At 36.1% G+C, this 112,268-nt stretch overlaps 8 protein-coding genes and 1 long non-coding RNA gene across 15 annotated transcripts in view; 7 read left to right on the top strand and 2 right to left on the bottom strand.

Annotated features, from left to right (window-relative positions):
- Window positions 1-11,074, top strand: part of clip3 (CAP-GLY domain containing linker protein 3) — a 19,206-nt gene extending 8,132 nt beyond the window's left edge. Inside the window, exons 5-14 of one of the 2 annotated variants that reach the window (XM_053506685.1) lie at window positions 399-560; window positions 1,065-1,183; window positions 1,318-1,554; window positions 3,662-3,797; window positions 3,996-4,142; window positions 4,991-5,125; window positions 7,382-7,505; window positions 7,736-7,800; window positions 8,421-8,493; window positions 8,586-11,074. In XM_053506685.1, the coding sequence (XP_053362660.1) occupies window positions 399-560; window positions 1,065-1,183; window positions 1,318-1,554; window positions 3,662-3,797; window positions 3,996-4,142; window positions 4,991-5,125; window positions 7,382-7,505; window positions 7,736-7,800; window positions 8,421-8,493; window positions 8,586-8,643 (1,256 nt within the window). In that variant the 3' untranslated portion in view covers window positions 8,644-11,074. The remainder of the gene's footprint in view (window positions 1-398; window positions 561-1,064; window positions 1,184-1,317; window positions 1,555-3,661; window positions 3,798-3,995; window positions 4,143-4,990; window positions 5,126-7,381; window positions 7,506-7,735; window positions 7,801-8,420; window positions 8,494-8,585) is intronic. The other variant, XM_053506686.1, reaches the window with a different exon arrangement.
- A 7,638-nt stretch (window positions 11,075-18,712) lies between these two features.
- Window positions 18,713-37,583, top strand: si:ch211-137a8.2 (uncharacterized protein LOC777613 homolog). Of its 4 annotated transcripts, none has more exons than XM_053507637.1 (13): window positions 18,713-18,906; window positions 27,175-27,414; window positions 27,587-27,743; window positions 28,003-28,185; window positions 28,530-28,667; window positions 30,321-30,515; window positions 32,651-32,873; window positions 33,074-33,174; window positions 33,702-33,771; window positions 34,038-34,195; window positions 35,791-35,976; window positions 36,387-36,448; window positions 36,972-37,583. In XM_053507637.1, the coding sequence occupies exons 2-13, from the start codon at window positions 27,188-27,190 to the stop codon at window positions 37,186-37,188; spliced, it is 1,917 nt and encodes a 638-aa protein (XP_053363612.1). In that variant the 5' UTR covers window positions 18,713-18,906; window positions 27,175-27,187; the 3' UTR covers window positions 37,189-37,583. The 4 variants fall into 4 exon arrangements, with proteins under 4 accessions (XP_053363612.1, XP_053363613.1, XP_053363615.1 ...); XM_053507638.1 differs by having other exon boundaries at window positions 27,593-27,743; XM_053507640.1 differs by lacking the exon at window positions 35,791-35,976.
- Window positions 37,584-47,632: 10,049 nt separating this feature from the next.
- Window positions 47,633-54,021, top strand: si:ch211-137a8.4 (uncharacterized). Its single transcript, XM_053506756.1, has 3 exons — window positions 47,633-47,762; window positions 50,687-52,676; window positions 53,547-54,021. Exons 2-3 carry the CDS (start codon window positions 50,837-50,839, stop codon window positions 53,567-53,569), a joined length of 1,863 nt encoding a protein of 620 aa, XP_053362731.1. The 5' UTR covers window positions 47,633-47,762; window positions 50,687-50,836; the 3' UTR covers window positions 53,570-54,021.
- A 701-nt stretch (window positions 54,022-54,722) lies between these two features.
- On the bottom strand, window positions 54,723-71,272 carry zgc:162698 (Transmembrane protein 87A-like). Its single transcript, XM_053507577.1, has 21 exons — window positions 71,077-71,272; window positions 70,438-70,510; window positions 68,583-68,674; window positions 68,373-68,489; window positions 68,154-68,189; window positions 67,860-67,901; window positions 67,417-67,464; window positions 67,228-67,336; window positions 67,083-67,144; window positions 66,730-66,913; window positions 63,409-63,508; window positions 63,170-63,263; window positions 62,815-62,890; window positions 60,880-60,984; window positions 60,705-60,763; window positions 59,637-59,740; window positions 57,384-57,457; window positions 57,060-57,121; window positions 56,893-56,945; window positions 56,679-56,709; window positions 54,723-55,974 (listed from the first exon to the last, which is right to left on the bottom strand). Exons 1-21 carry the CDS (start codon window positions 71,212-71,214, stop codon window positions 55,933-55,935), a joined length of 1,701 nt encoding a protein of 566 aa, XP_053363552.1. The 5' UTR covers window positions 71,215-71,272; the 3' UTR covers window positions 54,723-55,932.
- Window positions 71,273-73,313: 2,041 nt separating this feature from the next.
- On the top strand, window positions 73,314-78,992 carry capns1b (calpain, small subunit 1 b). Its single transcript, XM_053506964.1, has 11 exons — window positions 73,314-73,463; window positions 73,898-73,983; window positions 74,114-74,150; window positions 74,759-74,857; window positions 76,195-76,252; window positions 76,731-76,795; window positions 76,888-76,956; window positions 78,360-78,438; window positions 78,545-78,661; window positions 78,744-78,802; window positions 78,893-78,992. Exons 2-11 carry the CDS (start codon window positions 73,937-73,939, stop codon window positions 78,917-78,919), a joined length of 657 nt encoding a protein of 218 aa, XP_053362939.1. The 5' UTR covers window positions 73,314-73,463; window positions 73,898-73,936; the 3' UTR covers window positions 78,920-78,992.
- Window positions 78,993-80,855: 1,863 nt separating this feature from the next.
- On the top strand, window positions 80,856-92,594 carry zgc:101731 (SNARE_SNAP25N and SNARE_SNAP23C domain-containing protein). 2 transcript variants are annotated; one of them, XM_053506966.1, is made up of 8 exons: window positions 80,856-80,921; window positions 87,487-87,571; window positions 87,891-87,932; window positions 88,468-88,516; window positions 89,251-89,362; window positions 90,987-91,124; window positions 91,231-91,375; window positions 92,412-92,594. In XM_053506966.1, exons 2-8 carry the CDS (start codon window positions 87,500-87,502, stop codon window positions 92,475-92,477), a joined length of 624 nt encoding a protein of 207 aa, XP_053362941.1. In that variant the 5' UTR covers window positions 80,856-80,921; window positions 87,487-87,499; the 3' UTR covers window positions 92,478-92,594. The 2 variants fall into 2 exon arrangements, with proteins under 2 accessions (XP_053362941.1, XP_053362940.1); XM_053506965.1 differs by having other exon boundaries at window positions 80,875-80,948.
- Window positions 82,054-82,938, bottom strand: LOC128532861 (uncharacterized). The gene is made up of 3 exons (XR_008361326.1): window positions 82,814-82,938; window positions 82,341-82,433; window positions 82,054-82,233 (listed from the first exon to the last, which is right to left on the bottom strand). It is a non-coding gene; the product is annotated as an uncharacterized LOC128532861 (long non-coding RNA).
- A 2,494-nt stretch (window positions 92,595-95,088) lies between the features above and the next one.
- zgc:113149 (uncharacterized protein LOC541363 homolog) lies at window positions 95,089-102,761 on the top strand. 2 transcript variants are annotated; one of them, XM_053506962.1, is made up of 5 exons: window positions 95,089-95,216; window positions 97,783-97,981; window positions 99,253-99,690; window positions 100,334-100,378; window positions 100,514-102,761. In XM_053506962.1, exons 2-5 carry the CDS (start codon window positions 97,846-97,848, stop codon window positions 100,945-100,947), a joined length of 1,053 nt encoding a protein of 350 aa, XP_053362937.1. In that variant the 5' UTR covers window positions 95,089-95,216; window positions 97,783-97,845; the 3' UTR covers window positions 100,948-102,761. The 2 variants fall into 2 exon arrangements, with proteins under 2 accessions (XP_053362937.1, XP_053362938.1); XM_053506963.1 differs by having other exon boundaries at window positions 95,095-95,212.
- Window positions 102,762-103,018: 257 nt separating this feature from the next.
- On the top strand, window positions 103,019-107,488 carry zgc:171927 (uncharacterized protein LOC100124616 homolog). The gene is made up of 6 exons (XM_053506967.1): window positions 103,019-103,032; window positions 103,362-103,434; window positions 103,599-103,694; window positions 103,972-104,067; window positions 104,221-104,352; window positions 106,851-107,488. The coding sequence occupies exons 1-6, from the start codon at window positions 103,019-103,021 to the stop codon at window positions 107,067-107,069; spliced, it is 630 nt and encodes a 209-aa protein (XP_053362942.1). The 3' UTR covers window positions 107,070-107,488.
- Window positions 107,489-112,268: the final 4,780 nt, after the last annotated feature.

Consider the following 112,268-nt stretch of genomic DNA (forward strand, 5'->3'; position numbering starts at 1 on the left):
ACAATTGTACATTTCATTAAAAAAAAAAAAATAATAATGCTTTAACATCTAAAAATAAACAAGTGACTAGTACTAAATAACAATACATTTTAACAATACACTAAAAGCAGTAGCTGGGTGTGGTAAATTGGCCACGGAACGAACTTGGGCCTTTAAAAGCAGTGTCAGACGAGACATCCACAACTGACCTATTAGTCCCCATAAAAGCTTAAAAGCCAGATTTTTAAATCCGCTTTTTCTGTTTTGACTTTAGAAAAAAAAATATATTCAGGTGCGAATATTCAGAAGATGCTAAGCACTAATTTTTGACACCCATGCATATCACAGACAAATTTTTAGAAAGAACTGTATTTTTGTATATAATTTGTTTTTGGTTTTATTTTTTTGTGGATTTTCAGGAGACCCCGAGGCAGCTCTCAGACTGACCAATCAGCTAATTGCTCTGGGTGCAGATGTCAGCCTTCGCAGTCGTTGGACTAACATGAATGCACTCCACTATGCTGCTTACTTCGATGTTCCTGAGCTGATCCGGGTTCTCCTGAAAGCTTCTAAACCTAAAGGTCAGGTTACATACAATCACAATATATCAAAGGTATTAAAACCTTTGATATATTGGAACTGTGTCAAATTACCAGGTCTGCATATTTGAACACTATCCCAGGTAAGTACACTAAAGAGGGAAATACTCCTGGGAAATATGGTTCATACATCTTTTTTCTATAGATCCTTGTTTATTCATTGATATATTATTTATATATTTACAGAAAATGCAGTAATCACACTTTTTAAGATTTAACATATTACATTATAATTTAATTTCAAATAGCAACTTTCGGCTGATGCAGAACGTAAATAATTCTTAAAATGTAATTTGATTTTTTTTATATTCATTTTATTTTCATGATGATTGTAAATGCCATATTTGACCTGAGTTTATATTTGTTGTTCAAAAAATTGAAGAACTGATGACACTGCAAAACCCATAAAACACTGATAATAAAGGATGTAATGTTCATTCAAAGCTGTGTGGCATCTCATTATTTTCCTGTGTTTTTTTTTCTTAGTACTCAACTCTACTTGCAGTGACTTTTACTATGGCACTGCCCTGCACATTGCTGCCTCCAACCTCTGCTTGGGAGCTGTCAAGTGTCTTCTGGAGCATGGAGCCAACCCTTCTGTCAGAGTACGAGTCGTTAGTTTTATTGTTATTATCAAAGTCTCTTTAATGCTCTTAATTCAATGTGTTTTTAGACCCATTCATTATTAATCATTTTCAATCATTGTTTTTCCATATGAAAATATTTACCACATTGCCAGAATGATAAAGGGCAAGTTCCTGCTGATGTGGTTCCTGATCCCATGGACATGAGTCTGGATAAAGCAGAAGCAGCTATGGTGGCTAAAGAGCTCAAGCAACTACTGTTAGATGCTTTGCCTCTCAGCTGTAATCTACCCCGTGTCACACTGCCCAACTATGACAACATTCCTGGCAACCTCATGCTGTCTTCTCTTGGCCTAAAATTGGGTGACAGAGTGGTTCTGGATGACATGAAGGTGAGTGGGAGACAGAAGAATAAAACATAAAGGCATGAAAAATGTATTGTGATGAAGACAGTAACAAAGTTATTGGCAAAGCTACATGTTGCCCACTGTAATGTGTGATGAGTACAGTAAGTGACGCAACCAAATTGTTATTCAACAGTCTGTCAGCAAATACTTGCATAAGCCATTTAAGTATTTATTGACAAAACAATAGTTGAGGTTGGAAGTGACATGATACAGTACGTTGGGTGCTAAAGATTCACAGCATCTATTCTTCTGGATTTTTAATTATTTAAATTTGTGTCCGTTTCTGCAGATAACACTTTTCATAGTTGGTTGCTTATTATATTATATTCTTCAAGACAAAAAAAAAATTTCTGTAGCAATTAGCACAGTCATTTTTGCCCAGTTTTATTCTAGGCACTCCGTGTCCAGATGCTTAGTTAAATCCATTTCTCTTTTAAAAGTAAAATAATGCATGGCACAAGTAATCAATACCACATTTTATGCCACAGTGCCTCTTTTGAAATAGGGTAGGTTTACCCATGAGTAATCTTTTTCTCACACACACTCTTTCTGACTTTAAATAAAGAGTTTGTGAGAACCTATGTGAACACAAACACGATGTAGTTTCATATTTCAGCAAGTGTTTTTTCAGTTCTACCCATGTCTGCAAGTGTTTTCCTCCCACCTCACAAAACATGCTGCAAAATATATTAATTAAATAAGCTCAGTGGTTTTATATTATTTGCCTTATTTCTTTTTTGTGTTGTTTAAGGACATGACTGAAGAGTAAAACTTAACCTTATTTCATCTAGCAAGATGTCCAAAGTCAAATTCAGTCACTCAACCTGAGTAAATATATATAATAGACCGTAGGTCCACATTGTTTATTTTAATGTTTTACCAGTATTATTGGCATGATGTTAGGCACCATGTTATGTGTAACTAGTACAGCCAGGACAATGTGGTTTCGAAAAACATGGACTTTAACCTACGACATGTACCCTCAGGTCATGTGACCTGATTATTGGTTGCGCACACCTGACCTTAAACACAGCTACCCTAACCCACTGTTTAAAAAGGCTTGAACTTTACAGTCCCATTGCAAATAATATGCATTTTAGTGTGATTTCAATAATTAATTAACAGCTTTTTACTAATACATGTGGGTGTGATAGAATAGAAAAAAGACTAAAATGTACAGGACAGTGGGTCCTCCAGGGCAAGAGTTAAAAAACACTTAAAAAAATTGTATCAACATTACTGTACCCTGACCCTTTGCTGTTTTATTTATTTTATTTTTAAAGTTTCTAAGTCAAAGTTTACCTCTCCTTGCTTCCTGGAACTCTTGGCAACAATTATGCAATAACTACAATTCAAGAATATTAACCCTGTCATTTTAAACAAAAGACAGATATGACACAAAACATTTTTGTATGAAATTCAGATTATGAAAGAAAAGCAGCAAAGTACCAGGATAAAAAAAAACAAAGCAGCACGCCTTAAAAATAAAACAAATGAAAAACAGAAGGGCAAAAATATTAAGTGTAGATGACTGAATGAAAGTTATTTTCAGTGATTTCATGACTCTTGACAAAGAAATGGTGCTTCAACATTTGTCTGGTTTCATTTTAATAAAACATTTGAAGAATGACTCTGTGATGAAAACAATAAAATTTCCAGACAAATTTATGATATGGGGTTACGTGTCTGGTAAAGGACCTGGGGACAACTTAACAGTCATTGTGCAAGTGTACTTCCACATTTTGGACACTTGTCTCACTCCATCAAGTGAAAATAGATTTGGTGAAGAAGTCATTATTTAGAATGATAATGCATCTTGTCATAGTCAGGCAGGGCATCTCAACTGAATGCATTACCAGCAAGAAGATAAAAAATGTTTTGTGGAAATTTTGCTAAGAAAGTGGAATAGAAGCAGAGCGTGCATGCTCCCTTTTCTGCCTGTCTGTGTCTGTAAATGTATCACTTCATATTTTATATAGCAACCCAGCTTTCCTGAAGATGGGATCATTAAATCTTATACCTTTGTTAGAATTTTAAAACTAGACTATTTTTTTTCTTTTATGTTAATTTATCAGACTGTCTTCTTCCTCAGATGGGCACGCTTCGTTTCTGTGGAACCACAGAGTTCGCAAGTGGTCAGTGGGTTGGCATTGAGCTGGACGAGCCAGAGGGCAAGAATGATGGAAGTGTGGGTGGAGTCCGCTACTTCATCTGTCCTCCCAAACTGGGTACTTATATCTTTGCCTTGACCAATATTAAAGAATATTCAATAAATCATAAAGACATTTGACATTTTATGAAATCCAAGTTCTTTAATGAATTTTGTTAAAATTTGAAAAACACACTGTTTAATAAAAAATATATAGTGTTATATTTGTATTATTATTAATATTATTATTATTATTATTAATATTATTTTGTTATAGGAATCTTTGCGCCTGTATCCAAAATAAAAAAAGCAGTGGATCAAGCTCCTTCCTCCGTTACCTCCACTCCCAAAACCCCCCGCATGGACTTTTCCCGTGTCACTGGCAAAATCAAGAAAGAGAAAAAAGAAAAAGATCGTGAAAAGTGTGAGTGAAATAATAAAATATCTCCAAACATTTTAACCATATTTTTACACAACTTCAAGAATGCTGATGTTTACAGCAACACCCCTGGTGTATTATATTGTCACTTATCTGTGTTCAAATAAAATTAAATTCTAATAATAATTCATATGATTAAGATTATAGTTCATATAATTAAAATCAGGCAACACAGCTTTATATCCATCTCTGGCTTCTTTAGAAACTACTTTTGTTTGACAAAGCTAAAATAAATTATTTGTGTATAAAAAAATTATTGTTGTGTTAGAAATGTCAGTGGATATTAATTTCCTCTTTGTATAAAGAAAACGTTTGTATAAAAACAATATAAAACAAAGATAATGTCAAGAAAGATAGCCTTCTTCTCTCTCAAGCCGTTGGTGGGAAGGAAAAGCTACATGAGATGACAATAGGAAGAACTTTGAGAGAAACCAGACTCAAAGGGAAACTTATTCACATTTGGGTGATACCACATAGTACAATCATAAATTAATCAGGTTCATTTATATAGCAAGAGGAAAGGTGTTTGATATGAAGCCCATTTGCTCATGGAGACTCGGGTACAAAACTGTTAGTGGCAGTTTCAGTTGTAAAACTATTGTGTCACTGCATTCACAAGTCATCACAGAAAAACTGCCGGCAAAAATCCAGTCCAAGGCAATCTTCATAGCCAGCTTTCACATCTGTTTTGAACCTTGCCAAATGGTCTTTAACGCAGTACTCAGATATTTACCCAGGCCCCTACTGTGAAAGCAACCTTAGGCTCATCAGATTAAATTTATGAAAGAAAGGCTTTGAATAAATTAAAAACCATGCCCCTATTTCTTCTCTAGCTTTAAGGAAGAAATCTCTGTCAGTGGCCAGTCTGGATCCTGATGGGGTCAAGATTGAAGTGGGAGACCAAGTTCTGGTTGCTGGACAGAAACAAGGAATTGTGCGTTTTTATGGCAAAACAGACTTTGCACCAGGTATGTCAGCTGTCCTATCATTTCTAAGCTATTGAATGATGCAAACATACATTGTCTTGCATTAAGTACAAAAAGAATTTATGGAGATTTGCAATTACTGGAATTGGGTTAAGAATTGTCCAACATTTGTACATGTGCTGAACCTTTAACCATTTGGTCAGAAATAAAACTCATAAATGGAGATTACTTAAATTGTTAGTAAAGAATGGGTCAAAAACAATTACAGTAGAAATCACATACAGTATATGTTTAATAGTGAAATATTCCCATCACTTTGAAATCTTTTCCAGCTTTGTGTAAATCAACAATGTTTATTCATAGGTTCTCCTGAAAGCTCTTTTTGGCAAGGCATGGCTCACGTCAGCGTATTCGTATTGTGTGGAGCAAACTCAAAGACTAAAGGCGTGGTTATTAATCAATTACAGTAGCTCTAGTCCACACCTTCAAAGTCAATTTCTTAACATGACTACAGGTACTGTATACTAACAGCTGACTCCAATTAACTTTTTTGAGGTCATTAACTCAAGGATTGATATACTTCCACTAGCACTATAAGTTTTTTATGATTGTTCTCAATAAAGACATGAGAGATTAGAGTTTTTGTGTTATTATTTTTGGCACATTATATTTGTCAATACTCTTAACTCAAGAAAAATATCAGATCACATTTTATGACTAATTGATCCAGAAATTCATGAAATTCCAAAAGATTTACATACTTTTTTTTGCCACTGTAATTGATAATCAATGTTATTCGATTTACATGGCAGTGATGTTAATGTAATGTGTGACAATCGTCCTAGTTTTAGGCTAGTTAAGGAGACATATTATTTTTTTTATCACTTTTTAATCATTTTTAGACAGATATGTTTCCAGATACCATTTACAGACAGAAAAAGCGCATAAAAAAACATTTCCCGCCATTTATCGTTTTTCTATTTTTTGATTGCTTAGGGCTTAAACAAATAAATCAGATTTGCCCTCTATTGTGACCTCATATACCAAGAACCCTTCCCTTGGCTTAATCTTTAGGGTTACCCAGTTCTTTCCAGCTGTGGTGTTCTCTGGAAGGCATTAGTGACTAGTGGCTAAAGGCTAATGCTTAATAAGGTCCCGAATATAAAAATATGTCGTCCCTGTATTCTAATCGACTAAAAACATGCACTTCCTCAACAGGGCTTTTGGTGGACAGTCCATTTAAAGCTACATATACTGAAACAGCATTTGGAAAAGAAATGAACTCAAAAATCAAGCATGCCAGAATGCATGATCTGAGTTATAGTTTAGCTAAAGAATTAACAGACACATTTAAAAGACCTCTAACGTAAAAAGTAACATAAAGTGCATCTCAAAAAAAAAATCATGTAGCAATGTTTTTGTGACACAAAGTCAAAAAATTAATGTGTTATATTCTGGTTACAAGGAAAGTAAAACATTTTAAGCGTTTTATTTAAATTTGCTGATAACAGTTTGCTGCTCCTGAAAATTTAAAATCTAGTATCTTCAGTTGATAGAGGAGTTAATTTTATGTATATTTTGAGTAAATTACTGTTCATTCAGGATAAATCCCATGTATTCTGTCTAGTTCATTATATACAACCACAATCATGGGGAAGAGTGCTGATTTGACAGTTGTTCTATTGAAGCATTCCAATTCCAGTGGGAAGTTTCTATAGTCAGTAATAAGTTTGCGTGCCATCTGCTGGCGGTGGGCCACTGTATTTTATCAAGTCCAAAGTAAACACAGCCATCTACCACGACAAAACCACTGCTAACTGGTTTGCTGTATATGACATTTATATATATATATATATATATATATATATATATATATATATATTTTTTTTTTTTTTTTTTTCATTCTGTGACCTGTAATCATCAAAAGTTAAAAAAAAGGCTTGAAATATTTCACTTGACATGTAATTAATCTAGAATATATGAAAGTTTTACTTTTTAAATTAAATAACCCTTCCACAATATTACCTTCTTTTAACACGTTGAAGTGATAACATGAGGATATGAGGATTTTTTTAGTTATGGATATAGACTGTAACCATATTCATTGGGAATAGATAAAATATTTGGCACATTCAGCATAGTCGAACTGGCTCCAGGTTTTTTTTTTTTTCCATTGTTGCATTAATAAGGTCAAATTAAAATCCTTTGAGCTTTATGTTAAGTGCAAGTATAAATGCAGTGTATGTCATAAGAATCATGCTGACAACTGTATCTAAGTTGGTCTGGGTTCTCCGCTAGGCTTTTGGTTTGGTGTAGAATTGGAGCAGCCCACTGGAAAACATGATGGCTCTGTGTTCGGAGTTCGCTACTTCAGCTGCCTGCCCAAATATGGAGTGTTTGCACCACCTTCACGTGTTCAGAGGTAGAATATTATCAAATGACACTATGGGTGTGTTGTTTGGAAACAGATTCATTCTTCCTAGCTAAACTAATTATATTCTCTCATTTCTGTAAAACTAACACAACATATCATATGCCATTGTATTTTAAGTATATTTGAATTTTAAGTTTAAATATTCTCTAGCATTGGTATATTGTTTTATTCTGTTTTAAAATATCTGATTGTAAAGCAGGACTTTTTATAATCGCCAGAATTGGAGGGCCAAAAGAATCCCAGGGTGATGGGAAGCTGGTGAAGAAAGTTCACCAGGTGACTAGTAAGTATAAGGGAGAAGGTTATCTTTTGCCGACCATCCTCTAAAAATTGTATTTAATTTATAGTTTTCCTCTTTATATGATGTATTTTTAGATTAGCTTGCAAATTTTCTATATGCTATACATATGCAACACTTTATATTTGGCATTAGAGATTTTTGTGTACAGTTGATCCTTGGATTGCGAGTAACTTGGTCTGTGAGCATTTTGTAACACAAGCAAAAACTTTTAAATAAATTTTAACGTAGTGTGTGTGCGTGCAGTGCACTTTCGGCAGCACTTTACCCTTGAAAAGAACGACAAAGACACACCAAGTGTCTCACACTCACACACACACTAACGTAAACACTGCTCTGTGAGGTTTCTTTTCAATTATATTTGATATACAAGCACGCTTCCGGAACAAATTATGGCCGCAATCTAGGGTTAACTGTATATTCTATTTAACCTATTAAGCTCCACCTTTTGGATTTAGAATGTAACAGGTATTCCAATGATTGTGCTGATTCCACTTACAGAACATAGTGTATAGAAAGGTGAAATCCATCTCATAGAAAACTGCATGTAAAGTTGTTATATTTGAAATTATTGATATTATGTGATTAATATGTGAATTCCCTAGTGTCGCAGCCAAAACGTAACTTCAGTGCGATGAGGTCTCCCAAAGACATCACATCTGAGAACTCCATATCTAGGTATGCTGAAAATTTCAGAAATGTCTATTTCTAGAAAATCTTAAGGCCCAGAAATAATGTAACACCAAAATTTCATCTCTAACCTTTTTCAGCAGGTTGCTGTTCTGTTGCTGGTTCCCCTGGATGTTACGTGCTGAGATGCAATCCTAAATTCCCTACTTATTACTCCCACCATCTTTCTGTTCCTTTTTAATCAATACAGTTCCCCTCTCACTGTTCAACCATTTACATTTATTAATTTGTAAAAAAAGCAACATACAAATGAGACACAGTGTTATCCTAACATGGAGCTAAGGTTTAAAGATTTCGCTCAAGGGTCCATCAAATCATTGGCAGTTAAACTCCTGATCTTCCTATAACTAGCTCAAAATCTTAAAGCACTGAGCTAGCACTGCCTGAGCACACATGCATCATTAACTTGAGCTTTTCTCTAGGAATCATGCAGACTATAAGAGGCACAAATGTGCAAGGTCTCTTTCCCAGCCTTTCCCTATGACTGCAGTTCAATAGCAAAAACTAGTGCCTTGTAAAGAAACAGTGTCCTGCATTCCATTTGTTAAATGATCAGTCAAAAATTACATATCTTAAATTGTGAATTAGGGAAAAGTAACTCTAACAAAAGCCATTTATCAGTACACAAAGAATGTAGGTAATTTTATGTTGGCGAAAATCACCCTAAAATGAAGACCACAAAAACTTACACACAGATATATTTGTGGGCTTTGGTTGTGTCTTTTTGTTTTAAAAAGCTAATTTAAGGTTAAAGCAAGTTTAGGTTAAACACATGCCCTGGCCTAAAATTCATAATGGTTGCTGTTGCTTCATTGTGCACGGTTAGAATTTTAATGTTCAGTAGAAAACTAAGCTTTTAAATGCCTTCTCATTAGTTTGATTTGTATTCATAGTTTGTAAATGTATAATTAATGTAAAACCAAGAGGTGTTTAATTTACACATACAACAGCATAAAGCAACAGCAAATTGTCCAAAGCTACAGGAGACAGAATTTATTGTTATTGGAATTGCTGTCCCCAACGCAATTATGCATTATATTCGTATTGATGTGCTCTGCATGAAAATAAGCAGATATTCATAAAGGGCAACTAATAACTCTGTTATTAACAATTGTACACACTACCACACTACACTACATACTCTAGTTGGTTGATTAATAAACTTGTATAATTCTGTAATTTTCTACGTAAATCAAAAGAATAGGACACATACTCCTCTAGTATAATAACCTGTGCTAAAGAATAAATGTTCAATTAATTAACTAATCCATTAGATTATATAATGCAGTACAATAAAAACAGATTTACCTATGAGTTTTAAAAAGACTTAATTTTGTGAGTCAATGATCAAGTAATACCCAAATATTCTACAATAAATAGTTGTAAATAATTTTGTGAAACATCTCTCTATAGATATCTCATTTCAGTTTTAATGGATCTTATAAATGCTCCATTTCAGCACTTCTAATAGTGAGGAAAGTGTGTAAATATATTTGTCAACAAGTGCTTAGTAAAAAAAACAGCAATAGTTAATCTCTGTCCTCTTTCTCTTTGAATATGGCTGACATATTAGTGTATGTAAGCACAGCATGACTGAGAGCTCCAGTCTCTCAACACTCAGCCCTTAACTAATTGAACTGCTTTGGATCATCTCCGTTATGTTCATCACAAACAGATTTATGAGGAATTGACTCATCACTGGTCTACAGGGTTTGGGAAACAGTGGGGGAGGGGGGCAATTTGATAAACAAAACTGCAAAAAAAGTCAAATACAACACTGCTTAACAGATCTAGGTCTTTCTTTTTTCCTGTAGTGTTGACTTACTCATGTACTATTGAATTTGTGTAGTGCAAACATTGTCTCTGTAGTGATATGAGACCTAGTGAAAGGCATTTAAGATTGAGTGCAAAGCATCCTACAGTATAACCAGTAGTAAACACAATCACTGCAATGTGGCGATTTGTGACAAGTGTATTGTTTTAGGGTGACTTTTTAAGCTATACATACTTCAGTAAAAACTACTATACATGTTCCAACAAAATACTATTACTTTACTTTTTTAAATAAACATTTTAAATAATTCATTTGCAAAAGAAATAATGGGTAGATATTTTAACTGAAGTTTAGAGTGTATGAAATATCTGTTTCATTCCTTGTTCGGTCAAGAGATGGAAAAAAATATATATGTCTAATGCATTTTGTTAATCTACCCAGTCATATAGGCTACTTAATATGATTAATTTGTAAACATTTATTTGTCCAAGAAGATATATTTTGATAATTTCACTATGTATTTTTAATGTGCATCAGTTGGGCAACCTGGTGACAGTATCCATGTTTATGTGTTCATGTGAACTATTTAAAACAAGAAATATTTGTGATGATTGTTATGCTTAGAGTGAGCTCTGGGTTTGCTTACTAGGCTACTGCATGCAGTTATTATGAATTTGTGGTTTCTTTTTTCTTTCGTAGCAATGTATTAGCATGTTAATAACATCAAGTGGGAATTTTCCCACTCTGGATGTACCATTAATAGATATGCCATAAATAAACATTTGGTGTTTCCTACATGGATTCCTGTTATTATTTGCAGAAGCCGTAAGCATTTAAATAGGCTAAATATACAGTAACTGTTGGTTTGACAACATACAAAACTGCATTAGGGTTTATGTAAACCATCAAGCTTTATTTAGTTAAAAACAGATGTTCTGCTGTAAATATAATATAAAATAAATAAAAGTTGTTTAAGGCTCCGGTGAATCACTTGGGGTTTTCTGCCTCTTGCGTCGAGCCCGGCGATTTTTGAACCATACCTACAAGAGAGAGGGGCAAAACGGCTTTTTAGTATTACATTCAAACATTAAATAATACATCACATCAAACACAATGCCACATAAATTTGATGCCGACAAGAAAAAAACACAAGTTTGTTGTCGAACATTAGCATGCTGTTTAACAACAGATTTGTTGCATTCACAAAAGCATTGTCGATTGAATTAGTATTTGGCGCCCTCTGCTGTCTACATGGTAAGTTGCACCTACAACCCAATCTAAACACCAGCAAGCCTTGTGAGTGTTCACGCTTTGCCTTATTATGTTTACATATAAGTTGCGAAATATGTTTATAATGTAATAAAATGTTACAGAGTTGAGGTTTGAATGGTCTTCATTAGCGGTTATCTTACCCGGACTGTCTCTTCACTGAGGCCCGCGCTTCTCGCCAGCTGTGCACGAGCTTCCGCAGTCGGATAGTCGGTGATGTTGAAGAGATGATCGAGCTGCTTCACTTGGCTCTCAGTAAACACTGTCCTTATACGGTTTCGTTGCCTGTGCAGAGGACTTTCCTGATGATCTTCATCTGTATTAACAGAAATGTGTAAAATTTGTAAATTAATCACAATGCATAAAATATTAAGCGTATACTGCATAGTCATTGATAAAACTGAATATTATCTTCAACGCAAGAAAGATCTATTTTTTGTAAATTTTGGTAATCTTCAGTTTTGTATTAGTAGAGGAAAATATAAAGCTACATATAGGCATAACCTATTTATGAGGAAATTTCTTAAACGTATTACGTTACACACACATTTGCTATTTGGCAAATAAATAAATAAATAAATAAATAAATAAATATTACCTGGCTGGGCATGATGCCAGTGCTCCCCGTGGCGGTAACCCATGTTAAAATTGGTCTGATAGTAAGTGACAGGTCCACAGCAGTGGAAAGTGTTATAACAAGCTGCTCTGTCGTAGATGCAAGCGCAGGGCGCAGGGTAAGCCATCACTGCCACCCCGCTTGTCTGAAGGTTAAATCCACTCGCTGAAGGAAGGTTCACTTCCCTGAAATCTTCCTGAAGTGTCTCCGATGCTGCATGAAAGTCTGCATGTGTATGAGTTCCCGTCCTTTCTCCCAGAATGTAGTCAATAGTGAAGTTGGAGAACTTCGATGTATCCATGTTCATTTCTCAGTTATCTTCTAATCTTGAAATCCTAGTTCTTGTGAGTCTCAAGTTGTTCTGGTTCAGACTAAAGTAAGACTGATATTTATTCTCTCCACCATCTTAACTCCAGAGTTAGGATTAATACCTCTATTATTGGTCAATTATCACCTCTGTGTTCATAGTGGAAGTACAAAGGTTCTTCAAAGGGCCACTACAAGGCAATTATCTTTTGATAAGACCCTTGAAGCAGCTTGAAATCCTTTGTACTTTTAAGTTTTGATTACTTTGACACTTTTTTGTTCAAGAGTTAAAACTAAAATTCCTCTTAACTGTTGTAAGCCTATAAGCAGGTCCAATTTAAGATTCTGTAAAATGTTAAATACGGATTACAATAAGAGTATGTACTTTAGGTTTTAAAAGTAGTTTACGTGATCCATAACATGGTTTTACAACCAAATAATAATAATGATGATGGTTTGTTGCCTATTAAAGATTACATGTAGCCAAACGTGTATAAAACCAGTGCAGTTATGTTACACTTTCCCTTGGATTAGGGGGCTGTTTATATATGATTTAAAAGTAGGGTCTTATTCCAGGCGTCTTTATATCAGGAATCAGTACAATATTCAGTAACCTGTTATTTCTCACTATAAAACAATATAATAATACAAAGTAATAATCGGGAAATATATCATTCCGATTAATTCTAGGAACCAAATAATTAAATATACAAAATAAAAAAAAATAAAACGAGCGTAAAAGTAGTTTATTAATAATTTGGGGCAATTTAAAGTTTCATCCAACTTTCACTTTATTATCCGTGTGAAACATCAAATAGGTCTACATTAAATCATACATGTGGCCTTGTTTCGTGACCTCAGACTCTGATGGGCTTTGAAATCATGACGTCACGCATTGATGTTCAGAGTTCAAAGCCCAAACGCGAATGAAGAGCAGTGAGTTTCTCTGAAGTTTGTTAGATGAAAGACGACTTGCTGTATAGACGAAAGTCTTGTGATCACTTTGAATAGATGGGGTTTTGACTTGTTCTTTTTTTTTTTAATCAGTTTTATTCTATAAAGCCTTTTCGGGCAGGTTAAAACATATGGGCCACCTTTTCCTTTATGTTTTCACAATAATTTAAGGCAACTTTTGCTTTTTTTGTAGCTATTTCTCTACAATTAGTTTAACATGAAAGCTGCCCAATTAAACAATATAAGGCTATACAGTGACTTAGATATATGCTTATACACTGACTGACCGCGCTGTTTTAGAAGTCTGCATTTTGGGCGTTTTGTTGATCTGGACCATTTTCCTCGAAAACATACTAATAAATTAGGATTTACATAAACGTAATAGATGAAATAAAAGTTGAAAACACGTGTCTTTCGTTACAAGGACTTCATTATAGAGTTTTAAATATCACATTAACAATATGGCACTATCAATTGAGTTTCAGTTGTTTCAGAGTTATGTATGAATGTATTTTTTTTAAGACTTAATGATAAATATGGAATTATTTTGATCATGACATAGCTCTTTCACTGAGGTTTTATTTTGGAGTGTTTTGATAAATTATAGATCTGCAGAACAGAGTAGGAATGCAATATTTTTGCAATAGGTAGAGGAGAAAGATGAAAGTAGTCGCAGCTCAAGCATTAAAAACATTAACCTTCAAAGCAACACTGGCTAACAAAGATTATAGCTAGCACAACACGGAACCACATTGTACAGACTAAAAGAAAATCTCTTAGAACGTAGCATTTAAATTATGAATTGATGTGACCCATTTTCAGTCCTCTGATACACATTTCTGTAAGTAGCAATTGGCACACATTAGCATCCACAACAATTCAATTCGGGCCAATATGCAATTAGCATAGGCATAGCTCGTTTCAAGCAGAAATACGTGCTTATAGTGACTCTCTGTTATAGCATGTAACACAGGGCGCAGTAAACTTAATAAGAATCTAAAACGAATAGACGAATAAACACATTTTTGTCTTAAGGGCCAACCTTTTACAGTTAACTGAACTTTTTTTTTTTAGCATTTCATCGTTGTGAATAATATACACATTCTCTTTAGATATAAGACACAATCAATTCTAAAATTATGCTTTTATGTATTAGTCTTCTTTATGTTTGGAAAAGACAACTGCCTCATGTTAAAAGCAACATTTGCAACTGCCTCGTGTCAAGAGCAACATTTGCAGGGTATTTATGACACATTACCTAGCCTAACAAACCTTAAATTGCACCTCTAAAAAATCCCTCATTAAGCTATTGTATCCGTTTAGCATTTGAGTACAGTAGGCTATTGTTTGTGAATATATACGGTATGTGTCGTGCAGTACAAAGTACTGCCAGAAGAGAGAGCTCTAATATTAAAATCTTGCAGGAGAACCACTAGGAAATTAGAATGAAAACCTTGAATGTCGTTTTAAGTATGGGGTTTTGTGAATAGACACAGACAGAGCTCTGCACAGTAATTGCCCTACACCAATACTTTGTTTTTAGTCTGGGTCAAGTTTTGGTTTATTTGTGTATTTTCTTAAAGACGCCGTGCCCGTGATAAGCGGCTGGCTTTTTTATATTACAGTATACCTTTTATACCCAACATGCTTCATGAAGACCAGTTGAGAGCACGTGCTTCCCATATTATTAGGGTGAGCGAATGGATGCTGGACAAGGGCATTAAGCGCACGTGAGCTTTAGGGTTGTTCACGTACAGACTAAGTATTTAAATAGTTTTTTTTAGTTGAAAGGTAAATGAAGATTGCACAGCCATAAATGGATGTAAATAGCAGTCAAATAAAGTTTAATTCTTTAAACTACCAGTAACCTGCCTAATTATTGCCATTATGTATTGCACATGCAGGGTCCAGGGTCGATTCTTTTATAAGTTTCCTCAAGGTACTCCAGTTTACTCCCACAGTCCAAAGACATGCAGATTAGGTTAACTTGCGTTTCCAATTTGCCCATAGTGTGTGAATCAATGTGTAAGCATGTGTGTATGTGTGTGTGCCCTGCGATGGATTGGCACCCCGTCCAGGACTACAGGTTACATCTTCTGACACGATTGTTTACAAATGAGAACATACCTATTGCAACAGGTAGCATTAAAGGAATTGCTGCATCTGAAACATATTGATCACTGCAGTACTACAGTAAAACGAATATTATTAAGTATTTTCTCATTTTCTGTATATCCAAATGGCAACTTTTTGCCAGACAATGTACAGCATACTGCACCATGCACACACCATAATTTCATTTCATGACCTTGAATTAAATTGTGTGCACAGTTTAACAGGCTGTATCATTCACATGAATAAAGTTAAAAAAAAATTGTCATGAACACTCCAAAGATCCATATGTTTGGAGACATATATGTGTCAAGTCAAGTCAAATTTTATTTATAGAGCACAGGTTTAACACAATCGTAGTTGATCCAAAGTGCTTTACAATAGAAATAAACAGCAAAAAATAAAACAAATAAAAGGAATTTAAAAAGAAAATTCACAAAACACAAATTTATTATGCAAAATACATGCACAACATCACTCAAATGCTAATGAGTAAAAATGTGTCTTTAAACGGTCTAATGATGTAGAAGCTCTGATATGCAGTGGTAAACTTTTCCAGAGTTTTGGGGCAACTACTGAAAAAGCCTGATCACCCTTTGTTTTACAACGTGAACGGGGGACGGATAATAGTAACTGATCATTAGATCTTAAAGACCTAGAAGCTACATAGGGTGTGATAAAAATACACATATAGTCTGGAGCAGAATTATGCAATGCCTTATATGCAAAAAGAAGAATCTTAAAATCAACTCTGAATTTTATAGGAAGCCAGTGCAATGAAGAAAGAATTGGTACCAGTTAATTAATTGGTACCTTTTCTTAGTACCAGTTAAGAATCTGGCTGCCGCATTTTGAACCATCTGTAACCGAGAGAGTGTAGATTGAGGTAGGCCAACATACAGAGAGTTACAGTAATCCAGACGAGATAAAAAGTTTAACCTTAGCCAATGATCTGAGATGAAAAAAACTACTCTTTACAACTGCATTTATATGCTTGTCAAAATGAAGAAAAGGATCAAGATGGACTCCAAGATTCTTTACGTAGTCATGTAGGTTGTTACTTAGAGAACCTAACTGTGTTTTGATAGAGTTATTAATAGCAGTAGGGCCCAATAGCAGCACCTCGGTTTTATTTTTATTAAATTGCAAAAAGTTTTTTGCCATCCAGGTCTTGGCTTCACTAAGACATGACAAAAGATGATCAAATGAAAAGTCATTTCCTGATTTGAGTGGAAAATATAACTGGAGGTCATCAGCGTAAAAATGGTAATTAATATTATGTTTCCGAAGAATTGAACCCAGAGGAAGCATATAAATGGAGAACAAAAGAGGCCCAAGAATGGATCCCTGTGGAACACCACACTGGATAGGTGCAACGGGAGAAGTAAAACATCCAATATTTACAGAAATAGTTCTCCCCTTTAAGTATAAGGCAAACCACTCTAAGGCTAAACCCTGCACCCCGATAACACACTCAAGTCGATTCAGAAGAATATTATGATCAACCGTATCAAATGCAGCACTTAAGTCCAGAAGTATTAAGATAGCAGAAGATCCTGAATCAATGGACAACAGAATGTCATTTGTGACCTTCAGCAGTGCAGAATCGGTACTATGCAGTGCTCTAAAACCAGATTGAAACTGATCTAGAATATTATGTGTATCCAGGTATGAAGTAAACTGTGATAGTACAACTTTTTCCAAAACCTTTGAGATAAACGATAGTTTAGAAATAGGACGATAGTTGTTATGTACTGCGGGGTCAAGATGAGGGCCTTTTAATAAGGGTTGAATAATAGCATGTTTAAAACTTTCAGGAAATGCCCCATTTATTAAAGAGCTGTTTACAATAGCTAAAAGAATGGGACTAATTGTGCCTAAAACCTCTCTAAACAAACTACCTATATGTGTATGTGTGTGTGTGTGTGTGTGTGTGTGTCATCCAGGGCATTTGCAAACCAGATCAGTAACGTCTATTAGCCAGTGGAACCAGGAGGCATCCAGTGTGGCTGTGATTGCTATAAACACTCCATTGCACCATTGCATAATTACAGTGTGTTTTGTTCATAATGAGCAGAGTGCGTAATTTTTCCAATGGGTGCAGTGAATTGTCAGAGAAGAAACCTTACCAATGAAAGGAATGAGTGAAAGCTACACTTTTTTATACTTACTGGAGGGGTAAGAAGGAAGATTAATAGAGGCTATCTGTGTAAGTGGTGCATGAGGGGAGGTTGTCTGGCAGATCTCAGAGTTTCTGTGGTATTGGCACACACTCCTCTTCAGTTCTGATCAAAGCAGCTAAATGTTGTGACTCTGTCTTGCCATGTTTGGGGCCAGTGCTTGTCATAGGGTAGGGTATACCCCTGAGGGTTTCTCCTTTGTTTCTCTCTAATCAGCAAAACAAAGCTTTTTGGAGGATTGCCTATTAACTATTCAGTTAGGCAGTTCCTTAGAATGTAATTAAAATTAATTCTCATTTGAAATTCGTACTCCACTATTTATAGGTGTAGGTTCTGTGTCAACAATTGTGTAATAGGTATTGTGTCACTAATTTAAGATTCAACTAGTGAATTCAGCTGATCAAGTCTAACAAAATATTTTACCAATTTAATTAGTTGTACAGAACTGAAAAAATAAGTGAAATGTGTGTAATGATGTGCAAGGTTGTTGAATTATTGAACGTTTTCATTACAAGTCATATAGATAGTATGGTGGGTTAGTGGATAGCACTCTTTCCTTGTGTGTGTGTGTGTGTGTGTGTGAGAGAGAGAGAGAGAGAGAGAAAGAAAGATGTGCATGTTCTTCCTGTCCTTGGTGGGTTTCCTCTGGGACTGGGTACTCTGGTTTCCTCCCACAGTCCAGACATGGCGTGTGTGAATGTTGACCGGAGGTCTTATCAGAGGTTTAAACATGGAAATAAATACAATGGTCACCAGTGGCCTCCACATTTCCTTACTGGACTACAAAGGTTTCTAGATGGATGGATGGATAAATATTTACAGGTATTTTAATGAGATAGAAGGAAAATCGTGTACTTTTATTTACTTTTTTATGTTTACTGATTTACTAGGTTTTTCATAAAAAACAACGAGAGATTAAAAAACACAAACCACGTGATCCACGAGGCGTGGTTTCATAGTACCTGTGTCAGGTGATAATTCGACTTACCCGTAACTCCCAGGAGCTTGCTCCCCTACCTGTGCTTGTAAAGTATGGTTTGAGTGATCTTTCTTAATAAAAGTTTATATATTATGTTGTCCGAGTGTACGATTAAGATTTGCAACATTTAACCTAACTTTCGGATGCAATTTAAGTTCGTTATCAAGTCTTACGGAAAGTAGCTTCTCCAGGAAGTCGAGAGCATCTACAAGTAAGTGCAGAATTTACTCCTGACTGTTATTCTTAGCGAGAGTATCGGCCATGGTTAGACTGGTCACATTCGGGCCATGTTTAGATAGGATTCAGGGTTTATATGTGAATATTTAGAAATGATACGAACGCGTTCTGTTGTCCTAAAAGCATTCGAAACGCGTTTTTGTTCTACGCCTATAAGCAATATTTCCCATGGCGTTTTTATGAGATATATTCTCAGGCCTTAGATAATTGCTGATGTTGTAGCTTGTTGTTCGACCTTTTTGCATTTAATCGATTCTCGGTTGTGTAAGAGTATATTTGATCCAGTCTGTAAAGCCAAGCCAAAGTAATTTCTTTGTGTGCGTGCGTGTGTGTGCGCGTGTGTGCATGTACCAAAGTAATTTCTGCGTGCGTGCGTGCGTTTCACTATATCATATGTCTAATGGTTTTATGTCGAAAACAGTAAATCACAAAAATGACTTTAGCTGGGTTTTCAAATAATAATTCACACATGTTCTCGAATAACTGTCTGTCGTGTATATCAGGGCATCCTGTTAGTTAGTTGCCTTTTGGATTGTACGTTAACTATTCGTTCTTTTTAGCTTGTGAAATATGATGCGGAAACCCGCTTTTGTGCGATCAACGAAGGCCATAGTACACCGCATTCTATTTAAATTTGAGTTTACCGATGTTTTTATGTTTGTTTTCATATGTAACTTACTAATAGATTAAAATGTGATTAAAACACACAATTTCATTTAAATTGCATTGCGTTAAACGTCATTAATTGCACGTACTCTTATCCAGTATTCATGCATCCATTTTTAGTGTTTCTGTTTCTACTTTGATTATTCCTCCATAAACAACACTCATAGAAGTAAGTCTGCTTACATTATTTGAGGTTTTAATGATTTTTAATACAGATTATATATTTTATTTGCCTAAGTAGTCTTTGTGCAGTTAAAAGAGAGACATCAGAAATCCATGGCTTTTTTTATATGCATGTACAGTGCTGATATATGCTTCAGTTGTCACATACTGCTTTTTTTCCCATCAGGATAAAAAGCTTCCTGCACTGATCTATCAGTCGTGTCAGCATTTAAGAGAGTGGTCGATCCTGAACTGAGATGACTTTAAGGAACATATTGCGTGGGAAGTTTAAATAGAAATTTTTAAATAGGCTCTCTGAAATTATGTGCAAATGTTTGCCTGATGGTCAGGACAAGATACTACATGCAGTCCATCCCTGCAGTCGGTCAATTTGATTAAACCAGCATTTTAATTTAAAGGCTGAATTCTCTTGCAGATCCAAAGTTTAGTTTCTGCTCATGCAGGGTCAAGAGGATCAAGCCATTTATTTGCTTTTGCCTAAATCCATCAAATGTGCCTTATCTAATCTCCAGGAAGGAGTGGGATGTCAGGGTCTATTCCAATCAATTTCCACTTCTGTAATTGGTTCGATTAAATATTTACAATTGCTTTCAATCATGCTTTTAATTAAAATCTAGTGAGCCTTGGTAACTAAAGCTATTTTAATCACCTTAAGCTTACGAGTTTGTACGTATATGGAGTTGTTGTTTAAAATATAAAAACATGGTAATAATGACCATGTGAATAATATAATTCAATGCAGAATGATTTTGCATTCAACTCTGGACCATAGACTGCCCTCCTCTATCAACAAGACCCCTCCTCCAGCCCTCTTCATGAATGTTGTCCTTTACCAGAACAAATTGTCCTTTCAGTTCCAATAGAGCTCTAATGAGTACCCATTTCATTGTGATTATTGGCCAGTTTTAGGCCTGCTTTACAAAAATCCCAGGCTTCCTGGTCAAAAGAAAACCTGTTCTCATATTTCATCAACATAACACCATGGTGGCTCTACTCTTTTCTCCCCTTGTAAGGATGAAGTGATAAATAGTGTGTCAATTTGGGGCTGCCTGCAGGCTTAAATGGTAGTGTACGTTGAGCATTTTAGGACACTAATATTAATGCAAATCATTTACTAAATTGATTGAAAAGCACACACTCACACACTTGGTCTTTAACTCATTGTCTGTCTGCCTCCTCTTTCTCTTACTATTTATTTATCTATCCATCTATCTATCCATCCATCCATATATCTATCTTCCCCTCTCCCTCCTTTTCCAGAGAGAATGTCCTTGCTTAAGGGTGTGATAGTTCTACGTCACAGACCGACACTCTGCACTGAGAAACGTGCTGTCTGTCCTTGAGCGAATGCTAAGCCATCAGGTGAATGAGACTCAGTTACTCTCCCTCAGTTTTACACTTGCTATGAGCCTGTTGGCAACAGAAGTACAGCTTAATTTACCCAAACTCCAGTCCTTCCACATGTGAAAGAAAAAGAAAAAGGTGATTTATCTAGATTTTTTTAAGGAAAATGACCTAGTGGGAGCCATGTGACTTGACTTTGCATATAGCTTAAAAATAAACTTGAAATTTGAGTGAAATCTGTGAATATACAGTAAATCTCATTTTTAATGAATTCATTTGTGAATATGTGAGTTTAATAATGAAATAAACCTTTGTTTTGTCTTCATATCACATCATTACATCTGGATTGACTGGTTTGGATGGACTTGAAGTTTAGATCTAGTGATTGTATAATTCTAGTTTGGTGAATGTCTCCTTTTCTTTTAGTCTCCACCCAACTGCTAATCTCTACCCATCCAGCACATACCAGGCAACCAAGTAATTCCTTCAACAAAATCCAAAGCATTGTATTAAGACTTTAGGCAGATAATAAATACTGCAAGTAGATATTCAATCCCTGATTGCTTAACAATCAGGCTATGCATTCAGACTTAAGACAAGTGTAAAGAGAGTTAGTGTTAAATGTGTAGGACCTACATTTTCTGTAAAGGGACAAAGATGTATTTTAAGTAGGTCCCATGAGACAGGAGCAGTTGAAATGAGCTTGCTCTACTTGTTGCTCTCCCCAATGTATCTTCTTCTGCATAGCTTGGTCTCCATGGGAATTTGGGGGGGTGGGGGGGGATCAGGTTCCTGGCACCAACCTCATCTCCCTGTCCGGACACTGAGAAAGGCCTGTTTGTTCCGCATTTGGGCATGTGGCAGTGAAGAGACAATGAGTGTAGTCTCTGAGAGGATGAGAGGCAGGACAGAGGTGTGGGCAAAGAGGGAGGTGGAGGGATGTGGATAAACAATGAGGCATGGGTTCACAACTCCAACACCTCTAATAGCTTGTCCCTAGAAGTGCAGATGGGTCTCCTGTAAGCTATATCTGCCCTTATTCCTTATGAACAGACAGCAGTGTGTGTGTGTTTTTTTTATCACCTCAAAAGTGCATATACATACAGCTGACAATAAAATACTACTTCAAAGTTTAGATTGCTTTAAATTGTCCAGTGACTATAAATATAGTACATCCATCTTATCTATATGATACTTAGCAACTAATAAGGTACACCATATGGCCACACTGGTGTGGACACCCTTCTAAAGGGTGTTTCAGCCAGTCTGATTGTTAACAAGTGTTTAAAATTCAATCCCCATAAACAAGCACTTGCTGTGGCACCAGGACATTGGTAGCGGATCCTTTGAATGATGGCTTGCAGGGTGGGGCTTTCATGGATCGGACTTGTTTGTCTTATGCATCTTGGGTCTGTTGATTAGATTTGGGTCTGTGGACTGTTTAGGCCGGAGAGGCAGTCTTGGAATCTTTGCCCATTGGGCCCTGTGTACAGCGGGCTATGGTACACTGGGTATTCTGGTGCTTTTCTATCATGGTTAGCAATAACTTTCTTGGCAATTTGTGCTGCATCGTTGTTTTTTTTTTTTTTTTTTTTTTTGTGGGATCCTACCAGATGAACTGCTTTTAATTCCTGTGGGCATTGAATGAGGCATGTTTGCCCATGATCCAGCTACCAGTTTACTGGTATAAAATTGATTCATCAAGGTTAATGTGTTAATCTTGTTGTTTTAATGATATGGGTTATTGGTGTGTATCCTCTTGGTTGGACAGTTGAAATGAACGCCAGCATTATTTAAACAGTTTTATCAATGAGCTCTAGACTTTTGATTTTTTTGTGCTTCTAAATATAATATAGCAACTAATGCATTTTTTCCCTCTGAACAGTCACATTAAGCTCATGTGTTAAGAGGTTGTTTCAAAGTCAGAGTAATTAGGTCATTTTTATATGCCATTGGGAAGCAACAGTTATATTCCCTGAATCTCTCTGACTATGTTTATGTTCTACTGCACCAGTGAAGAGACATCTGCAAAATTTGCTTGGTGAAAACTATAAAAACCAAAATAAGAGTCATTTAGTTTTTATTTGTCTCGCAGACCGGATTTGAGTCATTGCTGCCTCACCTTTTGTTCAAGGCTAGATCCCCAGCAGTGTGAGTGTTTATTCATCTCAGGCTCATTCAAATGCAGGCTGTGTTATGGAAAAGTACCCAGATGCACCTGCTTTGCCTAAGCAAAGCCAACCCCTGGATATTGTCTTAATGAGAGATAAGGTTCCATAATAATAATAATAATAATAATAATAATAATAATAATCCTTATATTTGGCTTTGTTGTTAACTTTTGTATCTATGCTTGTACTGACCAAAGAGACCAATTTTTAAATCAAGTGACAGGAAAGACAAGTTTTAACAAACCATGTCAATGAATGGGTTGCCTGATTTATAGGTGTGTCGTCATGTGTGCTCTGCTGACTGATTATACCTCATTTGTTGTGGTACATACAACCAGTCAAAGGTTTGGATGCACCTTCTTATTCCTGTTTTTTTTTTTTTTTTTATACACTGTAAAAGAATAATGAAGGAATTGAAATATGCCATGATCTCCTGAACAGTTGATATTAAGTTGTGTCTGTAACTTACGCTTCATTATGGCTCTAATCTGACATGCTGTTTGTCATTTTTGAGGCTGGTAAATCTAAATGAACTTTTCCTTTTTAGCAGAGGTACGATTTGTTCTTGTTTTCCTGGGATGGTCTTAATAAGATCCAATTTCATCATGGTGCCTGATGGGTTTTGCAAATTCACTTGACAATACTATTCTTGCAAGAACCTTTCCACAACAGCTGACCTTCATGTTTTAGGGCAAGAGTAGCTCAGCAGTTAAGATCTTGTGCTATTTATTGGAAAGTCCCAGATTCAAACCCCAGCACCACCAAGTTGCCACTGTCTGGGCCCTTAAACAAGGCCCTTAACCCTCAACTGTTCAAATGTATAATGAGATGAAAGAGTAAGTCACTCTGGATAAGGGCAACTGACAAAGGGCGTAATGTAAATGTGTCTTAAAATAACAGTTCTATATGCTATTTTATAGAATTTCCAGTATTGTTTTAAAATATACAAAAAATAAATCACTAAACAATGTTTGGGTAAAACTACTGCAGTCCAACATCTGTCTTTTAACTGTTGATAAGTTTAGGAGGGACAGGGACAGGTATGGAAATTGCCAGGGGCCACCGGAAACGATATTATTGGGATACCTTGATGCCAGTTCAATTTGAATTGTAAATTTATAAGCATCACAATTTTATGAGTATGCCGATTCAATATTATTCTTGTTTTTGTAACAATTCTAAATAAACTTAGCAAAAATTTTTGCTCCTTTCACACAAGATGCTTCTTGCCAGCATGTGAATAGTTAAGATTGCACAAATAAGCGGCAATATCTTATTATCTCAAATGCCAACATATCAAAATTGAAAATCATTATTTAAAAAAATTATTTTGGAGTCATTCTGGTGATACACAAGTTGCCACACAAAAGAATCACAAATTGATTAACAATTTTTTTTTTACCATCTCTGGTAGAATTTGTTTATATTATCACTCAATTTCTTCGTCTTAGAATTGACAAGAAAAACAATGCCATAGATTTTGATTTCAACTCCAGCACCCCAAGACTCGCTTCAATGGTTTAATGGGTTCCACTGTGGAACACTTGCTGCATAGACATAGATTACAGATAAATGATGGCTTTATGTTATCGACCGATGAGAGCTTGAAGAGACCAAGTTATAACATAAGACAAATCTGTTTTTAAACCTGGGCATAGTTTGTACTATTTTTCCTGCACGGGGTGTGACTGGAAAAGGGGATTAGCATAGTGCACAGTCTGAAACACTCTAAACTCTGTGTGCTGAAAAATAGGCTGTGACTTGGCTGTGTATAGCTATAGACACTTGAGTGCAGCAGTTTTGATTGACAAAGGCCATGGCCCTATGTGGCCTGTGTGGCACATTTGGAGGTATTAAAGCAGGGAAAATCTATTTGGTGCTTTCCTCCTTTTCAGGGTTGAAGTGGCAGCCTCGTAACTCTCTTGGGTAATGGGCACAATTCTGATTTATGGGCATTGACGGTTGAAGTTGTATCAAAGTCCAGAAGCATTTTTTTTGTAAGTCATGCTAACAAATCTGCTCATATTGTGGGTAAAATATATAAATTTAAACCAGCTTTAACTAAAGAATACAATAGTAAATAAAATAATCTAATAATATTAAGCCATCTATGTAATGTCACTAAATAACCCTTAATCTTAAAAGATAACACTGGTGTACAGTGAAACCTTGCATTGCGAGTAACTTAGTCTGAGTGTTTTGCAAGACGAGCAAAAAAAAACATTAATTTAACTTGATAAATGAGCGATGTCTTGCAATACAAAGAGTGTGTATATGCTTTGTCTGTCAAGCGTTACATAATCACAACCAGCCAATGGTTCTCCTCTCTCTCTCTCTCTCTCTCTCTTTCTCTCTCTCTCTCACCCCCTCTTGCTGCAGGGTTCTGGGTAATCCTCTCCCATGGTCCAGCTCAGTGCGCGTGCCTCATTTGCATACTTATCATCCATGCTACGTTAACTGTTTACTATAACATTGTAAACGTGTGTGCGTAAAGCATTTTTCTCAATTTTGTGTCCAAGTGTAGTGACTGTTCTTTAGTAACTGTACTGCTACAATGGCCCATGAAAACAAAGGACAAAAATACTGTAGCAGTGCTAGAGATGAATCTGTTTAACGACAATGCAATATCACATTTCTGCAAAAACCCTTAAAAGAATGCAAAAGAAAGGGTCTTTAGATAAGTTCAGTAATAGATAAGTAACACAAAAAGAAAAAAAATTCTATTAAGCCAAAAAATAGCAGTGAAAGTCATGCTTATTGTATCTGGAAGCCTTTTTGGTGTGTGCTAATAGGGATGCTTCAGACATCAAACTGTGCATTTGGGTTTTTGGATATGTCAGGTAAACATGTAAATTTTACAGAATTTAACAGACTATGGAAATGATACAAATATATAGAACTCTCCAAATTAGCATATTTATCATTTTTTGGTCATAGAAACAACAGAAAACATCCAGAGAAATGCGAGATCATGTTTATCTGTGCTATATATATATTTGGCTATATGCCAGTCCTTTTTTGTTTGTTTATTTAATTTAGTCATTTTTGTATAGTTTGTAAAAATGAAATGAATTCAGTTCATAATATTGCATAGGTTGTGCTGGAAAAATTATATCAATGTATATTGCACAATCTTGATATAAAAACAGAAAAAAAAAAAAGAAATGTACTCAGTTTTAAGGGCTGATGCCAGTAAAGGGAGCTTGATTTAAGGATTTCTTCCCAGCTCTCTTTTTAATGCCTCTAGGCCAGTGTAGTCTCTCCAACCTTTGGGTAACCAAATCCAATGGTTAAATATAGTTTAGAAGGATTTTTTTAGGTAGTGTTAGAGTCTAAATGTAGCTCCAATTTATTCTAGGGAGCTCAGACCTTGGACAACCTGGAAAGCCAAACCTGCTTACATCATTGTTTATTTGTTATTCTCGTACTACATATGTGGACGTTGTCTTAAGAGGACAGAATAAATATTTATTTCTACAGAGTACGTACTCAGCAAATTTGTGTAAAACTAATTGCAGAATTAACTAGAGAGTTTGATCATACAGACACAAAAAAATAAGGGTAACATTAAAAGCCACAAATCTCTTGGTGGGAATGCACACAGATTGCCAAAAGCTTAAGAAAGCTTCCTTAATAATAAGAGTCATTAAGAACTTGTACTTCACAATTAATATAGCCTTATTTAAACTGATTGCAAGCTGGTATAAGTATGTAGTTGAAATGGTTCTTTACTCCTAATTATCCATTTTCATTACACGTGACCCACATAGAAAGAGGAAGTACAGACCACATTTGTTATTTTTAAGCACACAGCAGATATTTATCTATCGTGTAAAGTTTACTTTCATTGACTTCACCTGCTATTTTCTTGCATACAGGTGAGACTAGGCGATGCCAAGGAAAACGGTGCTCAAAGGCACTCAGGTTTTACTTGCAGAAGATGGAAACAATGACAAGCAGAAGCACCTTGGCAGCATGAGTAATCCAAATGCTTTAGGTCTACACACTGAAGCATCTGACTTGGTTAAAGATCACCCAGAACATGACGATCTACAGGATTGGTTATCACTAGCAGACTTGAGCCAAAATGACAAATTCTCCCTTGAAGGCTGTGTTCAGTAAGTAACTTAAGAAAGAAATAAGCATGCTATTCTTTGTATATATGGTCTATTAACAGTGTGTAGATTGCACCAAATATAGTAAAAAAAAAAAAAAAAGCAGTTGTGTATAATAATTAATAATTATCTATCTATATACAGTAGTTGTGTCTCATTTTTCTATGTACCTGAGCATCAGATTGGAGAGGAGGTGGATTCTCTGGCACAAGTTTATGAAAGAATACACTTGTATGAATGATTGGTTGCGATTGGCAGAAAAATCAGCTGCCTCCCCCAACTCCAGCCATGTGCTGTACTCCACAGCAAAAGAGGAACTCCAGAAGTTTGAGGTGAAGTGGCCACCCTGTAAAAATTATTTTACCATAAGTTGAAGTAAACTTAAATGATCCCAAACTGCAATCATGACAATGGCATACTTAACAACCACTATTGGGCAGTGGTGAGTGCAAGAGGTCATTGATGTATTTATCCCCACCTGTACAGTTGTCCCTAAATGTCCCTAAATTTGCAAAATAGCCTTATGTGCATTGGTATTCCATTCATGTTGTGATTTTATTTCTAAACCAACTGTTGTAATTCTCTCCCCAGTGTCTGCGCACTGAGGCTAGATTGCACTTGGCCCAGCTGGACAGCCTGAGCCAGACAAGCCACATCCTGTTGGGGCTGTTCAGGGGTGTTATGAATACCAGGCTGATAGAAATGACCAAAGACTGCAGTCAGCGTTGGGACCAGCTCAGCACCACTGTGGACACAGTGTGCCGTCGGCTGAAGGTACATGAGACTCCAATACCCCTGCTTAGAGATGGATGTTAAATGATTTATGTACCGCTATTTGCCCGATGAGATCCATTACTTAAAGCACATTGACTCCAGTTTAACTTTTAATCTCATTAACTTTATGTCATGCCTGTCCTTTACAACCTATTTCTGTTGAACATTTTAGCAACAGTCTAAATGTTCTTAGCCTAATCTGTATTAGAGTCTAATCTGTATTAGATACACACGTCTATAAAGGTTAATGCTGTTTTTTTTCCTTAAGTATAATACATTGATTCTACTACATAAAATGGTACGTGAACAGTCCTGTACTGTCTCTGTGCCTATGTTTCCTATAGCACTTTGTTGTTCAGCGGGAAGACTTTGAGAGTCAGCGAGAGGAAATGGCCATCTGGCTGGCGGACATGGATTTAAAACTGACTGAGGTGGAGCATTTTTCCGAAATGAACATCTGTGCCAAAATGCGACAACTTCAGGTACACACCAGTTTTTCACCAGGTGGCACTTGTAAGTACAGTTACATAGAAACGGGCACATATTTAAGGACACTGAATGACATTTTAGTGAATTTTTGCCTAAAGCAATGATGCAAATGGTGATTTAAACACATCTGACGAATGAATTTCAGCTGGGTGGGTGCAAGCTCCTACACAAGTTCCTTATTTGTACACAATATATATATCACACACGCCCCAATTTATATTACATCTATATAATAGTATGTTGTATTATGCAACAAAAGAAAAACCTTCAGAAAACTATTGCTACAATTTTGAGGAAAAAAGGGGGAAATGCAGCATTTTAGTGCAGCTGAGGTAAAGCCTCTTGTATCAGAGGTTGCTGAAAGGGCATATGTTATTTTAACTTCCAAAAAATTGCATAAACAGTTGCTGCAAAATTAACATTTTCCATAAAACCCAGTCATCAGTTTAAGTGTGGAAAAGATTGGTACAGGAAGAATTTTTTTAGTATTAGTATCACTATTAGTAGTAATATACACAGTGGGCCTCATTTTAGCAAGCCAAGTACAAACAGATTTATTTATAAATTGTTTGTGCGAGTATTTACTCAAAGATTTGAGGTTCATGAAAACATTGAAATACTGTATTGCAAATTCTGAACATGCTTATATCCTGTGTATGCTTCCAAGGGTGTGTGTAAATGAACGCATAAGAAGACTAATTTAAACTTTATATTAATCAACTTCAAATCATATAATTTGCACATATTACTGCACTTTATACTGTGCATGTGTATATGTGTAATATAGTATGTATACTGTATAGGAGAGAGACTGATCAGCCATAACACTTTGACCATCTGTCTAACATTGAGTAGGTCCTCCGCCTTGCCACCAAACAGAAATTTCTATTATTAGAACCAGCATTTGCATTGCAACCATTTCCAGTTTGAGCTATAGCAGTTTTTATATTGGATAGGATTTCATGAGCCAGCCTTCACTCCCCATATGCATCAATGAGAACTGGCTACCCATGACCAGGTCACACGATCACTGATTTCTCTTTATTTTTATTGCATTTGGTATGTCCTTATCACTGCAGAACATTCCACAAAAACTGAAGATTTAGCGTAGTTCCGACCAAGTTGTCTAGTCATCATAGTATAGATGGCGGATATACCTGTTCTGTTTTTCTATGCATAACTGTTTTCAGGCTCTAACCACATTGTTCATTTTGTGTTCCCTGATGTGTGTAATATAAATCAATTAGGCATAAATTATATAAGATTATAAGGTATTATGTCTGTCCATTTTGATTAAAATTTCATAAATTACATGCTGTATTGACACTAAAGTAAATTACTAGGATGGCTCTTGTTATGCTTATTAATAATTTGGTCTTATTGTTTTTGGCTAGTTATAGGCTGATTACTTAATGTAAATATAAATGCTGAGGATACTGATTTTACTTATTTAACAAACAATAAACAAATATTTTTTTATAATATAAGTTAAGCTGTTATGCTCAAATTGACTAACACCAGACGACGGTTTAATCTTCCAAGTAAAAAAGAATAAGGAAACAGAAATACAAATAATAGCAAATATGTTGGAGGCCTTCACACCACTGTATGAAAATTTCATGTTTGTGCCTCTGTTTGTGTATCAGGGATTTCAGGAGGCAGTGGCTGAAAGTGCAGGTCGCTTAAATGCACTACTTCAGCAAGGGGAAGAGCTGATCCAGAGAAGTGAGCCAGCTGATGCCCAGGTCATTGAGAACCAACTACAGGATCTGCTCTTATACTGTGCCCGTGTCTTCCAGGGTCTAGGTCGTCTTCACACACGTCTTCTTAGCATGAGACTGGTGAGCATTACCACACTGCTGTCATAAATGTGTGTATATGCATACGCGTGCGTATATATTACCCACAATTCCGCAGCGCGAGAAAGAGAAGAACCATTGGCTCAGTTGTGATCACGTGACGGTCGACAGACAAAGCGTACTACTCGTACATCAAGACCTTGCTTGACTTGTTTATTAAATTAATTTATAAAACATTTGGCTTGTCTTGCAAACACCTGCAGACCAAGTTACTCACAATCTGCATATGTATGTATACAGTATATACCTGTATGTGTGTAATTAATATTTATTATTATTATTATTATTATTATTATTATATATTATAACAAGCATAAGGTTATGAGAGTGTTCAAAATTTTGATGACTAGTCGACTGGGTCAGACTGGGCCATCTCCAAAACTGTCATGTGGGATGTTCCTTGTATGCAGTGGTTAATAGCGTCTAATAGTGGTCAAAGGAAGGACAATCAGTGAACTGGAAACATGGGTGCTCAATGCTTTTGATACACATGGGGAGCAAAGGTTAGCCCATCTGGTATGATTTCACAGAACAGCTACTGTTGGGAAAAGTCAATGATTGCTGTAAAAAAAGATATCAAAAGCAGTGTATGGGGCTGCATATACACAGGCTGGTTAGGGCACCCATGCTGACTCCTGTACCCTGCTGAAAGAGTGGGAGAGTCAGAACTGCGTCATGCAGAAATGGAAAAAAGGTGGAATTTCACTTTTTCTTTTTTATAAAGAAAGATGACCATTGTGATGTTCTAGACAATCTTCTGCTGGGAAACGTTGAGTCCTGGCATTCATGTGAACTTGGACACGTACCACCTACCTAAATGTTGTGGCAATCAAGTAAAATTATTCATGGCAATAGTAATTCCTAATAGCAATGGTATTCCCTTTCAGCAGTATAAGGTGCCCTGCTAAAAGGCTAAATAAAATGTTCCGGAATGGTTTAAGTAACATAATAGATGTCCCACACAGATTTTGCAGCCCTCAATCTGATGGAGTATCTGTTGGTTATGCTGGTCAAACCAACCTGACCCATGGTGTCCTCGCCTCACATCTTGGAGGAATTAAAGGATATGTTGCTTCCAAATACCACAGCACACCTCCAGAGGTCTTGGAGTCCATGCCTTGATGTGCCAGAGATGTTTTACTGATAAAAAGGGGGACCTACACAATATTGGGCAGATAAATTCAAACTTCTGGCTTATCATTGTATAATTAAACTGTATGCTGTATTTAAATTTAAAGGTTCTGGGAAACTTTGATTAAATGGGTTTCCAATTTTGTAATTGTGCTCCGTTGCGTTTCTCTGTAATCTTCCAAAGTAATACACCACAATTATATAAATAATAATCATACTGTCACATTTCTAAGAAACTTGGGGTAAAAATTCATGAATGCACCGCTGAATATTTCAAATAGCAGCCTTGTAGCCAAGCATGATTTGTACAATGCATGTACTGTCTATGTGAATAGGTTTCCTGTGTAGGCCATTGTCTCTGTCGACTGAGGCAGATCATGCTAAAAATGTAGTCCACTGATGATCACTTTATAACAGGCATGTAAAGGTTATGGTGTCACACATCGGACATTCAGTAATGAATTGGCAGTGTGTGTTTTCCACAATGATCCAGCTTTTGCGTGAGAAATTTTGTCTACCAAATCCTGGAGCAGTGTTAGGCAGGTTGGATAGTAAAATTATGAATCATCGCTGTTCACTATATAATGTAACTTTAGAGAAAAAACATTGTCGGTATGATTGAAGAGGGTTTTACTGTAACTTCGAATTAAGTCATCTTAATTCATCTTATGTGGTTAAATTATTCACACTCACAGTGTTCTTTTAAAAATTTTAATGTGAGCTGTCAGATCCATTTAACTTTTTTTTTTTTTTTTTTTGCAAATAGCTTTTTGTGAATAATTTTATAAAAGTAAGTTCTTAAATATTGTTACAACAAACAATAACATTTTCTGCTTCGTATTAAAAGAAAGGCCTGTTAAGAAGGTAATGGAGTTCAATACTTGTGTATGTTCGGGGGAACAAAGTGTGAATTTAAGTATTATTTATATATTGTACATGTAATATGGTTTTTGTGAGAAGGATATTAAGTTTCTCTCCTTTTGTAGGTGTTTGAGGAGGACTGGGTTCTGTCTCCAGACTCTGGTTGTCCCTCAGAAACATTGCTAGAGGAGGAAAGTGAAAAAGACCACAGTCTTTCTCCACCTATCAAGGTTAACCCCTCTCAGGTTTGCACAGAGCAGCTGGTCCTTGAGTGGGACCCCTCTGTGGACATTGGAGGCTCAATTTCCCATGATGATGCAGATTCTTCCTACCTAAATTCTGGTGCAGGTAGATACTAGGCTTTAAAATACAATATTCCCAAAAATGAATTGCTTTGTCAGTCTGATTATATTGTGTTGCACTTTAAGCTTTTTAATAATCTACAGGCCCATTGCGTAATGGCATCTCCCATACAGGATTTATAGTTTATATAATAATGTACATCAAGAGGCATCTTTGTTAGATTGAAGATTACCTTTTATTTCTAGAGATTTACAGCACAGACAAGATCATAAGTAAGGATCCTCGGAGGAAAAGAAAAGTCCAGGTGCCAAGTCCAGGTGGAACTGTGAAATGTGTACAACAAACGGTGAGCCTCCTGCACTTGTTAAATAAAGTTCTACTTTAACAGCTTTTATTAACAATATGTACAAAACAGTTACTCAATGATATTAAATAATAGAAAGGTAATGCATGGCAAAAAATACAGCTGAACTGCTAAATTTATAACATGCATGCTTTGAATTGTTATGCTAAAAAAAAAAAGTGTGTGCGCATGCGTATCTGTGGCTATATGTGTTTTTGTTTTTTGCTTTTTTTTGTGCATTTATGCATTTCTTGGGTATTCAGCATGCATCTTATGTTTATGGATTGTATATGTCATGTATGTCATGAGTATGTTCCTGACCACAACTTCCCCTTGCATGTTTTCCATCTCATTTTCAGTCATTTGCATGTAATTTAATCTGACAGAGTGTCCTGGAGGTTGTTGAACCAAATGTGTCCAATTTTGTAACCTTGAGTGTGATTTCTTTACCTTGGTGATTAGTACACTAGTAGCAGTTTGAATACTTATTTTTACAAGGTAGTTTTTGACTGAACACTTTCATTCTTTAGTTCACTGAATGTACCTCAGACGTTATGGCTCCACCCCAGACCCCTGTGCCTGGTAAAACAATGCTAGCAGGTTGGTCCCACTATCAACTGTGTATGTGACAAATAAAATTAGTATTTGAAATTTAATTATAGCTTAAGACATGATTTGCTTTCATGGTGGCCTTTTCCTTAAACAATGGTGGTTCTTTAATGCTTTTAAAGCCTATATATTATAGCACAGTTCAATATTTTGGGGATAAGATCATGACCAAGATGTATGTCTAGCTATTTACAAATCTAATCCCAAGACACTATACAAAAGCTTCCCTTTTATGTATCGTTTGTTTGTCTTGGCAGACACTGTGAGGCCAGAGAATTCTTCGTTTTGGAAGACTTCCACCCCAGCCTCTCACTCCCCTGAGCTTGTAGCCTTTAAATCTGACCGTGTCAGTGCCTGGCTGGTCCAGACACCCCGGCTGTGCTCTAGAGCTGTCCAGACAGACCATGCACCACAGGTATTGTTCACAGACTTAAACCAATATCTTGAGCTGCCAGGTTATTTCTTCTTTGTTTGAATTTATTCCTTTTTGACAAGACTACTATTGATTGCAACTACTAATACTAAGGCTACTAGTTTTTTTGACAAGACTACTATAAAATAAGCTTGATTATCATTGCAATGTTTTACACATTATTTGGGGTTAGTCATGGCCTATATACTCCGCATAATGTCTTACCTAGTTCTGTTATCTTCTTGTATGTTTTTGTCTGCATCTAATTCATATGTACTCATTGGAATGAGAAAAGTCTCTGTAGAGCTGACCCAAGGCATAGGATACATTTTACAAAAAAAAGGAGCAAAAAACTATGCAAGACCATACAAATATACAGGATCATAGTTGCCATAGTCAACACCAAAATGTACTGTAGCGAACAGAAAAATAGCATCTAGGTAATTTAGAACTGTGACTGGCATACTGTAATTAGTAGAATATTACATATGGCTGACAATAATACAAATAGTAATGGTAAGTTAATTTCTATCCATTATTATAAGTGCATTGTTTTCAATTCAGTTTAATAGAGTTATTAGAAGTAGAATGATTTATGTATACATCACTTTAAACAGTAGTCATTGTCATTTTTAGTTGAAATTTACTTTGTTTTTAATGTTAAAGTAATCCTTCATACTTGAACTTGAACCACCACCAGAGTGTCCATCAGTTGGTCCCACCCATAATGACTATTTTAAAAGGTCCTTTGAAGTAATTGTTTTAGGCCCTTGGGGGAAATGCCCAGGGTGAGGTAATTTGGAACTCTTCAAAGGCCCCTGTGTGGGTTTTATCACTTCGTAATCGTCTGCTTAGATAGTGTCAATGGTGTGCAAAGACTGGAGTCTAGCTGTAAATGCATATGGAGATTTCTCCCTTTATTACATTATAGTAAGGCATACAGTCATATCATCTGAGCAGTACTTCATCCTCTGTGTTTGTTTATGACTCATTACTCACGTTGCCTGTAAACACCAAATTTAAAATCATTTATATGCAGTGGAAGCCATGTTTTAGTTGCAGCATGGAAATAATTACAGAGGAATCGGAGTAGTTTTTCAGTGCCCTCATTAAGCAGTCTGAAAGAAACTACATTTTTATTACATTTGCTGGAAGGAGTGGTGGGGAAAATTCCTGGGAACAAAAAAAATGTGCTGATGCAAAGGCCATTTGCTTGCTGAAGCCTTGGGAGAAACGCACCAAGTGAGAAGCCAATTCAATTTCAAAGCCGCTCTCCTAATTTCTCAGTGCTGGCAGTTAATTGGCAGCTTTACTTGGCTCTTTAAAAGCCTGCTGTAATTGTGGGAAAAAATATAAAACACCAAACAGTAATGGGCCAAAACACTAGTAAGACGTGTGCACGCGATGGAGAGAGAAGGAAGGAAGGAAGGAAGCAATGACAAAAAAAAGATAAGCCCTCATTAGTTAATTAAACCACATTTTGTTTGTTTTTGGTTACTTTTTGGTGCAAAGAGAGGCTGTCACATGCACTGAGCTCTCTTATGTCTGTGTCTGGGAGCTCTGTGACTGAGCTTTTTTTTTCTTTGTGCCCTTCACAGCAGTGTACACGCTTTTATTCATCACTATCCACACAGGACCACAAAAGGGAGAAGGTGAAGGAGGCTGACTATCTGGAAAATGTACCTCTCAAGAGGCACTCCTGTTCTCCACACACTAATAACATGTGTTCCACTGTGTCATGTGACCTTCAGTCTCCCTCTGCCAAACCTTACCCAAAATCACAGGTGTATTCTCTCTCACTCTCTCTCTCTCTTTCTCACACACACGCACACACATGCATTAGACCACACCCCTTGCACAGGTTGTTTGTCATCTCTTGCTGAACCTGGTGACCTCATTCTTCCAGCGTGCAATAACGCCGTAGGCTGTCGCTGATGTCTTAATGCCTTTTTGCATTTTGAAATTAAACATAGAGTTAGTAGGGTGTAGCAGATTTGTCACCTTTCGTGTCGAGGCAGTCGATTTTATGTATTTTGCACTTCTAAACCTTCTGTATATAATTGCACTCATAATGTTGTCTGATTGCAAATTGCTCATAAACAGCCGAGCCCCTGCAGGGTTACTTTGCAATCTTGTCTCTCATTTTCACTAGTTGCCATCTTGTCATTACAATCTTGTCTCCCAATTCCTCTAGTGTATGAAGGAGAGACTGAGCTTCAGTCAATCAGTGAAGGACAGCAACACTAAAACCCACTGGTGAGGAGTTTTACCACTGGCACTTAGTGAACTGAAGCTTCATGTATTGTTTAATTTTAGTGTGTGTGTCTATTTCAGAGAAGTGTGCACATATCCTGTACATATACTTATGCAGAAGATGTTCTCAATTCTGTTTTACTTGTTATTGAATAACAAATTATTATTCAGTATATTATGTTCATAGCTGATACTATTCTCATATTTCTGGAAATAATTTTTTAAAAAGTCACTTTTTGGCTTTTTTTTTTTTGCTGATCAGAGAAAGTGCATTGAGAATAATTAGATAAAATGAAGTGATGTTTTTCCTCAAGAGGATACTGTTTTTTTTCCAAAAAAAATCAACTTAACTTAAAAATGAGGTTAGATCTAAACCAGATTTAGCATGGCCAAGATCGTTAGTATCAGGTATCAGTATCATTAGAGTATTAAGAAAAGATTTTTTAAATCAATTTGTTGTGGAGTTACTAGGAATTACAGCTTTTTTTCATGTTTTTTTTTATTGATTTATTTGTTTTTTGTTTAGTACCAACAGTGAACAGTACTTCTGGTCAAAAGGTCTCCTAAAGCTGGTGGAGGTTCTGAAGTCCCCAGCTCTGCTCTACATTCTACTAGCCCTATTCGTAATGCTGGTCATCTGGCCTCAATCAGTCTTCCATGCCAACCAATGCTTCCATTCCAACTCTATGGCGCATTCCTTCCACCTGGACTTGTGCTATGTCAATGGACCACCTCCGACCTGAGGACTGCAGCGTTACATGGGGTACCCCAAACCCTGCTGCATAACGGAGAAACTGACGTTTTATTACAATCTTGGTTTGTGAAATAATAACTGAAAAAGAAAAAAAGTAAAGTGCTTGGGTGGAATAATTCACAGTTTTTTTAGGCATTTTGAAATTTGTAGACACAAAGATTTGGCTTTGAGCACTTCATTTAAATTATGATATTTTCTGGCAATAACCTAGGCTTTATCTTTAATGACGAGTTTGGACTGGCCAGGACTGAATCATTGAAATATTAACGTTCAGTGTCTTAATACAGTGATTAAGGAGTTGTTTACAGCACTAGCATTTTGTCCACTGAAGTTAAGATATTTATTAATATTTTAGAAACAAAATAAATAAAGTACATGAAACTATCATTTTTGCTGTAAACGTTTTGTTTTCAGAATGGGACATAATTTGCAGACTTTTTTCCCTGAAATAGAAAGCAAAACCACTTGTATCCAAGTCATCAGAAGTCCAAAAAACTGTAGTCAGCTGGTCAGACATATAAAGACTTCATACTTTGTGTATATGTGTATATAGTATAAACTACTTGGATATATAATCACAGCATAAAGGTTATGGAGGAGATCAGTGGGGTGACCTTCTATGATTTAGATATGGAGAAATTGGTTTTCATAGCACTTGGCATGTGAAATGGTTATAAAGTGTTCTCCAGGTACAAAATACAAGGTGTTTTTTTTTTTTTTGTTATTTTCTTACAGTAATCATATGAGGCAGGCATCAAAACATTTCTCTTTGGATCTAGTCTCAGCATTTTTTTTACTTTACACTCATGAACAACTTCTGGTAAATCCACTACTTAGGAAATAGAAGCACTTGGTGCCTGTGCTATATACTGTGTACTCTAAAAAGCATTACTTTTTATTGTAAGCCTTTACTGTAAAACATTTAAAAGGCCTAAAATAATGTTTAAACTGCAGGCTCAAATCAAGTTTGGTTTTCTGTGTCTATTTTTCTATACCTGATTCAAGAAAATTTGTGTTTAGATAAGCTTTCAGCCTGGGAGCTTTTGCTAAAAATCATGATCCAAATTGGAACTGAAAAGATCAGATTTTTTGTGTTGGTGTTTCAAGGAAAAATGAGAGAATTATCAGATTGGACCGCCTATTTGAGCAAAGCCTTAGGTGTTTTGCACAGTATATATTATGCTAAAAGCCTGGAACCACATCACAAGGAATTTAATATTTTTTACTGCAGTATAAAAAATATGACTAGAGGAAACATTCAGTGAAACAAAGTTGTAACAAAGCCTTAATCATTTGCATCACAGGACCATGTGACTACATTAAATTTTTTTTAAAAATAACTGAAAAAGATAGTAATTACTGTGTTTTTTTTTTTAATGTGATATCGTGTGATACAAAATGTAATACACTGTCAATCTCTTTGCGTTTGTGGACACATTAAATAAGGGGTTTTGTTCTATGGCTGGAGAAAACAGCCATGTAAATTTTTTATGTCAAACATTCTTAGTTAGAGGAATTTGTAGTTCGCTATCAAATACTTTGAGTTGAACTAGGAAAAGATTGTTATAAATATGAAGAGTAAAATCCAGAATGTGTATGTAGAAGTTTAAATGCCATTATGTCAGAGATGGAAGACAAAGCTAATAATAAGAGCTGAACTGAATTGTACTGCAAAGTGTGGTTTCTTCCAGTGACTGCAAGTGACAAGTGAATTTCTTGTGAACGCAACTGCAGTAACTTTATAAGGAAAATTACTTTCTGCCCCAACAGAAAAAAAAGTTAAATGTATTGAAAGTGAAATGTGCACTTAATGGCTTTCTAATTGTCAACAATAAATGATGCACTACTACCATTTATGTAACCAAATTAGTTCAAAAGCCCATGCTGCTCCTTATTGCTCCAGTGAACACTGAACTGGTTTGGAAAATATATAACAATTAGGAAGAATAAGATTTAAGAAAACCTGACTCTGATTTGGAAGCACTCCTCCCTAAATTTTTTTCTGGATTAAAATCTTAATGCTGTCTATGACCAGCTTTCTTAATATTTCTGTGGAATTATACTTAGCAGCCGTGCAATAAAGTGACCATGAAGCACCATCTTATCTTAAAAATTCACATTTCCATTTAATATACAGCAATGTAATTATCTTTGACCTCATGCCTATTTGGAAGAGAATAATTTCAGTATCCAGTGAATTCTTCAAACTTGCAAGTCAATGGACAAATCTGTCTCCTCTTCTTGAATGAAAATCTTTGAACTTAAATAAAAAAATTCATCAGTACATTTTGGTAGCATGTCCTTTTTGGATGCTTCATTGTTGTCATTTTCTGCCAGCACCAGTGGGCCGAGGCACTACATAAACATAATGAGATAATATTGTGCTAATTGACAAAATGGATCATCATTGGTCAGGACCATGGCTCCTGACTACACTCCCGCCCTCTTCTTGCAGCAGAGCCCTACCACAATAACAACAGTGATCAGGATTGACAGCCTGTGCACACATAAAGAGATTATGTAGAAATCCCTTGGATGGAATCCCTTTAGACCAGCAAACATTTGGATGGCCATAACAGCTGCAACACAGTGTTCATGTCACAGTTAACCCTTCAGGGCTGGGGCTTGTTATCTATTAGGCAAACATATAAAGGGTCAACAAGTCTTGCACACTGCCCAGGACATCAACTAAAGCTCATTAATAATAAAAAAAAAAAAAAAGGGAAAATAGCCATCCCCACCGAACGATGCTTAACCAGATGACAATTGGCATACCATTTCATGAACACAACTCACTGGAGTGAGAAAGGACAAAGGTGAAGGTCAATATCTCAATAACCACCCGCCTTTGGTCAGATTTCAGACCTGGTATAATCTCCTCCTGTTCCAGTTGATTGATGGGTTGAAAAGATAGACTAAAAAAATAAAAAGGGAAGTGATGATACAAAACCCATTATTATAGCCAGTGTCTGTCAGGCATGGGTTGCATGAATGTGAAGTATACTAGTGCCATCTATTTTACATAGTGAAGCAGAAACCTAATTACACCGTTTAATGTCCCATGCAAGTGCCATTACCTAAATGACTCCGTCAAAATAGGAGATTGCATTTTATCAGTGAATATATTTTGTCTAAATGCTCAAGGATGTCTCAAATCTGAGCAATATTGTATATGTGTTGACTTTCTGCTAAGGGAGTAAGCAGGATTTAATTCCCTTACACCAAGCTCTTGAGTTGACAATGATGGTGAGCTTGGCTCCCCCCAAAGCCCCCTCCCTTCTGCTCTGCTTCCTGTCCTGATTCATGTGAATGGATCTTGTGAGAATGTTTCAAGCTGGCAGCACTACAGCAGAGAGCCTTAGCCCTTTTTCTCCTTAAGCCTGCCTGTGCTGCTATATGATGCACACTCTTCTCTATTTACATTGTCACATGTTTAGAGGTACATAGCAAGCCAGTGCTTAGCTACTGCAGCCCATTCTCCTCGTGGACCTACTTGAGCATAGTGTTTACAGCAGTGCACTCTGACACATGTTGGTCCTCACATCCTCACACCAGCGGCTTATTAAAATAAGACGTCTACGCAGCAGATGAGAGTGCAGGAAATGGGCTTGACAGGCATTGCCATGAGCTTGACACAGCCTTCAGCTGAGCCTGTCATAGCGGCAGCACCCAACCCCCACATCACCCCTCCACTTGTACACAAACACTGCCACCACACATTAATAAGAGACACACTTCTTTCCCGCCATTGCTAGAGCCATTCATAATACCAGCAAAGACTCTCCGTGTTGGACACACAGTCAATCCCTGAGCTTACAAGATATTAGACGTGTGTTTACAGACTCTGTGTTTGGCTTGTACAGACTATCAAGCTTTCATGTTGGTATCTGTTAGAGCTTGTTAAGGATTTTGTCCTTAAACATGAACAAGGCAAAAAAATATGTTGGCTGCTCAAAATAAATAGCTGAAATAATTGCCTAAAATGACATCAATTTCCCATTTGTTAAAAAAAGAAAGTACAGTACATTATAATTGAAATAGTTGTTATAAGAAATAAATACAAATTTACTGCCATGGTAATCTTAACCCTCTTTAAATGGTAATACATAATAATATGACTAGTAAACCACAAGTCTGTTTGTTTGTTTGTTTGTTTGTTTGTTTGTTTGTTTGTTTGTTTGTTTGTTTTTGTTTTGTCTTTTGGTCATGATGGGTTTAGGTACCTGCTGAAACCTAGCAATTAAACAGAATCTTCAAATAAAAGCTCAACACATTAAACCCATTTTCTTTTCATGTTAATCATGAAACAATTAATCACACCTTTTATTCTGTCCAGAGAGCAAATCATGCCTCATATTAAAATAGAGACAAATCTGATGTTAATATTCCAACTAACTGTTTAACTTCTATTTCTTGCTTTACAGACTTTTGTATTTTCTTTTCACTTACATAGCATGTACACACAGAATGACCCCTGTATTTGATTTAATGCACAAAAGCCTGACAATTATCATTTATTTAATACTTGTTAGGTCATATTTGATCTTTTCATGCCATGTAAAAACACTGCATTATATAGGGCCAAAAGTTTGTGAAGACATGACCTCCATGCCAACATGTTGGCCTTCTGCAAATTGAATGTGTTTTTAAACCAGGGATCTTCAGTTCCAGTCCTGAAGGACCAATGCCAAGCACAGTTTGTAACTCACTAACACTTAAACATAGCCACTGAACCTGGTAATTAACAGATTATTTGAATCACCTGGGTTTGAGCAGAAGCATCTCCAATGTGTGTTGGACACTGGTCCTGTGGGACTTTAGCTGAAGTTAGCATTATGGTATTGCTTCACTGTAACTAATGGTCTGAAACATGACCTGTTCCAGCATGACACAAAGTTCTCCTTTGCACAAAGCTAATGCAATGAATATATGGTTTACAAAGGTTGGACTAAATGACCTTAAATCTCCTGCACAAAGCCCTGACCTTAACCTATAATCTCCAGCTCCACCTCGTACTTCCTTGTCCAACATCAGTGCATGATTTCTCTAATGCTCTTGTGGCTGACTGAGAAAATCCCCACATCCACTCTGCTAAAATCTAGTGGAAAGCCTTCACAGGAGGTGTTGTAATATAGGTTGATATAATATAATATAATATAATATAATATAATATAATATAATATAATATAATATAATATAATATAATATAATATAATATAATATAATATAATATAATATAATATAATATAATATAATATAATATAATATAATATAATATAATATAATATATATTGTATATACACTCACCTAAAGGATTAGGACTAATACAGTGTTTGACCCCCTTTCGCCTTCAGAACTGCCTTAATTCTACATGGCATTGATTTAACAAGGGCCCATATTGATGCATAGCATCTTGAAGTTGATGGAGATTTGTGGGATGCACATCCAGGGCATGAAGCTCCCGTTCCACCACATCCTAAAGATGCTCTATTGGGTTAAGATCTGGTGACTGTGGGGGCCATTTTAGTACAGTGAACTCACTGTCATGTTCAAGAAACCAATTTGAAATTATTCGAGCTTTGTGACATGGTGCATTATCCTGCTGGAAGTAGCCATCAGAGGATGGGTACAGGGTGGTCATAAAGGGATGGACATGGTCAGAAACAATGTTCAGGTAGCCCGTGGCATTTAAACGATGCCCAATTGCCACTAAGGGGCCTAAAGTGTGCCACGAAAACATCCCCCACACCATTACACCACCACCACCAGCCTGCACAGTGGTAACAAGGCATGATGGATCCATGTTCTCATTCTGTTTACACCAAATTCTGACAGAAATCGAGACTCATCAGACCAGGCAAAATTTTTCCAGTCTTCAACTGTCCAATTATGGTGAGCTCGTGCAAATTGTAACCTCTTTTTCCTATATGTAGTGGAGATGAGTGGTACCCGGTGGGGTCTTCTGCTGTTGTAGCCCATCCGCCTCAAGGTTTTTCGCCCCTGTGTGTTGTGGCTTCACAAATGATTTGCTGCATACCTCGGTTGTAACAAGTGGTTATTTCAGTCAAAGTTGCTCTTCTGTGCATTAATATGTATATACACTATATGTATATATACACTATATATACATATGTGTGTGTGTTTGGTTGGTTTAGGCGTTTCTCACAGAATGTAACTGTAGGGACCATCATCATTCTCTTTTATAAAAACTGTGTCACGGGTAAAACACCAGATCAAACTCGAGTGGAGCTGCAGGTAAACCTCTAGTGATAATATACACTGTATGATAGACACTTTGTCATTTAGCTAGACCATAAACAAAGCTAAATTTGTCCATATTGTAAAACTTTTTGAATTTCTACCTTTCCTAAGGCCTGAAAACAACTAAGGAGATCTGAATTACTGGAATTGGGTTAAGGACTGTCCAACACAATATCAAATCCTTGAAGGATCTTTGGTGAATTATTCAATTCAATTTAATTAATCATTTGAGCAAGAAATATGTTCAACCAAAAAAATCAACAGTAGAAATCACAACTGTGTTCGTTAGTGAAAGTAAGAGTCACAATTTGAAAACAACTCACAGAGTGTCCAATTTACCCTATTCCAGAGGAAAGTCCACCCCAGGATAAGCCATTGGGAGTGTTGCACAAATCATGCATAGTGCCCACTGTATAAGTCTCTGAAGGCAGTGTTTATGATCTGGTGTTGCTTCAGTTAGTCTAGGCTCAGCAGTGTTATGTGGCAATAAAATAACCACAGCTGAATGTATAAAATGACAAGTTTATCACATCAAGGTATTTTTATAATTATTATTATTATTGGCCCTCAAATTTGAACAAATCATTCTGGGAGATGATGTATTATTTTCAAATGAATTTGACACTGTACTGTACACTCTTACCAAAGCTAAAGTTAAAGTTCTTTTTTGCCACTCACAAGTGCACTTTAAAACAAACCACTCAGAAATTAGAACGCGAATGGCGTCAAACTAAATTGTTAGTATTCCAAATAGCATGGAAGTAGAGAATCCTGAACTATAGAAAAACTCTCAGTGCTGCTAGATGAATGTAACTCTATACTCTTATAGAAAATAACAAAAATAATCCTAGATTTGTATTTAATACCCTAGCTGAATTAACTAAAAAACAAGACCACTGCAGAAATCTCCACAACAACAAAATACAGTATCGCGGATTTCATGAACTTTTTTAATAACAAAATCATAAATATTAGGCAAAAAATTCAGGCTTTGAAACCAGACAATTTAAGTGATACAGATGATAAATTAATCACATCACATCAGAACCTAGAATACTTTACTCCTCTTGAAGCGAGAGAACTAATTTCACTCATCTCCTCTTCAAAATCGTCAACCTGTGAATTAGATCCTATACCGACACATTTTCTCAAGCAGATAGTTCCAGCAATAACAGAACCCCTGTTAAAAGTAATTATCTGTTCACTCAGCAGTGGGTATGTTCCTAAATTCCTTAAATTAGCAGTTATTAAACCACTAATCAAGAAACCTGACCTTGACCCCTGTCAGCTTTCCAATTACAGGCTGATATCAAACCTCCCCTTTATCTCTAAAATTCTGGAAAAAGGTAGTATCACAGCAGCTATGTTCATATCTACATAGAAATAGCATAAATAAACTGTATCAGTCAGGATTTAGGCCTTATCACAGCACAGAGACAGCACTTGTTAAAGTAGTAAATTACCTCCTATACTTGTGTTACTCGACCTCAGTGCAGCTTTTGACACTATTGATCATAGTATTCTCCTTCACAGAATAGAAAATGTAGTAGGAATTAAGGGAACGGCCCTCTTATGGCTTAGATCCTATTTGACTGATCGTTATCAGTTTGTAGATTTAGATGGTGACCATTCATCATGTTCTCAAGTTGTGTTTGGTGTTCCACAGAGTTCTGTTTTAGGCCTACTGCTTTTTTCCCTTTACATGCTTCCTCTGGGCAACATAATTTATAAACATGGTATTAGTTTTCATTGTTATGCCGATGACACACAAGTATACGTTTAGCAAAACCAGATGAGAAAAACCAGTTTACTACAGTTGAACAATGTGTGCAGGAAATAAGAGATTGGATGTTAATTAATTTCCTTCTGCTTAATCCTGATAAGACAGAAATTCTAGTCATAGGACCACAAGCAGCTAGAAGTAAGCTTTCTAAACACACCGTGATTTTAAAAGCCTTTCTGTTCCATCAAGCGCAACAAGACCTTGGTGTGATTATAGATTCCAGCCTTTCATTTAAAGCACATGTAGTTAATATTACCAGGATAGCATTCTTTCATCTCAGAAATATTGCCAAGATAAGAAATATATTGTCACCAAATGATGCAGATAAACTAGTTCATGCTTTTATCACGTCTAGGTTGGATTATTGTAACGCCTTACTGTCTGGTTGTTCAACAAGGTGCTTAAACAAGCTTCAATTAGTCCAGAATGCAGCAGCGAGAGTCCTCACTCGAACCAGAAGATACGAGCACATCACTCCTATCTTATCCACATTGCATTGGCTTCCTGTGAAATTTCGCATCGATTTTAAAATACTACTCTTGACGTATAAAGCATTAAATGGTCTCGCGCCGCAGTATCTGAGTGAACTGCTAGTGTCTTACAATCTCCACACCTACTTTGATCAAAGGATGCAGGCTGCTTGTCAGTACCACGTATTACTAAAACTACAGCAGGGGGCAGAGCTTTTTCTTACAAAGCCCCAAAGTTATGCAATAGTCTTCCAATTAATGTTCGGGACTCAGACACAGTCTCAGTGTTTAAGTCTAGGCTAAAAACCTATTTATTTAGCCAAGCATTTTTGTAAATAGATTAGCCTTAGGTAAAGGAGCAGATCTGGGGGACTCATGGACGTAGAGTATTAGGTGAACTGGTGTGTTTAGATGCTGTCTTCCCCACTTTCGTTGATCACTCAGGTTTGTTGACGGTGAGGTGATTGGTTGCTTTACATCTCAGAAAGCCCTCATGTTTGTGTTTCCTACTGGCTCTCCCTTTTTAGTTATGCTGTCATAGTTAGACTTGCCGGAGTCCCTGCTTGCACTCTGCACTAAATATGCATTCACCTTATACATTGTTCGACTGGGACCATACCTAACTGCCATCTCTCCATCTCTTTAGCTCTCTTCTCTTCTGCTCTCTCCTCTCTCTCTCCCTCTCTCCTTTTTCCTCTACCTATCTCTCTGTCGAGCTATACATGTCGCTCCTAAGCTGCCAGTAATCCAGACCTCCTCTGCCCTCTGGACCTGTCTAACTCGTTCCTCTCAAGGTTTCTTCCTATTACCATCTCATGGAGTTTTTCCTTGCCACTGTCGCCGTCGTCCTCGGCTTGCTCATTAGGGACAATCATATCATTTTGATTCATACACATTCACATTTCATTCAACTTAATTCTTTTGATTGTGTAAAGGTGCTTTGTGACAATGTAAATTATTAAAGGCGCTATACAAATAAAATTGAATTGAATTGAATTGAATTTTTTCACCAGCCAGAGTGTGTCTCTCCTGGAATTGGCTCCAGTCCCCCATCAACGCTGTATACAGGATAAAGTGGCATAGATGATAATGATGAATACCTCCAACAAGAGATAACTGAATTTGTAAAAACTTTATACTTATTACAGTAGTGTATCTTAAGTATATAGCATGTGCATGATATGCCTAAGTATGATGCATATACTATATGCAACAAATGTTTTATGCAACAATTTTATATGCAAGAAAAAGTAGCCAAAGCATTAATTAGTTTTCCTAGCCGAAGATATTTGGGGTCACCTTGCAGTTTGAATGTGGCCACACCCACTAACATGTTATCGTATGAATGAAGTCATGTTACTTGTAGAATTTGAGTAGGTTAATTCTCTTTGTTAAAACATCTGTTTTAACCTACAATCTAATTCATTCACATTACCCAGTAATCTCAAAAAACGCTTCATTTTCGTCCAAATGTCTGTTAGAGTATTCTTCCTGATAAAGAATGTGCGATGTTGCATTTTATATCCCATAGCAGATCTAAGGAGCACACCGTAGATTATGTGATACTCTTCGTTCCCTATCCGCGACACAGTCGGTTCCAGTGATGAATAAGCAGTAAGAGTCTGCTGTTTAGAAATGCACGAGTGAAGTACTATAATGGCATTGCCATCCTTTACGCAGATTAGGACGTTTTTTTTCTGGAATAGTAACTTCTACTCTCAGCTATAAACGGGTGCGTTTGCGGTGGGGTGTGTGTTGGGGGACTAGTTGCTATGGGTAACGGGGATGAGTTGGCTGCTCTGTGTGTTTGTGTGCGTGCGTGCATGTGTGTGTGTGTGTGTGTAAGAGAGAGAGAGAGCAAGAGAGAGAGAGAAAGTGACGCCAACGCGACCCTCGAGTCCCCGTGCGCTTCTCTACACGGGGTTGGTTGGCTGAAGTGAGGCGCGGGGAGGATGCGAACAGGGATTTAGTTTCTCTGGCTTTTCCAGTCTGCAGCAGATTATTCCTTTTCACCAACACCCAGCAACGGATTTAGCTTCCCTAAACAAGGTAAGGTGAAACATTACTTCAACAACCGGCTTCTGTGTTGCAATGTTTCTTTTTTTTTATGAAATATGGTCAACTCAGCGCAGGTGGATTTTATTTATTTATCTAATTTATTAATTTATTTAATATTTTTGTCAAGGGTCTCTTTCTGCAGCTTCAGTCTGATGTTGAAAACATGCGCGTTTTATTAGATCGGTTTTATACTGTTGCGATGCTGGTTATTTATTTATTTATTTATTTATTTATTCATATTTTGGGGCGACGTAGAGTGAAGGGCAGACGTCTGGTTTGAGGGAAAGCATTATAACAACCCCAGCCATGCATGCGTCGTTGTTTTTGAATGCACCACAGTTTGGGTATTGTGAAATTCATTGAAGGTATGCGTTTTATTTATTTTTTTCTGTTGGATTTGGATATTTTCGGTTGGAAACCCAGCATCTGTTTATGGCTTTGTTGTTTGCTGAAACAGACGGCATCATTCATTCGGTCAACTTCGCCAAGCGCGCCAGACTGTCTTCTTGCACATTATAATTAGAGTCACTCGAGTGTGAATTTGGAAATGAGCACATCTCGAGACGCTTAAAATGCATTCCTCTTTTATTTTTTACAACAAAACATTTTCTGAACACTGTTTATTTAGGCAACAGAAATATTTATTTTGTGAAACTCCTCCACCGGTGCCTTATAAACATGACGTTACAACAGTCTAAGGTACGGTGACGACGGGTTTTGTTTGTGTGCGTGCGCAAGTTGCTGTTGTTTTCCCGCCGCATATTGATTTTTTTTCTTTACCGCGCAACAGAGGTTACAAGTGAACATCAGATCGTTCGCATGTAGACTACTTTTGAGCATATTCGAGGGTCTTATCTTAATCTGCCCATTGTTTAATATGTTTTCCCGAGAAGCATGACTCATTGTCTGCTCGTGACGTTTCGACTAAGTTGCTCGTTTACGTCATCAATTTAAACGTTTTAAAGTATTTGTTTTGGTATTTTCTTCTTTTTTTTTTTTTCAAAATAAAGGGGGTTGGGAATTACATTAGCATTGCAAATAAGCCTGTGAAAAGCACGGACACCTGCTGTCTCGAACATTTGCATTGCCCGAACACCCCCCTCCATACACACACACACTGCAACAAGGTTTGAGTCCACAGTTGAGCTCAAATCGAATGAGCTTCTGCAGAACACCCCCCCCAACCCCCCCCCCCCCCCCCCCCCGCCGCCGCTCGCGTTATCATAACAAAGGCAAGGGGCCAAAATGGCTTGTCGTTGAAAAGAGAAGACAATACCGTCCACGTTTAATTGTCCCTGTGTCAGTCAGATGGAAAAGCGCGGACTCAGACGTCGGAACGGGTATAGAGGGGGTGCAACAAAAATATAGTCCAATACACTTAAATAGCAACCTGATCTTAGCTACTGTAACGGTTTAGGGGTGTATGCCTGCCTTACCATAAATGTTAATGATATTCAACGTGAAAAAGCTTGAAATTGATTTCAGAAGATCGCCCGGAAGAAAAGATTTTGAAACATGAAGGAAGCCTCAGTAGACAGAGAAGAAGGAGCCCACTGTTAGAAAGGCAATACAGCTTAACCCTGAAGCGTTCATTAATAAAATGAGCCCTTTCATGGTCATGTAGACATCAATGTAAGAGCTATTTTTACACTGGATTATGGCTTATAGAAATCACAATGTTCCTGAGAATGACTTGAAAAAATGCAGAAATTCTCACCAGCTGAACCTTTAAAAACGCTAACTAAAAGTGGAATATTTACTCTCATCACTTTACTTTTCTCTCTTTTTTTGCCAGGCTATCAGAGGTAAAGAGACCATCAACAAACAAGTTATTAATATCAAACAAAATCATTAAATAATGTTATTTTAAATATAGAAGACAGTACTAAAACTCCTTCAGTTATACACAGAATATATGTAAATATCATTCTTTAAAAAATATCAAATTATTGAGATGCATTAAGCAAAAACTAAGGAGATTACTGAAGTTACTGTGGTGAAATTACTGGAACTGGGTTAAGAACCCTATAACACATTATCAAAACCTGGAAGGATAGTGCTGAATGGTCAACTTTGTGGAAGTCACAAAAAACATGAATTGAGATCACTTAAACACTTTGTGAAGTTCCATGGTAAAAAATCAACAGTAAAAATACTGTCTGTGTTTATAATAGTTATGTTTAATGGTGAATGTAAGAACATTTCCATACTTACACTATGTGTTAAGAACTCACAGGATTTGGGATAAACAGCAATGAAAAAAAAGTAATGTGGGCTGATTAGTTCAGATTGAGCCTGTTCCAGAGTGATGGGCGCACTAGGGTAAGAAGCAATGTATTCACTGTGGTGCCTACTGTACAAGCCTCTGGAGCCAGTATTATGATGTGAAGTTGTTTCAGATAATGAGGTCTAAGCTCAGCAACATTATGTGTCAATAAAATGAAGTTGGCTGACGACTTGAATGTACTGAATGACCAGGTTATCGCATCAATGGAGTTTTTCTTCTTTGGTGGCATGGCTATTTCCCAGAACTTAAATTGTGAATGAGTGTTTCTGAGAAACACTCATTTCTGAGAAACACTCATTCACAAGCATGAGGAATCATTTTCACACATGAACTGACCACCACATTGTGTGCTGTAATCAAAGCTAAAAGTGATTGAATGAAATAGTGTGTGCCTTTTTTTCTTGGCCAGCTAGTGTCTGAAGCATAATATATGCTCCATGTTCCATCCACACAATATATACACTCTTTCTGCCATTCATTACTTGAGATCCTTAATTTTGTCATCACATTAAGGATGGTTCTTTGACTGTAAATAATAAACCATTTGACATGTTTAGCATGTCTGGTAGAAAAATTGGCAAATTCCTATGCCAATTAATTTGACATGCTCTCACTCTTCTTCCTTCAGATTTGAGACCCAACATCTTCATATGGAATAGGATGCGGAAATCCTCATTTCTTGTGGGAATGCCATCTAGTACAACTAGTTATCGATGAACTCTGTTTCATAAATAATATACGGAAAAACAGTGTTTAAGTGAAGGAGTTTAAAGTTAATATGGCAGCAACAGAGGCCAACACAGAACCAGTCCAAGTGGAGGCCGGGGAGACCAAAGCTGAGGGGGAGACTTTAAATGCAGAGTCATCACCAGTTCCAACTGAGGAAACACAGCCTACGACAGAGGCACCCCAGACCACAGAGCCTTCAGCAGATAACAAAGTAAAGCCACCCTCCGAAAAAATTTGGGACTCTTTTCTAAACAAAAGTGGGCTTGGAAAAGTAATGGGAGGTAAGAAGAAAAAAGAGCACAGTACAGTAGCTGAAGACGTTCTCACAGAAGACACAGATAAGGCCTCAGCCACAAATAAAAATGATCAAGAGGAAAAGGCAGATACTAATGACCAGTCAGCCAGTCAGCCAGCAAGTGAAGCAGCAACGGATGGCCAAGTTATTGAAAAAGTACCGGACAATGAGGAGGCTGTCCAAGAACAGAAGGCACTCATTGTCAAGCCAAAGCAGGGAGAAAAGTCCAGTGTACGTGATTTCATTCGCAACCCAGTTGTCAAGATTTTCTCCCACAAAAGCACAGAGAAAAAAGATGGCTCAGGAGAACTATCAAAACATGGAAAGGTTCGGTCAAAATCGCTTGACAGATTGGAAGATGCTGATGCCAGCACAGCTGTTGTGGATCAAACTGAGGACCAACAGTTACCGGAAGAGGCAGATAAATCAGTTTCTCAACCAACAAAACCAATGAAACGCTGGCATTCCTTTAAGAAGCTTATGGCACAGAAGAGTCACAAGAAAAGCACTGATGAAGCCAAGGATGCAGAAGGAGCAGAAGGTACAGATGCAGCAGGGGACAGCGGGACACTGGATTTAACTACAAAGTCAGAGCACACTGGCCAAAAAAGATGGAAATTAAAGAGGTCATGGACTTTTCAAGGTCTAAAGAGAGATCCATCAGTTGTTGGAATCCACAAGCCAAAGGACAAAGATTCTTCAGATAATCTCAAAGATGAAAATACCCCAGAGGCAGATCAAGGGGCCACACAAGTTTCAGATGAGTCAAAGGTACCAGGTGATGAAGAAACTAAAGAGACCAATGAAGATGGAGAAGAACAGAATGAGGCAACTGCAGCAGCTACTGCAACAACACATACAAAAATTGTAGACCAGCATGCAAATGATATCTGGACCTCATTCAAAAAGCGAGTGATCCCCAAGTCAAAAAAAGCAGCAGATGCTGGCGGAGAAGAGGAAGAACCAACAGGTGAACAAGAACAGACTGAAGAACCACAGGCGGGTAAAGACCCAGGCAAGACTGCCAAGTCAAAAAGGACACACTTCAACCGTGCTGTCTCACTTAAAAATTTCATACTGCGTAAGGGGAAGAGTACTAGCATGGATATAGGGGATGGCTCAGCAGTACAAAAAGAGAATAAAAAGGAAACTAAAGACATGGATGGTTCTGCAGACACAGCTGGGGCAACTGACCTCCCACAGGGTGAATCAGAGGACCAGGCTGCCACATTGAGTCAGAGCAACAATGACGCTCAGGTGGTAGATGAGCACAAAAGTTCTGATGGAGAGGATAAGTCCCTTCCAAGCATACCATCTGCTGAGCAGTCAGATATGCCTGACTTATCATCAGATGGGAAACATCAGACAGAGCCAAAAGTGGAATCCAAGACCAATGGTGAGAATGGATATTCAAGTGCTGCAGCAGAAGGTCCCACAGCACATAATAATGAACCTCCTGTCCAGGTCGATGGTGTAAAGGAAGAAGAGACAAACCAGGAGACCTCCAACTCTAGTGACAAAAATTGTGCAAAGGACGGAAAGATTCTGAACCAAGATGGAAACTGTAGCACTGAAAACGCAGTTGCTGAAAGCGGTGAGTTTGAAGCAGCAATTGACTCCACTGACAAGACAAAACCTGGAAAGACAGATTCTATAGTAGGATTAGGTGCTAGTATTGAGTTAGAGACTGGGGTGAGTTGTAGTCCTGACAATGGTGGGCCCTTTTCTGAGTCAACAAAAAACAATCATGGGCTTGATGACCAAGAAGAAACTTTGAAGAGGATGTTTTATCAGGCTGCAAGTTCCATCGTTCAAACTGTTTTACTGGCAGCCACTGACCAGTTAGTAAAGGAAAAGGAATTCCTGGACAGTAGTCCCAAATTCTCTCAAACAACAAATCATGGCAGTTATGCAGATGCTGATGTTGGTTACTGTCACTGAACAGTCTAACAAAATTTAGATGTCCTTTGATATATTATAGTTTTTTGTAATATTAGTTCTAATCTCTAAGTGTAAGGTGTTCTTGAATTATAAACAAACACAAAAGGTCATTAACCTGTAATACCCAAACACTGCTATTCTCATATTTTGTTCACTTTTTTGTATTGTTTTTGTGGTGGGAGGGAACATGGTTTCCTAGATTTTTGACTTTATAAAACTAAAGATGCTTTTTAGTGTATCTAATGGAGCACATCGCTAAATATATTTAACGATATTAAAGGTTGTTGCTGTGTGTATTTTCATGTTAAGTCAGCAACAATTAAAAGGAGTAATTTGCTTAAAGTTTTGAGTTAGATCTACAATTTGAAGCATTATTATTAGTATTTTTTATTAGTGCAAAACTATTTTGTAAATATTTTAAATGTTATAAAATATGTGCAAATTTAAAATGTTTTTTTTTCTATTTGAAAAAATATACATATATATTGTGATATATTTAATCTCTTCTGTTATCATTCACCAGAAAAAATGGCGGGAAACGTGTGAGGCCAAACAAAGAGGATTAGATCTCCATGGGAGTCGTTCAGCGTGGAGCTTTGCCCCTTCCCCCCTCCCCCCAAAAAAGAAGTAATCACACGTTTGTCACGATTCACCATGGTGAGAAATGCAATCCATATAGCTAAAAAAAACTTGAAAAGCAATAATTCAGTCATCAATCAGCACATTCCATTACTGTCAATGTTTTGCTTGTCTTATAGTGAGGTTTTATATAATCAAAAATGACATTCCTTGAATCTCAATGATCACATATGTGATTATAAAGACTGTTAGTTTTATATTAATTGCCATTCTGTCTGTTTGTAGCCTTCCTTTCACTAGGAATATCAATGTGATACACATTTCAGATAACTTCAGACTGCCCCCAATGTGGATTCAATACGGAATGTGCTCTAATCTCTGTGCTTGTTTTTAGAATGTTATGTTGTGTACATGAATAAACCACCATAAAAAATATTTTGTCTCTTGGCCTCTTAATTTTTTTGTCTTTGTGTATAAATAAATCCATAACCACCTAGTTTTATAAAGAATAAATAGATTAGGTTCTGCTGTGTATTAGATTTCAAAAAGTAAACTAATTAGAATTTGAACTGCTTGAGTTGAGCTTATATCCATTTGATTTTCTAACAATACAATTTGTTTCTCATTTAAGATATCAGTATTAATAAAACACTGTATGGCCTAAAGTTTATGGGCACTTGATCATCACAACTTTATGTACTTTTTGAACATCCCTTTCCATATTCAGTCCCCTTTTGATGTTAATAACCTCCACTCTTTTGTGAAGTCTTTTCACTGGATTTTGCATGGGGAATTGTGTCAGGTTGAGGAGGGCTCAGGTGCAGATAGTGTTTCAAATGATCCCAAACGTGTTCAGTAGGGTTGAGGTGAAACCTCTGTGCATGTCACTCCTGTTATTTTACTACAACCTTGGCAAGCCACATCTTCCTAAACTTTGCTTTGTGGAAAGGAAGGTGGTCATGTTGGGAAAGGTTAAGACTAGGCTGCCTAGTTTCTGGAAAAGGAATTAATGCTACAGCTTCCCTCTGTATACCCCTCTGTATATAATAACTTTGTAGCTGTTTAAAAAGGGCCCCATTTGGTTGTAAAAAGCCAGGACTCCACAAACTTTTGGCCAAATAGTGTATCTAAGATTTTATTATTTATTTTAAAATTGCAGTTTGTGTGGGCAGTACCAAAATCAAAACAGCAAAGCAATCCCAGAAAGCTGTTACAACTAAGATATGTATAAGAGTGAGAACTTCATAAAAAGAATCATAAATAAGAATCATGTCTAAATAAAATAAAATAATGACTACCAACATAATGTACAGGACAACCATAAAAAAAGTACAAGCACATACCACATATTGGCAAACAGACCAATGAGCGAAGAGCTTTAGTAATCAATATACAGTATACTGACAGCTGCATTCAACACTGAACTTGAATTTAGCTACGAGTTCTTATGTTACATAAATGGTCAGGGATCACAATAGAGTTCTCTTTTTTTAACTTAGGTGTAACAGATTCAAAATACAAATGTATATGCACAGTTTAAGGGAAATGCATGAGTGTGTTAAACAAAACAAAAAACATAGTATAAAAAAAATACATCTCCCTTGAAATTAAATGGTTCTTTCTGCATTCTTAGCTGTTTTGAGATATAAAACTTTAAAGTTAGACTTAAAAAAAAGTATTTTTTTAGATAGTAAAACTGAGACATGCCTTTTTATTTTTGGGGAACAAAAGTACCTCAGATTTCACAGAAAAGAAAATGTAAATAAATATGCCAACAACAAAAAACTTAAACACTTGTCTTCTGATTTTTGACACTTCTCATGACAAACTCAGCCCTTTACAGTCTGCATCATTGAACTAAAACCTAAATTGTCCACTGCTTTTATTCTCAGATACCCTGGAGTAAAATGTGTGTTAGCTATAACTCATGAAACATTTAAAATCACTTTAGCCAAAAACCTCTTGAAAAGCAGTCTGTTCGATTGGTGACAGTCCAGAGAGATGACCCTAATGGTCATGTGAACACCATGTGTGGAAAGATACTCATCTTAAAAGTATAAAGTAGCAGGTTTTAATCACATTTTGTAGTTCAGATATGTAAACAAATGTCAAATCTGATTAAGGTTTGGGCTGAAGAACCAAACACCTTTTCAATGAAAATATAAATACAACCAGGCAATACAGGCAAAACAGTAATTGTCTATCAGAATGATACCTCTCATTATTCACATCCCACATATTTACATATATATATATCACTTATAATTCAAGATAAAATAGGTGTTTACAGTCACAGACACTCAATATTTACAACACATACACACAGAATTCTATTCCATTTTTGACATCTCAAATTTTGTCGTCATGATTTCCTGCAAAAAAGAACAGGATAAGGTTATTGTTTAAAAAATCCTGGAAAATGAAAATGTTTAAGCAATACAACTAAGGAATGATACAAAGTGTATTACATGGTGGTGAATACTCTATTGCATAAATGCACTGGCTCCCCAGAATAGTGTTTATTAGCATATTTAAATGTATTATTCTCTTCTGGCAGACAAGACCTCCTAGACTCTAATAGCAAATGAGCATCTCTAAGGCAGGCCTAAGAAATCCGTCAGACAAAAGCACCAAAGCTTCTCTGCTCTCACTGATCTTGGCGAAAGGGAGAGAGAGCAAGGTTAAATAATGTGACGTGGTTGGCTGATCTCTTTATGCTCTACATTAGAAATGCAGAGTCGCCCACCTCTGGCCCCACATGGAATTACACAGTAAAGGTCTGTACCCTTCAAAAGACGCAGTTTATGCATTAATCAGTCTAATCTATACATTTTCTTAAAAATACACAATATTATTATTGTATTACTTATTATTACGACTTTATTAGCTGAATGTTACTCCTCTATGCCAAAATAAAAGTCAAAATGTGCTGTTGTTTTCAGTGACCTGCTTAAATTGCATGATAAATCACCTTTGTGTTTGAAATTTAAAGAGAAGTTTAATTGGGTTTAGGACCTTTTAAAAATATTTTTTAAATTAATATATATAAATCCCCACAGATGGTTAAGTAACATACCTCATCTGAGTCCAACAAAGGAGGAAGTGCACTATATGACAGAAAATTTATACAAAATTAATTTTTGGCATCAATAACTGGCATTTGCCAGCTGAAATGCAATATGACATATTTTAATGTACAAATCAAGGCACACTGTATACATCCAACATATATAAATATGCATGTCCCAGATCACATTAATCACATCATCTGTGGTGATCATAAGACTTACACATCAGCCATCGAAGTGGGGATGTTTTCTTCGACCCATTTTAGATCTTCATCCTGTGGAAACATTTATTTTTATTAATTTATATTTATAATGTCATCTTAGTAACATAATTTATGTTTAATCAGGGTGTCAATATAAAAAAAAATTGAGACAGGAAAGTCCATTACCACTTTAGCAGGTTTCACACTTCCATTGGTCTCAGATTTAAAACCTCTCATTTTTACACCCTCTGTAAATGAAAAAAAAAATGCTTTAAATTAAATAACAAATAAAAATTAAGAAAAAAAAGACTGCTTTCAGTGGCAGGTCTAATAAAGAATCCCGTTCACTTTTGATATTCACAAATAAGCCAATAAAGTACAAGTTATGGTTAAAGTTAAAGGTCAGTTATGAATATGATACAATAGGTTTGTATTATGTATTAATAATAAAAAAGAAATCAATAATAATAATAATATTTAAAAACAACAGGAACATGTTCTGACTCATACCAAAGGCTTCATTCACTAGTTGCTCTGCCTCCTCCTCGTCACTAATCTCATCCACGAGTGGGCTAAAAGCATACCTGAGGAATTCAAATAACATAACTCATTACTCAATATTTAATTTTTTGTCATCACAAGGCCTATATACACACTCAAATCCATAGCTTTTCTCAAGTCTTGACCTCCTAATATGAGTAAATTTATGAGTAAAGTTCAAGACTGGATCATTCACATTTTTTCAGATTTATTCTATTCCTGTAAGATAAGTGTCAAATACTGTACAAAACAGTCCAACTATGATTCCTCTGATATAAGTGTTTATGGAAAATTCAGCAAGATATGAAGCAGCCTAGATGGTTTTAGGGCTAACGCCCAGGGACACCTAACTATAGAGTAAGCAGTTACTTTGACGTAAGAAGCTGCGTTTCTTGAGGTATTCCAAGGTGGATTTTAAGGTATGTTTGGGATCATTGTCCTGTTGTAGAAAGCACCCTGTTTTCAGCTTCAGGTTTTTTACAGATGATGTGATGTTTGCTTCCAGAATTTGCTGGTATTTAGTGAAATTCATTGTTCTCTCCACCCCCTGAAATGTTTCCTGTGCAACTGGCTGCAACACGACCCCAAAGCATGATAGAACCACCCCCATGCTTATTAGTTGGCAAAGTTTTCATGAAATTTTCTTCAAACATGTCTTTGCTGATTGTGGCCAAGGAGTTCTATTTTAACTTCACCAGTCCACAGGACTTGTTTCCAAAATGCATCAAGCTTCTGTAGATGTTGGATTTTATGATGAGGTGTTCTTTTGCTGACTCATTCATGAAGGTCTTGTCTGTGCAAGCATCGCTGGACAGTGGAACGGTGCACCCCCACTTCCGAGTCTGCTAAATCTTACTGCAAGTTTTTTGCAGTCAAATGGGGGTTTTGATTTGTCTTTCTGACCAGCATACGAGCAGTTCTCTTTAAGAGTTTTCTTGGTCTTCCAGATCTCATCTTGATCTCATCTGATCCATAGTTCCCCTGAACTGCCATCTCTTAATTTCATTTCAAACTTTTATTTTCAGAGTCGTACATAGCTGCTTAGAGGAACCCATGGTTGTTGAGTGTCCGCAAGTGTGTGCACAACGTTTGAAGAGTCAAAGTATTTGTAAAGCTTTGAAATTGGCATTTACTAATGACAGCTGTTGCCATGCATCAGATCTAACACGCTGATTAAGGTCTGAAACCTTGTAAAAAAAATCTGAGACTCTGGAACTCTTAGAGTGCCCAAATGTTTGCACAGTGCCATAATGTTGTTTTTATTTTTCATTTTATTTATGGCATAAGAAGTAACTATGCACCAATGTTTGCTGAAAATATTGTGCATTTTTTTCCATTTCCAGGAGAGACTGTGTCTCATCTTTTCAATAAAAAAAATCACCAAAATCTTTTATTTAATCAAGGGGTGCCTAATCTTTTGAATGAGACTGTATAACTCTTAATGTCTTAGCTATATAGGCTTGTTGTGTGACAAATCTCATTTATTATTTACATAATGTCATGCAAGTCAGTTAGAGTGCACAACCTTAGATTTAGCTGTATCTTAAAATTAGTGCCCTTTTTACCCTTAAGTGACCATAAAAGTGGGTGCAAAAAAAAGTAATGCAACATCTGACCATACACGCTACAGGTAATATAATGGCTAGGTAAAGAATTCATTTAACAGTGTGGCAACTACACTTCATGACTTATTCTCCTGGGAATCATATATATATATATATATATATATATATATAAATATATAAAACCTAAATTAGATAGTGATCAACTTAACAAGATCTGACAATAACACACCATGTAGACGCTTGACTGAGAGTTTTTACATATTCCTGTCATATTTAAAGTAAAAAAAAAACTTAAAAAGGCAAATTTAAAGGTTGCTTTGTGTGATATCAGAAGAATTATGATATATCCAATTTTCATTCGACTGCTCCCGTCAAGGGGTTGCCACAGCAGACCATCTGATCCGCACACAACTTTGGCACAGGTTTTACGTCGGATGGCCTTCCTGACGCAGCCCTCCCTTTTTTTCCGGGCCTGGGACCGGCACTGCACACAGTGGCTGGGTAGCATGGGGTGTGGTAACCCATTGACGTCGGGGATGAAATCCGGATCCTTAGATCAAATCAACAACCTAGAGCCTTCTGAGCCACCACTCTCCTTTCAGATAATTCATGATATTTGCTAAAATGTAACCGATTACTGGAGCCTTCAGTGCATCACCTCTGGTTGTTTGCAGATGGCCTCCACAAGAACATGATGACAAGTAGAATAGTAGAAAACAGAAAACGCCAGAATGCATCATCTATCCACATCTCCCTCCAGTCCTGCAGAAGACATGGAGAACAGTGTAGCATTTAGGATTACAGAATAATGCACAGATTATTTTTTAAACTCATTATTCTTTAAAACTCATTCTTTTTTGAAAGATTTATTTTTTAAATTTCGGAGTCAAATTATTGGCCTGAACAACGCACCGAAAACAATTAATGAGATTTATTGGAAAATTACTAGATTTGGGTAAAAAAAAATAAAAAAAATAAAAAACATTATTAAAACCGTCAACTTTTTTGGTTTGTGGTCAGAAAAAAAAAATCTTGAATAGAAATCACTTAAACACTTGTTAAAGTTGCATGTTAAAAAAAAATCAACAGTAAAAATCATAGCTATGTTTAATATTAAAAAGGAAAAGCATTACCATACACTAGAGTCACAAGATTGGGACCAAACAGATGTGTGACCAATAGAAAACCACTTATTAGTCAGACTAAACAGAAAAAAAAGACTTCAATTTGCTAGTAAATATTGGACATGAGAAATGGAAAAAGGTCATGTGGTCAAATAAATCCAGAGTGACGGTATTCCAAAACTATAGGTGCATCAGAATAATAAGGATGCATGAAGTGATGCAACATTTTTTTTAGCCGGGCAACATATCAAGATTCAGAGAGACATATTACAATATTATTACAAAGAAAATAGGTTTTGCCAAGAGAATTTAGACAGTGATATAGCATGTGAAAGTGTTTACCTCAATAAAATTGATAATGAAAACAAAGGACTAAAAATAAGCCAAAATGATGATGGCACAATGGGTTTGCATGTTGCTGTGCAGTTTTAATACAACAGTGTGACACCACTTCTATGAACAGCTTACACCTTGCTATGAAACATGTTACTGGTTAGACATACTAAATATCTCTAAAATAAGTGTATTGCAAAATATTCTTTTAATAACAGCATGTCTAGAAATTACCATTCCCTATTACAAAGTAATTAAACTATACTTACAGACTGGCATTTTGATAACTTGAAGGTCTTCGTTGTCCAAATGATGAAAATCACTGAAGCTGGAATATATATATATATATATATATATAAACAAAAAGTTTATAGAAGAAATGTTTTAAATTAGGAATTTCATCAGAGAAACAAAGCCCAATCATAATGTTTCAAAAGATCTCACCTATAACTGCAAAGATGAGAGTGTTGGTGAAGTGGCGGTAAAGAGAGAGCTTAACCACGTTTCTCCTGAGTCGCAAAAGCTTCATGGTCTGTGCCAAGCTTATAAATATGTAACCCAAGAGTCAAGGATAAATTTTCTTTAGCTTATACAGGTAAAATCACATTATTCATACAGAATCCTGACTTAGTGCAAAAACATTCAGAAATTACTACTCTTTTCATAGTAGAGCATTGAAGTAGCCAATGGGTACTGGAGCTATGAAAACCTCTCATTTAAAATTAGTGCACATTAAATATACGATGAACATTATAACTTAATATATTTAATTTATGAACCTGGAACAACCTTACCCCAAAAGCAGTTGCAAAGGAGTCTCTAGATGTAGTTTCTATGGGCTTGTAAAAAAAAAATTAAGAAAGCAAAATGAAGCAAAAAAAAAAAAAAAGAACAGAAGCAGCATTGCATAGCCATCAGGAAAGGGAGCGAGTTCGAGGAAGAGGTGGGGAATTGGGAGAAGAGAAACAACAAGCATAGAGCAATGCAGGATATCCACCAGCAGAGGGTAGAGTCGAGCACAGCCAGTGGAATGGCAGCCAGCAATACTAGGTCATCTTCAGCCTGGCGGGAAAATAAAGAGGAAGTACAGATAGAATGAGAAAGAAAAAGAAAAACCAGGAGGGGCAGCTGCATGACACCACCACCAAAAGGTTGTGTACACACACACTCAGATCAAGCCAAGTAAGCAGTGTGCAGATTGCAAAGTAAGCTTAAAGGAAACATTAAACTAGCATAAACATTTTGGTGCCAACAAAAATCTGATGCAGCTCACAATAGGGTTAGAGGCATGTATGGAATCTGTGCTATGTTCCTCAAACACACTAGGGCAATATTTTAGATTCTTGAATTAATTTCTATCTTGTGTATTCTGAAGTTAAATAATTTAATTGAAAAAGTCTAAATAATATTTCGACTGACATATTGCCATACATTATTTGTGCATCACTACCTACTGTTCAAAAATAATTACTATGCGCGCGCACACACACACACACACACACACACACACACACACACACACACACACACACACACACACACGTGTTTCTAAAATTGTAATCTGTAAAATCCTTTGATGCTGCTGCTTTGATGAGCCAAGTTAATTTTACTGCTTGGATTTGAGCCTGTTAATTTCACTGCTTGGATGTGTTCTCTTTTGTGTGTTCACAGGGCTTACACATGAACTGACTATGTGATTTAAAAGAGCTAGTCCTGCTCAGTCCTCTTTTACGGTTTTAATATGTTAGTTCTGTAACATAATTAGGTCAGAGGCTTTTCAACACACAAAAACAAAGATAAAACCACTGTATATGTCACAGGTGGATCCAATGCAAATAAGCTCTGTGCTGATTTAAAATTCTTGATGGATAATTTATAATAATTATTGTGGCAGGTACTGAGCTAGCAAAAGTACCCACTACTAGAGGTGAACAATATGTCAAAAAATATTATTTCATGTTTTCTGAAAGCATTTCTAAGATCCAGGATATGTATCATAAAATACAAGTAGTTAAATTCTGATAAATCTGTTCATTATTAAACAAATCTATAATAAATATATTTTGTATTAAAACAAATTAAGGAATTTAGCCAAACAATATCACATATACCATTTCTAGGCAATTTGTACATATTAATAAAATATTTAAAAGACATCAGCAATATCATGCTTTTGGTATAAGACTGACATATCTCACAGCCCAACCTGATGCTAATCGCTTTCACAGTGCTATTAGATCATTGTTAAATAAAAAACAGCAGCTAAGTCTTCCCCAACATGAAATGAATACTGTATATATGACTATATTGCAAGTGTGCAGTGGCTGTACATGAAAAAGTATAAAAACAAATGGATTTGATTGACAACTAACACAAAGGATATCCACCACACAATGCAAGAGTCAGTGACAGCCAGAACAATGTCACACAGTAGTCTGCTGGAGCTCCCCTGTCCCTGTGAGAAAGACAGGTTTGCTTTCAACAAATTGAAGATCAGCACCACATCAGTATCCTTAAATAGTTGAAATTCAGCAGAGACCAGAATACAAACTTCTTTTAAAACATACCATAAAACTTACACTTCCTTGCTGTGCTGAAAATTAAATGTGGATTGCTAATCATATCGACAGTCATAAATTATATTTTAACAGGGTAGTTGGTGACTTATCCAAGAGGGGAATTCAGAATAAAAAATTTAACTATAAAAAAGTTATTTAACTATCACAATCCTTACCGAATTGACTCTGAGAATACCCTCAACAACAGAGAAGCTGAGATACAGAAGTCCTACTCCTACAACCCTGTGCAGCAATGCACCAAGCCTCGGTCTGCAGAAACAAAACATCAGTAAATAAGGAATATTCTGTAATAAACTTACACTAAAGCTTTTAAATAAACCTGATGTGATCTAGTTTAAAAAAATAACAAAGATGCTCTATCTGCTGTGTCTTTTTAAAGTGATAAAATACTTACTTGACAATACCATAACCCAGGCTGGCAATTATCACAAGCACACGAGCCAGAGTTCTCTTCACAGCAGACAATACCTCAGCAAATACCACCGCACCCTGGACTACAAAAAAAAAAAATAATAATAATAATAACTTTTACTGACTTATCCACCTTCAGTTCATTTATTGCTTAATTAACCAGGATTGAGAGTTTTAGTCAAATTGCAAAATAAAATTCATATAAAGTTACCTATTGAAGAAATTATAATGTGTGAGGTGTTCAAATGTTGGTTAAATTTAGGTTAAATGTTGTCAGGAACATTTTAGGAATTAATCACTGCGCATTATCTTACATGCTACAAATTACTACATCCTTATAAAAGACATGATTATCCTAGAAAATGTTTGATCCTTTTAAATGAAAGTGATTTTTTTTTACTTCAAAACGCGCACACCTTAAAGCATGGCACAAAGATTAATTTATCCAAAGTGAATAAAAATGGTGGAATAGTCACCTTTCAAATTATGGTACAATACTTTGATTACATAGTATTTTTTTTTTTTTTGCAACCCAAATACAATAGTAATAATACCTAGGTAAATGACTAAGGACACCCTTTGGAAACATTCACAAATTTACTTTACACATTTACTTAGGGGGATTTGTCATTATAAACTGTTAAATCATAATTTAAACAATATCATACTGACACATAGTCTGGCAAAACTTTTTTTGTTGGACTGAATAGTTTTGATAAAAATGCACATTTGCCATGCCATTGTTTCACCAATCTTTCGCAACACATTTATTTCCATCTAGAGATGCATTTTTTTTTGGCTGAGATCTCAGATTAATGACAGCAGATTCAAACCATTCTTCTTCATCAAATCAAAAATTCATTAATTGGGATTAAGGTCAGGACTTCACAACTAAGATAGTGGTCATTCTTGTGTGAAAAGGATTTCTCATGCTCCCAATTTAAGCCTGATGAATTGGCACTGTTGTGCTGGAATAGGCTCATGCCATTAGGGTAAGAAATACATTGATGGTATAACCTGGTCATTTAAAATATTCAGGTACATATATTATATATATATATATATATATATATATATATATATATATATATATATATTGCCACAATGTTGCTGAATGTTGATGAGAAACTGAAGTGGGCTCTATATCCTGATCTTGACATTTTGATTAGTCTTACTATCAAATGGCTCTCTTATGTCCACATAGCTACGGACTACATCATTTAAGGTTTAAAGCTGAAATACATTAATTATTGCAGCAACAATACAGTGAAACCTCCGATTACAAGCAGAAATCGTTCCTGGAAGCAGGCTCGTATTTCACAACACTTGTAAACCAAAGTAAATTTTCCTATAAGAAATAATGAAAACTCAAAATATTCATTCCCCAACCCAAAAAAATAAATTCATAAAAATATTTAATACAAAATAGAAAGTAAAAATAAAACAAAGTAACCTGCACTTTACTTTTAAAAAAAGTTAAAATAAATCCTGACAGATAAGTGTTTCTGTTTATGCGCGCAGGTGCTGTGTGTGTGTGTGTGTGTGTGTGTGTGTGTGAAGCTAAAGTAAGAGAAGAGGAGAAATTAGACCTCGCTGTCCTTCTTGTCGTCTTACATAGTAACCCTTCTTCCTCTCTTATTTGAGTTTTACACACACACACTAACGGAAAGACTTTTTAATCTGAAAAAATTAACAAGGAACATTGTTAATGACACTTGCGTGAGCGCATCCTAAAGAAATCACTGCTGTAAAGTAAATATAAAACAAATTAACCTGCTCTTTACCTTTAAGAAGAATCGCAACTGTGCGTGTGTGTGTGTGTGTGTGTGTGTGTGTGTGTGAGAAGGGGCACAGTGTCCAATGACTCGCACAGACAAACTGCAGGCTGATACAAAGAGGGAAAATTGAACCTCTCTAATGAGACTTCTTTTGCTTTATACGAGCACACACACATGTTATAATAAACAGCACACGCGCGCACGGATGTTGATTATACCAGTAAGAGACGTGCACTAAGATCGAGCAGGGGAGACAATTACCCACAATTCTGCAGTGGAAGAGAGAAAAACCATTGGCTCAGTTGTGATCACGTGATGCTCGGCATTAAAAAAAGAAGCGCATGTGTGATCCATGATACTTGGTACTCGTAAACCAAGACTTGTTGGTTTTCCAAGTCAAAATTTATTAAAAATCTTTGCTCGTCTTGCAGAACACTCGCAAACCGGGTTACAGGTTTTACTGTACTAAAGGCTCTGAAATATTTCCTTCTTTAAATCCAAAAGGTGACATTTTATTGCCAGCTAGTGTGTTTACTAAATTAAAATGTAAATGATGACCATCAGATAGGGCCATTAAAATGGCTTAAAATGTACTTATTTGAACAGGGCCAATAAGTCATAGGAAATAAAGTTAAAAGTAAAAGTAAACTTTAAAGCACTTTTTGTAAGTCGCTCTGGATAAGAGCGTCTGCCAAATGCCTAAATGTAAATGTAAGCAGGTTGAAGTGTTAACTCACAAACAGATTTTGTGCTACGACTATCGTGCATTCTTCTTTAAACATATTCAAAGAAATAACCATTTCGAGAAAGCTGACTAACTGCTGAAGTGCAATGAGTATTGACAGGTTTAAATTACAGATTGCTCAGCTTGTAAGTCTGCCGACCACACCTAAAGTCCACACCCATTTCTTAAGTTCTGTAACAACCAAAAAGAAATATTCGTTCCTGTCAATAAATCAAATGAATAATGTATCAACATCAAATATTAATATCAGAAATATCAATGTTTGCTATTTTAAGTATTTTAATATTAGCCAATTAGTTACACGTCTGTGCTATGATGCGTGGAACTATACGCTTACTATGCTTTCTCACTACTTGGTGCAGGCAAGAGGACCGACAATCAATTCTTAAAAGGACCGACAATCAATTCTTAAAAATATGAGGCATAGAAAATAATATTTTAAAAAATAATAAATTTTTTTAGGAAATCAGTGTTTTCTGCTTTATTGCAGAAGATGGTTTTGACAAAAAGTATCCTTGCCTAGAATAATTTTTAAGTAATGTAAAGACACTGAGAAATTTTTTTTAAATCTGGATGAACCAACATAGAATGACCAATTAATGTTTAACAATTAGCTAATATTTTAAATGTTTTATTAGCAAATGTTAATATGAGTACTGTTTTTTCTTCAGAATTTTACTTCACAAATGTAAAGTTTGGATGGCAGAACACAGTTTAAAAGGAGAAATTGAAGCCTTCTAATATTTTCACCAGGTCAAAATTTAAATTGATATGCTGTTACCTGAAAGTCCATCATAGCGGATACTTTGGAACTCTGCATAGTAGACAGCCTTCTCCAGCATGCCCAGGAAAATGACACCTCCAATCCAAAACTGGATACGCAAAAGGTCTCTCCAATAGCAGGCAGAAAGAGCAAGCCACAGCACACCCAACAGCACATAAATGATGCACATCACCATGTAGAACTGAGGAAGGAATCCCATAAAATACACTTAAAAGGTATATTATAGCACAAAATTAAACAAACAAAATTTCAAAAGAGGACGGAAAATATGCAACAAAGTGCAAGTAAGAAAATAGCGGCCATGTAAAAGAATGTTTTTTTGTTTTGTTTTTTTATGAATGATCACTTACAATCATCAGAGGCCATTCTGATGCTGAAATATACTGATGGGGCCCAATCATGCTGACCTCCACTGTGGAAAGAGTAAATCTATTCAGTAAAATTCTGAAACTCAAACTCGTGTACCTCTAAGCTATTCTCATTTACAAGTCTTACATGTAACACTCCATTTTGTCTCTCCATTTAAGCCTGGAGTTTCAACTTTGATAATGAACATGTAAGGGCTGTCCTCCCACGTCTGTGCCACTGTATTTTGTGTACGGCTCTGGCACAACAGAAAAAAATATTTAAAACCTAGTCTACTTAAAGGCTACAGAAAACCCAGGACCTGTCCTAAACTCTCACCTGATTTTTTCCAACTGACACTATCACCTTTGCAGTGGTTTTCAAGACCTACAGAGACACATACACAAGGGTGTATATAAAACAAATAGGTGTATATAAAAGATAAGCAATCTAGAACATAGAATATAAATATGGGTAATAAGGTTATGTTACAATACACCATGAATGAATGAATGAATGAATGAATGCCTTTATTGTCACTATACACATGTACAATGAGATTAAAGATTGAGAACAAAGCAAATAATTTCAATTTTTCCAAGACATTTTGCCATATGCAGTCATCTGAATATAAAACAATTTATACTCAATTTTACAAATAGTGTAGTTACTTTTGCGCATTTAGATACACTTCAATTGTTACATTAAAAAAGTGCTCTGACTGATGACTTTATCAGGGATTTACATTTTGATAATATGTTGTATTATCTTAACTCCTTTACCTCATTTTCTCTCCTCCTCCTCTGTATTGTATTATCTGTTACCTAAAACAATACATATACATATAATATACAATATATATATTCAATTCAATTCAATTTTATTTGTATAGCGCTTTTAACGATTTACATCATCACAAAGCAGCTTTACACAATCAAAAGAATTAAGTTTGTATGAACATATAATATACTATACATATACAATTTTTTTTTTAAGTATTCATTCAATTTGGTACTCAATTTTAATAAGGTTAAATAAGGTCCTTGTTGTTATAAGAAAAAAAACTGATAACTTACTAGCTGTTCTTTCTCATCAGGCTCGGGCACCGCTAACTGTATTTGAAAAACATTTAAAAAAAAACATCAAATAAGTCAGCACTCCAATCTATTATTATTACAAAATAAATGTTGGTCATCACTAATGCTTCAAGGCTCGGTTGCCAGGCTGATAATATTTTAAAAAGCAGTAATCATTATATCTTTATCTTTATATTTTAAAATAAAAAAATGACATACCGCATTTGTGGTCATGTGTTTGCATTCAATCAAATTATATTTGTGGGTGATAAAATAACCACTGTCACCGCTCTTTAACAGTTTTCTTCTGTCGAAGTGCATTATCGCCCTTTGTTGCTGTCAGAGACAAATTACAAAAGCAACTTTATTCTGACATAAGTGTTAATAAAAGTGTAGTAAACATCATGTAACTGACAAAGATGTACTGACATCTAGATCAAATGCTTCTTCAAAGCACCGGCAGCTGCGTAGATACCATGATATACTCAGGTTTACAGGAGTATTGCAGTCTTCTTTGAGCCCTGAAATAGCATGTTAAATGAAATAACAGCTTATTTGTAATTTGTGTAAATAATTCATATTAGCCCTTAAAACTTAAACTCAAATCTGCACTGAGAACACAGCATAGGTTAATGATGATTTTAAAAACCTTTTTGTGCTTATATAAAAGCCTTGCAGATGTGAGTTAAAGGATTGGCTTCTCTCTAACCATCTCTTCCAACCTTCATTACATGATTCAGTGTTTCAGGAATGGTACAATAAGGGCATCAACCTTTGCAAAGATCTGTTTGTTGACCATAGGTTTGCATCGTTTGAACAGCTTTCTGAAAGGTTTAACCTACCCAATTCTTTCTTTTTTCAGATATCTGCAAGTAAGACACTTCATTCGTTCTTTAATACCAAATTTCCCTGAGGCTCCTGCTGCAAATATTTTAGATAATCTTCTCTGTTTGTGCCCGCTGCGTAAAGGCCTAATATCCACTATTTATGGTGGATTGATGGTTTTGAGTCACACCCTTTTAAGTAAAATTAAAACTGCTTGGGAAAAAGATTTTAATTTGTCAATGTCAGATGATACTTGGAATTCAATTCTTAAGCTTGTCAACTCAACCTCCTTATGTGCCCGCCACTCTTTATTATAGTTTTAGGTTGTACACAGGGCTCATTTCTCCAAACTTAAACTTTTCATATGTACTGGACATGCCCGAATTTGGAAAAATTCTGGAGTTATGTTTTTAAAACCTTATCGTACATATTGAAATGCAACCTTGAACCAGACCCTCTGATTGCTCTTTTTGGTATCACTGGAGAGGAAGACAAGCGTCTAACTCCTGCTAAACAGCGTTTCCTATCTTTTGCGACTCTAGTCTAAATCTCTAGTCAGACGTTCTCTTTTATTCAAGTGGAAGGATGCCACATCAACCGCTCACGCTCAGTGGCTCAGAGATATTATGTCCTGTTTGTGCCTGGAGAAGATCCACCACTCAATCCGTTATTCAGTCCTAAAATTTCAACAGGTGTGGGGGCCTTTCCTTCGCTTTTTTCATATACATTTATAGTTTGATTCCCTTCTTATTTAATTGTTTGTTTGTTTTCTTTTTTTTTTTTTGTACACAGAACCAAAAAGCTTCCAGCTCCAGGTTCTTTTTTCGTTCCTTTTTTGTTATGCCTATCATCTAGCCTTTTTTTTATACATGTAAAGTTGGCTTGGAGTTAGGAAGGGGCGGGTGGGTGCTAATGGGGTTTATAAGGGGGTTATAAAAACTGTATTGAAACATTACATGTTTACTCTGTTATAACACTGTTTAAAATGAAAATAAAAATATTGTTGAGGAAAAAAAGGGGGGGTTGGCTTCAGACATCAAACTGGTCAAAACAGGCAGAAAGCCATTACATAACATAAAATTACCACCACCGAAATATGGGAACGATGTCTCAAAAGTATAAAACTCACAAAATAGGCGTATTCTTTTTTTTTATTTGGCCATAAAAACAACTGAAAACAAACAGTAAACATGTAATCGTGTTTCCGTGCGATTTCTTTGCCTTTGTGACCCAGGTTCTAATTTGTGCCTCAGTTCTGATTTATACTTGGTGAAAAATTAAATAAAATTCAGTTCATCATATTGCCTATGCTGTCCTGAAAATATGATATGTCACTCTACTATACTGAACTACCCTAAGCCATATATAGAGTATGTTTATAAAAATAAAATAAAAAAAAACAGCAAAACAAAAAATTACTAAATGCTTTAGCCTTTTTAAGGGCTACCTGAATACTTACATTTTATTTCAATCATGGACTTATTAAACATAGTCTTTGAGAAATAGAAGTAGTTTTGCTTCTTTATTAATTCCTGCAAAGTGAAAAGCAGAGGGAACAATTTGCATTAGCATACCATGCATATTGAATCACATGGGTGTGAAAAGATTAACGTTACCTCCTTATGTGAATGCGTAAGAAGTTTAACTAAAAGATGCAAAAACATCTCAGCCATACCAGTTCTTAGACTTAACATGTTGTTAACAAAGCATTACCATAGTACAAAATATAAAGCAATTCTAAGAGGAGGTAGCTGAGGTAGCTAGAGTTGTTTTCTTTTCAAACTTTCAATGGTATACAGTATAAGTTTATGTTACGCACTAAAATCATTAGCACTGATCGTTTATTTAACAGCTTTTCTAAACAGATAACTCGCACTCTCAGTGAGGTTAGCTTCATAGCTAGCTAGCGTCAGGATATCGTTCAATATATTACACATGGAATAAAAGTGCTTTGTTAGTTTATCTTAAAGCCTCTCGACATTAATTGAATCGCATAATTAGAAAAACTCTAACAGTAGCAAAACATTAAGTTACCTAGTTACTTAGCAACATATTGTAAATCTCTGGCTAGCAGAGTCAGGAAGTATACTCAACTTACGTTGTCCACATTCAGAGTCCATTTCCCCTGCTCTAACGCGGTACTAAGCGGTAGAATGGGTATTAAAATGAAAATCAGAGTAAGCAAGGTAATTCTCCGATTTGATAAGAGTACACAGTGGGTCACAAAAGTTGCCATTTTCTGTACAATTTTAATGGCAACTTCACCGAGGCTTACTACTTCCCATTTAAGAGTGCCATGATGTGACATCACGTGGTGGGCGGGGCAGGTAGGTTTTGAGTGTGTAAAAGGCGGAAGTCTTGCAGGATATGGAAATACTATATACAGTAGATACGTATATACAGTATATGTTCAGATAAAATAAATATTTTGTTAACAAGCACATCTTGTCAGTTCTTGTGACTCTGCTTACTGTAATAATTAAACCTAAAAGGAGCACAAAATGCTTAAAAAAGCAAAACAAAAAGAAAAAAAATTATATATATCAGTACCATATCAGTATTTGATTTATCTTCACTCTCAGAAGCAAAGAGTATCTCAATGTCCCTGTGTTCCTTGTATATATCTTAATAGCATGCACGCTTTATTTAAACACCCATTCAAGCACTCTACCAGAAACACTGGGTAGGGCATTATTTTGTTATCAAAACAGATTTAATTGCATGAATTTCACAAGGTGTTGAAAACCTTTCTTTAAATATCTGGTTTATGTTTAAATTATTCCTTTATGCAGTTTCTATAGAATTTTAAAGTGAATTTAAGTCTCCTGTTCTGCCACATCCCAGAGGTGTGTCTTTTTCTCTGTGTGCTTTAGCAGGAATTAAATTTCTCAAAATCATGCTCCGCTTTCCATTCTTCAGATTGCCAGTCTTGGATCAAGGGTCAACTTGTGGTGCATTTTTGATTTTCTCTGTTTAACGCAATTGTATTGACTGGGTATCTGTCATACTGTAGCCTTTCTTTCCTCTAACCAATCCAAACATTCTTCTGTGAACTCTTTAATCATCAAGGCATTTCTGTCCACACAACTGCTGCTCACTTCATGTTTGTTCTTCATTGCACAATTCTGTGTAATCTCTAAGACAGCTGTGTGTAAAAAGATCAGCAGTTACAGAAATACTCAAACCAGCCGATCTGGCACCAACAAACATTTCATGGTCAAAATTATGAAGGTAAACTTCATAAAAATCTTTAAGATTACATTTTTACCTACTGTGATGGTTGTGAGCATTACCCAAAGCTGCTTGCCCATATACGTATAATTTTATGCACTGCTGCCTACAGTCAGCATTTTGAAGCTTTATAATTGTGCAGTATACAGTAGGCGCATTATTAATAATGAGGCAAAAAAAGTTTTTTTTTCAAAACACTACACAGAACCCACTAAAATAGAATTACAAGATTTAATTTTAATGAAAAGTGTGATTGTGATAATGATTAAAATAACTGTCTATGTTTTATTTCTTGTGTTTATACTGGAATGTTTTTGGGACCATGTTGACAATGTTTTGTGACAACAAATGAGCTAGGTTGATTTACCATCGCCTCTTGACTAGAATCACCTTGCTGCATGTATGCTTCCTGCTAAGACTGCCAGGTGTGGAATTTACTAAGCCAAGACTACCTTTCAGATTTGGCCGATCCAACAGATTTTTTTTTCATTACCATCTGTTTTAGTGAACTAGCTTTCCCCCTTCTACAACTACAGAACACATGTAAACCTGAATGCTATTCAAACCTAAGTGCCTAGCCTACATGTGTACTTTTAGGGTGGGAAGCCTTTAAAGAGAAGATCAGCTCCCTATACCAGTTAAGTAGTTTTTTTTTTTTTAACTCAATAGGTTTTTATTTTAATTGGTGAATTTGGTATAAACAGATTTAACAGTTTTCAGATTACACAGGATTTAACAGATACATGAAAGAGGTTATAAATATAGTAGTAAAAAAAAGTTAAATTGATACCTGCTTAAAAAAGGAACAAACAACTTTCAAACAGTTTTCTATTGGGTCTAGGTCTGAGATGTACCAGACCATGACTCCAGAAGCTGCATTTCAAAAGGTTTTTCGGTTGGTTTATTGGAGAGGCTAACTAATTGGTGAAATCCCCTGTTTTGGGGGCAGGGAGAACTAAAACATCTTAATACCTTTGACCATCAGTTTCGAATAACACAAATAATAAAGTGGTTTTGGGTGGAACTTTACGTAGAGTGTTGTAGTGTAGAGTTCTACATAAAAAAAACACTTTTCCAGAAGTGTAGCCAGGACTTTGTTGTGCAGTAAATACACTAACCCTGAGATTCTCGGAGTACGTTTTTAGGGCGGGGAACATTTTAATGAGCGAGTCTGCTCTACAAGACAGGCAAGTTTCAACAGTCGGAACAGCTCAATCTTAGGCTGACTGGTGGAGCTCGTCCTCGTCCGATACAGTAAGTGTAACATTGATTTTAAAGACCAAAAGCTTTTTGTTACTTTGTGCGGCGTTAGCGGAAGTTGAACTATCGTTAAAAAAAGGTTTGTGCTACTTTCTTTAACAGGCAGTTTCTGATTTGTGACTTGCTGTTTTTCATGGTTGTCTGTTTGAGCCGAAGACAGTGAATTAGTCACATAGTTAATGCGATGTGATAACATGGGATTTATTTTTCTTTTTATGCCTCAAAAAAACATTTCAACATGTCGTTTTTTCCCTTGATGCCGAAGCGTAACATTGCGTCTGCGTCACTTGTAAAAACAGGAAACGAAATATTCAAGTTGGAGAAAGAAACGTTGTCATTGTTTTATTTCTTTTGAGATTTCATGTATTGAACTTACAATAATAAGGATCGCCAGGTTTTTAAATACTAATTAATATTTTTTTTAATAGATTTTCCTCAGAACCTGTAGCCTACGTTCAACTGACATCATGCATGTGGTCAAACAGATCTTGGGAGGCGTTGTGAGTGTTGTTGGGTGAGTCTGCGCTCGTGTTTTGAAATTTCATCTTTTATTATAAATCTAACTTTGAAATCTGCGGCTCTTCTTCCTTGCTGCAATGTAGTCTAACAGCAAATGTCTTTTCTTCCAAACTTAAATTTCACAGTGGTATTGATCCTTCCCAATTTGCTCCTTCTGCTCCAGTAAGTTACACTCATATTCATTTTTATTTCATGCTTGTCACTGCCAACCTGCCATTTAGGATTAACCTAGATACAGATTGTAATATTAAAGTCACTCAAGCAATACTTTCAAATATTTTGACCCCATAAGACATGAAATAAGACACATAAAATGCTGTATAGGACTGTGATGGTAGGAAATCAGTTAAATGGAGACATAAACATTATCTAAATGTGTGTTGCTTGAAGCATTTGCATGAAATAGGAAGTATTGCTTAAGATTAATTTATGCAAACCTATGCAGTGTGCGTAAAAATATATGGTACACCATTTTAGAACCTGTTGATATTCAACTCATGATTCATCGTCAAATATTATAAAGATTCTTAGTCACTTGACTAGCAGCTACACCTTTTGGAATTGGTCAAACTCTAGAAAACTGGCATATTATTAAAAAATGTTTGTTTATTTTAACACTGTTAAAACCTTGAGAAAGTATTCATTTATTAAATGTAAGGTTATTACATCTTTAAATAAAGCAAATAAAGTCTATCTATACCGCAGCTTAAAGAGCATATATAGGCTACATATATGATTTTTACTGTGAATTTTCCGACTGTGTGCACCAGCCTCCTGTTCGAAGACCCATGACACATGCTCAGGTTAAATCAAATGAGAGTGACGAGGAGAGGCAGTTCCGCAAAGTTTTCCAGCAGCTTGCTGGAGATGTAAGTATATCATACATTTGTTTAGAGATTAGAATTTGTTTACAACTGTGCAAACGTATCAAAAGCCTATATGCACTTATCAGCCTGTCTGGTTAGACAAGCTGCATGTGTAAACATGCAACTAAGCCCCACAAAGACAACCTGCCCCATCATTTTCATACATGTAAAGGCAAGACTCATCGTAGAATAAAAACAGGTCACCTACATTGCCTGTCCCGCCTCCATCAACACGTTCAACCAGAAAAGTTTGTTTTCTGTGCTTTATATTTGATACTTAGTATAAGACTGATATTAAGATTTTATCAAATATTTTGATCTTTAATACGAATATTGTGCTATACTTTCATGTTTTGTTTTTTTTGCACAAAGAATGATGTGCACATGTTTATGTATTGTTCTTGAATTTGTTTCTAAGCGTATTTCTGATATTAGAAACTAAGGGAGTGGCTTGTGCGTGTAAAAACTCACTGATCTATCTAGTTTAACTTGTTCCTTCTCTCTACTCACATACCTGCACTTTAATGAAGGGTAAAAACACTTCTGAGAGATGTATTGTTAAAAATGGGTGGGTTTATGTGGAATGCAGCATTGTTATGGAATGCTTGGCATCAGTTTATTGATTCAGATTTTTTTAGTAAAACTCCTGGAAAGCCTATGCACCTGTGTTGTTAAGCCAAGTTAACCCTTTATTTTTCACATTTACTCTGCATTACTGCACAATGAATATCTTCTCTGCATATCACAGCTTGTGGGCTGGTATCAGAGTGCAGCGTCAGTCATGATTCCGAGCCCCAGGAGCAGACAGGGTTAAGGGAGTTGCTCAAAGGCCCACATAATTATTAATTTCACCTTTTTGCAACCAGTGACTCATTTCGCTGTTAGTAAACAAAATTTGACAGTTCTAAATCACATTTCCCTTGAAGTATAAAATATTTGCCCACTGAGGTTCGATTACAGAGGGAGGAAAATTATATACCTAAATAGTGTATTGAAATGCTTAAATTACAAACCCTGTTATTTTGAATATATGAAAATCTAAATTAATGCATGTACATTACATTGTGTTTTTGAAGGTGTTTAATAGTCTAAATTTTGTGCTTATAATATATTTCATTGTGTTTTTGTTCCCTAAACCTCTAAGTATTAAACATTACAATATTTCATGAACTATTTGTTTGTTAACAGTCATTAAGCATCTAGTCTACTCCAGTAGAGAACGTTTAATCATTTAGTATCATCATGATTTAGTAGCCACAAAAGAACAAATGTTTTAAGGAGTGTTTTCCCTTGTGTGGCTTGATGCGAATTTACTCCTTGTTTTTCTTGTTTTATTCTAGGACATGGAAGTAAGCCCTAATGAGCTGATGTCTATTCTCAACAAGATTTTGACCAAACGTAAGTGTATCAGTTTAAACCTAAATACCAGCTTTAATTACAGCCAATATTGATGGAAAGTGTAGAAACATTCTCTTGTTTAGCAAAAAAAAAAAAAAAGATATAATCAGTAAACTTGGCAAATCATCAGGCAAAAGGCAAAGCGCAAAGCACTTCTAGGGAAATATGCCTAGACAAGCTGCACAAACATAATGGTATAACTGCACATGACAAGACATGTTGTATAAAACCTATTTAGTATGGTAAATATATATCATTCAGAATTACTGTATAATATGCATATTCAGTTTCTGTTGAATTCTGTGTTTAAAGAACAAGTGATATGATCAGCAACGTTTAAAGTGCTTGAAAATATGTTTTAATGCTTTGAACAGTTTCTGTGGTTTACCATGAATTCTTCTTGCAACAGTGGTTACATATAAGAGGAAGATAATTGCCATGATTCATAAAATAATAATTATTTTTTTATCCCTCCTAGATGCTGATCTTAAGACGGATGGTTTCTCAATTGAGTCTTGCAGGAGCATGGTGGCAGTAATGGATGTATCCTTTCGTAATATAATTAACATACGTATTTCAAAATATGGAAGAAAGGTTTCTTTGTTTAGTTTTGCAACTTAACACTCTTCCCACAGAGCGACAGCTCTGGAAAATTGGGCTTTGCAGAATTCAAACACCTGTGGGACAATATCAAGAGATGGCAGGTAAGAGAGTTGTGTTGTTATTTCACTTTTAACTCAAATTGATCATTTCTAAAACAATTGTATTCATGATATCGCTGATTACTATAGAATTGTTTAAATTTATAGTATCACCTATTATATATGTCACCTCCTTTTCAAAATTAAAATCACATCATTGTCAGGATGATGAATTGGTGACCCATAATAATGGTGTACTCACATGTGCTCACGCATATTAGATATGACATTCATATATATATATATATATGAATATGAATATATATATGTTCCCATTAAGTTAGCATGATAGCATACAAATTCATGCGAGTTTGAGATCATAAAACTTGGCCTACAAATTAGTGACAAGAAATACTAGTAATGTCGGTGTCTGAGACATCCGCATCAACAAAACCATTAAGTTTGACTATTTAAATTACTAAAGACCATTGAGCTGTCAGAGTTGAGCCTGGGAGGTACTGTTTAATTCTGCATTGTGGTGTAATGTGGATAATTGGGCAAGCTCAAAATGCACTGTTGCCATGATTTGTATTATTTTTTATTGTTCTATTCATGTTGGGTTGTTCCCAAGTGTTCGGTTTGCTGAACAATATATTTTGATGTGGTGCATATTTTAAAGCTTAGTTTAGTAATATTTACTACTACTACTACTACTACTGCCCCTATGGTCTGTGATGGATTTCAGTTCCAGCTTTATTTCATGAAGCTCTTGCAGCACTGTTGTGTCTCTGTACGTTACTGGAGCTTTTCCCTTTCTGTCCACTTGCAAGATTAACTCACTGCTAGTCATGACATGACTGTTCTAAATAGCTACCTGTAAATAAAGTGCATGGTTACAATTGTCTTCTAATAAGAAAAAAAAAGCTTGGTTCTCGATAACTACATATTTATCTGTAACCTGTTTTGTTGGCATGATATATTATGCGTGTTCTGGCAGGTAAATGTTTTTTTTTCCTGATCATAACATATAATGAATTATTAATTGAAATGATGAAAATTTAATGAAATATTTTAATTAGGCTTTGGGCCCTCTGCAGTTCAAAATGACATTTCACAAGGTTATACATGACCTTAAACATATAGGATGCTGTCTGTCCTAGCTGTCTTGAATATCGGTGTAGGTTTTAACACAATCCACGACAAGATTCTGCTTTATCAACTTGCTGAATTTCACAAACTTCTGTATTTTTATTTATTCTGAATGATGTTTTTTGTGCTGTGTATTTAGTCTGTTAAACTGTTCTAATTACCCTTTCTTATTGGTTGTGTTATTATAGAATGTAATATGTCATGACCATATTCAAATATCCATCTACAATTCACAATAATCCATATATTATGTATAGTTTACATGTTATAGAAGTATAGAAAAAAATTGAAGGTTCCCTTTGCTTTGTCTGGTTTAGGGCGTCTATAGGCAGTATGATTCAGATCGCTCTGGGACGATTGGACCCAATGAGCTGCCAGGTGCTTTCAGGGCAGCAGGTAAATCTGCTACTAAACAGGAATAAATTATTTGTTCCATTTTATATTTGTCACAGTTCTGACTTAAACGCATCTTTTTCCATTTGAACTATTTCTCTTGTCGCAGGCTTTCCTCTACCTGATCAGATCTACCAGTTGATTATTCGCAGGTACAGTGATGACAATGGCAATATGGACTTTGACAATTATATTGGGTGCCTGGTACGACTGGATGCAATGTGCAGTAAGTTGGTCTTTTGCTTTTGATTTTTGGTTAAATCAAACCTTTATGGGCATAACTTGATAAAAGATATTCATATATGCAGATGCTTTCAAGACGCTTGACAAGGACAATAATGGTATTGTCAAAGTCAACATTAAGGAGGTATGAGTGTTCAATTAAAATATATTAGATCATGTGACATCATCATCATCATCATCATCATCATCCCTTTTGCCTGCTTTATATTCCCAGTGGCTGCAGCTGACTATGTACTCTTAAGGAAAGATGAATTTCCATCATCTGCCTTCAGCATTGAACTTTCGACTACAAAAAATTGGTCTAGATTTTTTTTATTTAATCACTGTTATAGGTATGCAATTTCCTTTTTGCATATTGTTTTACATCAATAAAACTGTATACTTTAAAAAACTTTTAGTGTCTCATGTCTTTTACAGAGATGTAGGACTACATTACCTAAGCTATGTCATCAAACAATTTCTATGCTAATTACTGAGTCAAACCTGCAAAGAAAAGTACTATTACAACCGACTTTTTAAAAATCCTGGTAATTCCATGATTTATAACTTTTGTGACATTAACAGTTAGTAGTTATAGTAGATATTTCTAATGCAATTAAATTCAACAAATGTGAATATGGTAATGTGAATGACTTGCTTAAGGCCATGTCATTCTACTAATCTGATCACTAATTTTGACAGACTGAAAATTTCCAATGGTTTTAATAATAATAATAATAATAATAATAATATAATTGATTTTCAGAAGCAGGAAGCAATAAATAAGAGGAATAAACAATAAATAAATAAAAGGGACAAAAGCACAGAGCATTGTGGAACTCTACTTGTGACTTGAAGATTCTGTGATGTACTGTAAGTTGAAAAAATTAGTGTGCCCAGAAAGACATGATATAAACAGTAATTCCAATAGAGACTAATCTAGAAGGATGTTATTTGAGATGATATCAAATAATTTATGATATAAATCTAAAAAAAATAGGTATCATTAAAACCCCTGAGTAAGTTTCATTGGTGATTTTTTTTTCCCCCCTACGACTGTCTCTGTACTGTTTTTTGAGTGTAAATGCAGGGATTAAACTACTAGACTATTATTGATCAGACACTGATGTGTACATTTTTCATTACAGTTGATCCCAAAAGTGTTCAGTGGGGTTGAGGTTAGGGGTCCGACTTTGGCAGACTTTGTTCTCATGGAGTTCACTTTGTGCACACAGGCATTGTTATGCTAGATCATTTTTGGAGCGCTTAAGGGCAATTGTAATGCTACAGGATACAACTTGTGAAAGGGATGCCTATGTCTGTGGGAACTGTACCTACAATCATTCACGAATACCAATTGTACATTACAGAAACTCGGCTGAGAGTTACTGCCACATCCCCCATTAGAGTCCTGACATCGCTCCAAGCCATTTCCACATCTTTGAGCCATAAAAGGAGTTCCTGGGAGGCCAGAATTTAAAACGTGAAGGAGGCAGGCTGATCATAGCTCTGGTGTACTGAGAAAATATTGTACCTTGATGGTATCCAAGCACTAGTGAAATGCTGGAATAAGTCCATGAGTGTAGCATAACAGTCCTGTTATCCTGCACATGAAAGTCAAAAGTCTTGGTTTGACTTGAATACACCTAATGAATCTTTTTTTAAAAAGTAAATGAAATAAGACCTTACAAGCTAATTAAGATGTAAGAAGCACAATATTTACTGCATAAAGTAAGAGTCTGACCCAAATTTACAGGAATTATGCTACCCCAAAAATAAAGCAACACCTCCAAAATTGTGTTAAAGTGCCTGTGTGACTAGATATTTATTTTAAAGATTCCACAGACAGTCCTAGTCATGCTCAAATATAACATGAGCAATAAAAAAAATAAAACAAAGTTAATTATTACAAGCAGATATACTCTAAGCTCACTATTTACCTTTGAGACCTCTTCAAAATGTAGACCGAATGTATGGTGATGGTATTATCCACACATGCAGAGGACAGTTCTGGATTCATGCTCAATACACAACGTTTCTTCCTCTGCTGAAGAAAAATTATCTGCTTACTGACAGTTTACCAGCCAATGGTTGTAGCAGCGGATAAACACAACAACCAATAGTAGACCGGCCCGACAAGTGGGCGGGGCTCGGGTTTACCTGGGATGCAGAAAAGCGTCCGCTGATGAGCTGCTGCTATTAAACTCAGATCTCTGAGCAAACACAGGTGTTGTAGGCGCTTGGCTGAACAGCTGCTTTGTTGTGTGAGTATCCTGTTTTTGTCCACAAAGGTAAGTCTCTGATTTCGTTTAAAAGTTGTAGATGGAAAATATTTTTGTTATTTTAGCGTGTTTTCCCGGGACAAATATTAAGTCATAGACGGTCGCGTGCGTTGGTTCTCTAACTATGTAGATTATAAAAGATCATACCCAGTTTCTGTGGATCTCATGGTTGGTAATGCTGTGATCTGAAGTCTGCTTCACTGTTATAATTTTTCAACAAATGTCTATTCACGTCATCGTCTTTAGTTACTGAAATCATTTACCTGACTTTAAATCCCCCCTGTTAGGGCAATTAAACTCGTATGCAAGCCAGTCTGATAAATAATACAGTGAGATGATATGCCCTGGGGAATGCTGAACACTCGCAGGAATACTGCCTTGCCCTTTTCAGCTGGGTATTTGTGGGACTTGATGATGAAGATGATGCTGCTGGGTGTGTGCTATATCAGGAGGCATTATGACAGCACCACGTTGTGAGAATTAATGCATATATTTTAGCAAAAAACTCTGATAGACTATTTGCATAAGGAAGATGTTGGGTCTAATCACGCTTGTTCATATTGTCTTGTTTAAACACAACTTTATCTTCATAACGATCTATTTATACGAATCAAATCCTAAACCTGAGTGCTTATGTATTTTTGCATTATTATTTTGTTTACATTTACTAGCGTTGCAACGTTGGTGGCTCAGTGGTAGTTTCCTCACCTGCCATGTGAAAAGCCCCAGTGGGCACAAACTCGTGGAAACCACGTAAAGAAGACGTGTTTTCACCACGTGGAAAAGACGGGTAATTTAGGCGTAAAAGGCAAGTCCAATTCCACGTGGATTTGACACATGGAATCCACGTGTTTTTTACCACTTGGAAAAGACACGAATATAAGCCCATGGAAAATACGTGTTGTGTTCAACGTAAATTCTGCAAAGTTTAAAATGTCTACAACATCAAGTGTAAAGCAGACACAAATTACATAAAAGTTGTAATAACCAATAATTTATTCATATTTCAAAACAAACAATACAAAATGCACATAAAAACTTGGTGTAGTGCATAATACTAAAATACCATAAAAATGTGAATACTAAAAGACTAATTAAACCAAAAAAACATCTAAGAGAAGATAGAAAACTGTCTCAAACAGCAAAAGAAACAAAATTACAAAAACATTTACTTAACACTTAATAAATGACACTGCATCCAGCCTTTCTTTCCTCTTAGGTGCAGTTCGTAACTGATTGGCAATGGAGCTGAGGGCAAAGGCTTCTGTAACATCATGGGCCTTTACTACACTGTCTGTCAAAGGACAAAAATGTTTAGTATAATTTAGATGCATGGACTGAAATTTATCAATACAATCATTAAAAAAAGACACGACCACAAGGCACTATTCAATTACTTACCAGTTATTAATTTGCACAGCGCTGTCAAATGATGTTTTATCCCCTCGTGATCCCTTCATGTTTAGTTGAAACATAAGTGAATTGGTAAGGAATCTAGAAGTAAACAAACTTATCTATTAATCTTCAAAGAAATAAATGGGTAGAGTAACCACATAAGTTACACGGAAAAGTTCCTACTTCTATTCTTAGAAATTCAATGGAACATATATTCTGCAAGTAAATGTTAGGGTTCACTGCCAGAACTCCTCAGTGCATATATATTATACATGGTGATGGTGCTGCATTTAGGACAAATTATACCTGTTCATTAAATACTAGCCTGTTTTTATGATTTTTGACAAATTAACGTTTGCAATTGCCTATTATGCTTCGAATCCTACGTTAGCTACATACATAGAATTACAATCAAGCTAACCGCGTCGGTTAGAACCTACACTAACTGCCACAGAACATACTAGAATATTACTGCTTACCTCAGTGCTCACCCTGTAACATCACACACAAATGTTCTCTGTATGAAACACAATTGCCACGGGTACTTTGTAACTTCAGCAGACCACAAATTTAAACAAATTTCGAAGTTTCTAATTTCTTTTTATTAGCTATAAATATTTCGCGCTTCCACTTAAAAAAACGGGATCCAGGAAAGGCTGATCACTGCGCATGCTCAGTACCACTCGCTGGACTGCAAAGTCACTCTGTGCAGCGACGCCTATGTGTCGCCTCTGATAGCACATCGGTGTTCTAAACTACTTTTTATTTTGCAAATCCAGTGTACGTTGTAGTCAGATGTGGCATTTAGGCGATCAGTATCACATTTTGAAAATGCCATTTTAGAACACATTTTGGCTCATGTGTTCAACTTTAGAACGCATTGGACGCGTCATATGCGTCATTTTATTTTAGAGTGTGTTTAATGTTAATTAATGATTGTTACATTTATGTAAAAACATACAAAATATGCATTCAAAATTAGATCAAGCAACCATCAATAGGTGGTACAAAATTATTTTCCACGTGATATCCACGTGGAAATGCACGAAGAATAATGTAGAACTAAAACTCCATGTGGATTCCACATTAATTTAGAACAGGTTTTCCACGTGCCTAAAACCACGTGGATATCAGGTGAAAATTGGTGGATCCACCACTTCACCAAATATCCACCAGAAATCCACGGATTACATGTGTTGTGCCCGCTGGGGCCCGGCTTCAATTCCCACCCAATGCCCAAACCACAGCCACTGGATGGAGTACTTGTCCCAAGCCTGGGTAAAATGGCAGGGTTGCGTTAGGAAGCGCATCCTTTATTAAGTTGTGTGCAGATTGGATGGTTCACTGTGGCGACTCCTTGATGGGAGCAGAAGACTAACAGTAACAAAAACTAGTATTACAACCTGGAAATTAAATTGATTTAGGCTAATTAGGATTTTAACCTATTTAATAACCCACTCTATTTGGTGGAGATAATGAGATATAATTTGCTTAATTTGATTTAGGTGAAAAGGATGAGTGTTGTGATTGCATTAAGATGCAACAGGTCATTACTGTGAAACTTTTAAATTAGTTTCTGGCCATCCGGCAATTAAAGTGCAACATGATCTTAACATGCATTCACCTGTTCATTTAATACACTTAATTTTGTCAGGCAACTGAAACGGTATCATGACCATGGATTATTTTCAGCATGAGGCAAAGCAAAGGGTAGAATTTTCTAGTGTCTATTTTTTATCTCTTTTTTTGGTTGTGTACCCATAATTTGAACCTGTTTTGCAGTTTCACTTCAGAAGCACTGACGAAAGAACTAGTTGTGACTGATAAGTAAGGTTAATAATAGGGAGGTGATTTTAGTTTAGTTTTTATTTCACATAGATATTTTATCACAAATAGGGCACTGGTAGGTGTTTTGCCTGCCATGTGGTTCGATTCCCAGGCAGTGCCCAAACCCCAGCCACTGGATGCAGTGCCGGTCCCGGGTAAAATGGGAGGGTTGCGTCAGGAAGGGCATCTGGCGTAAAACATGTGCCAAGTTGTAGTGCGGACTGGATATTCCACTGTGGCGACCCCTTGCCGGAAGCAGCCGAAAGACCAACAACATTTTATCACAAATAATTGTAATAGCAACGTTTCTTTTCCAGTAATAGTTCAATTTATATGAATACCTTATAGATAATATATTACCATATTGTTATCATGGATACATTAAGGTAATATAAATTTGATGTATGTGACATTTGAAACTGAAATAAGTGTCTCATTGTGTACACAAGTAGTTATTTTAACAGTATAAAGTTCAAGGTAAGTGGTTAAAGACGACACAAAAGAGCATAAACATATGAAAAGGTATGAAAGGATGAATGCTTTTTGCACAGTTGTGTATAAACTCTAGTCTGTTGTGCGTGAAAATCCCAGGAGGTTAGCAATTTATGACATGCTCAAATCAGCTCATCTGCTAACATCATGCCATAGTTAAAGTTAGAGAATTTGTACATAAATATACAGTACACATTAAATGTTAGGCATATTCCAACACCTCTGCCTCTCAGGGACAATACAAAACACTTTTTTTATACATTTGAAATTATTTCACTTATCTAATGTAACAGCTTTATTGCACTGGATCCAGACACTATCCCAGGAACACTAGGAGTAAGGGAGGAATACACCCCAAATTGAATGCCAGCCCATGCAGGGCACCATTCTAAAACTGAGTCACACCAAGGGGCAAGTTATTCAGTGTTCAACTTGAGATTGCAACTTATAATTCTCCACCTCCAACAAAGCCAAAGAATGCTCCTTCAATGGAAATTTGGCTTGGGGTAGACTTTTACACATTTTTTTTTAATCCAATATAATCTATCAGTAATGCTGCTTAAAACATGCTTTTGGGGGTTTATTGAGAAACTATTTTAAAAAAATTTCAATTCAGTTTTATCTATATAGCGCTTTTAACAATGACCATTGTCTCAAAGCAGCTTCACAAAAATGAAAAGAAAATTTGAAAAGAAAATTTATGAAAGTGTGTATGTGTGAGATAAATATGTCTAGATAATAATGAGATTGTCTCTAATGAGCAAGCCAAGGGTGAAGGCGACAGTGGCAAAAACTCCCTGAGATGGCGAGTTGAAGAAACCTTGAGAGGAACCAGACTCAATCAGGGAACCCATCCTCATTTGGGTTATAACGGATAAAAATTATATAACATCATGCGTGTTATGCAGCTGAAAGTTTAACATAACAAAAGTTATATTGGATCACTGAGAGCACAGGAGCAGCATGTGTAGCTTCAAACCATCATGAAGCAGAATCCAGCTGGAGCTGGTCCTTTTCTGGATGCCTCAGGATCCCCGCAAGGTTGGCCTTTGTTTACTAAAGCGAGCACAATTTCCAGATCCCTCAAGATGGTGTATACTTGTGTACTGGTGTATGGGGTTATGGGATGAATTACATGTATGCCAGATTAAAGAGATGCGTCTTGAGTCTACTTTTAAACTGGGAAACTGTGTCTGAGCCCCAAGCATTGTCTGAAAGGCTATTCCAAAGCTTTGGAGCTAAATATGAAAACGCCCTACCCCCTTTTGTAGATTTTATATTCTGGGAATTACCAGAAGTCCAGAGATCTTAAGGAGCATGGTGGATTATAGCATATTAGAAGACTGGTTAGGTATGTGGGAGCTAAACTATTTAAAGCCTTGTATGTAAATAATACTATTTTGTAATTAATTCTAAACTGAACAGCCAGTGCAGGGATAATAATATGGTTATATGATCATATTTTCTTGATCGAGTGAGAACCCTGGCAGCTGCATTTTGGACAAACTGTAGCTTGTTTTTTGAGGATGCAGAACAAGCACCTAGTAATGCAAATAAGCAAATTTTCTTACATTTAATTAGAGTGGTTAGCTAAATTGGCAGATTAAAAGTGATTTCCGTTGCTTAGGGAAAGGAAAGGAGTTGCCCTTTACTGTGGCTTACAGTACATCAAGACCTTGTAATTATATAATTCTATTTGATCAAAATCTATCATTTTATGATACTGAGACTTTATTTTGTATCTCAGTTATATAAAGGACGAATACAGCATCTCAACTTTATATTTGTAATAAGATAATAATAATAAGCAAGATTTTATAGTAAAACAGTCAGTATTGTTGATGTTTATATATAGCAATATTTATGAGCATATTTATAAAAATATAATCATAAATAAGTAATTAATGTCACACTGGACTTGAATAAAATAATAAATATAAGGGAGATCTGCAGGTTAAATTCAGAGGGATTTAGATCAGTGGTGGGTGAAGCATATAGAAACTGTTCTTTAAAACACAAAGTCCACCTCCTAACACGTTTCCTTGGTAAAAGCATAGTCTGTAATTATGAAGTAATTATACCTACATTCAAAAACAGCATCTCGAGCTCTTCTGTTTGCACTTGCTTATGTAATACAGCCTGGTCTAAATATGCTGTGTGAATGAGACTAATGAGAATGTTTACTAAATGCTCTGAGGTTCATGTGATCGGCTTTGAGCTTAATAAGCTCATATAATTCAAATAACTTGCTTATTAATGGGCCATCGGTTATACTCAAACAAATTTAGTCATGCTTTTCTTTAAAACATAAGGAAAACAATCTTCATTGCATTCTGCCTACTACAAGAAATGTAATTGATTTCAATGTATACATCTAAGGTGAAATGACAACCATGTAATTTAATGCTCTAAATAACCTAACTCAAGTGTATCCTTATGCAACAAATGTCCTCTTGAGTACAGACTTTATTTAGCACATTCTCTCTTGGCTTCTCTTTGTTTCCTGTTGGTTGCTTAAATGCACTCTTTTAACAACACTTTGTTTTAACATTATTAAAGGTTGTTGCCGTCCTTGCCTTGATGTTTCATCGACTTCCGTGTTTACCCCGCAATTAATAAATGACATCTGCAGTGGGAGGTCTGGCTGTTTGCACTAGAGTCAGACACTGCAGTAGGTTTAGACCTTCTAGTGACTTCTTTACTTAAGCGTTGAATTTATCAAGTGTTGTGTGCTCTCATCCATTGTAACAGGCCAATTATACCTCCAGTCTGAGCCACGGTGAAGGCCCCTCTAAAAATAACTATGCTTCCCTTGTGCTTACTTTCACCCTAGCACAAAGCCTAACATGGCTGCCGAGTGCCCCTTGGGATCTGAGGTGACGGATCTTCACAGGAGGGTCAATCAGGTGACAGATGAGGTAACGGCAGCAGGAATAGGAAAAGTTACTAAAGTGTGATATCAAACTTATAATAACAAATATTTATAAAATAGTTTTAAGTGTCAATATATGTTCAAGTCGCTACTGTATGTTACATTATTTCCCATCTAACACTCTAACACTATAAAATAAAGTTTACAGAAAGTTTGATCTATACCCTTGCTCTTGTTTAGCAGAGAAAATGACAAACCCTGTAATCATCTGTATAAACCTGTTTAACCTGTGAAACTAGTTTCATAAATTATTAATTGTAATAACTAATTAATTTTTATTAATTTATCTCCTCTATCTCTATTAGTCACTCGAAATCACCAGAAACATGAAGCTGCTATTAGAGGAGGTGAGTCTTTCATACTTTATCACCTGTAGCCGTATGATTTTACCTTTCCTACTGATTGATATTTGTATCACATCCACACAAACCTATTTCTGAAGCATCTCAACACTTTTGCACAAAGCTTGGCTTACTATATATTCAGTGGACAAAAAAAAAATAAAGGCTATGTAAAACATCATTTCTCTTCGGTGTCCAATCAAGGTTTATTATTATGCCTCTGAAATGCCATTTTATGTATTGAGACACATTGCCATAATAGGATTGAATGAGCAATGGTTCGTGGTCTTTGTTTCCTATAAAATAGCTCAATTGTACAGGCTGTCTGGCCAAAACACCAAGGACTGCACCTGTGATGTCTGTATAAAGGCACACACACACATATTGTTATATAAGGGACAAAACAGAACTATAGAAATCATATCTCATGCTTAAGATCCCTGTCAGCATTTATTGTCAATTAATAGTATTATGTTCATTTTGGGAAATACAGTATATTGTTTGTTTAATGTGGCTTCATGTTGAATTATGACTTCCACAGAGCAAAGATGCAGGAATCAGGACATTGGTCATGCTAGATGAACAAGGCGGTAATGACACAGTTTATTTGACAATTTCTTTATATTATCAAGTGTAATGGATCAGATAAGCATTTAAAAAATACAGTGTTTCAAAGAAATAACAAAGCAGTAAACTTTTAAACTGGAACTTTCAGATAATTACTTTAATTTTTAGATATTGTAAATAGCTGTACAATTCATCTCCAGAATTATTGGCACAGCTTGCACAAAAAAAGTATTTGTGGTTAAACAATGTCATGAACTGAACATGCTGTATATATATAATATATAATAATTTGAAGTAAATTCAGTCAAAGAAAATGAAAACCTCAATAAAATGGTTTTCCAATTTCCTACAACACCGTAAAATCTCTATTGTTGATTTAACCCTTGAATAACACTTCTCATATGAGTCTTGCCGCACCTTTATAACCACTGTATGGTAATAACTTCAACACACCGGGTGTTAATTCAACATTTTTTTAATATAAATATGAAGATGACTATTGCTCTAAAGAAATTTTTCACTCACAAACAGAAACTAAGACTAGGGTCACATTTTGTTTGGTTTTGTTTATGTCTGTTGTCAGCTAAGAAGGCCTTTTTGTTTAGATGAAATATCATTGCCTGCTCTAACTCTTCTGGCAACTGTTGTAAATACATTAAAAAATACTCACATATGGAAATGTACATATGTTCGTACAGTCACTTAAATCCTCCCCATTTCCCTCTTGCTAAGATAAAAGCAAATCTCTGTTTTTCAGAGCAACTGGAGCGCATTGAAGAGGGGCTGGACCAGATCAATCAGGATATGAGAGAAGCTGAGAAAAATCTTACAGACCTCGGCAAATGTTGTGGCCTGTGCTCATGCGATAAGTATGTGTTGCTGGGAGGGCTGCTGGACACAGTTGCATTTGTGTTTATTAGTATTTAGACAGGAATATTTTATTCCCTCTGTATGGAAACAAAAATTCTCTCCTGCAAGGAATTTATCAATGAGTCATGTATAAATAGGTTCAGCTTATTTTAGTCACTTCTGATGTTTAATTAATGAATTATGCTATTGATGTCCTATAAACAGAAGTGTAATACCATTAATCAGTTATAAATGGCAGATTAAGTATTCTTAATCCTTATGTTCTATACATACTAAAGCCCTGTTGACCCAGGCAATATTTTATGATTTCAGCAAAAAATGTTCCTTACTAACACTTAACTTTACTATTAAGAATGCACCTGTTTACTCATGCCATTATCTAATCAGCCAATCCTATGGCAGCAGTGCAATGCATAGAATCATGCAAATAGATCCAACATCATTATGTAATGTTCGCATCAACCAGCGGACTAGGGAAAATGTGATCTCAGTCATTTTGATTTTTGGTGCCAGACGGGCTGGTTTTAATATGTATATCCCTCCAGAATTCCATGTCTCTAGTGTTTAGTCAAAATGGTATAAAATCCAACAAGTGGTAGTTCCCAGGCCAGATAAGCCTTGTTGATGAGAGAGGTCTAAGAAAGAAGGGTATAGATTGGTTCTACATGACAGGAAAACTACAGTAACTAAAATAACCACTTTGTACATATGTGCATCTCAGATGGAACAACATATTGAACATTAAGGTGGATGGGCTACAAAAGCAAAAGACTGTCAGGTTCTAGTTCTGTCAGGCAAGAATAGGATACTGAGGCTGCAGTGGGCACAGTCTCATCAAAACTGGAGCTAACATCATAAATCCATACAGTCAAGGCTGGTGGAGGTGGTTTAGTGGTGTTGGGAATCATCATTTCGGATTATTTAAGTATTGCTGTTGACACTTCCAATAGTACTGCACCATAAAAGTACTTCTATTCTAATGTCCCCTGTCACAATGCAAAATTGAACTTAAACTATATCAAAAACCTAACTTCATTGTTCTTTAGTGTCCTTTCTAGTCACCTGCTATTAATCCACTTGGACACCTTTGGGATATTTTAGAACAGGGGATTCACAGCATGAAGGTGTACCTGAAAAATCCGCAGAAAGGGCAAAATGCAATCACGCCAACAAACAGTAAACCAGTTTGGCAAAGAAATGTTTTCAACATATTGTGGAATCCATGCCACAAATAATTACAGTGGTTTTGTGTGCAAAGGGAGGCTGTACCTAGTATTAGTACAGTGTTACTTGTAAAGTGTTCGGTTAAGTATACACTGTTCAGGTGCTTTTCATTATCAGCATTACATAAAACATGTAGGCGCACAAGATTTATAATGGTTTACATGGTGGTGGATTCTCCTGATGGCACATGTCTTTGTACACGCATGAAAGCACATAACATCACCTTTTGTATAAATGTAAAAATATTAATCATCTCTCTGATATAAATACTACATATTTTTACATACATTGGATAAGTTAAGCTTATGAACTGTATTGTTATAAAATTATTTTAATAATTTTCGAGTTTAGGTAATCCTGAGGACATATGCTTTTTTTGTCTTTTCTGGAACTCCGCAGGCTAAAAAACATTGAAGCAAGTGAAGCCTATAAGAAAGTGTGGGGTAATAATCAGGACGGTGTGGTATCCAGTCAGCCATCATCGCGTATTGTGGATGAGAGAGAAAAAATGACAATGAGTGGTGGATACATCAGAAGGTCCTTACATATTGCAGTTCTTCAAATGGAAAATTGTATCCTTTTTCCGTAACAAATTATAGATTATCAATCAGTGATTTGATTTTGCGTGTGTGTCTGTGTCCAGAGTGACAAATGATGCACGGGAGGATGAGATGGAGGAGAACTTGGCCCACGTAGGCAGCATCCTTGGCAATTTGAGAAGCATGGCACTTGACATGGGCAATGAAATTGATACTCAGAACGTGCAGATTGAACGTATACAGTCAAAGGTCTGTATTTTATTTTTCTTACACAATCTTCAATTCAAATGTACTGAAACAGTAATATTTGTTTTTTACTATACATTAAAGCCATTTGGGTTTGAGATCAAAAGATAAATATGAGATGATAGATAGGAATTTTTACTTTCATTTCCCAATATTTTATCTAGATGTACAATGTTCAACATGGCACCTCATTTTGGTAGAGTTAAATCTTGGTTCTACTTTGGCTCTAAATCTTGGATCAAAATTGTCTTGTCTTTTTGTGTAACATTTTAAGCTATTTAACGCAAATGCTAAAAAGCCAAAATTCTGAGCTATCATCTCATGTTCCTATTTTGATCTTATACCCTAATGTTTTCCAATACTTTCATAATGGTCTGTTTAGTCAGTCAAACATCATAAGGTGACCTATAATGCAAAATGTACTTTTTGATCATTTTTGGACATTTTGCTTGTGCGACAGACAATATATGAGATAGGAGTTTTTGCTTAAACATGTACAGTACTGAAATGTCATAATAAAACAATCACAAAGTTGAACCATTTTTTGGAAATTATTTTCTACATTCAGTCTGGCTACAAAAAAAACACTTCCACAAAGGGCCATGAGGGAGCGGTAGCTTATTTGCATTTCAAAGCTACAGACGGTGTAACAGTGCATTCCCAGTGCTGTGAAATTCTAGGGTGACACCAGTCTGTGTGCATGGAGTTTGCATGTCTTCTCTGTGCTTGGTGAGATTAGGGTTGTAGCCTGTATTGTGGGTATGTATGTGTGCCCCACGAAAGATTGGCACCCCATCCAGGATGTACCTTGCTTCATGCCCTAAGTCAACAGGCCCCTTGCAACCCTGTATATACTCTAGGATAAATTTATATAGACGATAAGTGAGTGAGTGAAATTCTAAGATGCCAGAATGGATGATATCCAAGTCGTATTAGTATCTCTAACATTAACAGATATTTTTGGAGACCCCTAAGTCCTATGTTAGCTTGTTGTAAAGGAATATGCCATAGCACCTTATAGTCATTTGTGTTTTTGCAGGCTATTGCCAATGTTTCTCGCATCAGTGAGGCCAATCAGAGGGCTAACAAGCTAATCGCAAGGTAAATACAAAAGAGTGTGATCATTTGAGAACGACCATTTGTTTAGCCATCATATAACGGCTTTATAGTTATGTTTTGTTTTGTATTTTTTACTTTTTTTCCAAAAAGTGAATAAAGCAGGAAAAGGTTTTCTTATTTTAATTTAGTTTTCATGTTCATAACTGCTTAAAAGACACAGCTGCTGTTTTAAATATCATGCTGTAGTTTATTCCACTACTTATCATTGCTTTCTTTAATAGAACAAAATTTCAAAAGCTCTCTGTATAGATATTTAAAGGTACCTGTGCAGTTTTTGTCTGTGCTCTTCTGTTACTCTTTAATAGTGAACATTGTTGCCAGGAAAAATTATGTGGCATTGTAGTGTACTTTTCCAAAATGGTTTGTGGCAAGAGTTCTTTTTTAAGAAAAAGTGGGGTATGGATAAAATTGTTGACAGCATGTTTTGCACAATACACATCCTAATTCATAGTAAAGTGACTGACAAAATTATGTGCAAGAACTAGAATGAACTTAAGTATAAACTCAATGAATGTGAACTGTCAGAGTAGTCAGACTAATAATTGCTCAGCCTAAAAATAGAAAACTGCAAATAAGATGCTATCTGTTAAAAGCATTGTAAAGCTATGATTGCTTTAAGTGGTCGAGAGAGTGTTCGCTGTGATTTAATGATGATTCTTTGGTCATTCTTTGCGCTACAATGCTTATTTTAATCTCAGCCCATACTAGTAATGAACCTGCTGAATAGCTGTGAATAGCTGTTTAGACCTTTTATCACACTCCTGTTCTGCTGACTAACCATAAATGTATGTGCCAATGATACATTACATTTTTATTATTTCTGTTTTTGTAACAATGTAAAGATTTTATTGTTGTGATTGAAACAAATGAAGTACTTCCTCAAAATGGCTAATGGGGAAATTACCAATTCAAGGAAGGAAAAAGCTTGTAAAGTTTTTTTCTGTTGTTTTTCGTTTTTATTTTTAAAACAAACGTTGTATTTCAATGTAATAAATATCGATTTCACAGTAAACTTTCAGCCTTTTTCCATTTATTCACTATGGCGGCACATTTTGTGCTCATTATCGCCATCTGCTGTCGAACAAGCGAAGCTGCTCTATGACCTGAGATTATAAACGATTCAAAATGGAGGTTTCGAGTTGCTGGAACTCACAACTCGTGTTTTTTTTTCTTTTCTTTTTGTGATGCCTGTGCTGTGCGTTTACTCATTTAAATCTCAGTTCTTAGCATATAGATATCGCACAGGCTCCCACTCAGGTTTGAACAAAAGTAGTATATTTGAATGCTGTAAAACCCAATTAACCTAAAAAACTGAAGATGAAGGTCCTATAAAGGACAACAATAACACATTAAAGTAAATGACTGTATAAAATATATTATATAATGTAATAACTTCTATTTTCAGTCTAAGGAAAATAAAAATGATTACTCATGCACGAGATAAGAAAATACAATTGCTGTTTTTTACATCAGGTCTAATTCAACGCGTCATTAAAGGCGCTTTGTAACAATGTGTGTGTGTGTGTGTGTGTGTGTGTGTCAATCTTAAATCTGATTGGCTATCCAGAAAAGCATGACTTTAGAATAGCCAGTTAAAATTATGATATAAAGCACAAGGTTTAAGATGTATGTGGCTTTTTAATTTTTTGACTGCTTAATACCCTGTTCGTGTATGCATATAATTTGACATATAAAACACTTTGTGAGACAGTAAAGCTTCATAAATATGTATGATACATATAAACACATATAAAATTAACATTTTTGTTTTAAATGTTACTTTTACACACATACTTGCATTTGCAAGACATAGAAAGTATCATTAAATATTATGCTACTATAATGCCATCTTTCAACCCGTTGTTCTATGTGACCTCTCCTTAAGGGTCGTTGAAAAGTGTTGTTTGCATCATTAACTTCATCTTTGTGTTTGCCGCATTTCGGGTTTTAAAAAATAAAAATAATTATGTGACTTCACCTTAGGCGGCATTATGGTGGAGTGGTTAGACACTACTGGGTTGAGGGTTCGATTTCTGCCTGGGGTCTGTGTGCGTAAGGTTCCCATGTTCTCCCCGTCCTTCGTTGGTTTCCTCCAGGTACTCCGGTTCCCTGCCACAGTCCAAAGACATGTAGATTGGCATTCTCAAATTGCCTGTATAGTAAGTGCGTGTGCCCTGCGATGGACTGGCGCCCTGTTCAGGGTGTAACCCACCTCTACCCAAAGATAAGCTTCCGCGACCATTAACACAGGATAAACCAATATAGATGATAAAATAATAAATTGCCTTGAAAAAAATTGCATTTTAAAAAGACTTTTAGTCTATTTAGTGGAAATTTATCATGTTTTGCCAATTGTTTAAAGTAAATAAATATTTTAAGTGTCATTAAAAATGGCAGCCTTTAAAATGGGTATACATTTAATATGCTACTTTGAAGTAAGATATAAGCTGAAGACATCTTTAAACTATACTACAACAATTGTTCTCGTTCGCTAAAGCGTGTGTGAGAAAAAACAGCGCAGTTTAATTTTGTACGCAACGCCACACGAGGGCGCTGTTTGTCTCATCCGAGAGTAAACGTGCGCACTGAGCGAAAAAAAAAAATGACGTAGCTAACGGTGTGTGCGCGACACAGGGCAGCTCCTGTACGAAGTTTTTGGAGATGTACTCGAGGGCGTTTTCGTCGATTTGCTGACTATTGCGGCCATCGTAACGCGAGTGTGTGGGTAATTAAAAAGTTTATTGTGCTACATTTTGAAAACATGTGCTTGAAATAACGACGCGAAAACGAGCATTGGCGAATTCGTTGTTATGGAAAGGGGAAAAAACCGTTGATGATCGTTAGCAGCTAGCTAACGTTAAGCTACAGAGAACGCAATTTCGGGTGCAGCTGAAAGACTAGCTAGCGTAGCTAACCTGACTAATAGCTGTAGCCGGCGTGTTGGACACCACTTAAAGCCCATCATGTTCACTATTATTATCATCATTATTACCCGCTAGCTTCGGGTGTCGGTCTGCGGTATGAGTGAATGGAGGGACGCCTGAGTGCGATGGCGTTTGTCCGGGGCTCAATGTTTATCTGCCGCAGCCTGCAGCACCGCTAGCTAACACACACAAACACACATTGACAACAAAGAAACAGGAAGCACCGGGGAGGCGGTGTGTGAGAGAGAGAGAGAGAGAGCGAGTCTTACTGATTACAGGAGGAACGCAGATCATTTAAAGCAAAACGATCCCGTAAAAGTCTCCTCGCACTGGATAATTCCTTCCCGAGCCCCATCTGTGTATCTCAGGACTGAGATGATCTTCCTCATAAACACATAAATGATGCACCATCTTTCCCAACATGCCATTCCCGACCCGTTTGTCCCTTTTTTTTTCATTTCTGTCATATATGTTTGGTTAATAATGCACCAAAAGTCGGCCTGATATAGTTTTCATCACACATCTGAGTTAGGTTTGAAATTCAGCCCTCACATTATATTTATTCATTTATTTATTTATTTAGGTTCATTTAAAATAAAAATAATATGAATACAATTACATGACATCCTTGAAAGCAAAAAAATAAAAAATCGAATATAGTCCAGTGTGAAAATATTCTGTAGTATTTTGCTGACATGTGGTCATGAGACAGACTTTTTACATATTTGCTGACTTGGTTTAGATTCCTTAAACTTTGAAAACTCCAATTAATGCGTTTCGATTGTACTATAAGTACGATGTTAGAACTATAGGTGTAACAGTACACATGATGATACAGGACATTTGGTTCTGTTCAGTCTAAGCAGAGTGATTCTTCAAATTACTTCAGTTATAATGAACATTCAGCACATTATAATAAAATATTCAAATACGACTTTAGAGTTTACAGGTTTGAAAAGTTTACTTAAAATATAATAAGACTGAATAATAATTCTTCCTTTAGCAGCAGCACAGTGATGTAGTGGTTAGCCCTGTGGCCTCACATCTCCAGGGTTGAGCGTTCAGTTTCTGTCTCTTGGTGGGTTTCCTCCAGGTAATCTGTTTTTCTCCCACAGTTCAGAGACTTGCAGATTAGGCTAATTGGTGTTTTCAAATTTGTCATAGTGTGTGGCCATCTAGATTAGATTCAACTTTATTTTCATTGTGCAAAGTGGATGTACAAAGGCACATCAATACAGTGTATTGTAAATACAATATATACAGAGTAAATAGGGTGGAGTATACAGTAAATCAACGATAATTAGAAGCAGTGCAATATAGACTGACAGTGGCAGTGCATTAGTGTATTGTTAACATGCCATGATCAGCTGTTCTGTGCGTTAGCAGCCACAGGGGAAAAGCTATAGTAATATAGATTAGTATATAATATCCGCATAGTCAGTAATTTGGCTAAACTTTGTTAATAGTTTAATGAATAATGAATTGTGATAAATAAATATTGGCAAACATCCTCTTAATGAGATAGTTTGTGTCATTATATGGTGTTAGTCTTGATAAATACTTTTAAATACAAAATAGTACACTTAATAGTTAAATATCACAGTTTAAATCACAATATGTGTAAAAATAATTGCAGTGTGATTATTTATTTATTACTCAATTGTATAGTTTCTTTCCCCGAATCATCCTGTAACTGAGGAAGGAACTCTCATTTGGGAATAAAACCCCAAATTCACCTTTGTTGCTGTGAAATTTTATTTCATGAAAGAAACGCTCCCAATTTCCTCAGTCCAAATGATTTGTGAAAACACCACCACTAGTAGCAAATAGAGTAAATGATGTTTAAAGAAACCTGTTAAATGGCCATTTTTTAAGGGGGTCACATTCTTCCACTTTAAAGAAAGAAGGCATGTGCCAATTTGTGCTCTGAATTATATAATATATACAATTTAAGCAATTTCCCTCTGGGATTAATAAAGTTATTTGAATCTTGAATCTTGTTATTTGAATATACCAAACCATAAAGCATGAGGATTTTGTCCTTCACTGTCTTTAAAGAAAGTAAAGATTTATAAAAACTTCACCTGGCTGGTGCTAGTTGAGTCATTGGATTTAAATCTACTGGAGTGTAAAAATAACTACTATGATACAGATTGTGTACACAGCACACAGTGTTCTGTAGTATCAAATTAGTATCAGTAATTAGCCAGTATACAGAATTCTATTATCACAATCATGTTGTGCACTGAATCTTTAGAAAAAGGGTAAAAATAATTTGTTGTATCTGTATGCTGCCTAGAAGTGTGTATATTTATCAAAGATGCATTTCTTGTATGCAGTTTATTAAGATGGCATTTTTCCTTATAGGCACCAAACTGTTTAATGAAAAAGACAGTCTTTATGTCCAGAGGCTGAGAGGACACAACGAGGATGTCTGAAGATGCCTATTTATCTACTGGATCAGCATTTGTATCAGCAAACTTCAAGAAAAGAAAGTCACGCTTTACATTTTCTGAGGTTCAGCTTCTGCTGAATGAAGTGAAGAGAAATCGTCACATATTGGTTGGTCAGTATGGTTATTAATTCTTAAACCCAGTTAAGCATTGCTTGAATGTACAGTACTGTCCAAAGGTCTTGGGCACATGCAAATAAATGCTTTAAAGCAAGTTTGCCTTACAAAAAGAAACAGTGAAGCCCAGAAACCTAATTAATGATGCAGTATCAGTATTTGCCATGACGCTGCTTTGCCCTTTAGTCTAAGGTACGGTTTTTATAAAGAAATTAGGCGGGGGGGTTGCCTCAGACGCCTTAAAACGTGCCGGTAGAATTTGCTATTGACGCTATTGTCTGGTCCCTGAGGATGAGTTCTCGATGCATGATGCTCAAATACATTAGTTTCATGTTTTGTTTTTTGTTTTTCTGACCATGATGAAATAACCCATGTGGTAATGCGCGTGGTCACAAATGACGATGTCTTTTGACTTAGTAAGGTCAGTGCTCCCTCTGACTGTGCGTGCAGCTTTGTGCTGCCATCTGTTGCCGCATTACAAAACTAAGTCTTGAAACTAAGTCCAAGTCCTAACCCTAACCCTAACCCTGGCAAAGTGAGTCTTATACGTCTTTGACATGAATATACAATGTGAAGCATACCAATCCACTTGAGTAAATCTGTCCCCATTCCTCAAACTGGCATCATGTGGCCAAAAACTGTAATCATGCCTAAGGAAATTAATCTCATAAATGTGTCCTAACTTTAAATTTCAAATGAAATCTCGGACGCCATGTTGACCTGGAGCTGTTTTCCGTTGTATAGGACTGTGAACTCCAGCTTTACAGGACAGCCATTTTCTGTCATCGTGCTTCCGGACGAATTTTTTTTTTATCTGTGATGCTGACTCATTTCTCCGGCACCCCTACACGTGGAAGAATAATGTTTGGAAATTCATACTAAAAATCACAGTGCCTAAGACGTTTTTTTCACTAGGTCTACACATGTTCATCATCATAAATAACAAACACTTTACCATGAATACATTCATGAATTTATTAATTATAAGGGGTGCCCTCATTACAAAAAAAAAGCCTATTTTTCTGATTTGAGCCGTGAGGTGCACACACCCCCACTTAACACATGTCAAAACATTTAGCCGGGTCACCTAAGCGCACTGGATTTCACCAACATTATAAAGAAGTATAGCTTTGTAACCGTATGAGCTAAAAGTGAGCTGAATTAAGCAATTTAAATAGAAAAAGCAGTGTGCTGTTGTGCCTCTAAATCACAGTGTCGTAAGGAATTGTATCAAATTTTGTTTGTTTGTTTCTATGTCCTTCAAACAGGTAAATTCAACCAAGGTGTCTCCAGTGATGTTAAGAAACGAACATGGGCCGCTCTTGCAGCTCGCATTAACGAGATCAGCGAGTGTCACAGAGAGGTCATCGAGATCGTAAAGAAGTGGTCTGATCTCAAGTGTGACACTAAGCGCAAGGTTGCAGCCATGAAAGCGTCCGGCTTCTCTGCTGCCCGCATAACTGGCGACCTTTCTCCTATCGAAAGAATGGTGCATCGGATTCTCCAGCCCGGACCTGAGGAGAAGTTCCCGCTGTCAGACAGCATTGTAAATGAGGATGAGGACAGCCAAGGGTCCTCTGGAGTGCCACTTCATATCCCTGGTATGGCAAATGGCAAGCTGCCCATCAAGCCACGGGGTGTGCATCACAACTCTGGAATGAGGAGCAGAGGAGACACTGAGCTGCCACTGGATTTGTCATACAATTGTGAGTGTTTCCTGTAATCTAACTGCCTTGGTGCAGCATAGAGTTTTTTTGTCTGTGCATGCACGTCCATGGCTGCCTGATGTATCATCTAAGGGCCAGGGGTAGCTCAGTGGTTAAGGCATTGAACTACGGTTTGGAAGATATAAAAAAATAAAATAAATGTAAGTCTGCCAAATGCCTAAATGTAAATGTAAAACAACCCAATCAAAATGAATTTCTTCCAGTCTCTGATTGTCTGGTTTTTGTGTCACGCTGTAACAATTAGAGCAAGAACATGGCTACTTTGAGAGAGTGTAAAGAGTTTTTTTTACTCAAGAATTATGCACAAATATAACTTCACATATGATATGTGCTGTATGTTTTTGGTGTTAGCACTGGTATCCATTTTATATGTGGTAAATTCCAAAAAATGCATCGTCATATTTTTGTAGGGTGGTTAGTTCTCACCATGATAAAAATCCTTAATTGTGTTATACATCTGGCAAAATGTTTTGCCTGATTAAATTAACAAGGAAATAAATAAGAACTTAGTGCTATGTTTTGTTTAGGGTGAAACCTCAAGTACCTCTGTTGATCTTTTAAAAGTTGTCGTAGTTTTGAGGATTACAGTTTAAGTTCATTGTCTTGTTTTTGACTTGTCCAGATGATTCTGCAGTACCTCTTACTGACCTCGAGAATGACCCGTCAGGTACAGAAAGTAACATAAACATTTTTGCTTCTCTATTTTTAGCAACAGTATTGTATTCTTGTTGTTTTTAATATGTTTAATAGTTTCTATCATGTTGTTGCGTAATATGCAAAAATGTTTTTTTCCCCTCATCAGACCAGGACCCACCCAGTGAAACAGAAGACCAGTCTGATCAAAACAAACTTCTCCCTGACCCACCCACTGCTGACAGAGACCAGATCAAAACTGAAAATCAACCTAAGGCATCAAGCAATACTTCAACTCTTGCAGGAATCTCTTCACATGTAGCTGTTTGTCATCTAGCATCACAAGGCCCCAACGGTCTCCAGGAGCACCTCGCCAAGAACGCCTGCCTCAGCCTTCAGGAGCAACAGGCTACCACAAAGCTGTTAGGGACACTGTCACGTTCACTGGAGTCAGTGGCTGAGTCAGTGCAGATGCTGGTGCAGACGCAGCATGAGTTTGCACGGAACATGCTGCGTCTTCAGAGAGATACACTGCACGTGCTGCGTGACTTTTCCTCCAGTGCACTGGCACTGATGCAGGACAAATCCAACGGCCATCCATAGCACCTGCATCTCACCTAAACCTAGTCTACACTAGTGATGGAGGAAATTTGTTGCTGCGTAATCAAACCTATGAAAACTTTAACCAATTTAATCAATTGATTTTCATTCCATTTAACTTCAATGGGTTTTGCCATAGTTAATAGCAATCATATTCTTAACAATTATTCTTCAGGTTTAGTGGCAAAAACCACAGCCGATTGACCAGATTCAGACACACTTGGACCACAGTGCTCTACTATGCTAGTAAAATTATATTAGGTTATAATTTTATGCCGCCACATTTGCGTTATTTCAAAATACTTGCAAGCTTCACTTCATTAATGACATCAAAATGTTTTAGATTAGAATTGTTTTGATTTACCAACAGTATTTTTTGTTGCTGACATTTACTACATTTTAAATTTTTGTTGATTTTTGTTAAACTTGCCATCTTAACCTTGTCTTCATGCAAAAAGTTTATCCCAGGTTAATGTTCAGTGAAATGCCATTAAATCACTTTTGTTTTGATGGCAACTTAAATTGTTAAATTGTAGAAAGTTTTTAGTTTAATAGTCACCATATAAATCGCAGCATCTAAATGTAATTGTTACTCAAATATTTCCCCAAAGTTAATTTTAAGCAGTGCAGAAAATATACAGTACCAGTACTGATGTGGTATTCACGTGTGAATATTGTGGCACTAAGTGATTGGCTCTAGTCTGTCTTCTCTGTTATAATGTCTGACAACATTTTGGCATTTCATATTTTCAGAAAGATTAAAGCGTTGCCGCTCATGCCTTTATCACCTGTGCAGCTGAACGCACGGACAACGTCACCTGTCTGTCTCATGGAGCTTCAATTATATATATATATATATATATATATATACTGTTTAGTTAGGATGGTACACAAGGAGTACTTAATTAGTACCCATCACTAGTCTACACACTTTAAGCTGTATGATTATCTCTAGAAAAAAGGGAGGGACTGTTGAACGAATGACCAGTACAGTTATATGCCTCAGGAGTATATAATAAAAGTCCACTACAGCGTTCGCCTACCTCCCTCCCAGTGTTCAATAGCGATCACAGGACTTGTAAATGCACTAATACTGCTTACTGTGTGCACCTGCTTTTCACATAGGCTCTCCCACATCTCCAGAAAGTAATGTCGGGGTAAAATGAAGATGCTGGTATGGAGCAGTTGAAAAGTAGCATTAGTACAGCAGACTGTTTCTCAAATAAAAGATATCTTATTGTTTTAAATCATTGACTGTTTGGACCAGTGATAAGACACGCCTACTCTAAGTCAACATAGCTTTATTTAATAATGCAGTGTAATAAAATTTATTTAAATATAATGTAATAGTTTTCAATTGAGTGAATTTAAAGCGAGTCTATTTATCTGAAATAGACATTTTGTGGTATTTTAGAAACCGTATTGATCATAGTGTCTTAATTAGATTCCCCTGTTTTCTTCCTTATGTGTGACTGATAAGATTTTTTTAATGTTTTGATTCTTACCCAAATATTAAAATTCAGATCTGGTCTGAATTATTAGACATTGTGTGAAGCCTATCTTTAGTACTTTTGATGGTTTTGTGAGCTTTACCATGGACCTTTAACTACCTTTAATTAAGCAGTTACTTTTTTATTTGACATTTTCCTTTTTTTAGTTACAGGTGCCATATGATTTTAATTCTCCAAGTGCTTAATAAGAATACCTTTGATACAGCTTCCACTGATTCCTTGTTGGGTGCTCTTCCAAGAGTATGAACACTGTTAAATGTTTTCTGTAAAAACTACTGTAAGAATTGGAATAAAGCAGAATAAGCATTTTGTCTCAAGTGAGTGGATGTTTGTTGCAGGCTACTGGTACTTTTCAAACCTGCTGCTATGATGCTTCAAGACGTAGGTAGTGACCACTTTGTAATTTGATGAGTGGCTTTAATAAATAATGGAGCTTTTTCTAGGATCTCCATAACCAGTGTTGTTCCTGTTTGCTCTTCGAAAGACAGAGGCACAACACTGCGTTGTGAAAAGCCAAAAAACTGCTTCAGCCTTTCAGAACAGTGCCATTATTTGGTTTAATCATGAATCCTGAATAGTAAGTATCTATAGCTGTGAATTTTCTCTGGGATTTTTCTTCCTTACTATCTTTTACCTAATATTTTTTTTGTGTTGCTAAATGGCAGTAATAAATCCAGATCTGCTTTATTGTGGTAGTGTAATTCCTAAATATTTTTAACATAAAATTATATGTTGTAAGGTCGACATGTTTTGTAACAAGTGTTTATTGCATAATGCATGAGCAAAAATGATCAGTTGTTGACATTTGCAACATAAGAATACGTTGCTGTGTTTTTGGTGTGTTAGCATAAGGGAAATAACTACAAGCGAAAGGCTTGTTTACATTTGTGTTATGCTTTCTTTTAGTGACTACCTATTCAAGCTGCTGCTGATTGGAGACTCGGGCGTAGGGAAGTCATGTCTGCTGTTGCGTTTTGCTGTAAGTCAAATTCAATACATACTGAAACATGATATTAGACTTGACTGGCTGTCAGGTCCCATGCTGATAAATGAGACTGCCAAATTAAATTCTCACTGAAATATATTTTAATTAAATATATCACTCTTGGATATCTTGATGTTGATGTATGCCGATGCCAACAGGATGACACTTATACTGAAAGCTACATCAGCACGATAGGGGTTGACTTCAAAATCAGGACTATTGAAATGGACAGCAAGATAGTTAAACTGCAAATTGTGAGTAAATATTTCATTGTGTTGCTTTATTCAGTTTTGTTAATTTTTAGAAATGTTTTAATTACATTAATATGACAGTCGCCAGGTTTCTCATTGACGACAGGCTACACAAGTAAAAGAAAAGGCTGTGCATCATTTTAATTCCACAATTAATACCAATTTTTTTGTGATTTTGCAAGTACAAATATCAGTTTTTTTTTTTTTTTTTTTTTTTGTAAAATATCGAAATGTTCCTATGGATTATATGCTTATATGAAATTATTTTTTTTTATTACAGTGGGATACAGCTGGTCAGGAGAGGTTTCGCACTATCACATCCAGCTATTACAGAGGCGCCCATGGGATTATTATTGTATATGATGTTACAGACCAGGTAATACTCATAACAGGTTACTATTATATTATTTAAACCTTTTTATGTGATAGAGAGATCTTTAGAATATATATATATATATATATATATATATATATATATATATATATATTTTTTTTTTTTATTTTTTTTTATTTTTTTTTTTTTATTCAGGAGTCCTTCAACAACATTAAGCAATGGTTAGAGGAGATTGATCGCTATGCATGTGAAAATGTCTCAAAGTTGCTGGTGGGGAACAAAAGTGATTTAACTTCAAAAAAGGTGGTGGACTTCACAACAGCAAAGGTATCTCCCAAACCTATGTTCATAAGTCATATTAAGTATTCAATACACTTAATTTTTTTTTGTTTTGTTTTTTGTAAGACTGTGAGGATCCAATGGATTAGTTTTATTTTGGTTTATGGTCCAGAAATTTTGAAAGCATGTGGACAGTTGACGATCACTTTCACAAATGCTTGTGAGATTTCAGAAATTTCAGATTTAGTACCCATTTAATAACTTAAACTTTTTAAGTGGTGACTGGGGTCAGAGCTCTGTGGAGCCAATTGAATCTCCAGCCTTGGTAAACCACGTCTTCATGGACCTTGCTGTGTGCACATAAAATTGGGCATTGGGCATGGATCCAGTGAACAAAACATGTAATGCTACAGCTGACAAATATGTTCTAGCAGGCTATGTGCTTCCTACTTTCTGACAACAGTTTTGGGAAAAGAAAAACACATATTGGTGTGATGGTTTGGTGTCCACAAACATTTGGCCATATATTGTATTTCCATGCTAGATGTTGTATTTATGGTGGAAAATGTGTTTTTATAGTACTGTGATATATTATTACTGTATTATTATTATTATTATTATGCTTAAGAAAAAATAATACTGTAAATTTGTACATTAAAATAGCATTTTTAAGCAAGCCATTTATAATAGGTCCATTTGGCAACAAGATGTTGTGTAGCTACCCAGGCTTTTTTGCAAAAATAATTAGTCAGAATTCAATAACGTTTTTTGTTGCAAACTGTTGCTAATTGTTTTTACAATTGTTTTTTTTTAGAGAAATTTAATAATTTCAAGTAAAGTTTATTACATTTTTTCCAAAACAATATGTTTGTTAATATCTTATCTGTCTGTAGCGTGTGGTGCTTTTTTTTTGTTTGTTTTTTAAATATCAAGAAGCAGTACACCACCGCCATCTTTTGAGGACAGCTGTAGAATTTTCCATACTGTAACAGGGTAATAGTATTACTGTATTGTGATAGATAAATTAAAAGATATTATCAAACGGCTAGTTACTGTAGCTGAGTAGATGGTTAACTACATGCTTAGTTAAGCAGGTGTGGCATTGTTTGCCTGTGTGGTTTCTAGGTAACAGACTGTATGATGAAAAAGCAGAAACTTGTTTCATGCCCCTTCAGTTTGTTGCCATGTAGAGGAGTGTTCTGTTGCTCTTCAGTTTGACCCAGTTTTAACTTTACCTTGCACTGCTAGTGGCATCTCTCGTTAAACAACTTAGCTTAACAGTTGTGATTTGTAATGGAAAATAGCAAGGGCAAATACAGAAAATCATTAAAATGGCATGAATGCGCCAATGTATATAATATTGTGTTGGGAGACATAGAAAAAATGTTTAAGTGGTTTGGTCACCACTAGTCACCATTACAGCTTTAATGTGCCTTGATATACAGTATGTAAAGTCTCTGGAACTGTATTGGAAGGATGAACTCTATTCTTCCCAAAGATATAACTGGTGTTTCATTGATTGAAATGTGCAGAGTGCATTGATTGGACAATGCAGACTAATAAATAAATTTAAATATATAATCTATATTATTTAATCTCCAACATTTGTAAATATTAAATAATTATAAATTAATTATTAAAGATAATTAATTCCTCTTTCGTCCGCTCCTGTTAGGGGTTGCTATAGCGGAACACTTGTCTCCATCTAACTCTATCTGCCATATCTTCCTTCTTCACTCCAACCTCCTTTCATTTTTGCTGATTCGTTTCTGTCATAGATCACTACTCTTCTCCACCTATTCCATACACCCTCATCATTAATGTTTTTAACAGCAGCCGTACACCAGATTTTGAACAAAGTGGTATTGTAAATTTTATATTTATTCCCTGAAGATTCAAAATCATATCACGTAGTTGTAAGCTGATTAACACTGCCTGGCAACAAAACATCAACATTGCAGAAGGATCAATTTATTAAGCAAAAAAAACCAAGAGATTTTAAATGATTAAAATTGGGTTAAGGACTGTCTAGATTACCCTGGAAGGGTAGCACTGAAATGTCGACATTGTGGGAGAAATGTAGTGGAAAAAATCATAAATCAGCACTTGACTGATATCATACTGGGTATGACTGTGTCTGTGACAAATAAAATTATATTTTGAATTTGACTTGGCCACACATTTCACACCCTAACCAAAGCTGTACTGTAAATATTTCCATTATGGAAGTTTTTGAGCCTCATCCTGTGTGCTAGTTCTGTTAAATTATTATGCTCTAAAGCAGGACCTATAGGGTATGTGTCCAGCATAGTTTTGTGACTATTCTTCTCAAACACAGCTGATTCAACAAATCAGTTAATTGCCAGCTATTTGCCCGTTAAAGTGTGTGTGTGTTAACGTGTTGGTGAATTACAAACTGTGTTGGACACTGGCTCTCCAGGACTGGGTTTGAGCACACCTGCTTTAAACACAGAACTGTATATTGTAGTAAACCTATATTTACCTGGCATTTACCTTTATATAATATTGCTACAATCTCTTTACAGGAATTTGCTGAGACACTCAAAATCCCATTCCTTGAGACAAGTGCAAAAAATGCAAGCAATGTGGAAAAGGCATTTTTAACAATGGCCTCTGAAATCCAGAAGCGAGTCGTGGAAGACAACGTTCAGAATGAGACAGTCAAAGTGGGAAAAATCAATAGTGCTCCTCTGTGGCATGGAGCTCAGAAAGCAACGGCTGAGGAGGTCCACACCTGCTGTTAGTGCTAACAGATTTACTGTGAAATATGTTCAGGGTATTCACATATTTAAACAATAATATTTTGTAGACTAATTGGATTTCACAGTTTATATTAATTGATGTTTTATGCGTCTTTGTGAATTAATCTACTATAAACCTTCTTAAGGTGCTGCATATTGTTTTAAATGTTCTAGGTGTCAGATTGAATTGGTATGGTAATAATGGGAATCTATGATGGACACACAGGGTAACATTAAAGGGTAAAATGTTACTTTATTTCTTATGAATAATATAAAACAAATCACTAGTTAGGTATTATCATTCAGAAAATCCATATTAGATGATTTTACTTCATTTAATGCAATATTTACTCCCTCACTCTATATCCCCGTAACATTTGAAACTGCCAGGACCCATTAGCAGGTCCACATTTCTATCCTTCACTCTGATAACTACATATCCTGTTCATTTAACCATAGTCTTTGAGTATGTTTTACTCCTAAAACTGTAAATTACAACAAAAAAAAAAAGCTGAGATTATAAACAAGGTTAAACAACAAATGGTGCAAATACAAACAAAATGATGGCTGTATTGCATTTGATAGTATTAACAGTGTCAAATGGCAACTTAACTGAACAGTAACAATGTAGAAAGCACAAGATGAGCCTTGATCCGGAACATTTAGCCACTGACCATTGGATTAGATAAAAATAACATGTGGGACCTTTATTATAATAATATGTAATTGCCTTAGAGCAATATACTTTTTGTACAAAATATTCTAATATTTAAAAGATTATTGAGTTTATGGGGATACTTACTAAGTGGATTATTTCATTTGGTTGTGGATAACTTAAATATTATATAATAAATTTGGATAAACCAAAAATAATAATAAATGTAATGGAAATAAATGATCATCCTGGACTTTCAATATTTGCTTTCAAAATGTGTGGGCGATCAAGTTGTTTTGGTCTTTTTTCTTTCTTTTTTTTTTATTTAGCAGTGGTCTTGCTTAATAAAATTGATGCATGTAAAAACAAATAACTAACCTGGAACTCCTAGTTTGCTAATGCTAGAATGTATGAAATGTATTACATCTAGGATGTAATTATAACTATATGAAAATAGCAAATAGCAAATCCTGTTCTGCGCATTAGAATAAACACCTGAAAATGAAACATAAAGCCAAATCATACGGTAATGAGTATAAATGAAGTCTGTATATTCTCCACTATTAATCCTTGTTATTTTTAAACTGTTTATATTTACAGTTAAGAGTGCAAAAAGCAACAGCTTCAGAAAATATTTGTATATTGCAATAAACACAATAAGCTATTTCAAGAATTCTGTAAGGTTGTTAGTTTCCTATGTGGGTCCCACTTGGAACCTTATCTGATGAGACACTGCTGAAGCAAAGATCATTAACGTTAGGTTGCGACAGCACCGGTATATGAGGTGTGCCTTCAATTGCTGTCATGACGTATAAATATAAATGTCTTACACATCTGCATCCTATGAACATATCAATGCATTTTTATCACACATTGTTAAATGAATAAATTTGATTGGGTAGAAATCGTTGATTAATTTTCCATCAAACCAGCTTTGACAATACTTCTGGCAGGAATTAGTATGGGTTGATAGTAAAGTTATCATTTTCATAAATTATTGGTTCTACAGTAACAGGTAATCTATAGGGAATGGTAAGACAGCCACTCTTCATATTCTAAGCTTAATAATGAAATGATTAAAATGTGTTGTTATTTAACAAAAAATAAATCCTAGATGGGTTTTTGAAATTCACTTTATGGTTTCTGTAATGTAATACTGATAATAGAATCTAACTTGTTTCTTGGGTATTTGACAAAATTTTAGAAAATACTAAAGTACTAGAAAATCATTAATAAATTGCTGTTGTACAAAAGGAATAAAACATATTAGGGCATTTGTTTATTTGAAAATATTAAACTTCAGCATACTAATGGATCAATCCAGTGTCTTCTTGTGCCAGTCCCAAGTCTGGATAAATGCAGAGGGTTGTGTCAGGAAGGGCATCCGACGTAAAAACATTTGCCAAATCAATGATGCGAATCACGAATATAATTTCCATACCAGATCCGTCGTGGCCCGGGTTAACAACGACCCCCACTGGTGCTGTTGACCTACAGGGTACCGGTGGAAATTGGGCTACTGTTGGTCGAAAAAGGAGAGGAGGAAGTTGTGTTTGAAAGCAGAGAGAGAAAAGGAAAGGCAAGAGTTTAGGAGTGATAGTAGGGACTTTAAATGTTGGGACTATGACAGGGAAGGCAAGAGAGTTGGTTGATATGATGCAGAGAAGGAAGGTGGATATACTGTGCGTCCAGGAGACCAGGTGGAAAGGTAGCAAGGCTAGAAGTTAGGATCAGGGTTCAAATTGTTTTACCATGGTGTGGATAGGAAAAGAAATGGAGTAGGAGTTATTCTAAAAGAGGAGTTTGTTAAGAGTGTTCTAGAGGTGAATCAGACAGGTTGATAAATCTAAAGCTGGATATTGAAGGGGAGATATTAAATGTTGTTACATTATATAGTGGCTATGCCCCACAGGTAGGATGTGAGTAAGAAGAGAAGGAGACATTCTGGAGGGAGGTAGATGAAGTGATGCAGAGCATCCCCAGAGGTGAGAGAGTGGTGATTGGTGCAGACTTCAATGGACATGTTGGGGAAGGGAACAGAGGTGATGAAAATGTGATGGGCAGGTTTGGTCTTCAGGACAGGAATGTAGAAGGACAGATGGTGGTGGACTTTGCAAAGAGGATGGAAATGGCAGTAGTAAATACTTTCCTTCAGAAGAGGCAGGAACATAGGGTGACATATAAGAGTGGAGGCAGAAGCACTCAGGTCGACTACATCTTGTGTCGACGTTGTAATCTGAAAGAGATTAGTGACTGCAAATTGTTGGTAGGGGAGAGTGTAGCCAGACAACACAGAATGGTGGTGTGTAAAAAAAAAAACCCTGGTGGTGAGGAAGGTGAAGAGGACAAAGGCAGAGCAGAGGACAAAGTGGTGGAAGCTGAGAAAGGAAGAATGTTGTGAAGTCTTTAGGGAGGAGTTAAGACAGGCTATGGGTGGTCAGGAGTTTTCAGTTGACTTGACAACTACAGCCAATGTGATCAGGGAGACAGGTAGGAGGGTACTTGGTGTATCATCAGGTAAGGGGAAAGTGGACAAGGAGACTTGGTGGTGGAACGAGGAAGTCCAGGAGTGTATACAGGGAAAGAGGCTAGTTAAGAAGAAGTGGGACTCTGAGAGGACTGAAGAGAGTAGATAGGACTCTCTCAGGGAGATGCAGCGTAAGGTGAAGGTAGAAGTGGCAAAGGCCAAACAAAGAGCATATGAGGACTTGTATGCTAGATTGGATAGTAAGGAGGGAGAGGTGGATCTGTACAGGTTGGCAAGGCAGAGAGATAGAGATGGGAAGGATGTGCAGCAAGTTAGAGTGATTAAAGATAGAGATGGAAATGTACTGACAGATGCCAGGTGGGTGATGGGAAAATGGAAGGAATATTTCAAACAGTTGATGAATGAGGAAAATGAAAGAGAACAAAGAGTAGAAGAGGTGACTGTTGTGGAACAGGAAGTAGCAAATATTAGTAAAAGTGAGGTGAGAAGGGCGTTGAAGAGGATGAAGAGTGGAAAGGCTGTTGGTCCTGATGACATACCTGTGGAGTTATGGAAATGCTTAGGAGAGGTGGCAGTAGAGTTTCTAACTAGTTTGTTTAACAAGATTTTGGAGAGTGAGAGGATTCCAGAGGAATGGAGGAGAAGTGTATTGGTGCCGATTTTTAAGAACATGGGAGATTTGCAGAGCTGTGGCAATTACAGAGGCATAAAGCTAATGAACCATACAATGAAGCTGTGGGAAAGAGTAGTGGAAGCTAGGTTAAGGGCAGAGTTGAGCATTTGTAAGCAGCAATATGGTTTCATGCTTAGAAAAAGTACATCAGATGCAGTATTTGCTTTGAGGATGCTGGTGAAGAAGTACAGAGAAGGTAATAAAGAGTTGCATTGTGTCTTTGTAGATTTAGAGAAGGTGAGAGGAGCTGTGGTGTTGTATGAGGAAGTCTGGAGTGGCAGAGATGTATGTTAGAGTGGTGCAGGACATGTATGAGAGCTGTAAGACAGTGGTGAGATGTGCTGTAGGTGTGACAGAAGAGTTCAAGGTGGAGGTGGATGGTGACAGGATGGCAGATGAGGTTAGACAGGAATCTCCATAGACTATGATGTTTGCAGATGACATTGTGCTTTGTAGCGGGAACAGGGAACAGGTGGAAGAAAATTTGGAGAGGTGGAGGTATGCTCTGGAAAGCAGAGGAATGAAGGTTAGCCACAGTAAGATGGAATACATGTGTGTTAATGAGAGGAACCCAAGAGGAACGGTGAGGATACAGGGAGCAGAGGTAGCTGAAGAAAAGACTGGAGGCAGAGTTGGAGGTAGCAGAGGTGAAGATGTTGAGGTTCTCTTTGGGAGTGACAAGGATGGATAGGATCAAGAATGAGTTTATCAGAGGGACAACCCATGTTATATGTTTTGGAGATAAAGTCAGAGAGGCCAGATTGAGGTGGTTTGGACATGTTCAGAGGAGAGATGGTGAATATATCGGTAGAAGGATGCTAAGGTTGGAACTGCCAGGCAGGAGGTCTAGAGGAAGACCAAAGAGGAGATTTATGGGTGCAGTGAGAGAGGACATGAAGTTAGTTGGTGTGAGAGAAGAGGATGCAGAGGATAGGGTTAGATGGAGGCAGAGGATTCACTGTGGCGACCCCTGAAAGGGAACAGCCGAAAGACAAAGAAGAAGAAGCAAACTAATGGATCACATCATGCTGTTATTTAATATTTTCTTGTATGAACAGCACATCCCAAAGTGTTTTATTCCTTAGATTTTAAACTGGTCAATTACTCTGTGAAATAAGTATGAGGAAATTAAAGAGTATAATGCATTACATCAAAAATGTTGCTGATGTTTTAACAACAATAAGCACTTAAGGACGGAATCTGGAAGACCCAGAAGTGCAGTGTGAGACTGGCACAAATGTGTCATAGCAGACGTTGTTACAGCCTGGCTGGAGTGTGTTGCAGATGAACTTGGACTGTTTACTAGCAGAATTCGGAAGATCAGTCACACTGTCAGCCAGATCTTTCCAGGCACTGTGGAGTGGTTCTGAACCTCAACTAGAAAGC

The sequence above is a fragment of the Clarias gariepinus genome, chromosome 11 (assembly GCF_024256425.1).
Source record: "Clarias gariepinus isolate MV-2021 ecotype Netherlands chromosome 11, CGAR_prim_01v2, whole genome shotgun sequence".
Taxonomy (NCBI): domain Eukaryota; kingdom Metazoa; phylum Chordata; class Actinopteri; order Siluriformes; family Clariidae; genus Clarias; species Clarias gariepinus.

Coding starts and splice junctions, on each gene's coding strand:
- si:ch211-137a8.2 (XM_053507637.1), top strand. CDS start 27,188: ATGCCAAGGAAAACGGTGCTCAAAGGCACTCAGGTTTTACTTGCAGAA. Junction 33,175..33,701: donor TGAAATGTGTACAACAAACG/GTGAGCCTCCTG, acceptor TTCATTCTTTAG/TTCACTGAATGTACCTCAGA. Junction 34,196..35,790: donor AGACAGACCATGCACCACAG/GTATTGTTCACA, acceptor TGCCCTTCACAG/CAGTGTACACGCTTTTATTC.
- si:ch211-137a8.4 (XM_053506756.1), top strand. CDS start 50,837: ATGGCAGCAACAGAGGCCAACACAGAACCAGTCCAAGTGGAGGCCGGG. Junction 52,677..53,546: donor AAACGCAGTTGCTGAAAGCG/GTGAGTTTGAAG, acceptor ATCATTCACCAG/AAAAAATGGCGGGAAACGTG.
- zgc:162698 (XM_053507577.1), bottom strand. CDS start 71,214: ATGGCAACTTTTGTGACCCACTGTGTACTCTTATCAAATCGGAGAATT. Junction 68,190..68,372: donor AACACATGACCACAAATGCG/GTATGTCATTTT, acceptor TTTCAAATACAG/TTAGCGGTGCCCGAGCCTGA. Junction 67,145..67,227: donor GACAAAATGGAGTGTTACAT/GTAAGACTTGTA, acceptor CTCTTTCCACAG/TGGAGGTCAGCATGATTGGG.
- capns1b (XM_053506964.1), top strand. CDS start 73,937: ATGCATGTGGTCAAACAGATCTTGGGAGGCGTTGTGAGTGTTGTTGG. Junction 73,984..74,113: donor GGCGTTGTGAGTGTTGTTGG/GTGAGTCTGCGC, acceptor TAAATTTCACAG/TGGTATTGATCCTTCCCAAT. Junction 78,803..78,892: donor TCAAAGTCAACATTAAGGAG/GTATGAGTGTTC, acceptor TTATATTCCCAG/TGGCTGCAGCTGACTATGTA.
- zgc:101731 (XM_053506966.1), top strand. CDS start 87,500: ATGGCTGCCGAGTGCCCCTTGGGATCTGAGGTGACGGATCTTCACAGG. Junction 87,933..88,467: donor TGAAGCTGCTATTAGAGGAG/GTGAGTCTTTCA, acceptor TGACTTCCACAG/AGCAAAGATGCAGGAATCAG. Junction 91,125..91,230: donor AGTGGTGGATACATCAGAAG/GTCCTTACATAT, acceptor GTCTGTGTCCAG/AGTGACAAATGATGCACGGG.
- zgc:113149 (XM_053506962.1), top strand. CDS start 97,846: ATGTCTGAAGATGCCTATTTATCTACTGGATCAGCATTTGTATCAGCA. Junction 97,982..99,252: donor AAATCGTCACATATTGGTTG/GTCAGTATGGTT, acceptor TCCTTCAAACAG/GTAAATTCAACCAAGGTGTC. Junction 100,379..100,513: donor CCTCGAGAATGACCCGTCAG/GTACAGAAAGTA, acceptor TCCCCTCATCAG/ACCAGGACCCACCCAGTGAA.
- zgc:171927 (XM_053506967.1), top strand. Junction 103,435..103,598: donor GTCTGCTGTTGCGTTTTGCT/GTAAGTCAAATT, acceptor CGATGCCAACAG/GATGACACTTATACTGAAAG. Junction 104,353..106,850: donor TGGACTTCACAACAGCAAAG/GTATCTCCCAAA, acceptor ATCTCTTTACAG/GAATTTGCTGAGACACTCAA.